General features: G+C 46.9%; 4 protein-coding genes and 2 pseudogenes across 4 annotated transcripts; 2 read left to right on the forward strand and 4 right to left on the reverse strand.

Moving 5' to 3' along the window:
- Positions 1 to 4,278: 4,278 nt before the first annotated feature.
- On the reverse strand, positions 4,279 to 67,367 carry LOC149327212 (uncharacterized; annotated as a pseudogene).
- On the reverse strand, positions 50,243 to 56,610 carry LOC149327213 (TNF receptor-associated factor 6-like). The gene is made up of 2 exons (XM_089562888.1): positions 56,117 to 56,610; positions 50,243 to 51,535 (listed from the first exon to the last, which is right to left on the reverse strand). The coding sequence occupies exons 1-2, from the start codon at positions 56,399 to 56,401 to the stop codon at positions 50,456 to 50,458; spliced, it is 1,365 nt and encodes a 454-aa protein (XP_089419014.1). The 5' UTR covers positions 56,402 to 56,610; the 3' UTR covers positions 50,243 to 50,455.
- Positions 67,368 to 70,165: 2,798 nt separating the features above from the next.
- Positions 70,166 to 74,821, forward strand: LOC149327214 (uncharacterized). The gene is made up of 8 exons (XM_089563299.1): positions 70,166 to 70,304; positions 70,910 to 71,081; positions 71,566 to 71,598; positions 71,723 to 71,755; positions 73,951 to 74,037; positions 74,164 to 74,217; positions 74,318 to 74,356; positions 74,559 to 74,821. Exons 1-8 carry the CDS (start codon positions 70,166 to 70,168, stop codon positions 74,773 to 74,775), a joined length of 774 nt encoding a protein of 257 aa, XP_089419425.1. The 3' UTR covers positions 74,776 to 74,821.
- A 13,968-nt stretch (positions 74,822 to 88,789) lies between these two features.
- On the reverse strand, positions 88,790 to 93,730 carry LOC149327215 (uncharacterized). Its single transcript, XM_089562322.1, has 7 exons — positions 93,376 to 93,730; positions 92,266 to 92,437; positions 91,619 to 91,654; positions 89,958 to 90,080; positions 89,824 to 89,892; positions 89,693 to 89,740; positions 88,790 to 89,629 (listed from the first exon to the last, which is right to left on the reverse strand). The coding sequence occupies exons 1-7, from the start codon at positions 93,647 to 93,649 to the stop codon at positions 89,410 to 89,412; spliced, it is 942 nt and encodes a 313-aa protein (XP_089418448.1). The 5' UTR covers positions 93,650 to 93,730; the 3' UTR covers positions 88,790 to 89,409.
- A 19,079-nt stretch (positions 93,731 to 112,809) lies between these two features.
- Positions 112,810 to 120,106, forward strand: LOC149327216 (TNF receptor-associated factor 6-like). Its single transcript, XM_089562736.1, has 2 exons — positions 112,810 to 113,228; positions 118,742 to 120,106. The coding sequence occupies exons 1-2, from the start codon at positions 112,944 to 112,946 to the stop codon at positions 119,822 to 119,824; spliced, it is 1,368 nt and encodes a 455-aa protein (XP_089418862.1). The 5' UTR covers positions 112,810 to 112,943; the 3' UTR covers positions 119,825 to 120,106.
- A 14,752-nt stretch (positions 120,107 to 134,858) lies between these two features.
- LOC149327217 (uncharacterized) lies at positions 134,859 to 136,990 on the reverse strand (annotated as a pseudogene).
- Between the last annotated feature and the right edge of the window lie 7,189 nt (positions 136,991 to 144,179).

Here is a 144,179-nt window from a genome sequence, read left to right on the forward strand (position 1 = left end):
ACGCGACAAATTAAGACGGGAGACGACACGACCGCAGACTAACAACTGGTTATTTTATTCTGGGAAAAGTATCTAAAGGCGCAGGACACAGGAAACAACCACAAAAAAAAACAGAACAAAGGTTAAAACTTAAAAACCATAATGCGCATGCACATCACATCCTGACGTCTTTTTAACGAAATTCGAAGAGTATCTTCCACTGCAGACGGCACTCCCCTATATCCTGGACCTCACACAACGCCAAGAAAGCCTGACTCCTTATCTACCAAATTGATAGATGGTGAAGCAACACACTCATCGGCTTCTTTCCTGATCCCATTGGCCTAGACCAACTCCCTACAAATGCCAACAGGGTTATTAAACAGGGCACTTGTCTTATCTACTGGGGAAAGCAATCGTTGCACTCGCTGCAATGCAAAGCCAAGTTGTACGACACCGCTACTTTTTTCACCCATCTGTGATGTTCGAACAATTGCTCAGTGCTTCCCCAATTAGAAAGACAAGTCTCCTGTTTAATCACCCTGATCGAATTTGTAGGGAGATGGTCGAGGCCTTTATGATCAGGAAGGAAGCAGATGAGCGTGTTGCTTCACCATACATCAGTTTCGTTGATAAGGAGCCAGGCTTTTTGGCAACTGTGTGAGCTCCAAGAGATAGGGGAGCGCTGTCTACTACAGGATATAGTCTTCGAATTTCGTTGAAAAAGATGTCATGACCCGACTATGATGTGCATGCGCAGTATGGTTTTTTTAGTTTTAATCTTTGCTCTTCTGTTTTTTGGATTGTTCACGGTGTCCTGCGCCTTCATATACGTTTCCGAGAATGTAATTACCAGTTGTTAGTCAGCGTCTGTGTATTCTCCAGACTTCATTTTGTCCTTTTTCGTGAACCCTTACCAACTAGCCCAGTTTTATGTTCTCGTAAACAAATCTTGTAATTTTTTATTTTGTACAGTGATGTGCAAGAAAAAAAAAAAGAAAACGCATAGCAAGGTTGACTGAAACCCATCGGCGTTATAATTTTTTTTTGTCCTGAACCCGTTTGAACCCGTTTGAACCGGTTCGAGACGGTCCGAACCGGTTCGAACCGGAACGAAATGGCTCTCTGGACCCGAACCCGGAACTGAACCCGAAAGGCGTGTACCCGAACCCGAACCGAACCCGAAAAAATGCCGGTTCGACACCCTGGCTGGGGCCCATATAATTTTTATGTTATGTTAATAACACCGCAGTCTCACTTCCTCCTCAAGTTACAGTCCGGCTATTTGGGGATGATTGTTTAATATACTCAATCATATCAAAGCCAGAAGACCAGCTCACATTAAATTTGGCGTTGAACTCCATTAATCAATGGTGTCCAGCGTCCAGAATGAAAATTATTATACAAAAACATTATATATTACACTGACAAACAAAACCAAAAATATTTTTTCATTATATTATGAAATAGATGGGCGATATATAACACGTGTCAACTCCAAGTATTTAGGTCAAGTATTTAGGTGTCACTATATCATCTAATGTAAGTTGGAATTTACATATTGACAACATATGTTCAAAAGCCGAAACTAAATTGTGGTACATTAGAAGAAAACTGAAACTTGCATTCACAAAAGCAAAATTAACTGCCTATCTCGCGCTGGTACGTCCGACACTGGAATATGCAAGCGTCATATGGGATCCGTATCAGTCAAATCAAACGGATAAGATTGAAAAAGTTCAAAGAAGGGCCGCTAGGTTCATTCTGCAAAATATAGATTTTTCAAAGGCTTTCGACATTATATATCACAAACTTTTGCCTCACAAACTAAAACAACTGAATATTGACTGTAACTTATTGAAATCGATTGAATGTCTACTTAATCGCTTACAATTTGTTTTTGCTAACGGTTGTAACACCAGTTTTACAGAGGTGTTTTCCAGAGTTCCACAAGGTTCAGTTCATGGATCCCTACTGTTTCTAATTTACATTAATAATCCCCCCTCTCTTGTGGATTCTCATATTAACCTATCCGCTGATGTTTGCGTCATTTTCAGAGAAATAGCCAACGTTAACAACATTGCATTGCTTCAGTCAGACCTGAACACAATAAGGTAACAGGACAAAGAATGGTTAATGCAGCTAAATATTAACAAATGCGAAGTCCTGCGTGTATCTAGAAAAACTTCCGTACCACCTCACTACTACATCGATAACATTTCGTTGGAATCAGTCTCGTCATATAAATGCCTCGGCATCCACATTACTTCTTATCTTAACTGGCCTTTTCATACCGAGTACACCAATGAAAATGCTAATCGCATGCTTGGCTACTTACCTCGCAACTTTTTTAACGTCCCTTCTAATTTCAGACTATTGCTTTATCAAACACTAGTACGATTCAAACTCGAGTATGCAACACCGGTATGACACCCTGCTCATGACAACTTAATTAATTGTCTTGAACTGGCCAATTTCTGTATCCCGCCGCAATGATCATGATCACAAAGTCGGAATTTTTTCATCCAAGAAGAAATGCTTCTCGCAGTCATTCCTGCCGCGACCCTCATGTGACCGGAACCACCTTCCCGCGGAAGGTGCGGTGGCATTGAAAATTATGAGCAGTTCCGCGTAGCACTAGCTAACGTTGTATATTCAGGCGATGTTTAACATTCATTTAATCATCTGTATCTTTCTCTCAGTTTTTGAATATTTATCATTCTACCAGTGTAATGCCACTGGCCCTGAGGGGTAACGTAGATAAATAAACAAATACAGAATAATATGCAAGCTTCGCCCACAAAAAGTTTCATTCACTATTTTTTTCTTTCTGCGAATAACGCTTTGTAGGCAGCCTAACAGCTCATATGGCACTGACATGAAGGTTCATTTTTGACAGCCACAAAGTTCCGTACCGTGAGCGCAGGATAGCTATTGTTCTGCGTCGTTCTTCCGCTGTGTTTGTCACTGTAGGCGCTATTGTTTGCTTTCTCATACACTATGCACCATCTAGCCCGAACTGAAGTTCTCCTGAATCTTCTTTGATATTAGCATTTCCAAATTCAAGCCTCCTGCAAGATTTGAAGGACCTATGGTAATATAATCACACAGCCTATCTGAGGACATAAAACTACGCAGGAGACAGGACACACTTCTAGATCACACAGCCGAGTTTAGTCCCAAGGAGCTGGCTCATTTTATGCATATGTAAATGTAAACAGCTACTCTATCTGTACTACTGTAACTTGCATTCTCTATTTTACTTTATGTGTTCTTATATTTCGTGCCATAGTGCTGAATGTTATCATTTTTGCTTGTATTATAGTGTAAATTGATACTGTATATCTGCTGTCAAAGTGTTGTTTCTTTTTCTTTACTGTAATGTTTATCTCTTATGTTGTTTGGTGTACTTTCCATGTTCTTTTAAAGTAGCAACTTGTTTTTCTTGCGTTCACTACTGTCATGTAATGGTCCCCTGGGCCTTGTCAAGCTGTGTGCAAAGCTTTTAGCCAAAGGTGACCAGCCAGATTTTTCTGGTTAATAAAGTATTGCCTGGTTAATTCATTGATATGCAACTTACAAATTGGAAATGAGAGGAACATGTGCGCGGGGCGGAAAGCGCGTGGTCTGCCAAGAAACACTGAGGTGGCCCCGAGAAGGGCCTTTAGTAAGGACGACATCTGTTTTGTGCCTCTTCACTTAGCAGCGACGACACGGCGTGTGCAGTCCTCGTGGTTCTGTCCGAGCTGTCGAAGCAGTCCTTGGACGCGACCATGACCTTCGAAATCTCATGTTTTTATTTAAAAAACATAAGGGAAAAAAGTCATGCTGTATGCAGTGCGATCGCCTCGTGGTTCCATTCACGGCGAACAATCATCCGGCAAGCCCGGCTCTTTAGACGGATTCAGGAAACTACTGAAAAGAACAAAAGTAAGGAGCGAACAAAGCTGCACTGTATACAGGTTAGAGCGCAAAGAAACAAAGCTAGGCGTTGCACTTGGTTAACCCATTCTACGAGGCGTGGCGTGAGCTTTAAATCCGATTTCGACAAGGCGTGAGAAGTCGCTAAAGAAACAAAGGTACACTGGACTGGGTGAATGCTGTTGCTAGGCCAAGTGCAAGTCATAACTTCTCTAAAGCCACACCGCACTCGGTTAACCCTGCAACGAGGCCTAGAGCGGGTCGTGATGTCTGGCGCCGATTTCGACAAAGAGAGGGAACACGGCCGCGAGACGGGCTCCCCGCAATCAGCCAGGAAGCAATGAGGCGGCACTGAAAAGGGCCGTTTGCAGGAGCACTTCAACGTCGACCTACAGCAGCGTGGCGGCGCGGTGAGCAGTAGGCCCAGCAGTGGTCCGTATTTTGCCCTTTTGCCAGGAAACGATGCTGCAAAAAAGAAGTTCCGTTACAAGTGCCGCAGTTTGGTGAGTCCTCAATGCACGAGAAAACTTGCGACAATATAGTTCAGACCTTACCTCGGGGTTGAGAATGCACACGCCCGACAACCGCGTCAGCGTGGCTGTCCTCAAAGTGCGCCTGATGCGCATCCTTGCAGTGCAGGGGCAAATTTTTAAATACGAGGACGACACTATCCACGTGCTCCTGCAGCAGCAGAACGAGGTCTGTGAAGCCGCAAGCGAGAAGTGCACAGAAATTTCAGCTGGCTGACGCCGACGAGCGCACCACGGACGAACGCCATAGCTGAACACTTCTTGAAACGGGCGCGCCGAGGTTCACGAAACGAATGACCGCTTGCGACGCACGAGGGGCGCGGCGGGCGCACCTAGCGATTCCCCAGATGCTCTAGGACCGGCCGAGAAAGGCGCGGTGACGCCACAACGAGGGCGAAGCCAAAAAACGTCACGGAGAAGCGCATCCCATCGACCAATCAGCGTTTCCAGCCTACCCATCCGCGGACGCTTCTGGCTACGACGGCAAGGAGCTTGAACTGTGCAAAACCTCGGAAGACTTTCGGTACTTTTTCTATACACGCCGCGGTGGCCTAGCGGTTAGGGCGCTCGGCTACTGAGTCGGAGAACCCGATCCGGGACGCGGCGGCCGCGTTTCGATGGAGGCGAGGCGCGAAAGGCGCCCGTGTGATGCGCAATAGCGCACGTTAAAGAACTCCCGGTGGTCTCAATTAATATGGAGGCCTCTACTACGGTGTCCCTGATTGCCCACGTGTCGTTCCTCCTCTCGTAAGTCTGTGAACTTATCAGTGTTTTACAACCTCAGCAAGGGGCACAATCTGTTTTATTGTCGGTTCATGTTGTTGTCAGCTTAATTGCTTTCGTTGGATAATTGCTATGCTTTATGGAATAATTACTGCAGAAGCTGGTATGCTTAGCAACTCTGTCAAGTGATTTAATTTTAGTTGAGCTGTAATGCAAGAATGCATCTGCATTACAAATGTGTTTAATTTTCAGTACTACTGTAGTCTTTCTGCATGTAGGAATTATGCCCCGACAAGCATGCACCGAGACTTTGTGGCTGAAAACCTCTACTTATGCATGTCAAGAGCCTAGATGGGCAAAGCTACATGGCAGCTATTCCAGCAGTGAGAGGCGTCCACTTACTGCAGCTTTGGTGGATGCATAAGAATTTTTCTCAAAAACAAAATTAAGAATCCATAGTTACGCACTGCAACTGTACAGCAATGCATTTCACATCCTGCATGGTGGTGTGGGACATTACATGCCATTTACATATAGCTTGCACCTCTGAATGTTTAGAATTTCTGTACTCGATTTCCTGATGCTGGTTGCTGTATTATGTAGATGAAAAAAATGTACAAAAATAAATGCTTTGTTTTGTGTAATCTCTTGAACGTTCACTACCTTCAGGATGCAAAATCAATGTTGCTTCCCATCAAGGCAGAGGAGAGCCTGTAGCCATTTTGCTGTCGTGTGCTTTGTACTCTGAGCCTAGTTGAAGGAGAACCACCAGCCTGCGTACAGACAGATGTCGCCAATGGTTGGCACCTCAGCTGTTGTTGCCAAGCTATGTATAGAAATGTGGAAATGTGGAAACTTACGCACTGTATGCACAGTGTTCAAGGTAAGGTAGGTAAGTAACAACACTAGCAGCTAGGCAAAAGATGAGCTTGCCTTGTGTTTTTCCTAATGAAAACCTAAAGCCAAAGCAAGGCATCAAAGCCTGCTGCAGAGCTTTGCTACAGGCACCACAACGTAAACAATGTCAGGCACAAAGACAAAACAGTAATCAAATAGCAGCCAAAAGCACAACAAGCTCTTGACACTGCCAGCTTTGCTGTTGAACTGCAAGAGGAGCAAGTTTTTCAGCTATTAATGGGAAACTCTTTTTGTCCTGAGGGCATTTATTTATTTATTTATTTATTTATTTATTAGAGATACTATCAGTCCGGTCTGGACCAAGATAGGAGTGATACAAGGTACTGATTACAAAGGCGGAACACGACGAACAAAACACCAGCACCACCCAGTCGGTGACACGTTTTAACGTTTCAAAAAATGAAACTGACCTCTAAGCAACAAATAAACATGCGCAAAAACTCGCTGCAACGAAACAGAAAACAATGTGAAAACACCATGCCCAACACAAATGCAAGGCGCATTATATCAGGCACTATACCAACAAATCACGAACTCCAGCAGTAAACACATCAACACCCGATGCGAGCACCCCATTCTCTTGCAGTCTGTTCCATTCTCTCGCTGTGGACAGGAAGAAGCATCATATCTTTGTCTTGCAAAATCTTTTGCAGCGCATTTTCTACAGCATGAAATAAATGAGTTTAATGAAGGAGATTTTGTGACAAATTGTAAATTATAATAAATAGTATGGTCGAGCGCAAAAAAAAATATCATGCTTCGGCTTTTACGGCACGCACAAAAGCTTGATACGAGTTGTTTTCAGCATCTTCTACAAGTTCTTGTCACAAACTCTTGTGCAATGTTGAACAAAAGGCATTTGCATCCAGTTTTAGCTTTGGCATTAAGAATGCGGCACTGCTTGCACTTTGATAAACCATCCCTAAGACACTAGTGATACCAAAAAGTCTAGAATGTCTGTGAACACAATGTGTTCCTTGGCTTTTTAATAAGGAACTAGTAATTTTTTAGCACGATTATTACTCTTGATCGTTATGGACCCAACGACTACTAGACCAGCCTTTGCCTTTTTTGTAACATCTTGCACTTCATGAAATCACCAATGTCCCTCTCAATTAGTCAATCATTAAGTGCAAAATTACTACATGCAAGCATGAAATGCATCACATATGCAAGCTATAGACGTTGACATTTATTTACTTCACATGCATGTTCAGCACATAAACAGTGTGCGAATGACACTTTGCTGCACAGTGACAGTTCAGTATTATAACATCTGTCTTTGATGTCAGTTCTACTAAGTTCTGTACAACGAAAGGTGAAAAACAGCTAGGCTATGTTAGCTGCAATTTTTTTTTAATTGTGTTATCCTGAAGGGAAGCTTTTCCCAACTTACTGACTCAGAGTATGAGAAGAAAGGCGGTTAATAATTCTTATCACATTCTAATGCGATCACCTTGTCAGTCAGCCTCTTTCTCCCCACACACAGGAAACGATTAAACATTTTATTTATTTATTTATTATTTATTTATATTTTACCCACAGTGCCATTTGGCATTACAGTGGGGGGGGGGGTGATACAGTAACACAGCGCATAAATGCAGGTAAATACAAAAAAAAAAGAGAAACAGCAGCCCAAGCATTCACAAAGTGAGCAAAGAATAACAGCCTTGACGCAATGCGCATCTATGTACAGAATTTGGGGTACAAGAAAGCCAACTGTGTTCACCCAATAAACGTGTATTTTGGGACGAAGCACCAACGCAGTAGACATGCATACAAAAAACTTCAAATGTGTATTTCACGCAGGTATACTGCGCATTGACAGGAAGACACAGGTATACACAGTGAAACGCACGAAACGAGGAAGCAGCGCACAGATAACGACGCACCGTCTAGCTAGGAAATGACGTGACATTGTTAAAAGCGGAATAAAAGGATTCATTTTATGAGATAGAAGTAACAACGGCCGGCGAACGGTTCCACTGACGAATAGTCTTCGGAAAAAAAGAGTCGCTGTATGCTGCCGTCCTGCACTTATGTCCAAGTACTTTTCGATCATGGTCAAGGCGTGCGGATACGTAATGTGGTTTGAAGATGTATGTTTCCAGTGGAATGCCAATGTGGGAGTAGTATATGTTATGGAAGAGTTTGAGCCTCAGCTTAGTTCTCCGCTGTTCGAGTGATTCCCAGACAAGGACTTTTTTTGCTATTGTTGCACTGAAGTTGCGTTTACATGACTTACCAAGTACGTATCGAGTATTACTGCAACATGCGGGTCCACACAAACAGGGAACATTTGTGTAACAGGTTGCTTAATTAGAATTTTCCACACTTGCTGGGTGCTCATGTCGACTAGTCTTCTGGTGAAGACGTGTTTCAGTTTGAGCATGGAATTAGTGAAAATGGCCTCATAGAACAATTTATAACTCTTACAAGTGCTCGTAAACATGCCTTAACACTGCGACCAGAGCAGTGCCAGCGAACGAGACGCCGCCGTACGTGGCCGCGGTGTCGCCGTTTCGACAGCTGAAGGCAGTGACCACACACGCCTTGAGTATTAGCTATGGATTCGCGCAACTCGCATTCGGCGCAAATGTCTAAGGAATAATCGTCCTCTCCTTTAACATCTCAAGTTGTCACGCTTTACTGACGGAGGCCGAACAGTGCTGCCGCCGTCATGTGAGAACGGTTGTGGCACATAGCCGAAGTTGTCCGAGCGAGAAATTGGTGCTTCTCAAGGAGATACACAACCTGCTTAACCGAATTCTTCAACTTCCACAACGCTCTAACTCTGCCGCCAACAAAATGCTCGAAGCATAGCCTAGGGTTGACCGTCGCAGGCAGTCTGCAAGCAGATCGCAACGGCGCTGTTTTTGCCGTTGCCTATACTTGATGGCACTCGGAACATGTTCCATCCCGTTGCAATGAAGTTTCAGCAGGTTGAGGCAGCGCACAACATCCTTTTTTCAGCAATGTGAGCGCCAGTATTAATGAAAGAAAGACCGAAACTGCACGTCTACAAGCAATGCGCACACAAACTAAACACAGACCAAACGACAGAAACGACCCGGAAGTTCAAATTCACCTGACAAAGCTGCGCCGTGACGCAATGTCCGCCGTCAGTTGGACACCACCGATGATAAGGCGGTTATGACACGCAGAGCGTGGCAATGTGTCGCCTGCAGTTCTTCGCGAAATACTCCTCGCTCTCTCTTTTAATGATACGCGCCGAACGTATGGCAGTGACCTATTACATGCGCTACAGTATCAAGCCGATATGGCTTGATACTGTCTGTAGCGCCTGTAATAGCGTTCAAACCCAGGAAAAAGCAGCATTGTTTTCTTATGCCTGTCTTGCTCTATCTTGGTTATCGTGAACAGAGAAAAGCTGCACGCAGCAGAGGGTTGAAAGGTTTTATTAGACACTTACCTAATGGCAACAGATTTTACATACACACACAAAGTACCCGAATATATAAGCGGTGTAGCTTGACCTTTCCTTGTGCGTTTGATGCGTTAATAACGGGTCATGACTCCACCGGCTTGAATGACGGCCTCCATTCTTTCTGGCAGAGATACGCAGAGAGCATCGATGAAGGCTGTGCCGTCTTGAAGATGTTTCCACTTGCGCTGTATATTTTCCCACAGTTCGTCAGTAGTCGCTGAGTAAAAGGAGAGCTTTGAAAGGGTAGCTTTCATACATGCCCAAATATGTTCTTTGATATTCATTTCCGCACCTTTCGCACACCACTCCAGGCTCCTTAACCCTAGTTCGTCTAAAAGACGAGCCACGACCTTTGCTGCATGAACTGGAGACAAGTCTTGCAGGAAAAGATAATGCCATATAATACCCATCTGGGCGTGGACCATTCAATGCATAGGGGATCATCTCATGCTCCAGCAATGTGCAATATGCAGCACTTGTAAACCTCTCAAAGATTCTTACAATGGGACTTAGCCCGTCCCGCGAAAGAGCCGCCCACACGTTTACTGATGCGCGTCCACGTGCGGCCACTTCCTTGATGTTCTGCGGACAGAAGCGGGTATTCTCCATGCGCCACGCTCTCTGCTGGTCCCCGCGGCTAGAGATCGTAGATTCATCGGAGAAGATCACATATTTCCAATCCTCCACCCTCCAGCTGCGGTGATCGACAGCGAAATTCAGGCGAGCAGTCTTGTTGGCAACTGTGAGAAGGGGCTTATCGGCGATGCGACTGCGGAGTGCGGCTTCCCTTGGACTTCGCCGTACCGTGCGGTCGCTTACACGTTCCAGTACAGCGCACGTCCTTCGCAATCAGAAATGACTTCTTAATGACTGCAGCAACAATTTGTAGGTCTTGATCCATCGAAGTGGCGCGGGGTCCACTTTTGTGCGGCGCACCCTTAATTCGTCCTTCATCTCGGTACGCTTGCACTATCCTGCTGTCTGTACCCAACTGGCAGCCCTTTAACGCAGCAGTGTTGCGCTGCGAGTAACCTTTTTTTGATACCTCAACTTCTTCCCGCTTATTCAACGGCACTCGAGACATCGCCGGGCGCCGAAACACACGACTACTAAGCGCGGCGAGTCATGGTCGGGTTTATGAGCTTTTGTCGCGTGACGTAGCCGTGACGTAGCATTTTACTTCTTGTTCATCGAAGATTCGAACGTTATGTGCGACTGGCCGAACGATAGATCATTTAAAAAGTTGACCAGAAATATTCTCTGCCGCATGCTTGCCACTATCTAAGAATCGAGTCTTACCGCTGGAAAAAAGGAACAAAAAAGGTTAATAGTGGCATTCTGCGCAGTACTACGGACAGCATGATCTACGCTCTGCGTGGAATAACCGCCTTATCCTTGCTAGCGGCCGGTGACACGCAATCAGCGGCTGTTTCGCAACTAGCGAGGCGGTTGTGCCAATAGTTAGCGGAACCACGGCGCCCTACCGCGGCCGCAGCGGGTCGCCCCACGTCGGTTTCGATTAGTTACTGTATATGCTACCAAAGGTAGCAGAGTTGTGCGTGTTTGATAAACGCCGCTCGCGACTCCATTGATAGAGCGCCATCACATGGTGTCCAAGCAAACGTGTACTGCGCAGAAGACGACGCTCGATGAGCAAAATCGTTCACTTTCGGTTCTGAACCGGTTTTACCGGTGTCGAGTGCTCCCCTGCCGCCTCTGTCCCCGATTCGAGACGGCCTGCAGCCTTTCTTCTCGCTGTGAGAGCCTCCTCTGAACGGTGCATGTTTTGCCCATCCGGCCAGAAACACGCGCGCTGATGACGTAGGCCGGCCGCCGCTGCAGCGAACTGGATTGACAGCCGGCCAAGTTCGAAGCGGATCCACTATCCAACGGCTGTTTACGTTCGCTGCTGTGGGGTGTCTAGCGTGCGTAGCTCACGCCTTTTGTTCGTTTTTTTTTTTTGCTAAAAGTTGCACTGAGGTTTCTTTACCGAAAACAGGCTGGACTTGCGGCTCTGCGATTTTTCGTGTACACTGTTGAAACGCTGAAATAGAGATCTGCAATGCGTATTTATCCCTGTTGGCATAAAACCTGAATGGCAAACCATTTTTAATCGAGGGAAACATGTTTAGGCATCTGATTGTTTACTTCAGATGGTAACAGTTGGATTCCCTCTTGATCTCGTAGAGGGAAATTTAGTTAATGATGATTGTTGTAGGATTCTTGACGTCTTGCAGATTCGTTTTGCTCAATCACATTGCAAGAGGACACTTCTGGAGAGGTTAAACTTTTATAACAATTAAAAGCACAAAGGAGGATACAAGCAAGGAGAAAACATATTTACACTTGACTGGCTCGCAGTTCTAGGTGACGAAACCAGCCCTCGGTCCTGCCGAAGCAGCGGGTTTTAAATCCTATGTCCCCGCCCTCGGTGGGAGAATAACCAATCAAGTACTATACAAACATCCACCCAATAACTTATTGGGGAAAGGAAAATACCACCAATCAGCAATTGGGGAAAGAAGGTAACTCATCGCCACACTGTACACATATGCACACTTTCCACCATCACGATTTCGGATAATTATGCTTTCCCGCTGCGAGCTTCGCGAACACTCGCTTTCCCAAAGTCCGGTTGCCGCCAAGTTCGAGGAACGCCATTTCAACTCATCTGTTTCTCGTCGTCGCTACTCATGCCTGCAGCTAGCGTGACAATATGTCAAAGCATGCCGCTGCAGACATGGTACAAAGAGCGACGCACTGTGGCGCGGGTCAGCCTCGCCGTACACACGTGCACACAGGATGCCGCCTAACGACTCAGTCCATGAGGGGAGTTTGAGGTCTCCTGTAATCCCCCGCCATTCGGCGCCTCCGTTCTCCCGCTGGGTTCACTGACCCCTTTCTGTGCGGTTGTGCGGAGGGCCCTAGAAAAGCCCATAATGGGCATTCCACTACGCGACCGGATGCGGCAAACAAACTTCAGCACCGCGAACTTCACTCCTCCCAACCAAGAATGTCACATGGACACTTGTTGTCAGTGGGACATTAAAGTTCAGCCAAGGTGTCCAACAACAAAAGTACATACACACGCACACACGCGTACGTCGGCTGTGCGTTCAGTCGACCAACACGCACACATGCGCCGGCTGTCCGGTCAGTACACCAGCACGCACACATGCGCGCACACAGCGGATATTTCAACCCGCACACGCAAGGCCGGAAACCAATCTGCACATTCCAGAATTCACCATGTCAGATCGGTGCCCCAAACTGGCAGAAATAAATTCTAGCCACCTACATCTCGAAACAACACTTGTTTCTTTTGAGCCTTGCCCAGAAGACTGGACCCAACTTCCGAATTATCCGGGAAAACACCGGTTCCAAAGGCTGCCGCCGCTATCAGATTAGTAGAGCGGACTGGCTCCCCGCGGGCTACGAAGATTGCTGCTGGCCTCGCGTCTACATTCTCCACTTTCAATTTTACATTTCGTTCAGGCCTCTCATCGGCTACTTCACATGCAGTTTTGCATCGAGATTCAAGTAGCGCTAGCTCTTCGTACAACTGCCCACCGATGTACGCTTCAAAGAAAATCGTTCCTTCCAGCCTTCTTTTCTCACAATTGACTCCATCAGCTTGCTTGCGCACTTCTGGCAATGAAACACACTGTCTCTCCTCCACGCTGATACCCACAGGGACAGATGCATTATCCCAATCCTGCAGTTCCTTATCACCTTCGAAAACCATTGCAGTGATCAAACGCGCGTTCCTTCCTTCCTCGGCATCAAATGCAGCCTCATCGCTCGTTGTTAACTCACAATCTGCTGCCAAAACTTCTGCAGCTATCGGACTGGCCTCAAGCTCTACCGGCGTTTTAGGTTCGTCTCGAATTTTGAAATGTTCTTCAAAATCAGCTCTCTCATTTTTATCATGTAGCCGCTCTCTTTCTGTCTGCTCTAACAGCAAGTGCGTCTCAAGTGTTACCAACTTCGCTACACCATCAGCTACATCTGCTGTCACTGCGCAGGGTGTCAGCTCCGGCTGGCTAACCGATTCATCTTTGGCAGCCAGCTTACCTTCGCCTGCAAAGAGTGTTGCCTCTATTCGCGCCTGCTCTACCTCTTCGTCGAGCATTACAGCTGCCCCAGAGTTTGCGTCAACCTGTTCTGGCCCAGTGCTGAACACCTGTTCACACACAATGCACTCATGTGCCTCCTGGGTCTGCTTTATCTCAGTTTGCTCTGACAGGCAGAGCTTCACAGGCGCGAATAACGCCCCTATGCCCTCAGCCATCTCTTCTGGCACGGCACACCCGATTGGGCCCTGCTGCCTAACCGCTATTTCGGTCCCTGAGGCGACACAGGTTTTAGAACGCTTACCTTTGGTACGCAAATCGCCGCATGTCTGGTCCTCTGTCTTATCTGATTGACTGGCCTTCTCAACAATCATCTCCGATTGGGAACACAGCCTCTCAGGCACCAGCATTTCCACATGGGCTACTAGTTTGCACACCTCTCTCCTTAGAACCGGAACACTTTGTTCTCGCTTCGAATTCGCAGTCAATCATTAGATGCCCAAATTCCATGCAGTCAAAACATTGAACTGCTGCAAATAACATCCCTCTATCAGATTTCGTTCCCTGGTTGAATTTAGATTGCATCTGTGCAAGTTTTATCTTTTCTCGCTCAATTTCGAGTTTCAACTTGCCAATTTCAAGCAGCTGTTCTGCCTTCTGCTCAGTCTCCAAACATTGCATTATGCCCTCCCGATCGTACCGCACGGCAGCCATCTCCCTTTTCCGTGCTGTCATCTATAGCACGAAAACACTACACCGACATGGTGAATTCGGAGGAAGCAGAAAGGTCTCCTACCTCGCAGGTTGCTTTCCTCTGCCACGGCAATCTCGTCGCCCTGAGTGACGACAGCGGGCTCCTTGATGCGGATGAGTTGAGTTGAGCCCCGGCTCTCACAGTAGCTCGCTGACTTGTCCTGCCTCGTTTGACTTGCTGGTCGCCTGGTTCTTCTCTTGAACCTCAACGCGGACGCCTGGTTCCTTCCGCAGCTCACGGACTTGGCACCTCCACGACACGTCGGCCGCCTGGCTCCTTCAGCTCCTCGCTGACTTGAGCCTCCTACGTCCCGTTGACAATGACCAGAAGTCTCCGAAGCTTTCAGCGTCGCTCTGACGCTGACTCACGTTCCTCCTTTAGGACGTACCGCTCTGCAGCTTGTCCACCGACTTGATCCTCCGCCCCTCCGTCAGATACCTCGAGCAGGAAGACGTAGCAAATCCTGTCGCGACTGCGCCAGTTGGATTCCGTCTTGATCTCGTAGAGGGAAATTTAGTTAATGATGATTGTTGTAGGATTCTTGACGTCTTGCAGATTCGTTTTGCTCAATCACATTGCAAGAGGACACTTCTGGAGAGGTTAAACTTTTATAACAATTAAAAGCACAAAGGAGGATACAAGCAAGGAGAAAACATATTTACACTTGACTGGCTCGCAGTTCTAGGTGACGAAACCAGCCCTCGGTCCTGCCGAAGCAGCGGGTTTTAAATCCTATGTCCCCGCCCTCGGTGGGAGAATAACCAATCAAGTACTATACAAACATCCACCCAATAACTTATTGGGGAAAGAATAACACAACCAATGAATGATTGGGGAAAGAAGGTAACTCATCGCGACACTGTACACATATGCACACTTTCCACCATCACGATTTCGGATAATTATGCTTTCCCGCTGCGAGCTTCGCGAACACTCGCTTTCCCAAAGTCCGGTTGCCGCCAAGTTCGAGGAACGCCATTTCAACTCATCTGTTTCTCGTCGTCGCTACTCATGCCTGCAGCTAGCGTGACAACATGTCAAAGCATGCCGCTGCAGACATGGTACAAAGAGCGACGCACTGTGGCGCGGGTCAGCCTCGCCGTACACACGTGCACACAGGATGCCGCCTAACGACTCAGTCCATGAGGGGAGTTTGAGGTCTCCTGTAATCCCCCGCCATTCGGCGCCTCCGTTCTCCCGCTGGGTTCACTGACCCCTTTCTGTGCGGTTGTGCGGAGGGCCCTAGAAAAGCCCATAATGGGCATTCGACTACGCGACCGGATGCCGCAAACAAACTACAGCACCGCGAACTTCACTGTAACGTTCATCCAGTTTCGAGTAAACTGTATTTTGGATGTTTATAGACCTTTTTCAGGTGCGCGCGGCCATCTTTCGACAGCAGCGACGTCTTGCGTCTGGCCGATTTCTCCGCCATGTTGGCTTGGGTGGCAGCCGCTGCAATACCGGCAGCGAGTACTCACCGCGCTGTTCAGCCTTATCCGAGTGTTGATTTTTGCATGATTTTCACCTGCAAAGTGTTGCACTGTATGCACTGAGCAACTGTGAATAAAATGGCCCGTGCTTCCGCGAGCGGCGACGCGGATGTTTCCCAGCAAGTTATGCCGAAAATCGACATTGGAGGTGCGCTTCTACGGAAGTGTGCGCAATTCATTTAACGGCTTTCTGGTATCTATAATGGAGACATTTATTAATGCGAGCACGAAACTTGCTTAGCGCTTCTATGTTGTAGTTATAATTATGAAAGAAAAACCGCTCCGTTCCGAGCTCACAGCAGTGTTGCTGTCAAGCGCTCAGGCGGTCTGCTCTGCGTTGCGCCGGTGACACGAACAGATTGAAGCTGCGTTCGACCGCGTCTTTCACTACATTTTCCCTCTGCACTGTCCTAAAAAACGACACTTTCTGTAGTGCTACATGGAGAAGGCACCGCTGGAGCGCATAAGCGCACAGAATTCTGTCGCGGCTTTTGGCTTTGCATAAATTTCTTGATTACTACGTACCAACGGTAAAGTAACTGGTGAAGCGTGCAAATGTAGGGTGGTCCACTCCTAGCGTGAACATGCGAGTGTGCGGCAGCGCTCTTCGGAGCGCTAGTGCATCCGTCGGCGCCGCGCGTCGAAGCAAAGTGTCGCAGGAACAAAGGAAACTAGATTTGAAGTTTCGCGTCATCTGACATTTCGTTAAACTCGGAAGAAGATGTAGTAGAGAGGCATGTGGCCTTCGAACGCGATGTAATTTATACACTCGAAAATGGTGCACCTGCTGTGACAGTTCCTGAAGGGCGTATCTGCTTGGTCCGTCTCGGGTGCGGCCGCATGCTTAATGCCGAAAGAGCGAGAAAGCGCGTGCGTGTGGTCGTGTGAGCACTGCGTGCCTGCTGATTGCAAGTCCCTAATTGGCACATTTTTTTTAAACAATCGGCACTTTGTATTATGGCGTCAGTTGAAAATAGTACTTAGTCGAAGCATGAGTTGTCACGATGCAAGGTGGACACGTCAAAGCTGTGGCCTTCAGTTTTTTAAGTCCTGCTGGTTTATCGGATATTTACTGCAAGCAAACAGCTGTGGCATTTGTGCAATGCATCATGGCTTTCAAGTACTGTCAAATAGCTTTGTTTACAGTGCCGTTGTCGTTAATAATCGGTCGCCAGTGTCGGCAATTATAAGAGAAATGTTTCACGTAACCCGCAGTGCTGCTGCATCATTTACCCAAATTATTACTTTATGTTTTGATTTTCCTAGGGTCACAGACGACACATATCTTAGCGACATCAGCAGTATGTGCTCGCGTGTAATGTATGTGTAGCTGAAACAGCGCGCAACCGCACTGCCGCCGTGGCTCTCTGTGTTCTTCACACTGCTCCGCTTCAAACCGCCTTCGCTCCCAGTTATTTAAACAGCAGACGACTGCGCAGTGGTTTCCTGAAGACCTCGTTTCAGCTTTAATCGCACATACATCCAAATCGGGCTACTACAGCTAAGCAACCCCATACAGTAAACACGGAGAACCGCAGAGAACGCACGGGACGCATGGACACCGCCTTTCCGAACCAGCGACGCCATCATGGGCTGATAATTTGCAGCCTGTGGGCTGCAGCCGAAGCAGCGTGCGATCTCTGAAAGTGTCATTCGCCCGTTTTATTCCTGGCAAGCCTAGAAATTTTGGGTGGGTGTTCGCCTCGTGCCCATCCTCGTGTGTGCTATGCCATTAGCTCCTGCAATAACCAACTCCATTCCTCGACGCAGCGAACGATCAGCATCGGTGAGTGCCATGCTCGCAGTTCACGCGTGTAGTTTTTGTCGCCGGTTGCCTGTAGGGCAAATGCGGCACAGTGTTGCATGTTAGAGAAACGAAAGCAAAATGTGTTTAAACACAAGATCGCGGAGAGCAATTAATATCTAGCTTTTCGTGCAGCGCAGTTTTTCATGAACGCTTTCGCTGCCTGCTTGGACATGACAAGTGTGACAGTTTAGATGCTGAGCTTGCGACAGAGTGCACCGTTTACAAACTGAATATTTTGGAAACAGCGAGTACATGACGGAAACTAATCCACTTCTGATGATTAGAATGTTTGTTTGCGGAGATACGCGCGATGAAATTGAAATTCGGCCCCTCCTGCCGCTTGCGTAGGGCTCTTCGCACTACGAGCGATACAAGCCAGTTGACTGCAAGCAATTCACAATCTCGCCTTCTCCGCTCCCGCCAGTACTCGCTGGTGCATAAATACCAGAAAATGTGCAATTACACGATCTAATAGGTTGGTACGCTAATGGAACGCTATTACCACTTACTGAAAGGCAGAATCGCCGCGCCTGTGTTGAGAATTTCAATCTCAATCGGGTCGCGGCACTCCTCAAGTCGCTGCGGTTGTTGTATCTCTGGCACGGTTATGCATAGTGTGGCTTTTTTTTACAATGCATTCGAGGCGATTTAAGTCGAATAATTTATTCCAATGCATGGCAGAGTTTACCGTCCTGTGCGTGCCGTGTATTTTTTCATCTTACGTTGCCATGGCTGCATTTTCCCTCACTTCGCAGCTGGGTAAAAGTTCATGTCACCGCTTCTATTCATGCCATGCTGTGCAAATTAAATTAGTATTTTTGCACTAACGACATGTTTTTTTTTTTTTTCAGGTGGCGATCCGCACACCCCCCGATAGTGACGATCATGTGGGGCGGCGAAACGAGTTGTGGCCAAATTTGGGAAGTCCTCACATAGTGTACTGCTGAATTAAAAGAGCTCTGCGAAGGCCGTCCAAATGCTGGATCTCTTAAAATTATGCACAGAGTATAGTTTGGTAACCCACGCGCTGCGCTTCGTTCCGCGCCCGATATTAGGCACAGGCAGTGGGTTTGTTTCTGTCTGCATTTCGTTCACAAAGTGCGCTAATGTTTAAGCTTTTTGTTGGCGCAAGCATTTTTTGTTCACCAACTACGTCCACTGCCAATGCAACTCGGGACTGGCGGAAAAGCGGTGAAGAAATGGACACCGCAGACGTGCTGAGGCCTTCGCATAACGTGGTGCGCGTACATACTGGCGGCGTTTGTTTTTTTTCTACTTTCGTCGACTATTTCCGCAACCGACAATAAAACAATGATGTCTAGAAGACGTTGCTGTTCCCTACAACATTGCTGCTTTAGTTGTACAGACGCAAACACGCGCTTGACCGGTAGCTAAGCAGCCGCGGACGTTGCTCCGCGCGCCGGATTATCAGCCCAGGGGAGGACGGCAACACTGGGGTGCCGCGCAGCGCACGTGTTTGAGAGTATTTCTCCCTCTCTTGCCCGCTCCTAGTAAAATGGTGTATAGTTCCGGCTCATAACTTTTTGCAGGGTTTGGCATTTAGTAAAGGAGACTATAAACAGGTTTTTTAACTCAGGTCCTGTGAATAAATGTTGCCGCAAAGATTAATGAATGCTGCATTTGCACGGCGTATTTAGAATACTGAGTCTGCCCTCAGGTTATCAGGTAAATAGTTCGGGGAAGGTGACTGTGGGAATCGCCTGCTGCCGCAGCTCACGGCGCGCGCTAGAGTACCGTTTTTTCTTGACTACATTTGTTTACTGAGTTACGCAGTCAGCTTTTTAGAGGCTTTTTGTTTGCGATCAATCGAAAAAGTGCTTTAAAAACCTCGGAAAAGCGCCCACGGTCGATCGATGATGCGCTAGGCATGTCGCCTGCAGAAACGGAGTGCGGCTTCGCCGCATAACTTCGGTTGCTTGGCAGGCAAGATGGCGGACCTACGCGCAAATCTGCTACCTTTGGTAGCATATACAGTAACTCTAATTTCGATGTTATTTCCCACGCCCTCGCGTATCCCTGCTCATATTGCTCACGGTACACTGTAAACAAAACTGTAAGGTATCGGTAGTGCGCGCGGGGTCATGGGGCCGGTCATTCTTTATCAGCACCCCGCCAGTGCCGTCTTCAATGGACCCCCCCACCACGCGACAGAATTGGGCGGTGGGGTGCGCTCGAGAGCGAAGCTCCGTTCCCGGAACGTGGCAGCTCGCGAAGGCGCCGGGAAGTACGGATGTCCCTCGCCCCGCGGTACCGATTCGCGCTGGCTAGGTAAAAGAGCGGTGAGAGCTTGGGGCTGAAGAGCCGCCACACGACGACACCCCCCCCCCCCCCCCTTGTCTTAATCCCCTCGTCTCAACGGACACCAGCCGAGACACAAGCTCGCGACGAACGTCTGGTTCGAAAAGGCTGCAGAATTCTGCTGGACGGAACGGAGTCATGGCGCCGTTGACGAGGGGGACAATAGAGATGAGGAATAGCCGGCGACAGCGCGGCTAGCCGGGAGCAGTGAAGGCCTGAGTTGGGTGACGCGACTGACCGGGTGTCGGTGAGGCGCCGGATAGCTAGTAAGCCTCCGGAATGCTGAGTCGCCTTGGCACGCGGGCCCGAGCTCGCAGCAGCAGTTACAGCGGGAACTGACCGTTTAAGCCCGATAATCCCCGATTCCGGGACGACGCCAAAGTCGAGGGTCATCGGAGGAAACCGATCGCATGTGCTGGCACGACTTTGTGTTTTTGTTTTATTTTGTTTTTAATTTTGCAATGGAGAGTGTGTTTTGCCCTACGGAAGCTGGAGGGCTGGCCATGCTCTCGATAAACCCAATCATGTGAGCAGCGTAACATGATTGGAAGCTACCAAATGTGGGCCGGGCCTTTAGGGCTTTAAAACCGGGCCCCGGAGCCAGAAAAAGGGTTCTGGGCTAAGGTAAGGTGCTATGCATCTTCGGCTATGCCGAGTAGGGGCCTTCCCTAGTGTTAGCCAGTTCCACTTTTTGTTGTTTGTCTTTTGGTTGCTTAATGTGTCTCCAGTCCCTAAATTTGTATGTAATGTAAATTTCTGCTCATAAACTTCAAGTATTCCCTTTATCCCTGCATCGTAACTAATCTTGAGACCGTCTCTGGCGGGGCACCTCTGGTGCAAGGAAGGAGAAAAACCCGCAATTTACTAAAACTATACCCAAAAGGGAGTATAAATGGTGGCGGCCACCCTTTTTACTTCATTTGTGAAAACATTTACTCTATGAGTAAGGAGTAAAAAGGTGGACTGTCCTCCATTTTACTCCCGTGTGGGAATAATGGAGTAAAAATGAGGATTTGCATGCTTTCACTCCAGTCTAGAAAGGAAGTTAATTGTGCCAAATACTCCACCAGTGCCGAACTAGACTAAAAAAACACCGTTTTGTGCAATCCGCCCGCAACTTATACGTCTCGTCTGCTTCTGGTCAGTTGTCCGATAATGGCGGTGAGTGAAGACCGCTTGGTTACTATCGTCGCTGGATCTCTGCTCACTGCTGCTCCTTCACGGGAGCCTGCCGCGGTACAAGATATTAGAGAGTTTTAGTTGACCGGAGCGACGGCCCCGCTCCGCTCGCGGTAGCGCGGTCAGCGGGAGCGGAGCGCTGGCACCGAAACCGTTTTTAGTTGCGCGTAAAACAAATTTGCCTTAGCGGAGGACTCTCGTGGCACCCTCTGCGCAACTCAACTAGAAGCACTACATATTATAAACTATACAGGGTCATCATTTTTTATTTGTGCTGCAAAGCATACTGTTTATTGTACTATTTTATATGCACCTGAAAATAATTTAGGCAGAAGAAATGTTGTTAACAAATATTGATGTAATTCAACAGGTCGGGTCTTCTCCATATCCAAAGAAAGCCAACCGCAGCTCTAGCCGAGGTTGTACTAGTTTTTCCCGACGTTTATGTAGGTCTCTCGAGCGATTGTATGTGTACGTATACGTACTTACTTACTTCTGCGTTTGCTACATTTAAAGAGACGATGCCAAGGCCGCGGAGCATCCTCGAGGACCCGTATCTATGTCCACTTTGAGGTGGACAGAGATTGAAGACATTTTATGTCTAGAGGTCTTCAGCGTGGAACGAAGGGGCCCACTTTCTTCACACGGCTTGTTGAACATCCAAGAGACAGACGACGGAGTCTTTCGCACGCTGTTTCGCTTCGAGAAAAGCCACTTGCGGAGGCTTCGGAGCGCGCTGCTGCTGCCCGATGTATTATACTCGGCTCAGGGAGTTCCGGTACCCGGTGATGAGGCCCTTTGCATAGCGTTGCGTAGATGAGCCTACCCGAACCGGCTGTGTGACCTGGAGCGCCTGTTCGGACGGCATTACTCGGTCATTTCAAGCATTGCAAACAAATCCTCGTCCATATTCTGGACAACTTCAAACACCTGCTGGACGATATGAACCACCATTCGTGGCTGGACCTTTCGGCTCTGGAAACGTTCTCTCAGGTAAACGCTCCCATGCTAGTTTCTTGCGAATATTTATAACAGGCCTTTTTTCCTTTCTTTTTTCTTTCCAGACCGTCCGTTCTAAAGGGGCACCACTGGAAAACTGCTGGACATTTATTGATGGTACGGCAAGAGCAATCTGTCGTCCATCCAGAGACCAAAAGCTTTTCTTTTCGGGCCATAAGCGCACTCACGCTTTAAAGTATCAATCCATTATGTGCCCTAACGGCATCATTTGCCAACACGACGGGTCGTATCCTGGAAGCAAGCATGGTGCTGGTAAGTTCAAGGCACTGATAAATGTATTCAGTGCTTAGCATCCCTGCCTATCAGTGTTGTCCATGCTCGAAGAGGTGCGAAAGAAAAAAATATGTTGAAAATATTCTGATGGTTAAACGTGCTTTAAAGGGGCCCAGAAACACAATCTTAGTTAACTGTTTTGCCTGTTGATTGCATACAGTGAGTTATAATGGTGCTATTAGCGTCGGTAATACCGCGTATATTCCGTTTTTTAATATTTCAATGTCCTCCCAAAAACAACTTCATGGCTCTGATGGTGTCGCCACACAGTGGCGGATTTTTAGCAGCGGATATGACATCACCTGGCGCGAGCTTGATGATCGGACAAACAGTAAATATACTGCAAATTGTGTGAATAAATAGAGACACATTTTGTCACCTGTCTGCGTTTTATACTAGATCAACAAAAACAACTTGTTTGTCTTAGATAAAAGCCCTGCAAAGCAAGTAAAATAAAAATACACCACCAGGGGCGCTCTGATATGGAAACGACGCTGCCAGTCTCAGCAAGAACGAGTTACAGAGAGCAGGCAACCATGGAGTACAAACTTCCGCGACGTGCTCTGGCTGGCTGTTTTGATTGGTTGCGCCAGGTGCCGTCATTGGGAGAGCGAAATAGGAGTGGGAAGCCCCGCCAAAACCGAGTTGAGGGCAGCGTTTTGTTTGCTTGTATTTTCAAATTTCTTCACTGAATAACTCCCGTTCCTGTGCATCGATTCCTGTAATTCTTTTTAAGTCAGCATCTGTGTGACATAAAGAACCCACCTGAAGTATAGCCGGTATTCCCCCAGGCAGTGTTTCGCAGCCCCTTTAAGTTATTGTCATGAAGGTACTCCCATTTACTACTCTTGATGAACAAATCATCTTCATGATGCAAAACCTTGCATTTGGCCTTAGTAGCTTAAGTGCCATAGAACACAACGAAAAAATCATCATGTACGTATCAAAAATTTTCTTACAAAATGAGCATATTTAATTTTCTTTCCTTATGACATTTTTTACCGAAAGACCTCATTTTTTGTCTTTTATTGTTTGAGACAGTGCAAAGCTATGACAACTTGAAACCGTTATATTTACTAACTTCACTTTTATTTTTAGGGATCCTGAGGGAGAGCTACATATGAGAAGCTTGAGAAGCTCGTCCAGGGCCGCAGCTACTGCATTTACAGGGACCCGGCATACCCTCTGAGGCCTCTTCTGATGAAGCCTTATGGCAAAACCCGTGCGACAGCCCAACAGTTGCCCTTTAATAAGGCCATGAGTTCTGTGCGGCAGTCAGTGGAGTGGGGCTTTGGAAAAATTGCCAGCAACTTCGCTTTTTTGGATTTTAGAAAAAATCAAAAACTTTTCAAACAAAAGTTGGAATGTATGTATAAAGTAAGCGCAATACTTGCCAATTGCCACACCTCCTTGTACGGCTCTCAAGTGTCCAGCTACTTCGGACTAGAGCCTCCAGTGCTCGAGCAATATCTTGCCCCTCTGCATAACTGGATTACTGCGGATGTGTTTTTTTTTGCATATGCATGCACACTTTACCTGTCTTTACTTTCGCAGTCCTGCTGTACTTTCTAATGCTACATGCATTTTTTTAAAGTAAATGTACAGAAACGGTGAGAAGGCAGAAAACGCACTGCTTTGCAAGCTGGAAGCAAGTACCTGTTTTAAAATTTCTTCCTGTCACTGTTGCACTAGACACCACAACAATGTTGAACAGTCTTCTGCACTGATTTCTTTAATATAACAGAACAATCATGGCAGTGTCTTCTTCTCAATGAGAGAAGAGAGTCTTTTCTCTTGGTCCGTCAGCATCTTCTCCACTTGCTGAAGGAGTCGCTCCCTCTCCTGTGTCCTGCATAAGGCTTCATGTGCAAGCCTTTCCTCCTGTAGTTTTATTTTTCTTTCCTCTAAGGCAAGGCGCCCTCTTTCTAGTGCGAGACGCACGTCTTCTTGCTCAAGTTTTTTTTTTTTCATTTTCGAGCTCCTTCATTTTTATTGTAAACTCGTAATCTTCTCGCCTTGTTAACAGCTCCATCCCCAGGAACTGAAGTCCACGAATCCCTATGAAATGGACAAAAATAATCACAAAAATCATTTAGACTCTAGTTCTAGGAGTTGTACATATATCAAACACTATCGTGAGTGCTAGCATACAAGGTGCTCATCATGAGTGGATAACATGAACTCAGCTTTGTGCAAGCCACATTTTACTAAGCTGGCTGCAGTTGTTCCACAAAAATAGGTTACTGTCTTTAATGCTAGCAGATGAAAGAAAACGTCTGTGGTGGACAGTAAATTTAGTTTAATGCTAGGTTTGCTACAGAATTGTACTGGACCAAGGTTAAGAGTAAAACAAAATAGATGATGACCATTCGTGCATGACCGGAGGAGGAATTGCAAGGAGTGGCAGACTAATTTTTGTTTAGTTCTCTCCTGACTGTTTGTCCAGTCGCCCCTGAGAATGTGCTAAGTTATGTCGTCTATATTACTATGCTTACTGTATTACTATGATGATTGCATCAGTGTGTGGAGACGTGCTTTTGAGCATGGTGTGTCATTATGTGTCATAAAAAGGAAAGTGATTCAGCGGTGTTTTGCTGCAGCCTCCTCATGGGTACACGTCAAGTACTATGTTGTGAACAACATGTCTGTGCCATTGAGTGTGAATGCACGGCTTCAAACTGTGGTGATCAGTGTGATGGCATACCGTATAGAAGGAAAGCGGTTCAAAGGTGATCAGCTGCAGTTTTCATGAGCACACGCCATGTCTTTGTCATCAACGGCAAGATTGTGTCAAAGTGTGTGAAGACGCAGGACTGAATAAGGTGATTAATGTAATAGTACACTAGCTGTTGCAAAGGAATGTGGCTTAGTGGTAGTTCACTGCAGCTGTGCGAGAGAGACAGTTTGGTGTCTCAACTGACTACTGATGTTCAGTCATCTGGTGAGACTCTGCTGACTTTTTGTTGTGCAACACCTTTCGTTTATCTCATTCATACCATTCAACACTTGAGTTCGGCTTTTCATAAAGTGTGTTTCACTCTGTAATAAGGTCTTGCTCTTACCAAAACCAGTGGCGACCTACTCTATCACATCATTGTTGCATGCACACTGAGAGTTTTGACCTTAAATACCAGTGAGCCTATTGCACCTCAAATCCAAAAATTTTGAGCATGAAATTGTGGCAAGTGCAGAGTGAGAATGGTAATAAATGTGTGTCGAGGTGTCCAGAATGGGTGCACTTCAGTTGGTCACCCCCCCACAACACTGGCACTTGGTGTTGGAATGCCTGAACTTGCTGCCATAGCTTCTCAAGGCCCACTTAATTTGTCCAACTTCTCGCCAGTACTGCTACGGAATGGAGCAAAGTTGCTTTTAAGACAGAACCATGTCTCAGACCTAGAACCGTTTCAGGATATAATCTAAATATTTGGTACGAGGTCATGCTCTACCAGCAGAAAGAAGAATGAATTTTATAACCTAATAAAAGTCCAAGCTATGGAAGAGAATTGATGTTTGGCCACACAGCAGCACTAAGTGCGAGAAGAAACATGAAAACATACAGTCTTTGTGAAAAGATTTTTGCCCAAGATTGCTTTTGAACTGTGTTGCATGCATTTCTTTGCTTCGCCGGTGTTTCAAATTTCTTCCAAGTGAGGCTGACATTTCTTCTCAGCCTTCTATTATTAAGATACAAATAGTTGCCATGAGAGGCTCATGATGTAGCATCTTCACTTTTGAGAGAACTGGATTCGTCCTTGGTCGCTTAAACATAACCTGTAGTGTGTAAAAATTTACTGAAGTGTGCGTGAAACTATTACTTAATACTGGAGACAACATGAGCACTGTTTAAAAAACAGAAGTGGATGGGATCTTTAGACCATTGCAAAGATTGTCCTTGCTGTTTCTATGAGCTGCAAATGCTCAAATTTCCTGTAACAGTTCATCAAAAGGAGCTGCAGTTTATGTTAAGCAATAACTTCGTCCGTATAACTTCCCACAGAGGTGTCTCTGGAGTATATCGTCTCGCTTGAAGTTTTCTAGCATCTGCACAGGTGGCTAGACTGCCAACAAAAAAAGAGGCTCTGAATAAATAATCACAAATACACTCAGTGACAGCACTTTTCGGCAGTGCAGCAGAAGCTAGGCAGGAAAAGGAAAGAGACGGGCCTTTTATAAACCTTGCACTGGCTGTTAAACTCCCCCCCCCCGCCCACCTCCTCAAATCTAGCTTGATCAACAAAGGCCCACCCCAATGGCACAGGGGCAAATGCTCGTTTTCCCTTTCCTGCCTAACCTCTGCTGTGTTACCAAAAAAAGGCCCAGAGTATGTGCTTGTCCTGTCTAGTTGTGTTGTGTTCACCTAAGCTTAACTTTATAATGCATTGGTTACGAGCACGTACGGAACATATAAATTTGACAGTTCAATGAACAGATTTCTTGATAGGTTCTCTGATGTGTTTCTCGTTTTACTTTTTGGATTGCTTTGCCCTAAGCGTCGTTTCGCTGGTCGCTGCCTGGGCCGTTCTGCTTGCTGAGGCAGCGGGTTGCCAGCATCTTCAATGGTGTCTGGTGGTTGTTGCTGTGGGACAGCAGCAGTATCACTGGGAGATACTGTTTGCTCCCCGTCATACATTGCCAGCAGCAGCTGCTCTGATGCAGATGACTCTTGTTGAACTTTTGGAAATGAAACAAAAGCAAATGTATTTGTCAGAGCAACCTTAACATTCCTGTGCTAGACATTGTGAATATTTGTACGATTTCATTTCAGCAACTGACAGGTTCCCTTAGTTTGTTATATGATTCTCAAATACTTTATTTTTGGTTTTAAGTTTCATTTTTTCCAATCCGGAATGTTAGCTTCGTTAATATTTTTTAAGTTCAAACATGTCACAATTATCCCCCATTATCGCACTGCTTAAGAAAAAACAGAAGTTTGAATATGGTTACCTCCCCTTGAGGGTAAGTGCCATGTTTTCACTAAGGTGATGAAGATTTGGCTATATATTCATGGAGTAGAAATGAAACTTTGGAGGATGCTTCTAATTACAGGTGATGTTACTGGCACAACAGAACTTTTTTTGTTGCAATGTTTTCAATGCGATAAGCATATAATATTGTGGGGAGTTTTCGCACTTTGGTGTGTGCCACGTGAAGGTTACACAAGGCCCGTTAATTACGACAGTATGTATTAAAAATTATTTTCAACACTAATACATGCACCCACAGAGATTCACAAGCATAAATGCTAGTGACTTCATATGAGATTAATAGTACATAGAAGCATACAAAATTGCAGACACTTGGCATGTTTGTTTGCTTATTCTGTCAACCTCTGACAAGGCTCTTACAGGAGCACGACTGCTGTAAATGCATAGCTGCCATGCAGAAATACACTGATGTTATACTTGCGATAGGAAGGTAAACAGCTAGAATAAAATTTAAGAACACAGTTTAAAATCACTTTTCACTTGCATTGACACAAGTAGCTATGACAGGGACCACCTGCTAGCTCTAAACATGCAACACTCCTCCTGTGATTTAGTAAATCATTCTCCAGTGACTAATACGCAAATTTTATGATTAACTCCAATAATCGCTCCACCCGCCGTAAAAAAAAGGCTGCCCTATGCTTTCACACATACACTATTTTGAAGTTAATTTCCCATCTCCTAGTACGTGCCAATGTTTTAAAATCTACCCCGGCTTGAAGTCATGTCCGCGTAACAACTAAGCAATCATATATCTCCATTCTTTGATTTAACTGAACGCTGGGCAGTCCCCCACCGTGGACATGCATGCAATTCGAGGAGAGGCAATCACCAACGAACGGGAGAAAACATGGAGACACTCACCATGCATAAACTGGCTGTTATCTTCTTCCGGCACATCACCGATAGCAACATTTTCGCATCCTGCGAGCCGGTTTTCTTGTGCTTGGCGGTTTGCTCCGGTGGACGAGGGGGACTTCCGTTTCGCTGCCAGTGCGGAACTGGCCTTTCTCGGCAGCGTTTTCAGCACATAACCGACATCTCGGACCATGTCCGAGATCTCTTGGAGCAGCTGTTCTCGTTCAGTGTACTGCTCCTCCGTTCTGGATCTCCGATGAAAGAAATGCGCGGTGCGCGCGAGAGAAAAAAAAATGCGGCAGTAGTTGCGACAGTGTTAGCGTGGGAATACATATGCTCAGTACACATACATAACTTGCCACTTACTTCCGAAGGTTGGCTCGGTCTTCTTGGCGGAAGTAGCCCACAAACAGCTCTGTTCGGTCCTTGATCGCACGAAGCGTTAGTTCGCACCCAACAGCGAACATCACGTTTTTCAGGACCGCTGTCCAGTTTTCAGGGCACTGGAATGGGTTTTGCGCACACACGTCCTGCAGGAGTAACAAATCTTCATCAATTCGGAAGCGTTTTCGCAGCCTCTGCTGCGATGAATTCGCATCGCTGGCGGAAAAAGCCGACGAGGAGCTCAGCATGCTTGACTCGCTGGGGGCAGCCATCTTGTTCCGCTGCCGGGGGCCGTCTCGCTGAGTTCGCTCCGCTAGGGTCCTCAGCGAGCGGAACGGGAGATGCGCTCCGGTCGCCCGCTCAGAGCCAAGCGGGGTGCGCATGCGCAGTTGCGTTTCCGCTGGCTGCCTGAGCGGAGCGGGGCCGTCGCTCCGGTCAACTAAAACTCTCTTGTCGCCGTTTTCCGCTACAGTACGCGACATAATTGAATTGCTCCTGTGAAGCCTCCAGTGCTGTAACCATACCTGACTTTCCTTTGTTTGTGTCGCCACCCCGTCACAGCCCCCGCTTAGGCCTAAATCTCACAGGCTTTTTTCAGTGTGGTCCTCGCAGTGTGTTGCAGCAGATTATGTGTTGCATTAACATGGAACTGCGATAGAACATAGTGTTAACGCTGAGCTCTTGATTGAGATCATGAGGCTACATTTTTCCTCAGTCATTACGAAAAGCCAAGCCTTACTGAAGTGAATATGAAAGCAAATACTGCCATTCCAAACTGCCATCAGGGCTGTTTGGAACTTTTCTCCTCTGGTTTTTAGTCAAATATAGCGTGGTGCATGACCGTGAAAACTACCCAGCGACTCCTTCTCAGTTTTGAACTACTGATTATAATGTTACATCCCTTTATTTACAAACATGGCCAACCAAACGAGCTCGTACAGCAAAAGGAGACGACAAGCAGACGACTCTCGCCGCCTACGCCGCCGCTCGGCTTGCAGACGGTGAATAGAATGCCTGACGCGGAGTTACGTTAGGGCAGCGCAGTGTCCCAAGTTGGGTTGCCAGCGGCCCGCAGAGCTACTGCCCGCTTCCGCCGCTGTCACTGCTGTAAGAATGAGCCTGAATGAGGATAAACATGCCGCCATTTTTGGGCTCTATTTCTGTGGGTAGTAAAAAATTTACTTTATACTTCAAAATAACTCCCTTATATCAGGGGGTAAAAAAACTCCTTTGCGGTGTGCGTTAGAGGACAAGCCATTTACTCCCTTTTGAGTGTTTTCTTGCTAACAGTGTAGTACACATATCTGCGAATATTGGACGAAAGACCATTTAATTTCGTGTGTTTTGCGCGGGGGCAGAGAATGGTCGTAGAGACATATTGGACGGGACTAAACACTGACCTTAGTCCGCTTTTTCTGATGTCGTAACGAGTTGGCCTGCTTTGAAAGCAGCGAATAGTCTCGATGAAACCTGTGTAAATTGTTTATGCATGAGAGAGCTCAGAAAATGAAATGATTGTATGAGTGATGCGCACTACCCAACGTAGAATGAATCTATGAGACCTATGAGGAACTAACACTGATCGAAGATGTTTTTGCCATCATAAGCGGCTGCATGCAGGCACTCTTTCGCATGCGCGAACAGCCAGCGTCCAGCAATTCAGAAATATGTAGCTATAAACATTGAACAGCATGCCTTTCGATTAGCCTGCGATAAGTTGAAAGCGAAAGGCATGCTGCCACCATGAAGCTTCCCTCCCAGATGAACCCCGCAGAAAATTTCCCCGAGCCTTCTTGCCGCACATCGTACTTAGCGTTCAAGAGTAATAAATACTACCATGACAAAAAAAGGCGCTTTTGTTGCTAAACGCGCGTGGAGGCGAGATAGTACGTTCCTACACATTTTATGGCTGGTAGCGTACTATATAAAAGCGCAATATAATAAGGGAGAGCGGAAGAAGACATTTTCGTACTAACTTGGAATGGCATTCTAGAGATATTTAAGCACATAAAGTGGCTTTCTGCCATCTGTTTCACTTCTGCAATGATGCAGGTTACGTTGATGTTGTGATAGAAAGTGTAACGGCACTCTGCTTTTTGTATTATACATGAGACAGCACGAAATCGGCGCTTTGTTGGCTTCGTAGTACACAAAAAATATTCTGTGGGAAAAATAGTTTGTGTCGCAACATGGTTTTTGTTTTCATTGTTGATTTTACAAAACAATGTGTGTTATTTTAACTGCAGCTAACAGACGCTGCAGTGCCTCGTGGAGTTAGGAAGAAGGCAGTCCGCGTTGGCACAGAAGGTGGTGAACGGGTCGTTAAAGGGGCCACGGCAGGGTCGTTCTTCCAATTACAGTTCTTTACTTCAGCGATTAATACAAGAGCCTCTGATTCAATTTACAAACTTTCGAGGCCCAGGGTGCACTGTATATTCGAAAATAATGCGATTGAAATTGAGACCAGCAAACTCCTCCCACTGGCAGCGATCACCATATTGAATGCTCTGTGACGTCACTAGGGTGTACACGGAGCAACGTCGTCTGCTATAGTTGATGCAATGCGGGAAACGAGGCCTCTTGTCCCCTGTACTTTCGCGGGCGATCGCAGTAGCAGCCGTCCCTCATATATGAGTGTCTAGTGCCGCAAAAGCGATAACAGTAACGTAGTTTTCCGCTAGGGTCCGGTCACACAAGCGTTTGCGGGTAGGCAGGCTGGAAACGCTGATTGGTCCAAAAAATATGACGTCATACGCGTGACGTCATAGGTCACGTGATATTTAGTGACGTCATGTCCGGTTGGGGACAGGCATGTTTTCCCTAGATTTTTCCCCACCACCGCTCGTCAGCGGACGGGGCTGCTCGCGAGGAGCCGAGAGGCGAGGAGGCAGCGTGCACTGCAGCGTTGCCTGCTCGGCGTGTCCCCGTCATGTCTTTCGACCCGCCGCGGTGGCTCAGTGGCTATGGCGCTCGGCCGCTGATCCGAAAGACGCGAGTTCGATCCCGGTCGGGGTGGTCGAATTTCGATGGAGGCTAAATTCTAGAGGCCCGTGTACTGTGCGATGTCAGTGCACGTTAAAGACCCCCAGGTGGTCGAAATTTCCCAACCCCTTTCACTATGGCGTCCCTCATAGTCTGAGTCGTTTTGCGACGTTAAAACCCCAATGAACCATAAACCCATGTTCTTCAGAGCCCGCGCGAGATTAAAAAGCGCACCTGTCGCGCTGCGCTGTCACACTGCATGCCTGCTTCTGTGCATTTCTTGCGGACTCCTTTCAGTCATACTTAGCTATACTATTGACCAAAAGGCTTCTTAAACAGTTATTTCAAGTTTTATTGCTATGTATAAAGAATATGTTTGTAGCAGGTGCGTGAGCCCGAACAAAAGAAAACTGTTTTTATTCCCCTTCAGTATTCCTGCTTATCGAGACTTGAGCATTTATATGTTGCAGTACAACTTTTTTCAGGCATCACAACTGATGTTTCGATGTGTTTGGTACATATTCATCTTCAGACATTTCATGTCTGTTGGGTAAAAAATATATACGAAATAATACTTGACTGCATCAATTGTCACTGAGGCAACTAGCATCACGTATAGCATGCTCTTGAAATTCCTCTAGCTGTTGCACAGAAGTCTGTAATTGACTTCATTGTAGCTTCATACTTGCACCATTTAAACTCTGCACATAGCTCTTTTTTCGCAAAAGGAAATGTGATTAGGTTTCTGAATAGAGCTGTGCAAGGGCCGCAATTTCGAATCCGCGCCCGGCCCGGGACCTAACCTACCGACAGGAAGCCCGGCCCGACACTGAAGGACCCTGAGCACGCTCTTGCTCGGCCCGACCTGCAAAGCGGCGACGACACAAAAAGTGAATTTCAGGAAAATGAGTTTATTTCAATGACATTCAAATTTTGACCTCGCATTCAAGGTCACAGTTTGGGATTATACACAAGACACAACGCATAAAGGTATAGATATTTATCACTCTAAATATGCAAGTTGTTCATTGATGATGGCTTGATCTAAACAAGAGCGGCGCTCTTTCATTACCAATCCTGCGGCGCTGAAATTTCTCTCGCTGCTTGAATTGGTGGCCCCAACGGCTAATACTTTCATAGCAAGAAGAGAAACGATTGAAGTACGAAGGGGAATGACAGACGTGGTGTCGTAAGCCATCGATGATGTGCCACGACAGGAAGACTTTTTGACTTGTCAGAAAATAAGCGAGCAAATAAGCGACAGGGCGACGCTATCCTGCGAATGCCGATGTGGCCGCGACGTCCCTGCTTCTGCTATTCACGGGAAGGCAGGGTGCTGTGTTCATTTCACTGACAAGCGATTACGGCGAAACGCAGCAACCAAGGCTGCGCCAGAATAGTACGAGCTGAGCCGTGGTGGAGGCGCCAGTGATATTCTTTTAATGCCATTCATGTGGTGGGGGCCCCCCCTTCACTCTCGCCCGCGACTATTGTCCGTCTCCCCGGCCGGAACCGGAGAGAGTAGCTCCTGCCTGGTAGGCGGACAAGAGAGAAGGCTACCGGCTCTGTGGTGCGCTGCGAGTGGCGAGTGGAAGTAGTAGTAAGTGATTATTTATTGTGCATTTGATTCGGAAGATAAAAGAATATTTGCTGCCCCGGCATCTGCTATCGCGACAGGAAGCACCTGAGCTGGGGCAGCGAAATAAAGGATAGCAGGCAGAGTGTAGAAGTGAAAGAAAAGTGGTGAGGGGACAGTAGAAAGGACAGGGGGAGGGGTACACTTTCAATGAGTCTATTTACATAACTACAAGGAATAAAATATACATATGTACAACGCGCACGCGCGTGGAGCTCGGACCGAACGCTGCTCCGTCACACACGCACGATAACCAGATTAAATATACATATATACAGGTCGCACGCGCGTGTTGATCTGGGCGATGAAGAATTTAACCTTTTCCCGATGTGCTGCGGCGCGACTCCCTGACCCCGCGACTTCGCGTGCGCCGTACGCAGCCCTGCCTCCGCTTCCCAGAACCTTCCTTTCTTCTTACAAGGCGCCCAAAACTGGTTGCTTTTCCCCAACGTTGGTACTTGCCAGAGCCAAAAATGCGTTTCCAGCCCCAGCTAGCTTTTTTTTTTAGCGCTTGTACTATCCTCCCGTCCTTGTACATTCCCTCCTGGATGGTCTAGACACAAATCACTTCCTGCTGTGCATGCAAGACGCCCAGCGCACCACAGCCATATTCGCACTTCCACATATATGATACATGCTTTGCCCAACATAGAGCCCTGGGGATTTGGTTGTGAGTAACACCGTATGGCGCGTAATGCATTCCCATCAGGCAGAATTAAAATATGAGAAAATTCATCGCAAGATATATTTCCTTGTATTCTCCAAGTAAATTACTTCTATACTAACTCCTCCCTTCTGAAGTGACCAAAAGATAAAACAACTCAGCGTGTGAAAAAGGTGAATGCAAAAATGCACTACTTTTGTGCAAAATTCACAGGAAGTGTACTTAAATTGCCACAAGTGCATGGCCAATTAACGAAAAAAAACAAGGGCAAAGGACGGAGACGCACAACAGGAACACAGGACGACGATGTGTTCTGTGTTCCTGTGTTCCTGTATTCTGTGTTCCCAGTTCTGTGTCCCCGTCTTTTGCGCTGGTTTTCTTCCTACAATCGTGAACCAATTAACTCGCCCAGCTCTCCACTCTACTGGACCAATAAGGCATCAAGCTTCACAGTGCATTAGTGTTATATCTTACGCTACATATTTTCGAATTGTTTTTGCTGCAAAACAGGTATAAGAGGTCGGCATACACGTCTTTCAATTGCTTAGGAAGAAAGCAGCGCAGTCAAGAAAGTTACTCCCTCCTGCCAGTGAAAATTTAAAAAATGCGTTTTTTTCAGCGCCAATATAAAATCTTTGCATGCTGACGGCATGTTGAAATTTTCGTTAATGCACCGTAATAATTATCTCATGAAGCCCCAGCTCTTGTGGCCCAGGACGAAGAGTACGATGATTTATGGCAATATTTGAAGTGCATTTTTGAACCGAGTTCTTATTGCTCTAAGTTCTCCTAAGCAAATAAAACTGAAAATTGTGATAATTTTGATAATGCTTTATGGAGCTGATTGATTGATTGATTGATTGATTCAATTTTATTTGTCAACATTAATACAAGGCATGCTTGTGAGAACATCTGGATCCCTAGCTAAAAGCTAGTTGGGATCCATGCAATTCAGTTTCAAAGAAAATTGCAGGCATAACAAAAATTAATTACATACATATAAAAGCTCATGAAATTAGAAATACATAAATGGGTACATAGAGCAACAATATTCAGAACACCAAGCCTCTTTTACAAATACATACAAACGCACAAAAATACATGAAAAGAAAAAACGCTGGCTTCACTCATTTGTTATAATATTTTTTCAATAACTCAGGAAAAGTTTTACAATATTTGAGTTCACTTGGAAGCTTTGAGTTCACTTGGAAGCTAACACTACCAGGACGTGATAAATAAACAAAAAATAAATTATTTGATAAAGGCCTGTACACTGCACTTGTGCTGCTCATTTATTTCATGCTGTCCATTTTCTCAGTGCAGTGTCTTCTTTGATAGGCATATTTCTGGCTTATTACATACTTTGCTCCGGTTCACAATTCTTCTTTTAGCTATATTTCATCCACTTTCGTGCCATGATCTCTATTCAAACGTAATTTGTGTAATTTTGCTTTGTCCGGTCTCCTGCAATGTTCTAGTATATACGAATGATGTGAAAACCTGTTTCAAGCTGTTGCACTATAATTCAGTCTAACCTCCACGATCACGATCACCTAAGCCTTTCCTTATCTGTTGCCATACTTCTTTATGGAAACACTTAAAAACAAAGCACCATGATCTATTTCAGTATTGTTTTATTTGCCGATCTAATTTTTTCGAAGATAACATGGAATACCAACTCCCGTTTAATGTCCCCGTTCTCGTCTCGAAGTCGCGAATTTTTAGATGTGCGCTCAGTATTCTCGTTAGTGCATTTGTGCTCACAAGGGACTATAACAGCCAACGCGGCGAATACGCTAGATTTAATCCTGACAAATCGATCTGTCATAGTCTCACCTGCCAGGCATCAGCGACCACTTGCTAATGCACTCCGACATTAATCTAGCCACTCCGAACACTAACAAAAAGAAAAAGATAATAATACGAGACTACAACGGAGCAAATTTTCAGGCGATAAATAATGAACTATTTTTTTTATCGATGCTTTCCCATAGCTTTGGTGTCCGCAGCATTCAAACCAACTTGTTCACAGCTATAGTCACCCAACTCACAGAACAATACACTCCTGAACGCACTGCTACCACCCACTCAATAGCTCCCTGGTGTAATAATCTCATTAAACGTTTATCTAACAAAAAGAAAGCCTCTACCGCATCGTTAAGTTCTCGCCAACTAGTGAGTGATCGGACTTCGTATTCAGCGGCTTCCAACATGTATGTTCAGGCGCTCAAAAGCGCTAAAAGCACTTCCACTCACATGTAACCACCAATGTCAAAAATTCTGGCGGGTCATTAATCCTTCCACCGATGATAGTTTTGCGTTATCTGACCCGTTAGGCGACCCCATCCCTTCCGACGTTTGCGTCACTATTCTTAACCGCGCAATCACTCACAACTTTACACCCATATCTGATGTATACATATGCCTACAACTCACCACTTCAACTATGTTTTCATGCCACCTATAACTGTTGCTCCTACTGGTGTGAATAAGCTCACTGATGGACTCAGTGTTCATTCCGCTCCGGGTTATGACTGCGTTACTTAAAAAGCACTGCAGCTTATTCGCCCATTATACTAACCAAACTTTTCCAGCATTGACCAGTCAACGCTGCTACTGAGTGGAAGATCGGAAAGGTGGTTACAGTCTACAAATCCGGCAGCAAAGCATCCCCTATTAATTATCGTCCCATATCCCTTACCAATACTTGACCCAAAATGTTCAAACATATAACATTCTCCAACCTTGTTAACTTCCTTTCATTGAACAACTTTTTTATGTCAGCACAACATGGTTTTCGAAAACCTTACTCTTGCGAAACACAGTTAATATAGTTTACACATGCATTGCACTGTATACTAGATCTATCATCACTAACTGACTGTATATTTCTGGATTTTTCAAAGGCTTTCGACGATGTATGTCACAACCTTTTGGCTCACAAACTAAAACATCTGAATATTGACTGTAACTTATTGAAATGGATTGAATATCTACTTAATCGCTCACAATTAGTTTTTGCTAACGGTTATAACACCTGTTTTACAGAGGTGTCTTCCGGAGTTCCACAAGGTTCAGTTCCTGGACCCTAGCTACTGTTCCTGATTTAACATTAGTGATCCCCGCTCTCTTATGGATTCTCATATTCATCTATTCGCTGATGTTTGCGTCATTTTTAGAGAAACAACCAACACTAACAACCTTACATTACTTCAGTCAGTGGCGGTCACAGAGAGTGGTTTTAGGGGGAGCGGACAGACTGCTGTGTATAAAAAAAGAAAAAATAGAAACAACGATTTTTTATTTTATTTGCACAAAAATTTTTTTGCGCTTTGTTATTGAAAAATAAATGGCGAAAGGTATAGACGTTATACCATTACTCAATCTTTGAATGTTAACGTTTACGCGAGCAATATTCATTTCGATACCAGGGGAAACGAGTCGGCGTCTGAGATATCCCGCCACGACATGTCCACTAAGGTCCTAGCACCTGCCCGGACATTTCACCAGTGGGGTTAGCGGCATTCATTTCTCAGTTCTGGGAAGTGGCTTTGTTCCGCCCTCAGTCCCCTCCTTCAAGGCGGCCGGTCGGCGGTCCTTGTCAAGCCAGAAAGGGATGGTCCCCTCGCTGGCGTTGCTGTGTCCCATGGTGGGATAAAGACATGAATGGGTGGCTCCCCCCACCGCCGACGAGGTTGTTGGCCACCGCAACCGCAGGTGAATGGCACCGCCGTTGCCGCCGCGCCGGGGGCATGGCAAGACAACGGTGGCGGCAAGGCAGGAACACGATACCTCGACAATCACAACGAATTCTGCTCGTATAACTATCAACGTGTAGAACGTGGAATTGTGTGAAATAAGACACCCGCTAACAAGGTGAACGTACAAAGCAGGGGACTACTTGACGAGACCGCCACTGACTTCTGTGCGAAAAATGGTGAATGCAGCTATATATGAACAAATGCAAAGTCATGCGTGTATCTAGAAAAACTTCCGTCCCACCTCACTACTGCATCGATAACATTTCGTTGGAATCAGCCTCATCATATAAGTGCATCGGCGTCCACATTACTTATTATCTTAACTGGTCTCTTCATACCGAGAACATAATTGAAAATGCTAATCGCATGCTTTGCTACTTACGTCGACACTTCTTTAACGTTCCTTCCAATTTGAAACTACTGCTTTATCAAACACTAATACGATAAAAACTCGAGCATGCAACACGTGTATGGCACCCTGCTCATGACAACTTCATTAATGATCTTGAGCTGGTGCAAAATAACTCTGTGCGTTTAATCCTTGTTAACTACAACCGCACAGCGAGTATAACTACTATGAAGTCTAATATCTGCCTCCCATAACTGACATCGCGTAGAAAAGTGTTTCGTATCACCCTGTTCCACAAGCTGTACCATCATCCCGCTCTTCGTGATCAGCTCATCCCCCATACAATTTTCCCGCCGCATTGATCATAATCACAAAGTAGGAAGTATGTCATGCAACAGAAAATGCTGCTCGCAGTCATTCCTGCCGCGAACCTCATGCGACTGGAATCACCTTCCCGCAGAACTTGCCGGTACTGAAAATTATGAGCAGTTCCGCGTAGCACTAGCTAACATTGAATATTCAGGCGCTGTTTAATATTCATGTAATCAACTGTATTTTTCTCTCAGTTTTCGTATATTTACCATTCCCCCTGTGTAATGCCACTGGCCTTGAGGGGTAACATAAATAAATAAACAGAGTAATATGCAAGCCTCTCACACAACATTCACTAATATTTCTTTCTTTCTGTAATAACGATTTGTAGACAGCCTAAAGAGTCATATTTCACTGACGTGAAGGTTCATTTTTCACAGTCACAGTTCCATACTGTAGAGCGCAGGATAGCGCTTGTGCTGCATCGTTCTTCTGTGTGTCATTGTAGGCGCTATTGTTTGTTTTCTCGAGTACTATGCACCATGTACCCCAAACTGAAGTTCTTCTAAATCTTCTTTGATATTAGCACTTGCAAATGCAGGCCTTCTGCAGGATTTGAAGGAGGCCCAAGGAGCCGAGGACTAATTTTATGCATATGTAAATGTAAACAGCTAATCTATCTGTACTATTGTAACTTGCATTCTCTTTTTTGCTTTACGTGCTGTTCTTATATTTCGTGCCGTAGTGCTGAATGTCGTAATTTTTGTATGTATTATAGTGTAAATTGATACTGTACGTCTGCTGTCAGTTTTCTTTTTCTTTACTGTAATGCGAGATTGCAATGTTTATCTCTTATATTGTTTGGTGTACTTTCCGTGTTCTTTTAAAGTACCAACTTGTTTTTCCTACCTTCAAAACTGTCATCTAATGGTCCCCTGGGCCTTGTCAAGCTGTGTGCACAGCTTTTAGCCCAGGGTGACCAGCCAGATTTTTCTGGTAAATAAAGTGCATTGACAGATTTATTAATTCATTGATATGCAACTTACAAATGATTGGAAATGAGGGGAACATGTGCACAGGGCGGAAAGCGCGTGGTCTGCCAGGAAACACTGAGGTGGCCCCGAGAAGGGCCTTTAGTAAGAACGACATCCGTTTTGTGCCTCTTCACTAAACAGCGACGACACTGCGTGCGCAGTCCTCGTTTTGCCCGAGCTGTCGAAGCAATCCTTGTTAAAAAAACACACGAGGGAACAAAGTCGTGCTGTGTATGCAGATGCGATCGCCTCGTGGTTCCATTCACGGCGAACAATCACCCGGCAAGCCAGGCTTTTTCGACGGATTCAGGAAACGACTGAAAAGAACAGAAGTAAGGAGCGAAGAAAGGTGCACTGCTTACAGGTTAGAACACAAAAAAACAAAGCTAGGCGCTGCACTCGGTTAACCCATTCAACAAGGCGTGGCGTGAGCTTTAAATCCGATTTCGACAAGGCGTGAGAAGTCGCTAAAGAAGCAAAGGCACACTGCACTGGGTGAATGATATAGCTAGACTAAGCGCAAGTCATAACTTTTCTAAAGCCACACTGCACTCGTTTAACCTTGCAACGAGGCCTAGCGCGGGTTCTGATGTCTGGCGCCGATTTCGACAAAGAGAGGGAACACGGCCGCGAGATTGGATGCCCGCAATCTTCCAGGAAGCAATGAAGCGGCCCTGAAAAGGGCCGTTTGGTGCAGCTCTTCAACGTCAACCTACAGCGGCGTGGCGGCGAGCAGTAGGCCCAGTGTCCGCGGCGAACAATGACATCGGATTCCGAGAAGCATATCCAGGGAACGATGCTGCAAAAAAAAAAGATTCGTTACAAGCACCGCAATTTGGTGAGTCCTCAATACACGAGAAAACTTGCGACAATGTAGTTCACTCCTTACCTCGGGGTTGAGAATGCGCACGCCCGACAAGCGCGTCAGCGTGGCTGTCAAACAGCGGTCCTCAAAGCGCGCCTGATCCGGATCCTAGTAGTGCCGCGGCAAAAACTTTAAATACGAGTACGACACTAGCCACGTGCTACTGGCGAAACGGCGAAAGCCGCAAGCAAAAACTGCACAGAAATTTCAGCTGGCTGTCGCCGACGAGCGCACCACGCACGAACGCCATAGCTGCACACGCCTCGAAACGAGCGCGCCGAGGATCACGAAACGAATGCCCGCTCACCACGCACGCGCGGCGCTGCGGGTGCACCTAGCGTAACTTTAACCTAGCGATTCCCCAGGCGCTCTAGGGAGAGGTCGAGAAAGGTGCGCTGCCGCCACGTCCGGTTGAGAACGAGGGCGAAGTCAAAAAACGTCACGGAGAAGCGCATCCCATCGACCAATCAGCGTTTCCAGCCTACCTACCCGCAAACGCTTCTCCGGTCACACTAAGCCGATGCGACGTCGATCGACGGTCGGTGGGCTGGTCGGTATGCAGATGCCGTCTCTGACGCACCGGTATGTCACGCTGGAACCGACGACGACGCCAGCACGACCAACGACCGCGTATCGCAGTAGTGTTAAGAGTAAGCTTCTGTGAACTTTCGCCAGATTATTAAATTTCGGTGGACGGTGAACCGCCGGCCCTTTTGTGACGAGGCCTAGCTGAGTTCGCAGGATTCTTGAGTGCGATTTCGGCGATTGCGGAGAGTGAATTCGCTGCTCTTAGCGCGTTCAAATAGCCGTCGAGCGTAGTTTTGGCTACAGTGAATTCAAAGCGACGACTGCCTACATCGCAGAACTTCCGTACAGTATGGGAGAAGTGCCGATGTGACCTGGTCTGCAGAGCATGTGTGTTGAAGGTCGGCAGCAGGCAGCAGTCATCGGTGTCGACTGTGGACAACACATTTGGCAGTTTTCATTAATGCAAGTGGTGCGCAAACGTATTTCCAGGTAAAGTGATTTAAAATCAAGTATTGGTGACATCAGAGGAAGCAGATACAACTAGCAACAAGCTCCGTAGGTACGCGAAGCGTTTCCCAAGCAGTCGACAGCAGCATCGGCTCTTAATGCAGTGTTATCGTGGTGTGTAAACAAGTCAAACTACATTTTCTAAGCAAGAGTAGATAACATTTAAGATATGGAGAGGCCACCTTGCGTCATGCCAAGCAAACGATCAGTACTGTTTGAACACAGCTATGTAAACAACCTCAGCGCGGGGCTGCAGTAATCGTAATTTTCGCATTCCTAGCGGACTTAGCGCACGCAGAGTACAGTTTAAATGATGCACTATTATCTTGAAGCACTCATTAAGGCGGCGGCGACTTTTCGTCGGTGCGGGCAGTGAAACATTCGAGTCTTGTTGGCTTCTGCTAGCGGCTTGGTTCTGCAAACGGGTCCTACGAGCCGGAAGAAATGCATGTTCGACTTACATACACACACACACATGCAGCGGAGAGAAGCAGTCGCATTTGGCCCTTTTCTCAGCTCCTTTCGTGCTGTGAGCTTACTCTAGTGGCACCTAGTGATAATTTGAGTTTACTTATCGAACCGCCGAATAGCGGGAAAGAACAGCCAGCGACAGATCGCCACGCCGCTCACGGCGCACATCGGCGAAGGCATGCACGGCACGTGCCGTTTTTCACACACGGGAGCACTTGACGGCTTCTAAGTGCAAATAACAAAGCAGGGGTGCAGCACCGATTCTTCAATAACCAGAAAACAGGCGCCACGAACAAGCCCTCTTTCCCACGGATCACTACGCTCACGCGCTAAACTGAAGGCTTCCGAAAACAAAACTCGGAAAATGCATTTTATTTCCCTAAGCTAAAAAAAAAAATCGACCAACCGCCGTCCAGGGTGTGCGAGAGAGCACCTCAACGCAGCCAACAGCGTGCAGTCGACGCGGGTCGGGTATGTCCTTGTGACGTCAGCGATCAGAGTCTGCCTGACCAGCAAGCAGCTCGCAAGAGAAACAAAAAAAATTCATTAAAAAAATATCTACCTCACAGAACCAGCTGAAACTTCGGGCAATTGTTTACTAAATTATATGTAGTAAGCACGGTATACGCGAAAACAGGCTGTCATGGCCGCTTTAAGGCACTGTCTGAAGGTGACGGAGACGAACTTTTGCCACAGCTTCATCGTCTTCGAAAACTTACTCGCTTCCAAGCGAGAGAAGAAAGCGGGCACGAAGCTGTTCTTGTGTCAGCGATAGAGCGAGGTAAAAAATAAGCCACCAAAAGCGCCGTGCACAGGAACAGTTGCCAAGTTTCCAGGAATTAATTAAGGACAAATTGACAAAATTTCGTTCGGCCATGATTGACCTGTGCATAGTATTCAAAGGTGGAAGATAGTAGCAGGTCACTCCACCGATAACAAGGCAATGTCATTTAACAATACTGCAGACTGGGCGAGTTGGTTAACATACATCTTGAAAAATTTAGCGCGACACACAAGGACCGAAAGAGTAGACGACACGAGCGCTGACGAACAACTGGAAGTTTATTCGAAAACACGTAGAATTATAAAGGAAGAAAGTGCGATAAAATCGTTGGTCAAAAACCAAAAGAAGAAAACTAAACACAACAGTCACCGCCAGCTCCTGCTATCAAGACGCAAAGCACTTGTCCAGATAAGCTACCTCTTTTTCCCGTATAGTAACGGACGGTTTGGCCACGCACGTGTTATGAGCCTTGGCGATACTATATGCCTCGTAAATTTCCCTACACAACACGTTGTCATTCTTGTACTCAATCGTAGTGTTGTCAAGGATCGGCGAGCACTTGCTGGTCCCGAGATCCTTGCACTCACGGCAGTGCAAAACAAGGTTCGAAGACACCGGTTTCCTGCAGTCCAGTGAATTCTTGTGCTCCTGCAGCCGCACATTGATGCACCTGCCCGTTTGGCCGTAATACACCTTCCCGCAGGCCAATGGCACCTTGTACACAACCCCCTTTTCGCAGGTGGTGAAATCGCTGGCATGACTGGCAGTACATTCCCGCGGGGATTTTCGAGGCAGTGTCTTGTCTAGCCTGTTCCGAACTGCCGCGCACACTCTCCCGACCTTGTTATCAGCTGAAAAGACCAGCTGCACATCATGCTTAGCTGCAATCTTCCGTAGTCGATGAGACAGCCCGTGTATGTATGGCATACATGCAACCTTCTGGCGTGGCCGGTCCGCTGGTTCCTGAACCGAGGGGAAAGCCTCGCGCTTCAGTTTTAGCAATAGTCGCTCCGTAAGCCGGGCAAGATGCTTTTGAGGGTAACCAGCTTCTTGTAGTCTGGCCACTTGCCTCAAAAAACCTTCCTCAAGTCGGTGGGGACACGACTGCCTCAGGGCTGTGGTCATACCGGACATGGCTATGCCGTCCTTGACAAGTCTTGAATGCTGGGACTGGAAGTTTAGAAGGGGCTTCCCCGCCTTTGGAGCATACACCCAGCAAACATGCTGATTGGTTAACTTCAACTCCAGGTCCAAAAACCGGATACAACCCTCTCTTGGCACTTCAAAAGTGAAGTTGAGGCCCTGACCTCTATCCTTGAAGATCTTGAGAATATCAGGCGTCGTTCGGATGCTACTGGCCCCTTTGATGAAGACAAGGTAGTCGTCTACATACCTGAAAATTCGTCTTGTGACGTCCTTCAAATCAGCTTCCAGATTCCTGTCTACCTTCGATAGAAAAATATCACTGAGAATTGGAGCAACCCGAGAGCCGATACACACTCCCGAACGTTGAACGTACACCTTGTTTTCCCACATGATGAAGGTCGATTCTAGGTAGGCTGAAAGTAGCTCGAGGAAACTCTCCACCGTCATGCTGCAGGCGTTTCTGAAGGCGATCTCATCATTGTCTTCGACGATGCATTCCTGGACGCACTTCATTAAGGTAGCATGGGGAAGGGAATAGAAAAGATCCTCAACGTCAACGCTAAGTACATTACAATTTCCAGGGTTCTGCTGCGACAGGTACTGCACCACCGACATAGAATTTGGGACAAGGAAAGGATCGTTAATCCTGAGGGGTCTCAAATTTTTCAGGAGGAAACTCGACACTTCGTGCTGCCAAGTTGCTCGTTCAGACACCACTGACCGAAAAGGAATATCCGGCTTATGCGTCTTCGCAGTGAAGAACAGGTCAAGATGGATCTGCGTTGCCTTTTTTACCTTCTCGCACAAACCATCAAGCTTCTTGCCTTTTAACCAGGCAATGATTTTTCGCTTGGAAACGGCTGGCTTCAGACCCACTTCTTTGAAGTTTTTTAGCAGAGCCGATTTCGCTTTTTCCTGATACACCTCATCAGGGACGATGACGAAGAACCCTTCCTTGTCGGACACCAAAGGCCTCAAATTACTTTTTACCAAATGGTCCACAACCCTTTGGAACTTGCGATGGGACCCTGACGAAAACCTGCCTTTCCCGATAACAGCCTCAGAAGCTTCAGTCACAAACTTGTCCTTGTCCTTCTCTGGTACATGTCGAGCGATCATCCGCGGAATCGCCAACAGTTCGACTGGCTTCAAATCTGGCTTAAGACAAAACTTCGGACCAAGTTCCAGAATATGCCGATGCCTCTCCTCCACAGAACGGTCGCCAAGGGTCAGAAGCTTGCCCTGGGGTCTATGGGCCTCCCTCTTCCTAGGCAAAGTTGGTAGAATCGTCCTCCAGAGGAACTCCGTAAGTTGATCGGCGGTCCTCATCCACTCAGAAAGCAGCCGATGATACCGTTGGCCTCCGTGACTACCACAAAAGACCCGCAAATGATCCTTGTAAAAACGAGTTTGTCGCCACAACTCCGACGATAAGATGCGGCAGATCCTAGACGAATGGCCGGGAGAGGGCTGCAACCAGCCACAGAGGGCCTGGACATCACAAGGGCATAGGTGGTGTCGCGCATACCAAGAGGCCGTTCTAGCTCTGCATATACAAATAGCGATGAGAGCACACAGTACCGCTGGGTTATTAAAGTCGAAAGGTAAACATGAAACCGCCGATCAACTTACGGAGTTCCTCTGGAGGACGATTCTACCAACTTTGCCTAGGAAGAGGGAGGCCCATAGACCCCAGGGCAAGCTTCTGACCCTTGGCGACCGTTCTGTGGAGAGGCATCGGCATATTCTTGAACTTGGTCCGAAGTTTTGTCTTAAGCCAGATTTGAAGCCAGTCGAACTGTTGGCGATTCCGCGGATGATCGCTCGACATGTACCAGAGAAGGACAAGGACAAGTTTGTGACTGATGCTTCTGAGGCTGTTATCGGGAAAGGCAGGTTTTCGTCAGGGTCCCATCGCAAGTTCCAAAGGGTTGTGGACCATTTGGTAAAAAGTAATTTGAGGCCTTTGGTGTCCGACAAGGAAGGGTTCTTCGTCATCGTCCCTGATGAGGTGTATCAGGAAAAAGCGAAATCGGCTCTGCTAAAAAACTTCAAAGAAGTGGGTCTGAAGCCAGCCGTTTCCAAGCGAAAAATCATTGCCTGGTTAAAAGGCAAGAAGCTTGATGGTTTGTGCGAGAAGGTAAAAAAGGCAACGCAGATCCATCTTGACCTGTTCTTCACTGCGAAGACGCATAAGCCGGATATTCCTTTTCGGTCAGTGGTGTCTGAACGAGCAACTTGGCAGCACGAAGTGTCGAGTTTCCTCCTGAAAAATTTGAGACCCCTCAGGATTAACGATCCTTTCCTTGTCCCAAATTCTATGTCGGTGGTGCAGTACCTGTCGCAGCAGAACCCTGGAAATTGTAATGTACTTAGCGTTGACGTTGAGGATCTTTTCTATTCCCTTCCCCATGCTACCTTAATGAAGTGCGTCCAGGAATGCATCGTCGAAGACAATGATGAGATCGCCTTCAGAAACGCCTGCAGCATGACGGTGGAGAGTTTCCTCGAGCTACTTTCAGCCTACCTAGAATCGACCTTCATCATGTGGGAAAACAAGGTGTACGTTCAACGTTCGGGAGTGTGTATCGGCTCTCGGGTTGCTCCAATTCTCAGTGATATTTTTCTATCGAAGGTAGACAGGAATCTGGAAGCTGATTTGAAGGACGTCACAAGACGAATTTTCAGGTATGTAGACGACTACCTTGTCTTCATCAAAGGGGCCAGTAGCATCCGAACGACGCCTGATATTCTCAAGATCTTCAAGGATAGAGGTCAGGGCCTCAACTTCACTTTTGAAGTGCCAAGAGAGGGTTGTATCCGGTTTTTGGACCTGGAGTTGAAGTTAACCAATCAGCATGTTTGCTGGGTGTATGCTCCAAAGGCGGGGAAGCCCCTTCTAAACTTCCAGTCCCAGCATTCAAGACTTGTCAAGGACGGCATAGCCATGTCCGGTATGACCACAGCCCTGAGGCAGTCGTGTCCCCACCGACTTGAGGAAGGTTTTTTGAGGCAAGTGGCCAGACTACAAGAAGCTGGTTACCCTCAAAAGCATCTTGCCCGGCTTACGGAGCGACTATTGCTAAAACTGAAGCGCGAGGCTTTCCCCTCGGTTCAGGAACCAGCGGACCGGCCACGCCAGAAGGTTGCATGTATGCCATACATACACGGGCTGTCTCATCGACTACGGAAGATTGCAGCTAAGCATGATGTGCAGCTGGTCTTTTCAGCTGATAACAAGGTCGGGAGAGTGTGCGCGGCAGTTCGGAACAGGCTAGACAAGACACTGCCTCGAAAATCCCCGCGGGAATGTACTGCCAGTCATGCCAGCGATTTCACCGCCTGCGAAAAGGGGGTTGTGTACAAGGTGCCATTGGCCTGCGGGAAGGTGTATTACGGCCAAACGGGCAGGTGCATCAATGTGCGGCTGCAGGAGCACAAGAATTCACTGGACTGCAGGAAACCGGTGTCTTCGAACCTTGTTTTGCACTGCCGTGAGTGCAAGGATCTCGGGACCAGCAAGTGCTCGCCGATCCTTGACAACACTACGATTGAGTACAAGAATGACAACGTGTTGTGTAGGGAAATTTACGAGGCATATAGTATCGCCAAGGCTCATAACACGTGCGTGGCCAAACCGTCCGTTACTATACGGGAAAAAGAGGTAGCTTATCTGGACAAGTGCTTTGCGTCTTGATAGCAGGAGCTGGCGGTGACTGTTGTGTTTAGTTTTCTTCTTTTGGTTTTTGACCAACGATTTTATCGCACTTTCTTCCTTTATAATTCTACGTGTTTTCGAATAAACTTCCAGTTGTTCGTCAGCGCTCGTGTCGTCTACTCTTTCGGTCCTTGTGTGTCGCGCTAAATTTTTCAAGAAGGCAATGTCCCCGTGTAAAACGTGAAAAGAAAAAGAACAGCAGGACTTCGCGGTCGAACATCGTCACGAATTGGGAATTCGTGTGCAATGAAAGGAAGACACGCGACACCAAGTCGAGACTGCATGCTGTGTCGGCAGGACACATCTATCCACGCCGTGGGCCAGATGGGTGCTCGTTTAGAAAAAGCCGCTGGGGGGAAGCCTTCATCGTGGGCTCGTCTAAGGAAGGCAGTTTTTTTGAATATGAGAGCAATGTTGCCGTATTTGTCTTCTTGGGAAGGCAATGCTCGAAGATCCAGCGTATAAAGAAGCTGACATGAGGCTTTTCTATGGCTGGCAGAGTTGCTCTGATCCTGACTCAAGAAACGGTTCTGGGAACTAAAATAACGTTCTTGTTTATTTTGAATATGCCGTAGCTTCGAAATGTTTCTATTTACACTGTCAGAACTACCCCTGGTTGTATTAAATGACTTGACGTAAAAGAAAAAACCGCTGTACTATGAACATAGAGGAAAACAATGTTCAGAATCCCAATATAGCCTTAATACCCTACTGACTGCAGTTCATGAATATAAATATCTCGGTGTGATTCTGACAAAAGACTTCAGGTGGGACACCCACACAAATACATCACATCTAGTGGCCTGAAATAACTATTATTCCTTAAAGATGCTTTGGGCAATCACCGCCTGATGCAAAATTACTAGCCTACAAAACGTCCATCAGATCCACCCTAGAGTACGCTAACATAACTTGGTTTCCGTTTACTAAAGAGCCCATACACAAACTACGGCGGGTGCAAATAAGGCAGTGAGATTAATCTTTATTAAATACAGATTAACAGATCCTCCAACTCAGCTATTTATGAACGCTAACATTCTAATTCTACAAAGCAGAGCCATATTTAAGGCAGAAAGCTGGGCTAGTTGGTGTTTGGATTGACAGGACCTAGTAGTAGCGCTAAAGAAACAGGGACGACAGGGTAGACGAAGAGAACAGAGAAGCTAGACATGAAATAATTTTATTCTCGAAAGGAACCACGAATTTATAGGTGACAATCAGGAGCACTAAAATCAACAATCGAATCGCATGCTTGATGGAACTTCCCGATACAAGAACTTCAAATCTTTAGTACACAGATAAACGTTTGGTTTCCTCACACACGACTACCTTTCCATGTGAATAAGAACTTCCAATACCTCCAATACCTCCCGCTCCTTCTGGTCTGCATTTACAGATATCACATGTGTCTGCTCAAACAAAGGGGTACAAGTTTTTTCACCATACTTACATCGTTTGCAGTGTGCCGCCAAGTGTCCAGGGCCTGATATACCAGCTGCCAGATTCTTGTGCTCCATGAGGCGAACGTTGATACAACGGCCAGTTTGGCCGATGTACCATTTTCCGCAAGATAATGGAATACGATAAACCACATTGGTCCTGCAGGCCATAAACGGCTTCCCTTGCTTGATCGGGCATGGCAGTTTCCCGTTGCAGTCATCATTTGCAAAGTTTCCCAAGTTTGTTGGGTGCAGTAAGCACTACCCTGATATTGCCTTTCACGGCCACCATTTTAAGGCAGTACGTAAGCTGGTGAACATAGGGCAGTGCCACGCATATTGCCCGTTCGTGAGCTTGTCGCTCAGTCGTCAGCTTATGGCCCCCAGCTTTTATCTTGTGTATCAGGCTCTCGGCGATCGATGCCACCAGTTCCACAGGAAAACCTGCGCCAGTCAAGCGACCCACCTGCTTTTGGACACCCTCTAATCTTGTGCGAGCAAGACTTCCGTAGAGCTGCAAAAAGGCATGTCTTAGCAATGCCTCTTTTAACCAATTTGGAGTGCGCCGAATCAAAACTCAAAATTCAAGAACCATATTAAGTGACAAGCAGACGAACATAGATACTTCGAGCTGCATTACTTACGATACAACGAGGATAAAAAGGCATAAGCATTCACAAACACTCACCGATCAACCATTTCGTACAGACAGCTTCAAATTTTCGTATTTTCCACGAGCCATAAGTAATCGGAATAGCATAGATGGATCAATTCTTAACAGTCCATCAAGTGATAGCTTTGCGTGATTGCTTGTGAATTATTAATAAGAAAACATCATTACAAAAACTGTATCATTGTTATTTTCATTTCCTCGGAGTTTTGTCTGTGACCCAGTCCTTTTTTTTCAAAATGTTTAAATATTATGCATATCTGTATTTGTAAACCCCTTTTTTCTATTTGCGCTTTATTATCCTGTTACCCAAACCACGACAAGTTGCTGTTAACACAAACGTGTTGCCAAACCTGGCTAAATCTATTGTGTCACACGTACTTGACAATATTTTGTGCCCTTCATACAATACTTTTGGATGAGATTGGCAGTACCTGTAAATAAATCGATAATTCTTACCAAGATTATGATATAGTCGCAACCACTATGTCTTCGTGCATGTAATGATTGGATTTGGTGCTTGAATTACAAATGAAGGACGCCGCTTTTTTCGTAAAGAATAAACATAATCAGAAACGGACACAACAAGCGGTTACTATTTTTTTACGAAACTGTTTCGAGAAACACGTAACATTCGCAGTGAGAGGGAAAATAACATTTGTTTATTTCGCTATTCATACTTTACATTTCACAGTAGGGGACATTTGAGGGTCAGAAATAAAACAGAATTAGGAGTTATTTGTGGGCAGTGTTTTTCTAATCACAGCTGTTGAGAAAGAAGCCTTCATACAAGTGTTTTCATAGGAATTTCTATCTAACGTAAAGGTACTCCGCAAAGAACTGAAGAGAGAAATGGAGCGTACAAGGGCGTTGCCTAACACGAAGTTGCAAGGGATGGCCCGTGTCCGCGCTCAAGCGTGATTCAAGGCAGCAGCTCGAACTTTATCCGAAGCTGGTCATTATCTACGTACCCGTCACTGAAGAGATTTTGGAGCATAAAGCAAGGATTAGAGTAAAAAGACTTGTTCCTTGATGTTGTTGGCTTTTGAATACGTTGGTCAGATGGAAATGAATCCTCTACCCACACATGCTCTTCTATTCCTCTCGGATGAATTACGCTCATCCGGATCTTGTGCTTGAAAGGCCACTGGACATCATCGTCCATATCGCCCTTCTGCAGAGTGTACTTGAAGTGCAGCTGTACACGCATCCCCCGACAAACGATCCTGACTCCAGGAGACATACAGTAGCCGCGAAGGTGCATCTTCTCGCTGTCGTAGTCAGCCATGCCATCTCTCACCGCCTTGTCTTGAAGCGACTTCACTCCTTTCACAAAAAACTCGTACGTCTCTTGTGGTGCACCTTCTCCATGCAGATTGGTGACGGGCTGCAATGGCTTTTGAACACTGTCCTTCAATTCAGCCTTGACTTGTTCAATGCTAGCTGCAATCTTCGACAAGACGTCTCGAGTTCCGCTCAATTTATCGTTCAGTGTTTTTTCTACACTTTTTATAGTTTTCAAACAAGTGCTAACTGTATCGCTGCATGTCGCAAAACATTGTTTGAGTTCAGCGTTCGACGACGTTATTGCCTCGTGGTTCTGTCCTTTTAAAGATATTAGTTCTTCACACAGTGTCTCCTTTAGCGTGTTCATGCCATCAGAGATTTCGCTCAATCGGACCCCATGCGTGCTGATATCAGCAGCCATCGGCCTCAGATACGCTGTGGTTTCAGCCGCTTGCCTTTCGAAGGCTGCTCTAAAAGAAGTCCACGATGCTGCCTCCTCCGTGTGAGCCGGTGGAACTTGGCTTTCGGATGCGAGAGCTGTCGAAGTGTTGCAAGAGGCCGACCGCAGGTGCTCGCACACATGCCTGCAAAGAACGCTGGCCGAGCACCTGGGACAACGGACGGAGTGGTATTCACATTCCAGCTGGAAATGCCGGACGATCCGTGAAGCAGCTGTCCCGTACTGGCAGCCACTCCCTTCATTCCAACACTTCACCTGCAAGGATACAAAATAAGTCACTTGGAGAGATGGTGAGGCTATCTGGCGAGGGACGTTTTTGTGCAATTCTCTGGGTGTAGCGAATATAGAAATGACTTTCGATATTATGCGCTCTTTTGCAGGCCTGAGAAATGAAACGGTAAACGCGAGAGATATTTTGAAAAAAGAATCAAGTTCTCTGTTTCTACTGTATAAAGAAGATGAATCGTTCACGTTACTCAGTATGTTATATCGAAATCATCAATAAAAATATTGAAGTCTGTAGAAGAGGCAAAATTGTTTGCCTAACCATTCGTCGAACATCTTTGAAAAGATGGGGCTCTGACTGTGAACTGACACAGCATGTTGGAAGAAGGTGTGTGACATGGGAGCCGGGAGAAATGTCCCCAGGAAAAACGTCCCCAGAAGAAACGTCCCCGGAAAAAAGGTTCCCGGAACATACATCCCCGGAAAAAACATCCAGATTTGCGAAGTAGGAAAAAATGTCCCCAAACAGCGGAGCAAAATCTATCCGTCTAATACTGGAAGCCTCAGGGACCTTGTTGTTCAGCCACCGTGTACTGTGACTTGCATTTGCCAGCACAACTTATTTGAAGTTGCTAGCCGAGAGCAGCACACATGGTTCATGGATGGGAACTTCGATCTCGCATCCAAGGGATTCCTGCAGCTATATTTTATTCTTGTACCACACGGCGAGGGCGTTGTATCAATTGCTTACGTCTTCATGATAAGGAAAAATCAGGAGGCCTACGAAGAGCTGTCCAGGTCACTTCATGACCGGTGCGAACTCCTTGAAATGGCTCTTTACCCGGACTTCGTTATGTGCGACATTGAAAGGCGACCATGAATTTAAGGCGACCATTCAAACAGACCTACACTCGTTATCAAAAGTAGCATAGCTGGCCTCTATTTGAAGGCAGTATCTCTGCTGTTTCTACCGCTCCCTCCTTTATAACAGAAAGCCTCAGTTCCCATAGCTGAATGTAGTCTGTACCGTTGATGGCCCCTAGCGTTTACAAACAATTATTCTTGTTTGTCAGCTCTGTGTGATTACACACAATATCGTTAAATGTTTGTGGTGTGCAGTTCAGGATGTTATTCGGTCCTTTGTTTCGTCTTCCGGCTCAATTATGTTTTGGCCTGTTTCTTAAATTTATAGTATCGTCACTTATTTTGTTTTTCTCATTATTCCAAAACATTCAAGCAAGACTGCACATTCAGCATTTATATTGCTGCCAACAAGGAAGGCACTCATCTTGAAGTGCGCCATCTGAACCTCCAGCACAATCACGCCATCACTGAAGAACTGTTCAGGCACCTGGCCCAACAAAGGCGACTGACGCCCGACTTGCAGGAGAAGGTGCGTAACCTTTTGCGGCTCAAGGCTAATAAAGTGCTCGTAAGGGAAGAAATGCAGAATGAAAGTGGAAATGCTGTGCTCCTGAAAGACAGCGAATATAGCAGCTAAAGGAAGGACGGCTAATACAAGAAACGACGTACCAGAAGTTGGGCGTGTTTTAACTGAAAAATACAAATCAACTGTACGCCTCCTTACAGATGAGAATGATGAACTGCAGGGAGTGTTTTTTCAAGACAATCAAATGAAGAAGTCATTTCAAGACTTTCCAGAGGTGCTCTTTGTAGATGCAACATACAAACTCCTCGAGACCAAAATGGCTTGTTTTTTGGTAATTATTGACAATGGCAATGGGGAAAGTGAAATCGTAGGTGTTGGGCTGTTGACAACAGAAGACGGCAAGCCGATGGCAAGCAGTACGAGTCACAATGGCTGACAAAGATGTAAAAGAAGGAACCATTGTGAAAGAGCTTTTCCCATCATCTGCACTGCACATATGTGCATTTCACACATTGCAGGCCGTTCGCAGGGAAGTGAGCGTGCAGAAATTAGGCATTACGAGAGGAGAGCAGGACACAGCTCTGGATATCCTACAACTCATGGTGTATGCAAAGAACGAAGAGGCTTATGAGGAGCTTTATGCCATGCGGCAGACATCAACAGCATCTTCAGTAGTGAAGTACTTTGACACCAACTGGCACTCCATTCATGCAGAATGGGCAATGGGCATGAAATGGGAGTTCGGGAACTTTTTCAATGCAAAAAAATAACCGAGCTGAAAGCATGAATGCAAAGCTGAAGCAACTTGTTGAACGTTTCAGCTCTCTTGAGATGTTTGTTGAAAAGTTCTTTTCAATCATCTATGCTCAACGAAGTGGAAAAACGCATAAAGCAGCTGTTATGCTACAAAAGAGAAGAGTTGTGCCAAATGAAGATGAGGCCGGTGAACTAAATTCAAGGTTGTTAACACCGTACGCCTATTCTCGCGTTCAAGCGGAACTTGCTGTATCTATCGCCGTAAGGAAGAGTACTGATGCACTGACTGAGGCAAGTAAATTCTGTGCTACGGTGGAACACTGCACATGCCCTTTCGGGAAAGCTATGTTGCTGCCTTGTCGCCATATTTTTGCCCTCCAAAAGTCTGCAGGTCTCTTAAAATTTTACAGAAACCTATGTGCCCAACGGTGGTGTTTAGATCAGTACGTGGAAGGTTGTGGCATGACAGCCACTGATGATTATGGTGGACAGGCAGTGCAGGTGAGCACTCGTAAAAATAAAAAAATTCTTTCTGCTCACCAGAAATTTAGAAAGGCAGCAGCCATTGCCTCTAAGCTGGCAGACCGTGCATCAGAGGGCTCAACAGCAACATTTACAAGCAGGCTGAAAGTTCTAGAAACCATTCTGGAATGTTGGAATGCTGGGAATGAAGTTACCATAAATGAGGTAGCACAGCCGGAACAGTGCAATCAGCAGGAGTTCTTCGATAATTCTGAAGAAAGTATTCAGCGTGAACAATTGCAGCAGGAAGATGTTGAGACGCCGATTGCACTAGGCACTAACGCCGGGTCAGATATGAGCAGCGCGCATCTCTCGCATAAAAAGGGTCCACAAGGCAGCTCTAGCTCTGACACTACTGAGGTTGCCCGTCAAGGTGAGCAGGGAATTGTTGGAAATTCCAATTCATTGTGTACATGTGCTGAAGCAGAAACGAGGGGCATACATTTGTCACGTGAAGACGTCCTACATGGCACAGCTGACACTGCTGCGTCTTCTGGCTGCCAAGCTAAAACCGTCCAAGGTGCAGACACACTGGATATGATTAAAGCGCCAGCTCCAATGAGAAAGTGTGGTCGGCCAAAAGGGCAAGTTTTGACCGTCATTGGCTTGCCAAAAAAAACGAAAAAGGACTGACAGGCCTTATGGACAGCTTACTGTGAGGGAGACGTGGCAAACAGGGGCATGAAATGCAGCTGATGCTATGAAAGGGAAGCTTCTCGAAGATTCAGTCGAGCAAAGGCCCGAATATGTCTACAGTGGTATTCGCGACGACTGAGTGGACATCAACTTTGTGCGGCGTTACTTTACCGAAGATGGATGGCAAGCTGTGGACATGGTTGTAAAAATCAAAAAAGAGCAAGAGTGGAAGTGTAGTGAGTGTAAGACAGATTTAGAAGATGAAGACTCAGTAAGCTGTGACTAGTGCCTGGCTTGGAGTCACCTGCCCTGTGTTGGACTAAACAGCCAACCAAAGACCAAGTTATGGAAATATACAGTCTGTAGCAGTACAGCGACAAATCAGTAATTGTCCTTGTATTTGCAATTGGAAATTGTGTGAATAAACTGAACAAACTGCCCTCATCAATCTAATCCTCCCTTGTAATGTAAATACTTTTTGAGTGGCAGACTCGCTTTACTTGGTCGTCACAAGACTTCTTTTCTATGCAGGCTGCCTAAAAAAGGCACATGGCGACGTAATTTACTTGGAATAAAATTCTGTGCCACCGAGGATGCTTGTTTCACTGGAGTGTCGGTACCTCTGTAAGGATATCACATAATTAAGGCCATCGCTTTTTTTTATGTGAACCGAGTACGAAACAGTCAACCTATAAATAGGAAACGGGAAGCACTACCGCGTGTGACGATAATTTGCAGCGCGATGCGCCCAAGGCCGCTGAAACGCGTTCTTCAGGTTATTGTTTAGATGAAAACTTCGCGCAACGCCTAAAAATGCTAATAATAATAATACTATTTATTAGCACTTACGTAGGAAAAAGAAAAGTACGTGAGGCAACATGTATGGCTGAACCGAGAGGTGAAAAGCCCGTAGCGTTCCGTTCAAGAGGTCGACCACATAAACTGCTGAAACGCTGATACCATGAACGCTCAACCGGTGGTAGTAGTTTTATTAAAATAATAAAAAAGGTAGGAAGAGATGTTCAGGGTTCACGGCTGCCTGGAGAGAGCAACAAAATCTTAAATTATCATTTGATCACGCACAGCCAATGAAAAACTAATGCCGAACCGCTGCCGTGAAAATTGCGTTGCCGAAATTTTCACGGCTGCCGGGAGAATAAAAAAATCTTATTCTACCGGCAGTTAACATGTGACCGTGTACAGCCAATCAGAGGCGAGTGGGAGCGGAATTCTCACGGCTGCCGGGAGAATGGCCATGCCCTAAAAAAAAAAGCCCAGGCATCTACTTCTTTTACATACTCGCTTACCTGTTTTCTCAGCAGATCGTCAGTTGGGAAGTCTATGAGGGAGACGTCATCCTCCTCGAAGTGGTTGCCGTCCAGAGGACACTGGTGCGATCCGTCCTGGCCGCACTGGTCGTAGCAAGACTCGCACAGCACGTGCATGCAGGGCAGTAACGCGGTCTTCTTTCGCACCAGTCCGCATGCGCTGCACACTCGGTTGGCAGGAAAAGGCTTGAGGAAGGTCAGGGGCCTCCAGTCAAGCTCTGGGCAGAACCCAACCAGCGTGTACTGCCGGCTTGCGCAAGCCATTGCCAGCACTGTACGACGTCCGCTGCGGCGGTCTCACAAGGAACTGCTTTTCCGCCCCCTGAAAAAGTGGCCTAATCTTGCTCCTAGCTGTCGTCAAGGCCGCTGTCACGACTGCATGAGCTGACTCACGTCCGCTGACCAAAGAAAGACGGTAGGTTGCCACGATGCACGAGCAGAGACAGAAGCGCCGACGCGCCGCAATGCGTTCGGCTGGTGCGGTTTTGCTTCACGAATGCCCAGCGTGGGTCCGGCCAAAGAAAATTCTAGATGTCTCTGCTCCGGCGCTTAGCTTTGAGCTGCACTCTCTCCCTCCTCTCTAGGCTCGTCAAAGCGGCTTTGTGCACGCTTTCTTCACAACCTTGCCTCTTTGCTGAAGGCGCTTAGCTTTGCGCTGTACTCTCTCCCTCCTGTCTTCAAAGCTCGTCAAAGCGGCTTTGCGCACGCTTTCTCTTGGCCCTTTCCCTGTTGCCGAAAGGGGCTTAGCTTTGCGCCGTGCTCTCTCTGCCTCTTCCCTTCTTGGCTCGCCGAAGCTGCTCAGTGCACGTGTTCTCTTCGCCCTTTCCTCTTTGCTGAAGGGTGCCCAATGCCTTCCCCCTCGCCGCTACAAGCGTAGGCGGGTAGGTAGGCAGGAAACGCTGATTGGTCAAAAAATATGACGTCATACGCGTGACATTAAAAGGTCACGTGATATTTAGCGGACGGGGCTGCGCGCGAGGAGACGAAGAGGCAGCGTGCACTGCAGCGTTGCCTTCTCGACGTTTGCGCGAGGAGGCAGCGTGCACTGCCAGCACTGGAGCGTTGCCTCCTCGACGTTTCCCCGTCATGTCTTTCTATCCGCCGCGGTGGCTCAGTGGCTATGGCGCTCGGCCGCTGACCCGAAAGACGCGGGGTCGGTCCCGGGCGCGGTGGTAAAATTTCGATGGAGGGCAAATTCTAGAGGACCGTGTACTGTGCGATGTCAGTGCACGTTAAAGAGCCCCAGGTGGTCGAAATTTCCGGAGCCCTTTAATACGGCGTCCCTCATAGCCTGAGTCGTTTTGCGACGTTAAAACCCCAATAAACCATAAACCCATGTTCTTCAGAGCGCGCGCGAGATTAAAAAGCGCACCTGTCGCGCCGCTGCCACACTGCATGCCTACTTCTGTGCATTTCCTACAGACTCCTTTCTGTCATACTTAGCTATGCTTTTGACCAAGTGGCTTCTTACACAGTTATGTATTTCAAGTTTTATTTCTATGTATAAAGAATATGTTTGTAGCCGGTGCGTGAGCCTGAACAAAAGGAAAAAGTTTTTATTTTTTTTAATGCTTCAGTATTCCTGCTTATCGAGATTTGAGCATATATATGTTGCTGTACAACTTTTTCCAGGCATCATAATTGATCCTTCGATATGTTTGGTACATATTCATCTTCAGACATTAAAGGGTCAGTCTACTCACCGAGATGAGTGTATAAATAATGGCATATTCTGGTAGTTGGCACCCTATAATATCAATAACGTGGGGTCTTCGCCCGGTTTAGGCTGGAATTTATATTTTATTTCCGCGTTAAAAGTCGCGTAAAAAAGCATGGTGGCGACCCCATACGTTCATTTTGTTCAAGAAAGTGGTAGTCTTTTTTTGTAGAAGCATAAGTGAATATACTACGTACCATTTCTATGCCCCAATGTCAGAGAAATGCACGTTTTGTTCTAGTAAACTGTAGAAGGCGTACCGCTCGCTTTTTCTGTAAATCACATGAATATTTATAGTTACACGTACGCAAAACGCAGGCACATTCCCACTTTTAGTTCAGCGTATGCTAGCAGAGACGCAAAAATAAACAGCCTATAGTGGCGCCATCTGGTCGTCAGGACGGCGGCAGAATCATCACTCTAATTATTAAAATTAAGCAAATTTATCTCTTATATGTTTTCTTATAGGCGAGATGAGACGAAGCGAAAGACAGGCGCCCCATTTATGGCCAGTGAACGCACTGAAAAAGGCAGCAACAACGAGAATTCAGTCCGAAGCGAGAGGTCCACTTCGACGGGCGCCGCCATGTTTGTCGCTGCGCGGCGGAAATCCAGATGGTTGCCAGATGAGACTACCATCTCATACAGATGTGTTCCCACATTAATAAATTCTATTTTAAAATGTTCTACCGCACTCCTTGGCACCACAGCTGGCTAAACGGTAATTTGAGTAAAGAGCTATCGCGGTTGCCGCAAAGAAAATATGGTCGATAAAATTCAGTAGACTGACCCTTTAAATGGCTGTTGGGTAAAAAAAAATATGAAATAATACTTGACTGCATCAGTTGTAACTGAGGCAACTAGCATTACGTATAGCATGCTCTTGAAATTCCTATGGCTCTTTTACAGAAGTCTGTAATTGGCTTCATTGTAGCCTCATACTTCCTCCATTTAAACTCTGCACATAGCTCCTTTTTCACAAAAGGAAGTGTGGTTACGTTCCCGAATAGAGATGTGCACGGGCCGCAATTTCGAACCCGCGCCCGGCCCGGGCCGTACCCTACCGGCAGGAAGCCCGGCCCGACACTGAAGGACCCTGAGCATGCTCGGGCCCGGCACGACCTGCAAAGCGGCGACGACACAAAAAGAGAACTTGAGTTCATTTCAATGACATTCAAATTTTGACCTCGCATTCAAGGTGACAGTTTGCGAATATACACCAGACACAACGCATAAAGGTATAGATTTATCACTTTATATCACTTTATATGCAAGAACAAGTTGTTCATTGATGATGGCTTGATCGAAACAAGAACGGCGCTCCTTCATTACGAATCCTGCGGCGCTGAAATTTTTCTCGCTGCTTGAACTGGTGGCTGCAACGGCTAATACTTTCATACCAAGAAGAGAAACGCTTGAAGTACGAAGGGGTGTGACAGGCGTGGTGTCGTAAGCCGTGGATGGCGTGCCGCAACAGGGTGACTTTTTAACTGTGAGAGGATAAGCGAGAAAATAAGCGACAGCACGGCGCTATCCTGCGAATGCCGATGTGGCCGCGACGTTCCTGCTTTGACTATTCACGGGAAGGCACGGTGCTGTGTTCACTTCGCTGACAAGCGATTACGGCGAAACGCAGCAACCAAGCCTGCGCCAGAATGGTACGAGCCGTAGTGGAGGCTCCAGTGGCATTCCTCTACTGCCATTCATGTGGGGGGGGGGGGGGGTGCCCTTCGCTCTCGCCCGCGGCTATTGTCCGTCTCCTTTGCCTGAACCGCAGTGAGTAGCTCTTGTCGGGGAGACAGACAAGAGAGAAGGCAGCCGGCTCGGCGATGTATTGCGAAGCGTCCCATCGTTAACTTCGCTGGATACCGACAGTTGCGAGTGGAAGAATTTAACCCTTTCCCGAGGGGCTGCTGCAAGAAAACATAGACATCTCATTCTAAAACAGCGCAAAAAAGACACGGACCTGAAGAAGAGACAACCACCAACTCGCCCAAGCTTCTACCATAGACATCTCGCGCGGGTAGTGACAAGTAGTTCTCCTTGTCGGCCTCGGTCAACGACCAGTCTTCTAGCAATACCGTAATTCATTCGAAACGCTTCCCTGGACACCGTGACCCCACGACCTCGCGTGCGTCGTACGTAGCCCTGCCTCCCCTTCCCAGGACCTTCCCCTTCGCACTGCAAGGCGCGTAAACTGGTTGCTTTTCTCCAACGGTGGTACTTGCTGGAACCGAAAATGCGTTTCGAGCCCCAACTAGCTTTTCTTTTTTTTTAGCGTTTGTACTATCCTCCCGTCCTTGTACATTCTCTCCTGGATGGTCTAGACACAAAGCACTTCCTGCTGTGCATGCAAGACGACCAGCGCCCCATGGCCATATTCGCACCTCCACATATAACACACGCTTTGCCCAGCTGAGAGCCCTGGGTGTTTGGTTCACAGTAACACCGTATTGCGCGTAATGCATTCCCCCCCAGGCAGAACTAAAATATGAGAAAATTCATCGCAAGCTATTTTCTTGTATTCTCCAAGTAAATTACACCTATACTAACACCTCTCTTCTGATGTGACCAAAAGATAAAACAACTCAGTTTGTAAAATTGGTGAATGGAAGAATACACTACTTTTGTGCAAAATTCACAGGAAGTACACTTAAATTGGCACAAGTACATGGCCAATTAAGCAAAAAAAAAAACAGCGCAAATTACGGAGACGCAGAACAGGAACACAGGACGACGCTGTGTTCCCAGTTCCGTGTCCCCGTCCTTTGCGCTGATTTTCTTTCTACAATCATGCACCCATTAACTCGCCCAGCTCTTCACTCTACTGGACCAATTAAGGTGGCGGTCCCACTCTGACTATGAGCGGGAACCATTTTTGGTGATATTTGTACGTCGACTGTACCTCGCTCGTTCACTTCATAAATATGGTTCAGATATCTCCGAAAAGCAAGTTTTCTCTGCTTTCAAAAGATGCATTTGGTTTAACGATAGCTGCAAATTTGTTTCAACTGGAAAAGAAAACGCAAATGCAGTTGAGCTGGCAGTTGAGCTCAACTTGTCTCAGGAAATGCAAAATTGTGAAAAACCTCTTGCACCTAGAGAAAAATCTTTCGAGATACTTTGAGATCTGATGCTAGTGAGCGTGGGTAAGCATTTAGAAGTACGTGTATAAGTTAGTTTATTAGCCACGCATGTTTGAAAAGCATAAAAACAGAACAATGTAATCAGCAATAAATTTTGGGATATGCATTGTACTGCAGCGAATTTTTGCACAGTTCGAGATCGTCTAATTGCTCTTCCTTTCTGAAAATATCATTCATCTGCCTTGTTTAGTTTAAAAGTTATTCCTGATCAAAGTTAGCGTTTTTTCGAAATAGTTAAAAACAGAATGCTATACTGTTCAGGTAACCAGCACGTGGCAGTTCTGAGATTTTGCGTGAAGAAACTCCTTTAATCTACGGCTTCTGGGGAATGTGCAATGTATAGTTGATTTTAGCTACCTTTTTTGTTCTCCTTATGAAGGGCAAAAGCTCTGGAAACGTTCCGCGGCTTCTTTCTTTCTGGTAAATATACTCTTAAAATGGCAGTCTCTCATTCTTTTAATCAACTTGTAACAATTACCAACAACAAAGTCCACAATATACAAACAATAACAGCAATAACGCAGCGACATGCGATAAAAGTAGATAAATGTAGTAAGCAGCGCCATCTGCAACAATGCTTGTGTACTAAATAATTACAGTTCAAAAAAAATAACGAGTGTGGCGCTGCTAAACATTTAAAATCAGGAGGTGTTCACGAGAGGGAACGATATCTCTACGATGTTTGCACGTTTCCCTCCATCTTGCCCTCTGTAGTGTGTGTAGAACATGGTGTGACCCTTTTGGAACCATAGACCGAATAAAGGAAGCCCCGCTCGCTTTGGCTTTGGCAAGGGACAGGCAGAGGAAGAAGCATGAGTAAATTTCACAAGTTCTTTACCTTCCTTCCTCGCACCAGAGGTACCCCGCCAGAGGCGGTTTGTTTAACTGGATTGGATTGGATTGAAAAACGTTTATTGTCAGCACTGAGCCCTAGTGGGCATTATACTAGGTGGCTTCGAGCCCATGGCTCTTGGCGACCTTGCAAGCCCACTCAGTGGAAGACTGAAGCTGTTCTTCGCACCAGGGGTGCCCCGTCAGAGACGGTCTTGCGATGAGTTACGATGCAGGGATAAGGCGAATACTTGAAGTTTATGCACAGACATTTACATCACATACAAAATTAGGCACTGGGGACATATTAAGCGGCAAAAAGGTAGAAAACAACAAAAAGGTGGAACTGGCTAACACTAGGGGAGGCCCCCTACTCGGCGTAGCCGAAGATGCATAGCACCTGACCTTAGCTCAGAACCCTTTTTCCGGATCCGGGGCCCGGTTTTAAAGCCCTACATTTGGTAGCTTCCAATCGTGGTACATTCTTCATATGATTGGCTCATCGAGAGCATGGCCAGCCCTCCAGCTTCCGTAGGGTAAATAACCCTCTCCATATCAAAATAAAAGCAAAAACAAACAAACGCATAGTCGTGCCTGCACGTGCGGGGTTCAACATTCCCTTGCAAAAATAAAAGTAAAAACAAAAATGAAAACACACTCGCGCCAACACATGCGATCGGTTTCCTCCGATGACCCCCCGACCTTGGCGTCGTCTCGGAATTGGGGATCATCGGGCTTAAACGGTCAGTTACCGCTGTTACTGCCACTGCGAGCTTGGACCCGCGTTCCTTGGCGACTTAGCCTTCCCCAGGCTTACTAGCTGGCGCCTCCCCGACACCTGGTTAGCCGCGTCATTCAGCTCAGGTCGTCGCTGCTCGCGGCTAGCCACGCTGTCGCCGGCTATTCCTTATCTCTATTACCCGCCTCGTCAACGGCGCCCTGACGCCGTTCCATCCGGCAGTGCTTAATCCTCAGGAATTCTGCAGACCTTTCGAACGAGACGTTCGCGCGATTTTGGGCCTCGGCTTGTGTCCGCTAAGACGAGGGGATTAAGACAGGGGGCGGGGTGTCGTCGTGTGGCGGCCCTTCAGTCCCATAGTTGTCACCGCTCTTTTGCCCAGCCAGCGCGAATTGGCAACGCGGGGCGATGGACACCAGAGCGGCCCGGGCCCTCGTGCGCGTGCCTCGTTCCAAGAAATGTCATTCTTCGCTTCGAGCGCACCCCACCGTCCCGTCCCGTCGCGGAGGGAGGGGGGGGGTCCATTGAAGACGACAGCGGCGGGGTGCTGAGAAAGAACGACCGGCCCCAATGACCTCGCATGCACTACCGATACCTTACAGCATGCGAAACCACCCCAGCCAGCACCTCCCCCCACGCACGACGGGGACTAGCAGCCGGGTTTGCCATGGTTCGCTTGTAATCCTCTGAAGGCAGGCGCAGCAACAAAAGAAAAGCCTTCACGCAGCGCGGGTCAAGAAAGGACCGGACACATATCTCAACATCTCAACCAAGACCAGTCTCGGGTCGCTCGGGGGCAAGGCGGGTAGACACTTTCTCAGTGATCGCCTCGTGGTTCCATTCGCGGCGAACAATCATCCAGCAAGCTCGGCTTCTTGGACGGATTCAGGAAACGGCTGAAGAGAACAAAAGAAAGGAGCGCACAAAGCTGCACTATATGCAAGTTAGAGCGCAGAGAAACAAAGCTAGGCTCTGCACTCGGTTAACCCATTCAACGAGGTGCAGCGTTAACTTTAAAGCAGATTTCGACAAAGCGCGAGAAGTCGCTAAAGAAACAAAGGTACACTGCACTGGGTGAATGATGTAGCTATAGGCCAAGCGCAAGTCATAACTTCTCTAAAGCCACACTGCACTCGTTTAACCCTGCAACGAGGCCTACACTCTTAGAAAAAAAGGTAGTGAAAACGTAGTAACGGCTGCTGTTACAACCTTTTTTTAACCCTTACTACCTATGTACTATGTTGCTACGACCTTGTTACTACCTCGAAAGAAAATTAAGTAGTAACAAGGTAGTAACTTCTGCTGTTACTACGTTTTTTGGCAGTTACTACACTTGTACTACCTCATTATAACCCTGGTAGTATCCATTACTACCTTGATCTGGAAATGGATGATCGCAATATGCACATGTACGTATACTAACATTCCCGGTGACATTGCTACTCAATGCCCCATGTTTTTATATAATGAAAAGGGCTTCCTAATCGGCAGCAAATCTAACAAAATTGCCAGTGCTGTTTTTTGTTTTCAATACAATATAGGCAGCGCGTATGTGTTCCATTCTTTAGTTTGATTTCTTAATTGCACTTTTTCACCAACCCCAAGCTATTGTGCCTGACTTGTGCTCATTTTTTCTTCTGGTTTACTACTAGATGCACAAAAATGGGCGTTGAGTTTCTGATGTCATGTTCATGCACTCCTGGTGACACATTAGAAAGTCACCACGAAGTCAGGTATTCATGTCTTTCGACAATAAAAACTCAGCAGAGACTCTTTTTCGTTAACACAGAAGATTTCCTTATGTCATTGGCCATCAGCCACTGAAAGGTCCTTCTCAACAACATTGTTGTCCCGTGCGAGAATGTAGATGCTGCTGCTACATTTACACGCAATGAAAAGAACTAGAAACAACTGTGGCTGCACATATCACGGCACATAAGTTGGCAAGTTAACGTCTGGTGGCGAGGATTCCAGCTACAGGCAGCAGAAGTTAAGCTGCTGGCTTATGCAGATGATGTCGCGGTGTTCACAGTGAACCGGGAAGGTATAACCGAGGCCGTGGCATGCGTAAAAGAATTCACCAAGATCACCGGTAGTAAAGTGAATTGGTCAAAGTCCCTGGGGCTTTGGCACGGAGAATGGCCAACGAAGCCAGGCAATTTTGCAAACGTGTCCTGGGTGACGACCCCAGTAAAGTACTTAGGCGTTCCACTGGACGGTTATCGCGATAGCGATTCGTACTGGATAGCACAGACGCAAGCCACGCGTGAAAAGGTGGAAAGGTGGAAAGGGCGACACCTTTCAATTTTCGCAAGGGCCACAGTGTGCAATCTGTTTTTTATGTCTAGGCTGTGGTACGTGATGCAAGTGTTGCATTGTGCAAGGATGAACGTACAGAGACTGCACCGGATCTTTGCCGTTTTTGTGTGGGCTGCGGACTGGGAACGCTGTAGCCGGACCAATTTGTTTAGGCGGGTGAAGGATGGCGGCCTGAGTCTTGGACACTTATTTCTGCGGCAGATTGTAAGCAGATTTTGTTTTGTGCGCGATGTAAGCGATCCGTTTTTGCGCACTGTGTGCCAATTAAGGCTCGGAAATGCACTGCCGGACTTTGTTGTCACAACCGAAAGTTTCTCGGGACGTATTTTTGGTTACTTTAGAGAGGTTGTCGCGAGTGTTCGATTCCTGTCTGTTCGATTTTCGTATGAATATCTATCTTCTGTTAGCAGGAAGAAGTTGTATAAAGATTTGTGCGATGTAGTTCTTCCACAACCTATGTACAGGGTCTTATACAATGGAGGCCAGGGACGCGACGTACTTAAGCGTGTGAAGGCGATGCAGGTGCCGCCAAGTGCAAAAACTTTTTTCTTTAAATTACATACCGGAACACTACCAGTAAAGGAATTCTTGGAAAGGAAGCAGTTATTTCTACCTTGGGGATCACATTGTTTAATTTGTAAACAACCAGAAACAATAGACCACGTTTTTTTGCACTGTTGGGAGGGGGTATACTTTTGGGACATCTTGCAACGGACTTTAAAAAAGGAATTTCCGCTTGACGCTCATGGTATTCGGTACTTGCCTGTAGAGAGTGAGGATGGGACACCATTCGACCTCATTATGCTAATGGGCCTCCATTGTATTTGGCGCTCCAGAATGGCAGGATATCATTGCGATCCTGATGCACGGCCAGCACGGATCTATTTTCGGGAGTGCATGCATAAGTATATTGAAGTTCAGAAACTTGCTCCTGAAGCTCCCGAGTGGCTCGAAAGAGTCGAGCCTTTGGTGACGCTTAAGGAGTTTTAATATGATGAAGCCACGCACCCCCGGGCGGATAGTGTTGTTAATTATTGCTCATTGTGCTCTGTAAGTGTATTTGTGTACTGTGGTTCTTGCCGAAGTCAGGCAATAAATAAATAAAAAAGTGGCGTGGCGTAGTGGTTAGCGTGGTAGGTTCGAAAGTATAAAAACAGGTTAGAAACTACTAGAGGATAGAAAGTCAAAGGTCGGTGGTTCGAATCCTCCTCAAAGCAGGCATTTTTTTTCTTTTTTGTTTTTGCTCTAGTTTTTTTATTTTGGCTCTTATTTTGCGCTATTACTATCTTATATGCATAAGATTCTAATGTCAAAAGTCATTAGATTATTTCTTAAGGTGTTTTCTCTCGAGAGGTAGTAAATGTTACTGCCTCGCAGTTACTACGTACAGTTACTGAGAGGTAGTAAATGTTACTACCTTGCAGTTACTACGTACAGTTACTACCTAGGTAGTCATATATGTGACAGTCGTTACTACCCCAAAATGTAGTAACCTCAACTACCTTTTTTTTAGAGTGTAGAGCGGGTCCTGATGTCTGGCGCCGATTTCGACAAAGAGAGGGAACACGGCCGCGAGACGGGCTCCCCGCAATCAACCAGGAAGCAATGAGGCGGCACTGAAAAGGGCCGTTTGCAGGAGCGCTCCAACGTCAATGTAGACCTACAGCGGTGTGCAGTAGGACCAGCAGTATTGTGCCCTTTTGCTCCACACCGACGGCACCGGATCTCGACGTACAACTCTACTGGTCTTGCCCTTGAAGCCGAAGCGATCCCTGGTCCTTGTATCTTGACGAAGGCCGCGACGATAATCTTAGACATCTGATCGATGCCCCGATCTCTCGCTACGTGGTATCGTTCCGGGGCGAACAATGACAACTTCGGCTTCCGAGAAGCATCCAGGAAACGATGCTACAAAAAAAGGTACGTTACAAGCGCCACAATTTGGTGAGTCCTCAATGCACGAGAAAACTTGCGACATTGTAGTTCAGCGTTTACCTCGGGGTTGTGAATGCGCGCGCCCGACAAGCGCGTCAGCGTGGCTGTCAGACGGCGGTCCTCAAAGCACGCCTGAGGCGGATCCTTGTAGTGCCGCGGCAAAACTTTAAATACGAGCACGACACTACCCACGTGCTCTTACAGCAGTAGAACGAAGTTATGCTATGCACGAGGTAAGTGGGTAAGCCGTACAGCACTTCACGAAGCGAAATTTGAGATGATTGTGCGTATTTTACACAAAATGCATACCCTTATGTGGCTGGTGATTTCTCGCTGGCCATCTCCTCTGTCGAGGTCGTTGCCGCCAACATACAGAACGTCAAAATCGGCGCGCCGAGAGCGCATCTCTTCAGCTAGGCTGACAGAGTCGTGACCGCCAAAGCTTGAAGTGCACGTTCTTACTAACGGCGAAAGCCGCAAGCGAGAACTGCGCAGAAAGTTCAGCTGGCGGTCGCCGACGAGCGCACCACGCACGAACGCCATAGCTGAACTCGTGTCGGAACGGGTACGCCGAGGTTCACGAAACGGGCGCGGCGGTACAGCGCTCTGTAGCGTCGGGCGCACCTAGCGATTTCCCGAGATGCTCTAGGACCGGCCGAGAAAGGCGCGTTGACGCCACGTCCGGTTGAGAACGAAAATGAAGTGGGTGAAGCCAAAAAAATGTCAAAAAACGTTACGGAGAAGCGCGCCCCATTGACCAATGGGAGAGGACTTCACCCTGCAGTGGGCGTAGTCAGGCTGAGGATGATGATTTTCAGACGTAGTAACTTCGAAAATTGAGCCGGGCGTCACACGCCGGAACAATGAGGCGATTACTGACTTTGCCTCACGCGCGTCTACATAACGCCGCTAGCTGTTGATGTGTTTCCAAGATAATTTGTTGCTTTACGTGACCGAGGTAGGGCTTTACTGGGAAAAAAAAATATATGAGTTTGGATAGCGGGTGCTTTACAAAACACTGCATGCTTAGCGACTTACAACGAAAACTGTGTTGTGCTGTGTTGGGTTTATTGGCGCATAAGCAGCTAACACAACGAAAACTGGTCAGAAGTAATATTACACGCGCAACATACGAAAAATATTTAGCAATAGAAAAAAAAACTTACCTCACTCGGCCCAGAGCAGTTATCAAGGATTGCCGTCTCTCATTCTCAGCCATTTCATACCAAAAAATTCCGGACAAAAGCATTTTCGACCGCGAAAAAATGTATCAACGCATTTTTCTCATATACTGGAAGATTTCATTATAGCAATCTCCCATCGAGAGGCTTGCATTTTTTTTCCTATCGACGTTTTTCCTATCGACAACTGCTCGATACGGGCGATGAAAAAATTTTCAGATTTTGCTACATCTAGAAAGAACGGACCATAACCTTCAATATTTCCATTACTGTACCTTTAACTTTTCCAATATTCTAACTTTTTTTTTCTACAATGTAGGACATGTCCAGGAACTGCACGGGCAGCTCTAGGCCATTGGTGTTCAGAGAGATATTGTGACAGCACCCATTACAACCAGTTTCTCCATTCTTTGAAAGAATGCAGCGGGGGCAAACTTTAGGTGCACTTCCCTGTAACTACCGTAAGATGGGATCTCGAGTGCTGCAGTGGACTCTTAGGTTTTTTCTGTGCCCATGTGTGCGCATTGCAGAGCTCTGCTCTGGCCGTAATTTGTTGATTGGGCCGGACCCACGCGAAAACCTGACCTACTTTTCCCAGCTCTTGAACTGCACAAGCCCGACTCAAGCCCGGAAAGGACGCAAAAACCAAGTGCGCTTTTCGGTAACTCCAAAGGATTCTTGTTTCTACCATGTACTTGATGGAACCCAGCGTCGCAAATCAAGCGCGTGGTTTTTATTTTTTTTTAATTCCTAGCGTCAGACATGACGCCAAAGGAGATATCCAAAGCGGTAATATTTTATGTTTTAATTTGCGCCAGAAATGATTGTTTCGTGTTGGGGGTGATAGTGAAGTGCATTGCGCATTGTCTGCCGCGTCCGGGTTGGCGGTAAAAGCATGTTCATTGCGGGTTTCTTTTTCTGCCCGCCGCACAACTGCAGAGAAAGGGGGTTAAGGCCCATTCACACTTGCGAGTCGCAAAGGGCACGCGACGAGCAGTCGCTTGCGACCAAGCAACAGCTCGACAACACCGTTGTTCACACTTGCAAGCGCGACCAGCGGGTCGCCTTCTCGTTAGATTTTCGTTTGAAGCGAAAACTCTCGGGAATCACGTTGTTTGCGCGCTTTCGAGAGTTTCGTCTGTTTTGGCCGCGCCTCCTGTACTCGCGCTCCGTCGTCTGAACTGCTATTCGCAATGTACTAGAACGACCCGAGCGAAGATGAGGTTGTCGTGATGGTTTTGATGTGCACCGCGGTCGTACAAGCGTCATGATGACAGAGGCGCGCTTCTCTGCAGGGCCGACCTACCAGCCTGCAGTATGCCGGCCGCCGCCGTCAGAAAAATGCGCCAATATTGCTTGTTCGCGTTCATACCAAGCCCTTGGGTACAGAAATGTAAAAAATGAATCATTTTTGAAGATCGCTGGCCACTACCGAGTTGCTGGTAGAAGTGATAACTGCGACACAAGCAAATTTCTTCCCATAGCCGCTTTGCTGCTACTGCTGCTCCATGCGGCTCGACTGTTGTCTGCTAGCCCCGCTGCTGAAGGCGTCGCGGAAGTCGAGCATGTCTTGATATTATTATAATACGAGGCCCACAATAAAGCGGTGACGAAAGCAGCATCTTAAATACTAGCGCTGGCCAGGATACGAAGCGCCCTCAGCCGCGATATCGATATGAAACCGGCTAGGCTTAGCGACGACTAGGGCAGCCAGCTGGGAGCAGCGCAGGTCGTCGCCCGGCGCGCCCGCGAGCGGTGTCGTTGCCGGAAGCTTGGCTCGCTCGCTGATTGGTTCAGCGGTTTGCGACTCGCAGTCGCGAGGCTGAAAAATCTAGCAGCGAGCGACTGGCCCCCGACTGTCGCTTTTCGACCACGGCGACCGTTTGCGACTGTCGCTTTTCAGGCCCGTTCACACTTGCGAGTCGCAGAGGTCGCGCGACTGTCGAAAAGCGACAGTCGCAAACGGTCGCCCTGGTCGAAATGCGACAGTCGCAGGCCAGTCGCTCGCTGCTCGATTTTTCAGCTTCGCGACTGCGAGTCGCAAACCACTGAACCAATCAGCGGCGCTTCGGAAGTTGACGAAAGCGTCACCTACATCCGGTAGTTCATTCCCGGCGGCAAGATCAAAATCGGCGTCACACCAGCGTGGTCACTCAAAAGATGGAGTACTCCGCAGAGCTGCTCATCAACGCTGTGCGCGAGTACAGATTTTTGTATGACAAACACCACCCCGAATTTAAAAACCGAACTAAAAAGGACTGCACATGGGAAGAAATTGGAAGACTATTCGGCTTAACCCGTAAGTATCCCGCGTTTGTTTTTTAGATGTGCTCAGTTCGTATTGTTGTAGCATGCATGACGAGGGCAGCATGTTTTTCCTCACAAGAGCGCGTGCTCATGTTTACACACGATGAAAACATATTCCGAACTTGATTTTTCCTTCTACCGCTTGGCGTTCGTCCCCGTTTCGCTCGAAATCGGAGAAGACTAGGGCCGAGACGTGTGTTTTTACGCTCGCGTAAAAGCGTGCATTGTGTGCACGTAGACACGTGCGTTGGCTACTGCGAGGACAGTGTACGCTCGGCCTCTTATCTTTTTTTCTCTCCCCGCGCCTTGTGAAACGCTTGCTCAGGTGCAAGTTATTATTGCTACGCACTTCCATGCTCACCCAACTGCGGTACTTCGACGACAGCACAAAATGTGCACAAGCGGAACATGCACGTGCATCAGCATCTCCATGCAGCACAAAGTTCTAGAGATAAGCCACAGCAGTGATTACTTGAAAGAAGCAACACTTTGAGCTTTCAGGCACAGTCAGACAAAACAAGCTGAATGCACAGCGTTTTTTGAATGATGATTATTTTATTTGCCATATATATTCATGAGAACGTTTTTATCTTCCAGGCACCCAGGCAGAGAAAAAATTTAAAAATTTGAAGGATATCTACATTAGGAAACGCCAGGAAATAAAAGAAAAGCAGAAGAGTGGAGCTGGGGCGGCAGATATCCCTACTGTGAAATGGCCGCATTTTGAATCCATGATGGAGCTCATGGAATCTTCACTGCAGCCTGCACTGTGAGTTTAATTTGCTGGTGTAATGAGAACTTTTGCAACACTTGATGTAGAAATACATGTGAAAAGGAGAACAGAGCCAGAACAAGCATAATGTGACTTTTACAAGGCCAAAAATATGGTAGTTGAACAACACGGGCATCTCATAGAGCACTCCATTGAACAAACGCAGGCACCTCATAGCATGAAAGTGATTGTTGGGGTAGTCTAAGCAGAAAGGCTAGTTTAGTGTTATCAAACTATATGCTTAGTCCCTCTAGCAGTATTCTTGTTACATATCTACACTGCTAGCAACATTAAGCTGAACGCTAGGATTTCTTTTGCTAAGGCAGTCAATGTCCAAGTCACATGTTTACAAGTCACCCTCTCATCTGTGCCTCAGTGCATTGAGCAGTAGTACTGTTATCTCTGCGTGTAATCAAGCAGCTGTATTTGCTTTCATGAGAGTGGATCATGAAATGTTGAACTACATAATTTGTTTTTCCAGAGTCCTATGCAGTACAGAGGAAGATGGTACAAGGTGAGAAACAAATAGGCCACTAAAAAAACAACTAATCTTGCGCAAACAAATTTCACAAGCAACTGCACTTGGTTATTCAAAAAGTTCATTCTGGTGTAAAATATGTACGTTAATTTCTTTTCAGCTTTGTCCATGCTGCTGATGACGGTGGTGAAAGGTTAGTGACAAAAAAGAGGCTTTTTAGGTACAACCTAAGACCTATACCGCATGGTATGGGCCTGCCAAGGCAACATGGAAATAAACATGATAAATGAACTGCCGATTGAGCAGCTGGCCAACTTAGGCCTGTGGAGATGGATCGTGGGCACCAGTCATCGTCAGGTCTCCACAAATATATTCGGCTGGACGTGCTCAGCCAGGCTTGGATGGAACAGCGCTGCGCCGGCCTTGCAGTTAAGCAGCCATGAAAATCCAGTCTGCGCGTGCTTGGCAGGCGTACTGGGACAGTCGTAGTCTTCGGCTGCCGGACCACGATGGCACGCTTCAGGGCCCCCCCTCTAGCGATGAAGCCACGAGCAAGGTGTGAATGGCGAAAAGCGGATAGGCTTGGCGCAAATCGTACGCGACGAGGACTGGCACGGTCGGGAGGGAATGCAGCGGCACAGTTAGCGATGACGTCGGTGTCAAGATGAGCAGGTTTAACGCGGTCAACTGAGATTGTGTCCTGCCGGCCGTTGATGAGCAGGAGAAAGTGCTTAGGAGCACGCCGGAGCACTTGGTACGGACCATCGTATGGTGGCCGTAAGGGCGGGCGTACGGCGTCGTGGCAAACAAAGACGTGAATGCACCGCTGAAGGTCGGAGAGGACGTGGACACGACGGGAATACTGGCGTTGACGTGGTGGAACTACACTGCTCATAGCGCTACGTAGGCGGTAGGCGTAATCTGAGACGTCAGCAGGCGTGGGTGGTGAGGGCTCGAAGAATTCGCCAGGGACACAGAGAGTAGTGCCAAACGTTAGCTCTGCTGCACAGGTAGAAGAGTCACTGCGAAGTGCAGTGCGGAGACCAAGCAGGGCGAAGGGTAGGCGCTCAATCCATGGTGAAGGAAAAGCGGACGCCATAAGTGAAGCTTTCAGCTGCCGGTGAAAATGCTTAATGACACCGTTGGAAATCGGGTGGTAAGAGGTCGTCTTGATGTGATTGACGCCGAGGAGCCGAGAGAGGTTAGCAAATAAGGTGGAGTCAAATTGACGACCATGATCAGTCGTAATGGTGCAAGGGACACCGTAGCGGCTTATCCACAGTGTGATGAGTGCTCTTGCGATCGACTCCGCCGTTATGTCCAGAGGGGGCATCGCTTCAGGCCATCTCGTGAACCTGTCAATGCAGGTTAACAGGTAGCGGTGGTTCCCGCAGGTAGGAAGGGGACCGAGAATGTCGACATGCAGATGGCTGAAGCGGGCGTCCGGGGACGGGAACGTGCCAAGCGGCGTCGCAGTGTGTCGATGCACTTTGCTTTTCTGACAGCTCAGGCACGCGCGCGACCAGCGGCGAACGTCGACGTTGATGCGAGGCCAGACATAGCGAGCCGTGACAAGGCGCTGTGTTGCGCGAATGCCAGGATGGGCCAAACAATGGAGGGCATCAAAGACGGTTCTTCGGTATGGTGGAGGCACGTAGGGGCGAGGGCGACCGGTTGATGTATCACAAACTAGGAGAACGGCGCAGTCGATTCGCCTCCACAAATTTGGTGACTCCGGACTTCGCGTCTTCGTTCTCTGCTCCTGCCCTGCGCTTTGCATCAGCCGCTTCGCTAGGCCTACCGCTGGCCGGAGCTCGAGACCCCGCCTACCTTCCATCGTGTAAGCCCTGGCCATGGATCCCTCCACTCCTGTGCCGTCTCCGTCGCCTCGCACGCTGTCACTTCATGAGTCCGCGGTCTCCGCCCTCAAGCTCCCCGACTTCTGGTCATCGGACTCGGAACTTTGGTTCCTCACAATCGAGGCCTTGTTCCGCCGGCACCGCATCACGTCCGGGTCACCAAATTTGTGGAGACGAATCGTGGGCACCAGTCATCGTCAGGTCTCCACAAATATATTCGGCTGGACGCGCTCAGCCAGGCTTGGATGGAACAGCGCCGCGCCGGCCTTGCAGTTAAGCAGCCATGAAAATCCAGTCTGCGCGTGCTTGGCAGGCGTACTGGGACAGTCGTCGTCTTCGGCTGCCGGACCACGATGGCACGCTACAGGCCCAAAAGTACAGCAGGAGCAGAGCTTTGAAAGCAGTCTTTTTTTAAAGCGGTCTTGTTTAAACTGTTGCCATCAGCGAAAACAAAGAACATATTCATGGTGCCTTTGCACAGTCTGTTATCATGCTGCTGCATAATTATCCTTGATCTCTGGCATTGCAGCTCCACGCAGGCAACGCAGGAGGGGCATGTGGAGCTACTGCCTCAGGCCACTGGCAGCGATGCCGAAGGAGAAACCTGGGAGCAAGAGTAAGTAAAATTTGCAATACCCTGGTAGATTTTCACATTCTTGTCGTCCACCTACTTTGCACTAGGTTGTGTTCTGCTATAAATTGCACGTGCAAGAAAAGTGCCCTAATGATACTCGTCTTGCAGATGCAGTCCTGACGTGCATGAGCAGGATGCCGCTGAGCTGACACCTGCAAAACGGTACGTGGGCAGAGTTTCTGGCAAAACAATTACTTTGCTAAACAGGCGGACCAAGACAAGTTCTTTCGTCTAATGAAGAAAACTTTGTATTGCATTATAGGCCACGCACGTCGCAGAAGAGAACAACAGAAAATTCTGGGTGAGTTTTGCAATCTGATCATTACTGAGAGTGTACATGTTTGTGTTCCCAAAGTTGAAGGCATTTGCAGTAAGGTTAACTGTGAGACTGCGGTTTGTCTGTTGCTCTCCCTTGTCCAATCTCTTTTGCCCATGATTTCCTTCCATGACGGTTGGTGAACTGACTAACCAGTTTGCACTACACTAAATTGCTTGGTCTGCAGGAATGCTGGCGATGACGTCATGAGGGCTTGTGTGAGCCATTTGGCTCAGATTAGGGAACAGCGGCAACAGCGGCAACAGCAGAGGGATCCCATCGGACTTTTTTGTATGCTGTTGGACGCCCGCATGAGACTCATGCCACAACACCTGGCTGAAGACCTCATGCACAACATTGAAGTCATGACGTATAGCCTGCAGGTGCAGGGCAGGATTGAATAATTAACATACAGACTGTTCCGAAATTAAAGGCGCGCTGTAGAACGCTGCTCACAGCTAAACCAGTGAATTGGTTGAGCTCAAATTTCGTGCAGAAATGGCATTTGGTCGGCAGAATTGCTTTCTACCACATTTCTTTGAGGTACTTGCCTGAATCAATAAGACGAAGTCGGATATTCCCATAGTTTGCAGCAACGATGAAATGAAATGGGCCAGTTTCTCTGCGATTGTATTGGTGGTGTCGTCTCGTTGTCGGCCATGGAGATTCGGCAGAGGAGGTGGGGCAGAGTTTTGTGGGAGGTTTTGAAGGTGCTCTACCCTAAGAAACTTCAAACTTGGTGCAGTTTTGGCCAAACTAAGCCTTTTGTGGTCATTGATAAAGCAGTTGCTGAAAAGTCTTCAAACCTCCCACAAAAGAACCCCCTCATTTGCCTAATCTCCATGGTTGACCAACGAGATGGCACCAGCAGTGCAATCACCGAGAGAGCGACCCATTTCGTTTCGTCGTTGCTGCAAACTATGGGAATATCCGACTTCTTCTTATTGATTCAGGCAAGTACCCCAAAGAAATGTGGTAGAAAGCAATTCTGCCGACCAAATGCCATGTATTTGCGATAATTGAGCTTGAACAATTCACTGGTTTAGCTATGAGGTGCATTCTATGGAGCACGTTTAATTGCGGAACACGCTGTAGTGTTGATGTGCTTTTATTTTTCATTAACTGCAAATGTTTTATACAAATGAATGTGCAATTGCAACTCAGTCATTTTTTAGGTTCCTTTTTTAAGCGCTACAATGTAATTTATAGTACTCAAGTTAACATATGCTAATCCAGATTTTATTGTATTGAACCGCAGAAGTTCCCATTTTTAGCCCTGTTTTACGTGACATGACTAAACTGTGATATTTTTTGTGCTTTTATTTTTCATTAACTGCAAATGTTTTATACAAATGAATGTGCAATTGCGACTTAGTCATTTTTTAGGTTCCTTTTTTAAGCGCTACAATGTAATTTATAGTACTCAAGTTAACATATGCTAATCCAGATTTTATTGTATTGAACCGCAGAAGTTCCCATTTTTAGCCCTGTTTTACGTGACATGACTAAACTGGGATATTTTTTGATCCCAGTCCCACATAGCCCGAGTCGCTTTAGGAAGTTTAAACCCATAAGCCATCACCCAGCCACACTTTGTGTAAGGTTGGCTGTAGAATTGTAATATCACAGTCGAGTTTTCTGGGGCTTGACGTCCCAAAGCAACTCTATAAGGGACGTCATAGTGGAGGCAGGGATTGAACCTGCATCTTTTAGGTCAACAGTCTGGCACCGTAACCACTGAGCCACTGCGGCGACGTGACTGCCCTTAAAAGTACAAGTTGATATCGATGTGCCTAGTATTTATGTTCCTGTTTATTTTTTGTGATCAATGTGATTATGTGATATTTTTAAAATAAGGAACCGATAAAAATTACCAATGGCTTTTTACTTACAAACACTTGTGCAATCTTCATCTTCAACTACTCACTGCTAATGTTACTTGCACTTAATTTATGAATGACCTCACTTCATGCATTGTTCTTATGAAAGAAGCTCATATTTTCCCTCTTCATGTAAAAGTACCATCTGTTGCAAAAGTTTACAGTGTGCTATACCCTTAGAAGCAAAGGCATGGAGGACTGTCAACTTTTGCTACAGACAGTACATATTTTTATCAAGCAAAACATCATCTTGCAAGCACTTATTGTATAAAATAAAATTCACCATTGTGTAACCCACCTCTGGTTACTCGTGATTTCCGGTCACCATTCCATGTTGCCACGGTACTGCACCTGCCGTGACGAAGTGGTGCGTGAGCTTTTCACGTACTTGCTTGGCATGCCTGGGAAGAAATTGCACTCAAGTTATATTTCATTATCTTGATAAGCCAACTCCAGTGCTGCATGTCACACAGTGCCGAAATGCTCCGAGCCTCTGATGTGTACCATTATAAACGAGGACTTCTGAAACTGGGTTCTACAGAACCCTCTAGTTTATTGGGTTACTTTTTTCCTTTGAGATTTTCTGTACATAAGAAATCAAAACAAATTACATGAGGTTTAGTAAGTTGAACAAGTATGATTGACAATGCCGGACACCTAATGTATGCGCCTGTTTTGGTGGCACATGTAGTGCAATGATTGGAACAAACAGCTGTATAACAAATCACATACCGTGTTGCGTTGCAGCCTGTGAGCCTTTGAGCCCTCAAGGCCGAGCTGGAGTCGTCACTCCTCCAGCTTCCAGGACAGAGGCGGCCCTCCCAATCTTCAGCGTCGGCAGAGCCTGGCGGGCAGTACATGGAGGAGGATTCTGCGGACTCTTTAAGGAGATAGTTGTGCAGCACTATGCATGCACCAACATATCTATTGATGTTAACTATTTTTGCCTTAAAGGGTCGCCGCAGAATCCTCCACCTCTGTGCCAGGATGCCAAACGCATTTTCGATGATGCGGCGTGCCCGGCTCAGCCGATAATTAAAAATCCGGCGCTCGTAGTTGCACTGCACCGCAGTTTCATGCAGGGCTGAAGACAAGAACATGAGTGATGAAGTATAGAGAACATTTGCATGCACTTCTCAGTCGCAAGCAATGCACTGTGAGACCAAACAGTCTACTTGTTTGCATGGGAAGCATGACCTTGGAGCCTTCACTGAAGCTGAAAAGTTTCAAGCATGAAGAATACTTAAGGCTCATGCTGCTGCCAAGTGTAGAAAAGTTACTGCATGTGTATTGTTTTTTCTAGTACTCCTGCCAATGCACACCTAGAGCGGCATTTCTGTAATGTGATTTCGATACACTTGTTAACAGCAAGGTCACCGGTTTACAGGAATGAACCACAAACGTCCTAGTTAGATGAAAAAGTGACACTGCAAAGGCTGGGCTGACAAATTTGTGGCATGCAACACAAAACTCTTAGAATGCTTTACATGGCCTGTGTTACAGCTTTCTTGAAATGGTAAAATATGACAAACATTGATGAAACTAGGCATGCAATATTTGGAGAGGAAAAAAATATTGAAAATTCAGATTATGACAGATGCACACTTCACTGCTTGATCATGCCAGTGACATAGCTCTTTACGTTTTAAGTGCATTGAAACTTCAGATGTGGTCCTCTACCTCGTCTTGGAAAAGGCCGAATCGTGTAGTCCTTCAGCGGGAAGGCCTCGTCCCCCACGAAGAAATAGGGCAGCGGCCCCTCACCACCTAGAGGCCTTGCAGTGGGAAAGCCCCACTCGCCACCAGCAATCTTTTTTTGGAGCGTCGACGAGGCGAAAATTCCGCCATAAGAGTCGCTTCCAAAGTGCCCCATTTCAACGTAGAGGAACCTGTATGGAAGATAGTTTGAAATTCAGTGCAGATTGAGTAGCAATGAATGTGTTTCTGACAACTGCTCTAATGATTTGTACCTGTAAGTTATGTTTTAAAGGTCACTACATGTTGCAGTTGCTGAGAATGTGCACTTTGAAGGTTTGAAGGTTTATTTCCGCAACTAGGTGTTGCGAGGACAGCCAGGGAAAAAGCTGTATAGACAGCTTGAGAGGTCCTGGCTTCCTCTTACAGTGCAGCATTGACGGCGGCGGAATAGGACATCAAACAAATAGTAAGAAAAAACTCGTATGTTCTGTACATAGAATGACACATGTACGTTCAGTAAGCAGTACATTCTGCTTGTAAAAGAAAAAAGAACTATATTAGGTCAAAGAGACTATAAAGGCAAACACAGGGAGGAGAAAATAAAGGACAGCAGAACTGACAGGTGCACTCAAAATGGTAATAGCAAGAAAACGAAGAACTACACGAATATTTGGGGCAATTCTTTCAGAGAAATATTGGAGACATCAAGATTCTTGTGGCAGTGCAACTGGTTCAGAAGTGTCGGTAAGGTATGCTGCAACATTTGTTTGCCATAGTTTGTACGGCATTTCTTAACATTCCAAGGCTCTGCTGCGCGGGTATCATACACAGTTCTGCTTTGCTCTAACCTAGCAAGTGTAAGTAAGAAGTCATCATTTTTGATTATGGCTCAATGATTTTATACATGGATTGAAACCCAAAGGGCTTAAACGAAATGTTGCCCTCTGCATGGCATTGAGATTGACAGTGTGTCTTATTTATTCATCGCTACCTGATAGTCAGCAGTCATGCAAACCTGTGGTCGGCCTCATTATTAAGAAGGTGTCTGCAAACTGAACATGCCAAGATTGTCATAATAGAGAGCCTTACCTGCAGTGTGCATCACAAACAGCAAGCAACGACTTGCTGAATGATCCTTTGTAATTTCGATCTGCACTCCCAGAGTTGGCAGGGCATTCAACCAAGACATGCTTGCCGTCAATGGCCCCAACGCAGTGTGGCATTTGCCACTTTTCTTCAAAGTCAGCTGCGATCTGCAGAATAAAGTTTAACGGATATACTTCCATTCATCAAAATGAATTGCGTTGGTCACTCATTAGTTGTTCCTGTGAAGTATTCCGGAACACCATGTGCAGTAACAACCTTTGCCTGCAGAGCACAGCAACAATAACATAATTAATATAATGAAGCTTACTTTTAGCCACTCGTCTGCCACCTGTGGATGCCTTAGGTAAAGTGGCTTCAGCACATCCCACAGTGCCTGGCAGACTGTTGCCACGAGGCAGCACGCAGTAGACCTTCCTATCAAAAAGTTGTAGGAAAGCTCCCTGAGGCTTTGACCCGTGGCCAGGAACCTGCCAAAGCAATGACATAGAAAGGTTGAACAGCATAGATACTCACTTCACTGGGAAATTGATTTACACACCACAGATGAACTGTTTATACTTGACTATTTATAATGAAAACAGTGCTCACTACTATGCAGCATGAACTCATGAAACAGATCAATTCAGCAAGCATTGTGTTATGACATCGGAACTACAATTGTTATACGCTATACATGAGAAAAAATGTTACCATTTTTCTGACAACGCGGGTTACCTAATTGTCATGGCCAAACGGTCAGCCGCTGAAATGGCACTCCTGAACCTGGTGTCCCGCACAGTTATAGAACTTCGCACCAGATGCAGGAGTGTGTCGAAAGTCCGAGGCGGCATCCGGAGAAAGCTGGAATGCGTAAAGGAGAAAAAAGGATTGAACAAGGAAGGTTGCAAAGTTGTGCTTTGCGCCATAAAGACAGAAATGAAAACTTACTCTCGGTAGTATTCTTCATCGTGCGCCCGCAGCTGCGGTAGCAGGCGGCTTGCATGTCCGGCGACATCCAGCGATCGGAGGCATGGTCGAACCCACCAGCGACGCCGTCGCCGCTCTTTCTGTGCCGTACGCGCGCGCGCAGCAAAAGCTTGCGCGGCCGCAGTGCACATCAGAACAGCGACGACGTCTTCCTCCTCGCTGAGGTCGCCGTAAAACATTCTTGTGTTGAGCCGAGGAGCGATGCAACAAAATGTCTCGGGACAAGCGCGAGCAGTGACTGGCGCGAACCGCAGCAGACGGAAAAAGGGCGCGTACAACCGCATTCCTGATGGTTCTCGTTTGGGACGAGAACAGAACGAGAACAGAACGAGAAGGCGACTCGCGTAGTCGCCTTGCTAGTGTGAACATCGGTAGTGGCGAGCTGCTCCCAGGTCGCATGCGACTGCGAGTCGCACGCCCTTTGCGACTCGCAAGTGTGAATGAGCCCTTCGACCAAAACAGTCGCGCGACCTCTGCGACTCGCAAGTGTGAATGGGCCTTTAGTCACGCACACTACCCATCGGGCTAAGAGAAGCCGGACAGCAGACAATTCCGGGAATGTGGGAAAAGGTCAAACACCCTCCGGGAACGTATACGGCAGGTCGAGTCCCACTGTGCCCGTTCTGTGCCCGCGTCGCGTGGCTTTTGTCCCACGTCTGTGGCGGCGCGCGTTGACAGCTTGAGGCGCGGCCAACTGGACATTGCCACGTAGCTGCAGGCATGAAGACAGTTTGTAACAGACGGTACTAAATAGATGGGTCTTAAGGTGGCTTTCCTCGAACCTTGGTTTACCAGAGGTTGAAAAAAACCTGCACCGTGGGGAAGCGTGAAACTCGCGGGAGGAAGGGAGAATCCCTGGAATTATTGATGGTTGAAAGTGTACATATTTGTACAGTGTTTGTCGAGATGCGTTATCTTCTTTCCAAAATCACTGATTGGCTGTGCTGGCCTTTCCCGATTGTTGATGTTTTTCTTTTCTCAATGATTTAATGGGTGGATGTGTGGAGTTACCTGATTGGTTATTGTCCCCACCGAGGGCGGGGCATAGGGTTTAATAGCAGCTGTTTCGGTGGCACCGATGGCTGCTTTCCTCACGTAAAACTACGAGCCAGTCAAATGTACATAAGTTTTCCTTGCTTGGTCTCTGTGTTATTAATTGCTAATAACAAAGTTAACCTCTCCAGAAGTGTCCTCTAGAAAAGTGATTGAGCAATATCGAATCTGCAAGACGTCATGCATCCTTCAATAATGATAACACAGTTTTCCTCTACATGATTGAGAGGGAAACTCAGCTGTGATGAAACGTTCCGGCGATTCTCGGCAGTGGATATAAGGTGGCAACCAAATTGGCCGCGCCCTTTTTGACTCGTTGGACGTACACTTCGATCTTAATTTTTACGTACTCGGGAAATGGATATAAAATAGAATGTCTCTCAGTATTGCCACCGTTTCGCTCGAGAAAAAAAAGTTGCAAAAGAAAAGCAGTACAAGCGAAAGATAGGAATCAAACTAGGGCGACAATTTTTGTTTAGCCTAAAATTATCGTGCAAGCGACTTGTGCTGTTCAAACTCCCAATACCGAGAAGGCAGCGAAGAAAAAAAAAGCCAAAAATAAGGCCAGAAAAGAACAGAAAACTGACGGCGGCGGGTGGAAGGGGGGCCAAGAGCTTTTCATGAACAGATCGAAGGGTGCCGGCATGTTCGATACTGTACTGTCCTCGTAGAACAGGGAAGAGTCGAAAATTAAGCTTCCCCACGCTCTCCCCCGAGTCCAAAACAAAAACTTTTTTTTGTGTGTGGTAATGAAAAGGCTCTCGTCAGCTTCATATAAGCTGAACTCCGTCGCCGGCAATTTTAGCAGCTGGGGGCTGCCCAGGCTGCCCTGGAAAATGAACAACTGCATAAAAGCTTTTGCTGTATGTGTGCAAGGCGTGGTTCTGACTTGTGGAGCCCAATCTTTGACGCTGGGCGAGTGAAATCGAAATGATCTTGTGAAATGCGATTTTCTTTATTTTTCGTCTTTTCAGTACAGTAAGTGGATTAATTTCTGCTTGCACGCACCGATTTCAGCAATCCTCCCGCACTGATATCTGGACAGCATGAGGTATCCTTTCAACCAAATACTACGATTTCCTCGAAGAACTTCTCGATAGCGCTTTTTCCCTCTAAAGTCCTATCGTTTCAGAAGGGCGTGCGCTACAAAATGGTTCACAAGTTAGCTGCATACTCATTCTTCCACGAACAACAATGGAGAATAGTCTGGTGCAATGTATGCACCCCCTATTACCACGCGGATGCACATGTGGTCTCCGCACGCACTGGCCTCAAAAACACCACGCTGGTTTGTACAACCTCCTTTCAGACAGGGATTATGTGCAATGCAGAAGTACGGTTCTGCACTGCAGGCATATCCTCAGGTCGATCATTCATAGTATGGTTAGGATTGAAAATGCAACCCCCCCGAGCATCGTTATTACGCGGGGAAATCCTCTACTTGCGGCCCATTCCAGACATTTTCCTTTGCGTGAGGAAATCACTCGATCGTTTGAAAAACTGTGATCCATTTACCATGCCATAAAAAGTACTCATAGTCGCCACTTGACTCCAATGTGTTCATGCAGAGTCACGGACACGTCACTATCAAGGAAGACCAAATATTGCTAATTAGACACCATCCAAGACTATTGTCAAGGCAGACTCGTCATTGTTACTTAGATACAGTCATCGGCGCGCCCACAAGAGAGGGGATGGGGGAGTGCTCCCCATCAATCACCTAAAGGTTGTTGTACGATCGTTTTTTCGGCGGATCCGCCAGCGAGCGGACCGCTCGCTTTCAGCCTCCGCCCGGGCGTGGAGCGGAATGGTGTTGTACGATCACTTTTCTGCTGGCGGACGAGACGGATAGTTCGAACGTTCCGATTGGCGCTCCCGGCAGTGCCGCCCGTCTAATCGCGAGCGGTGGTACAGGCATGTGTTTGCAGCTAAACACGCAGATATCTTGCGGTATAAATTACCCATATTATTGCGGCGTATTGAAGACAATATCCGTTGCGTCAACGTTTCTTTTGCTGCGGGATTTTCGTCGAAGGTAGAATGGTGGTCGTCTGTGATTCGGGGTGGGACGGCACGGATCTCGGTTCAGACGACCCTGATGGCCGCGAACGAATTCGGGACAAAACTTTGCAAGATCGAAGGTAAGTCTGCTCACCTGAAGCGATGTCGTCGGAAACAATACGTGTTAGGACCATTTCTACCCAAGAGACTGAAAAACGCGTCACATCGCAATCGAGTACTCCTCCTCGTTCGACGCTACGTTTTCACAACGACCCGTGATTCCTGCCCCAAAATAACAGAATACTGCCTGCTCTGATAGTTAGGCTGCCCCGACGATTTCACACCGACGACGCGATTCTGGCTGCGAATTCTCGATCGGGCCAGGCTGCAGTACAGGCTGCTAACAACCGTCCGTAATTACAATCGGTATAATCACATTTTTAATAGTTAAGATTGCGTACTTAAACTTTTTAGTCAGTTATTCAAAATAGCACACTGCAGTGTTTTTGCATAGCCGACGGAGAAAGAAAATAATTGCACTTGCAGCCTTTCCCAAGCATTTTGCACAGTCACTGTAATTTGTAAACGGCCTTCTCCTTGGCTCCCTCTGTTAATGCAAAAGACTTACCTATTTAATATATAAAGTGTGTGTGTGTGTGTGTGTCTGAATTGTGCATGCATTTAACATTCACAATTCAGCACATCACTGCTGTCAAACACAAATGCTAAAGGACAGGATAAATTATGTTTTCAACTAGTTGGAACAGGGAAAATCAGTTGTAATTAAAGCAGTTCTGCATTTCACAGAACAGTGACACTGCAACAGCAGTGATTTATTTTTGTCATGTTTTTCAGGCGATTATTAAAGCCAAAATAGAAATAGCACTATGTAGCTGCAAAGGGGCTTAGACGTGCATCACTGGGCTAAAAGTGTACGGCTTTGTTCTAAACAGTGACAGCGGGCCATCAAGCTGTGGTTTAGCATTCCTTCCTGAGCTCATATTGCCGTTACACAAGCCAGAATGCAGTGCTGAAAACAAGTATGGGAAGTTCTGCTAAAGGCCATTTCATTGTTGCCATGTACAAAACAAGCTGGCATATACTCTGTGCAACTCCAAAGCATTCTCAAATGTCGCTGTGTATGAAAAACAAAGTGGGTGCCTTTGTATTCCATAAAAGTCTGTACATGCCATTCTCATTAATATAAATACAATGATATGTCGGAGCCAGTTAACTGGATTGCAGGTAGAGTAAATGTAAGAACCAATTTGGAGGGTTTAAGGGCGACCCACATGGAGCGAACTTGCGCTGCGGATTTTAAGCGGCGCGGCGGAACGCGGACGCACCGCCGCTGTGCCGCACCACAAGAGGCGGAAAACGGGCGGCTGCCGCCAAACCGCTGCCGACAAAAAACAAAAAAAAAAGATTTGTAAGCTTACTCTAAAGCCATTGTTTATTGGAGGGCGCATTCTCACTTTTTAGTTGAGCGTATGCTATCTCCCCTCTCCACTCCACCCCCACTCGGTTTCACCCTGCGCGCCGAGCCACCGGCAGCTGCTGCAAGCAGAGACGCAAAAATAGACTCAGCCTATAGTAGCGCCATCTGGTTCTCGGAACAGGAACCATTATTGTAAACAAACCGGCTCTCCTCTTAAGCCTAGAAGTGAGAGAATCGTCACTCTAAATAAAAAAATAAAGAAAATTTATCACTTATAAGTTTTATTATAGGCAACGCGAGACGAAGCGAAAGACCGGTGCTCCATTTACGGCCAGTGAACGCAGTGAAAAAGGCAGCAACAACGAGAATTCAGTCCAAAGCGAGGGGTCCGGCTTTGAAAGGCGCCGCCATGTTTGTCGCCACGCGCGGGCGGAAGCTAGATGCGGGAAGAGAGCGCCCTCATTGGTCCGCGCTGACAGCTCGCATTCGCCGCTTCCGGTGAGCGGCTGACCTTCGGGCGAACGTATCTAGCACTGCTTGGTCGGCGGCGAACGGTCGCCGGCGGCCGTACGCAGGTTTTCCGCGAGAAAACCGCTCCATGTGGGTCGGGCTTTACATGCATGGGCGTCCGAAGTGGGGGGGGGGGGGGGGGGGGGGGGGGGCAAGGGGGGCGGCTGCACCCCCTGGAAAATCACTCACTCGAACCGCGAGTGATGGCCGCACGCCAGGGGCGGCGGTGGGCTCCTCCAAAAGAGTAAAAGCCGCCCCGCTTCCACGCTTTTGGCTCGTTCACACTTGGTCATTCGGCGGCGAGAGCGAGCGGAATCCGCCGCCGCCGAAACGCTTCGTCGTTCACACTCCTCCCGGCCGTCCGGGCCAGCATGTCGCCGCTTGACAGTGAACTCTCGTTAACTCCCGAGAATAACGAGGTATCACGATATCTTTGCTGGCGCCATCTGACGACAGCCCGAATAACCTGTTATTTTCGCGCGCGCGCGCCTCTCTGCTCACCCGTCTCCGCGGCTGCTCACCGGTCTCCGCGGCTAGAACTTTTGGGCTTTCGCGCGCGCTGCTTTCGTGTTCGTAGTACGAGCCTTGATCAGCAATGGCAAATTCTGAAGAGGAGGAGATTCTCCTGATACTTCTCGCAAACTCGCTGTTGGCCGCGCGCCAACAACAGCGAGTGCGGGAGGCGCCTAAGAAGAGACGACGACGCTGGTGGGTGCGACCTGCGATCCTACAACGCGATGAGCTCGGCCACGCCAGCAAGTTGTTGCCACTTCTTCGTTCCCGCGACGTGGAATACTACCGAGAGTAAGTTTGGACAACACTATGCATTTTCTTTTAGTGTCCAGGTTATGTTCAGTTTAGAAGTGATCGAGTGAATAGAAGAAGCAGTGAATAAATAAATGACTAAACTCTAACTCGCCGCGGTAGTGTTGGGCTGCTGATCGCAAAATCGCGGGTTCGATCTCGTCTGGGAAGGCCGTATCCGGTGAAGGCAAACCACAAAAACGCAGGTGTGCAATCCGATATAGCGCAGTCGAAAAATGCTCAGATGGTCTAAACTAATTTCATCGGTATCCATCTATTACGGTACCGCGTAGGGACGTCAACCCCAATACAATAAATGGAGAGACGCCGCAGTGTCTGTGTTGAAGGCGCTCTACTACTGAGTAGGAGCACCCGTGTTGGAACCCGGCCGGGGCGGCCTTGTTTCGATGGGAGGCTAAACTTAGTATGCGCCCGTGTGCTGTCCCTATGTAAGCGCACGGCAAAGATTCCCAGGTGGTCGAAATTATTCCCGAGCCCTCCCTTACGGCATTTCCCTCTTCTTTCTCTCACTTCCTTCTCGATTCGACACCCCCCCCCCTCACCTGCGCGTTTCAGGTGTGACCAAAAATGTCTGCTATTTACAGCACCTTTCCTTTCTGACAACTAGTTATTGTTCATTCCTTTGTTACAGCATATGGCAAATTATTGCTTTTGCTTTATTTTTCAGTTACCTAAGGATGCCTCCAAGGGTATTTGACACCCTCTTGGAGCTGGTTGGACCTGCAATCAGCAAGAGGGACACGAAGTTTCGAAAAGCAATCCGGCAGAGCACCGACTTGCTCAAACTGTGAGGTAATAGCTTTTCTTCAACAAATGCATTAGTCCGTACACTATCATCGAAGACTGCTGCATTGTGTACATGCACATGATCTCATTGCTTGCATGAAATAATTCTTTCTTCAGGTTCTTAGCTGCCGGAGATACAATGCGGTCGTCGTCCTTCTGTTTTTTGAATGGCCGCTCCACCACTTGTGGGATTATATCTTCGACATGCCAAGCGATTTGGGACATCCTTGGCCCGATATATGTTCCGGTCCCAACAACACCTCAGGAGTGGTTGCAGGTAATCAAATAACTGGGCATATTCATGGCTACCACACCGAAACTTCTTTACGCTTTCCATCTAACATCCCTAATTTTCAAGCATCTCAGCTTGCTCCCTGATTGCTTTACGTATGAGAGTCAATTATTTCTTTCACCTCTTTTTTCAGATTGCTCACGACTTTGAAGAGCGATGGAACTTGCCACATTGTTTGGGTGCAATTGATGGCAAGCATGTTGCCATTGAATGCCCTGCTAATTCCGGCAGCCTCGACAGAAATTACAAGAACTTCTTCAGCAAATCACTGCTTGCTATCAGTGATGCTTACTACAGGTACAACTCCTTGGTAGCAAACTGTGCTCTTTGCATGTTCATCAACAGGTCCATTGAAACGAAGAGCTTACTTCATTTATATTTTTGTCAATGTTGCCTTGCATAAACACCCATCACGCCCACATGTAAGGATAAAGAGGTGCAAACTTCCTTATGTGCGATAGATGCTTATAATGAACACATGAAAATAGCTCTGTGCATTGTTGCAGTGCTGTACACACTGTATCATGCATTAGCTGCCTGCCAACGTGATATGATTGAAATTCATGCACAAGTATAAGTGTGGTGTGAATTGACTTGGCGTGCCTATGAAAGCACTTATATAAAGTGCACCATTTCACATCTTCATTTGAAGTTACATAAACATTCTGTGCCTGTTGTTTCATTTTTCAGGTTCATTTATGTCGAGGTTGGACACTTCGGGAGCGAGTCTGATGGCGGAGTATTTGGCCGCAGTACCCTCCACGAATCAATTCAAAGCAACCAGAGAGGTCTCCCACGTGATGCGCCACTGGGAACAGCAGGCAATATGCCTTATTTTTTTGTTGGGGATGAGGCTTTTCCCCTGAAAACGTGTATGATGCGTCCGTACTCCAGGAAAAGTAAGCTTCATCAATATGTTTGCATGAGTACTTTGTTGCAGTAGCAAAAAGCACCAATCTTTGAAGCTATGCTTGAGCTCTTTTTTGACAAGCACTATCATGAAACATTTAGGCCGACATGCGTTGAAGAAAGTGTGAAGTGGGATTCACCACTTCCTGTATTTCGTTCGATTTCTAACCACAAGAAAGCTAGCCAAAGGTGTTTTCCTCCGCTTTCTCTGCAGCTTGACAGCAATGTGCATGAGAGCAACGTTTAAAACCTGGCACCAGCTATCACTTAGTGGTATAATGTACTAAATTAGTAGCAGTGGTAATCATGAGCCTGGGCGAGCAGTCATACCGATGCCTCAGTGACCCAGGGCTCGCAAACCTTCTGGCTGGAGGTGCACAGTAGCCATTGCAGCAGAAAAATGGGCTGAAGGCACTGAAACAAGAAGAATGTCTGCCCGACGGAATATAGTGCTAAAATTGACCTGCGATATGCTAGTCCCACATATTCAAGGCTCATTTCTTATATAATAAACTTGTTCATTCCAAAATCATAGCTAACTTTCTTGCATGAAGGTACTATTGCAGTAGAAAATATTACTTGGCCCAATATTATGACATATTGGCTGACATGTCACTGATATATGCTGTCCATGCTGGTGTTTCATCAGAACTCTGTAGTGAATTGCTGTTGTCAGCTTGTTAATTTTTAATGTATTCAATTGTTCTCTGCTCATGGTTCACATTACAGGCCTTCATCCGCTGTTTGCCGCCAGTGGTTCTAGTGGACCACAGCCCGGCAGTCAAAGCGCTGCCCCAAGTGCTTTTGAAGAAATGCACCAGAAAAGAATGTTCAATTACCGTCTAAGCCGGGCTCGCAGGGTTGTGAAAATGGCCCAGAGGTGGCGCATTCTGCGTCGCCCTTTCAAGGCAAAAGAGGAGAACATCAGAAAAATAATATCGGCATGTATTGCCTTGCATAATTTCCTGATGAAGGAGTCACATACTTCTCAATCTTCATATTGCCCGCCCGGTACAGCTGACAGCACTGATTGGCAAGGAAATGTTATTGATGGAAGTTGGAGGGCAGAAGATGGTGCAAATTCTGCATTGAGGGGCTTGCCCCACTCTGGCAGCAACTCAACCAGGTACTAAGAGCTTGCAGCTGAATGCGGGTCTTTTGCATGCCGGTGTTCAGTAATTTTTTCAGAACTGTGCTTGCATGTTGTTAAAACTTGCATCACTTGCTTCAGTAACAGTGTTTCTCTATTTGACGTGTGTTTACACCACATTTATGTTACAGGCTTGCGTATGACGTAAGGGACAGATTGTGCCGGTACCTTATTAGCGACGGCAAAGTACCATGGCAAGTGTCCATGATAAGGGGGAAATAAGATTCAGCAGGTAAAATATCACATTTTTATTCGCAGATGAACCGCTTCACAGTTGCAAATAGTTGTCATGCTTCACAAGTTCGCCTCCTATTTTCATTGTCATGCATGGCACCTAATTGTGCTCAGGTGAATATAATATATTAGGTAACATAGACTCAGGAAACATATCACAGCTCTGTTTAGAAAATAACTGCAAAAGATTTAATTATCAAAGAGTAATGCTTCCCTCATTTTTGGGTACATAACATTGTCGATCTCATGCATGGCATCAAGCTGCTGCACTTTGCTCAAACTTCGCAGTTTGACAGCGAGTGCCATGCAATAATGGTGTGGCAGATCTTGTGTTTGCTGTTCCGACTTCATTGATGATAATCGTTGCAGGCACGCCGAAGCTACTTGCAGATGCATATCCTCTGAAGAGCTGGAAATATAATTTTTGTGTGTAAATTACAGTTAATCCTGTTTGAAAGCATTTTCACTTTACCTTCCTGTGGTGGTCGCAAGTTTATGAGCCTTTGCTGGCTTAGGAGTGCTAGAAAGAAGACAGCAACTCAATTTAGCAAAATTTCATAAGTACACTACATGAATAGCAGCAGGCTATCATAAGGAAAATACCTTTCAATGTCCAACTGAGCGTCCAACTCGGCATCTAGCCCAGCTTCCAATTCGCTCCTTTGCAGTGACCTACGATGAAGACAACATTGCTGTTTTACCATTCTGTAATGCAGTAGTGACCAGTTTTTCTTCACCTTTCACTTTCCGCACTTGCAGGTCGTGTAGGTCGAGGTGGTCCAGCTGGACTTACAGGAGTGTGAAGGAGCTCCTGTGACTGAGGCTCTTCAATTGCTTGAGTAGCCTCTGTATGTGCAGTTCTGCAGCAGGATCACATCATCATCATCATCAGCCTGACTACACCCACTGCAGGACAAAGGCCTCTCCCATATCTCCAATTAACTCGATCCTGTGTTAACTGCAGCCATGTTATCCCCCGCAAACTTTTTAATCTCATCCGCCCATCTAACTTTCTGCTGCCCCCTGGTATGCTTACCTTTCCTCGGAATCCAATTCATTACCTTTAATGACCATCGGTTATCCTGCTATCTCATTACATGTCCTGCTTGTTTCAACTGAGGTGTCACGAGCTCGTGTGTGTTCCCTGACCCATTCTGCTCTCTCCCTGTCTCTTAGCGTTACACCTATCATTTTCCTTTCCACGGCTCACTGCGTTGACCTCAACTTCAGCTGGACTCTTTTTGTTAGCCTCCACATTTCTGCCCCATATGTGAGGATCAGTAAGATACAGTTGTTACACACTTTCCTCTTGAGGCATATTGGTAAGTTGCCATTCATAACCTGAGAGCGCCTGCCGAATGCACTGTGCTCCATTCTTATTCTTCTAGTGATTTCAATCTCGTGGTCTGGAACTGCGGTCCTGCAGTAAATGTATGTATTCACTCATGCAGTATCATGTAGTGTGCCATGAAGCAAGCTTGCATGCACCAACCAATGCTTTAGACAAGAATCCTTGCATCGTGGCTTAACTCTGTCATGAGTTCCTGTTCCTTTCTTGTCCTTGCTACCAAAAAAACTAATCATAGCAAGTGGCTTTCGTGTTATGCATGCCTTTGGGTGTTGGCACTTTTGTAGTTTGACATACTGTTTTAAAACAAACTACATTCTAGCAAAGCAAGAGAAGAAATTCTCTGCCTATTACTTATGTATATAGTTCAAGCCTGTAATTTGTAGTTTGACATACTGTTTCAAAACAAACTACGTTCTAGCAAAGCAAGAGAAGAAATTCTCTTCCTATTACTTATGTGTATAGTTCAAGCCTGTAACAAAGAAATCTTTTTCTACACTGAGGTTACTTTTGACTCCACCTGATGCCTGTAATGACAATAAACGCTTCTATTACCCCCCTCTATTGACATGTGAGTTGAAGGTAAAGTGTGTGTTCAGTTCAGAGTACAAAAGAAAGCTTTGGCTTCAAACAGTACTGCAGACCTACTTAACACACATGTAGTGAGTGCTGTTTAATGTGAAAGGAGTGGTGAATGCCTACCTGCTTCAGGGCATATTGAAGTTAGTTACGTGTACAGGCTTTGTCAAATAAAATATATAGCTCAAATGATCTGACTTGCTTTCGTGCTGTGCCATGCGGCTTCTTTGCCGTGATCTTCCGTGTTCCAAATGTCTAGTAGGGGAGACAAACTTTTGTTTGCACACTGAATTCATTCTGGATCTCCAAGGGTTCAGCATGCCCCAAAACACGCCTCAGAAATGAATCATAGGGGCTGTATATTGTTAACAATGGCTGTATTTGTGTCCTTCAGAACATGCTTCATGTGAGGTTCCCATTCATATTAACGCTCACACAGTGCTAATAGTTGAAAGTAGTGTTATAACTCACTCTTGTACAGTGGCAAATCTCACATTGCTGCAAAGGCTGAAAAAGTTTTAAGAAGACAAAGCATTTATTAGCCAAGTTCAAGCACAGCAATACGACATGGAGTCTCTAATATCTTGCACAAGATATAGAGTTGCATTGAAAAAAGGGGTGTTCTGCATCAGTGCATTCGCGTGAAGGCACTTCATGCTACAAATCAACAGGACCATTCAATATGAAAAGGAAAACCATATTGCAGAAAAAGAAGGAATTTTTGTTAATTCATATTAAATTCGAAAATTAGTTTCCAATATTATACACAAGGAGGAAAACTAGCTAAGAAACAGGAAAAAGTGTGCTTGTCACACATAATGATAGAGTAATAAATAATTGAATGCCCAAACTTCGATTCATATTGAGAGAGCCTGTTGTGTCAGTTCACTTTCGGTAGGTTACCTAAAGGGGTTGTCAACATGAGAAAAGCATTCTGCTGTAGTATTGACAAAACTGCAGTAACATGTCCACAGTAATGTTAGTGGTGTAGGAAAGTACATTCTCGTTTCTCTGTTGGAGTATGCAAACCCTTATCTGAGGCATATGTCCCTCAGCTACTGCCCAATTCCAAAACACGCAACAGATTTCAAGACAAACAGCATGATTACTGAACTTACATTGGTTGCCGTGAAACTGGCTCTATAATAGCCATCATAGAGTCAAAATGTTTCCACTTTATGACTGGAATGTCATTCCTTCCTGCACCACTTTTCATTTTGTTTTTTATCTGGTTGCGGCACTTAAGAAAAGTGTCTTTTAAGTTTTTAAATTTCTTCTGGCAGGTCATCCCTGGAATAAAGAACTCATGTTCACACTATTTCTTAGCTATATATGCATGCAATGATCTGGTTTTGCATCGATCCACAAACATGCAGCATATACCATAGGCATGGCAGTGACCGTAAAGGAAGCCTTGGCTGCGCGAACATTGTAAATCGGCAGCAAAAGTTTACGGGATGCATGCTCTCAGAAAAGAAATTATTCTAGCTCTGCCTCGTCACCCAGTCCCGTAGTGTTACCAGCTGACGAGTGTGCACGTCCCCTCATACGTTGAGACATTTCAGGTGACGTAGATTATGTGGCGATACCGAAATAATTTTTTTTTTACGCGTACTCGCGTACCGCAAAATTTTCCTGGCGGTTAGCGGATGGTTAAAAACACAAACGTGCAATCTGGGCTTCGCGCACAACCGCGATGACAGCGGGGGCGCGTACGCGTTCTGCTGTTCGCAGTGATTTTCATCGTGATTGTACATTCCACAACACATGCAGTTGGTTTGCGGTTCTTGAATGTATTGCACTTAAAACTTGATGTACTGATTCGTTTCCGCGCGTTTGGCGAATTCATTGAGCTTTCGAGGAAAGGTACCCAGCCAAGCAAGCGTAAGCAGAACACCATCCGCATTCCGAGAGACTCAGCTGTGGGCGAGCCACAGGTTTTTATGCATCGTTATAATCCGGTAATAATAAGTGGTTCATCTGAGGAAATATTCGCCTGCTTGCTAACAAAGTTTTCAAGAAGCCATTACCGTTAGCACGCATATCGCGGCATATTACCACTTCACCGAAGCTACGCACGCCATCGGACAGCCTCATCGGGCAAGTTTGGTGACGGGAAAATGCACACTAAATCCCTCGCAAGTTCATGGCGTGAGTAACCCATGCACTGTGGCAACAAACTGGGACATACTCTGTGCGGGCATAGTAAACAAGAGATGCGTACGTACCGCTCATGCCGAGTTCGGCGCCGATCTTGTTCCAAAGGTCATCCTTTAGAAGATTGTTCTTGTGTTCTGGATGCCGCTTGTCGTACAGAACCGAATAATTTTTCACTGCGTCGATGAGCATTTCGGTTGTGGCTGGAGATACGGCCATGGAAGCACTCGCGCACACCGACGCCATATTGCAAACTGCCGGAGCCCGCGGGTGCCGTCCTATTGGCTGATGGCAGTCGGCGGATTTTTTCCGCCGGCGAAAATCGGTCCTTGACCGAACGGGCATTCCGCGGCGTATTTCGGCGGATTCTCTCCCGCGGCAGCGGATTCCGCTCGCTCTCGCCGCCGAATGCCCAAGTGTGAACGAGCCTTTTGGGTCACGTCTGCGAAGTGCCGCGTCCGGCCACGCGTCGTTGCAGACATACAGCGGCACCGGCGAGCATGTGTTTCGAGCCGTCTTGAGATGGGTGCCTGTTTCTTTGATCTCTAGAGAGATAGCGACACGGAGGCAGACAGTGCAAACCCCGGCCACCGATGAATTCTTCAGGAGGGAGGGGCAAATCAGCCGTGTCCACCCCCGCTTTGTCGGGCTGCTCAGGGGCAGGCGGGCGATGAGTTGGTGCCGCCGCCGCTCGCTGTCTCCTCCGATCCACGGGAGAGCGCAGTTCGGTAGAAGCGACGCTTTCAGAATCTTCGGCAAAGGGGATTAGCTGCTTTTGTTCACGGCGACGCAGCCTCTAGAGGCTCCCCCACACCAGCGTTCCTTGCGTCTTCTCCGGAAACGAGCGCCTTTGGTCAACGCAGCCCTATGGCGCCTGCCTGGCTCGCCTGTCACCTCTGGCTGGGCCTCAAATCCCAACAGCGCCCATGTAATGTGCGATGTCAATGCATGGTAAAGAGACCCAGGTGGTCGACATTATCCGGAACTCTGTACTACTCCGTCCCTCATAGCCTGAGTCATTTTGGCGCTCTGAACCCCATAAGAACACACAAAACAAATTTTCTGACCGGAGTGGCGAGTGTCTTTTCCCCTCGGAAGTCGCGCGGCGTTCCTTTCACCCCCAAAGTGCGTATTCGGGGATATTGCGGCAAGTAAGCCCTTGCATGTGTGCGCGCCTCTGTGTTTGTGCTTCGTTGTTTTTAGTGGCCGGTTGTCAACGAAGCTGACAACAACCAAGACAGCGGACGAGAAAACGACGAGCGGCGAGTAGTGTGTGTGCAAATACTCGACTGTGCGGTTGCGCGAGCAAGATGGAGCGAGGTGTATGAAGCTGCGAGCGTGAATTTATCTTGTAAATAAGTTTTCGTTGTATATATAGTCATCCTTTGTTTTCAACGTACGCATTGAACCGTTTTTCCAATCAATGTGTGTATATTTTTAACTCTACCAACCCCGAGGAACTCCATAGACAGCTTTGTCTCGCGTGGTCCCGAATGATGGACATTCGACGCTTCTTCAAGCGTCAGCGGTTGTCTGACGAATCGTTATCCAACTGCGCCCCTGCAGATTCTGGTGTGACATGTGACAACGGAGTAGCATTTGAACAGAGTGATGCAAGCTTTCATCACCGGACAGTAGCTGATGTCGTCGACTCCATGGAAGGGACATTGTCAACAGTGAGTTCAGGTGATGCAGCAGGCCGAGATGATTCCACTTCTCTTTTCTTGGGATTGAAGTCCAGGTTTGACCCGAGCGATGCAACCTTTCATCACCGGACAGTAGCCGACGTCGTCGTCTCCATGGAAGGAACTCCACCAGCGAGCTCCGATCACGCAGTAAGCCGAGACGATTCCCTTTCTCCTTTCTTGGGATCGAAGTCCGGAGACAACATCAAGAAAACAAATAACTTGCCTCAAGAATATGACTTAGGAGAGTTTCTAGGCAAAGCTAAATTAACTCACTGGCATACCGGACTTTTTGAAGTTACGTCTTCCTACTAAGCCATGGTCGCCAAATGTTACGATTTTTAAGAAGGATGTAACACCTGGAAAGAGGCCTTTTCGACATCAATGGCTGGGAGATTACGCCCCCTGGCTTGCGTACTCAGCGACAGCGAAAGGCGCTATTTGTCGTTTTTGCTTCATTTTTCCTCCACGTGTTCACCGGGGTACTCAAGGAAGTTTTATCGTGCGCGCTTTCAGTAACTACAGAAAAATGCACGAGGCGTGCAGGGATCACGTAAAATCCCAATGGCACCAGGAGGCAATGACGGCCTCACAGAACTTTATGGATGTGATGAAAGGCAAGCAGCTACCCGTCGTACAGCAGCTGAACAGAGCACTGCACGCGCAAGTTGAAAGGAACCGTGAGGAACTATTTCCAATAGTTTTCACCATTGTCTTTTGCGCGACGCATGACTTGCCAATTCGCGGCAAGCAGTCCGATAGTGGAGTCTTCAATGATCTGCTTGACTTTCGTGTAGAAGCTGGAGATACTCTACTTCAGGAGCACTTCGCTTCTTCTGCTGGCAATGCCAAGTACACTTCTGTCCACGTCCAGAACGAGATCATCACAATCTGTGGCGACATCCTGAGAGAGCAGATAGTTACCGAAGCTAACAAAGCGTTTGCTTTTTCCGTTCTTGCTGACGAAACTGCAGATATTTCAGGAAAAGAGCAGATGTCTATAGGCGTTCGCTTTATTGACAAGGCGGGAGCCGAAGTGTGCGTTCGAGAGCAGTTTTTGGGATTTGTAGAGCTGGAGCCATTAAACTCCGCTTGCATCGCCGCGCCAATCTTGAAGCTTTTCACGAATGTCGGGCTGATTCTTTCGAACCTCGTTGGACAGGGGTACGATGGATGCTCTACAATGGCTGGAAAAGAAGCTGGAATGAACAAAATTATACAAAAATAGTTCCCGAAGGCACTATTTTTCCACTGTGCAAGTCACAAACTAAATCTCGTCATCAACGATTTGAACGACGTATCTAAAATACGAAACACAATTGGGATAATCAAACAAACCACAAACTTCTTCCGCGAGAGCGTGCTCCGGAGAAAATTGGTGCCCAACATTCCGATGCTGTGTGAGACAAGATGGTCTGCAAAATACAAGTCTATTAGGATCTTCTCTCAGCATTACGTGGCCATAGTCGAAGCACTCGAGGAGCTCGCGTCCACGGAATCATGCTCGAATGCTGCAACTAGACAACGAGCTCACATCCTCTACTGCGCAACAACAAGCTCATCTTTCATCGTCTGCTTGCATATTGTAGCGAAGTACAGCGCTCGGCTCGAACCAGTTACGAACGTTCTGCAAGGTGTATCCATGGACTTCCATTCTGTGCATGACCACATCACTGAGCTGCAACGTATTTTTCGCGGCCACCGGACAAACGCTGTAGAGGAGTTCTCTAACATCATGAATGGAGCAAAGGAGGCAGCCAATCACTTAAATGTCGTGATAGCTGTACCAAGACAAGTCTCTCGTCAGGCCCACCGAGACAACTACGGGATTCAGTCGCCGGAGGAATACTACCGTGTGGCAATGTATGTGCCGTACTTGGACTCCTTCACTGCTTCTTTAGTTCGTCGCTTTTCTGAAAGCAGTGAGAGGAGCTTCAAACTTCTCCAGCTGCATCCATCAAAAATGAAGCACTTGAGCCGTGTTGAGTTCGCTGTTCTCGCCGGAGAACTCCAGTGCTTTTACGGCATCGACAACTTCAAGGAAGAGGCCATCTCTTGGTACGAGATGTGGTGCAACAAAACTGGGGACCCATCAGAAATAACTTACTGCGAGCTTCTACATCAGGCCAAGACATTCTTCCCTGGTGTTGCAAAAGCCATTGAGGTGGCTCTGGCTTTGCCAGTTACTACCTGTACGGTCGAACGCTCCTTCAGTACGAGGAGAGTGAAAACGTGGCTAGGTTTGGTTTATTTTATGGAGTTTAACGTCCCAAAGCGACTGAGGCTATGAGAGACGCCGTAGTGAAGGGCTCCGGAAATTTCGACCACCTGGGGTTCTTTAACGTGCACTGACATCGCACAGTACACGGGCCACTAGAATTTCTCCTCCAAAGAAATTCCAGCCGCCGCGGCCGGGACCGAACAAGCGTCTTTCGGGTCAGCAGCCGAGCACCATAGCCACTGAGCCACCGCGGCGGCAAAACGTGGCTACGCTCAACGATGACAAACGACAAACTTTGTATGATGAGTGTGCACCGAGAGCGTGTAATGAAGCACAGAAATGAATTTATCACCCGTGTCATCACGCAATTCGCCCTGAAAAATCCGAGGCGTCTACAGTTGCTGTTCAAGGAAGACTGACTGAGTGACTGTCGTTGCGTGTTTGTGAACATATTGTGCTGTGTGCTGGTAATCAATCCGGGTGAGTCAAGAACCCGTATGCAGCAAGACTGAGCACTCTTCTCCACGAAGTGATAGTATCTTTTTGCATTTTTTATTAATTTTAATTGTTTCTTTGTTGATAAACTCCAATGTATCTCTCCTAGCCACGCTTTAATTTGCTGTTTGTAATTTTTCTTTCATTGTGTATTTTACTTATTTATTTTATTTATATATAAATAAATAAATTTACTCCGCAAATAGTGCCTTTTTGCTACGAACATAACCCCCCCCCCCCTCCGGCGCCAACAACCAATGGGCCCCCCCCCCCCGTGCAAAAAATTCTGCGGACGCCCTTGTTTACATGGCCACGGCTCCCAGCTTAGGCTGAGAAAGAATACTTCTATAGCCAGGGAAACAGGGTAGGATGGCCATATTATCTGGTTATCTCGAGCAAACACTAATATCTCAAGCAGAATTTGTAAAATTGGATTTCCAATAAGGGAACTATGATGTGCAATAAAATGAAATTGGAGATTAGCCGTTTAAGTATGTGACAGGTATATATGCATATGTTCTCTGATACAGCCTTAAAGCAATGTCTAAAGTTATTTTCACTCATCAATAAACTGTAGAATGGCTGAATGCAACGGTGGCCAGTTCCCAAGGTAGTAAGCAAATGTGAGTATTGCTAACTGTTAACTGATGCTCATATCACTTAACATATGCTGAATTTTAGAGTGATATTAATTGCTGACTATCAACATGTTCAGCTAAGTACGCCCATATCACTGCCAGTGTGCATTAAAAGAAAAAGAAACTGAGGCATTGACAGGTAACAGAAATTTGGAAAAGGCCAATATGAAGTTACGCCGGAGAATGCCAAAGAAAAACAGAAAAGCAGTGATGGCTTTTGTCGTTTCTGGCATCTCTATACTGCAACTTGAAGTTGACGTGTTTTGTGCTTAAAGGTGCACTGAAGAGGAATCTGAACTCGTCTTTTTGCCGCGGAAACTCGATCTACCCGTTCCGAGCATTCCTAGAAACCTCGACTTATTGCCCTGTGTGGCCGATTTCCCTAATTAAATCGAATTAACGTCCGGCTCCCGCCTTTATTTTTTGTACGGTGGGCGGAGTGGACCAACGCGTGGAGTGCCTTTAAGCCAGCTCCGTGGAGGCATTGCTTTCGCTTTATTTTGTTTTTTATGTTTCCATGAATAAATAGTTTCATTCGCAGATAATATAGCCCCAAAATAATCCCGTAGAAATAAAAATACACGCGGACTATTTGCTTCGACGGATTACTCCGTATTACTCCGCCGATGGCAGAGCGACAAGCCGCCACGGGATTGGGTGAAAGGCACTCCACGCGTTGGTCGACTCCGCCGACCGTACGGGGAGAATTACAAAAAAAAAGGCGGGAGCCGGACGTTAATTCGATTTAATTAGGGAAATCGGTCTGGCGGCGTTACCTGTTTTTCGCCGTATGTGGTGCAGCACGGCGACATCGCGTCGGCTTTCCGCCGCGCCGCATGAAATTCGCAGCGTCTGTTCGCTCCATGCGGGATACAAGCGACGTTTTTTTCGACGACATTCGCGCGGAAGAAAATGTCGCGGCGGCGCGACGCACGGCTGGACATACATGGAGCGTTGAAGCGGCGGCGCGCCGCCGCGTATCCCTCGACGCGAAAGCAAATGCGATCAACCATTCTGTTAAAATCAGGAAAGTTTCACTTCGACACCATTGTACAAATTTTAGCACGCGCGCTTAAGTATCTATAAAGATTTGCGTGCTCGAATGCATGCCGTCGCGTACCTTTGGACGCCCGCTCAGCCGCGGACACCAGCGGCTGCGGTTTTCTTCGACACATTCGCTTCAGGGAGGGAGCGCAGGCACTCCGCCACAAGAGTCGGCCGTGTTCTCCTAAAAAAGTGGTATTTCAAGTCTGGTGAAGCGTTTATTTTCACGACAACAATATTTCCGTGCCAAAAACACTGCGTAGCTCGACGGCCATGGCGGCCATGTTGGCAGCGGCAGGCAGAGGACCGGAAGAGCGGGCTTTCTGCGCTGCTATTGGCTCGCTTCAGCCGCCGGCTCCGGTTTCACCGGACGCCGCGCGTCAAAATCTAGCCGGTGACACCGCCAACGCGTAGGTCTTGCGTCGATTTGAAGAAGCGCTCTGTCAACTCCATCAGCGTCGATGATTACACAATTCAACTCGGGAAACTGTCGCTGACCGCTGCTGCACGCTGGGGAAGTTCGCAGTCTCTCTGAACACTTGTAATATCAATATGTGGCCAATATAATATGCTTCGCGGCATAGCTGCCACCACTACAGCCACGACCTATGACTCGCTCCCTAGCGCAGTCGACGGACGGCCATCTTTCCCCGGCAGAAGCGCAGGCAGACGTCACGTAAAAAGCAGCCAATCGCTGCAATCCGGTTGCCAGGCGGATCCGCTCATCCGCCCGAAAGTTGAAGTTGACCAACTTTCCATCCGCCCGCCGGATCCACCTGCCTGGGGGATCCGCCAAAAAGCGATAATGCCCTATGTTTCATTATCCCGGCATCTCTTCGTCCTTTTGTCCTATGAGACTGTTCATGCTTTTCCGTGTATATCTGCCCTTCGTTTATCCATATCCCGAGGTATTTGTATTAGGCCACTTTTGGTATTTCGTGGCGTTGTATTGTAAGCACCTGATCAGTTGTATCGTTGAAAATCATCACACCTTACTTAGTTCCGCTAAAATTGAATCCTGGAGCGTCTCCTTCGTCTCCACAACAATTAACCAAAGTTTGTAATTCTTCCTGGCTATCTGCTATAAGTACAATATCGTCCACATACATAAAACCCGGGAGTTGCTGATCAACTACATTTCCGCCTAATCTGTGCGATAGATTATAACCTAGACTACTTCCTTCTGCCTTCTTTCCATATTTACTACATAAAGCATGAACAGCAGCGGTGATAGAGGACAACCTTGCCTTAATCCTTTGTGCACCCCCACAGTTGTGGTACTTTTTTCTCTTCCCATGTAATTTCAACTTTATTGTCTTGGTAGATTTCCTGTAGAAAATCAATTACCTCATGACTGATACCTAAATCTTTTAACATGCTCCACAGGAGTTCCCTGTCCACGTTATCGTATGCACCGCTTATCATCATCATCATCATCATCATTTATTAACCCTTAAGGGTCCCGTGGGGACATTAGATAAGGGGGGTTGGGGATACAAGTGTCCGACGGTCATACATAAGAAAAGGCAAAAAAAAGAACAAGAAGAGAGGAAAAAAAATAAAAACTAGAAAGAAAGCTACACAAAGTAAAACAGTAAACAAAATATGAAGTCAATCAAAGACAGTGTAAGAAATAAGCAAAATAGTAAATACATTAAGGTAGTCAATCAAAAACAATGTGAAAAAAACAGACAGAAATACACACCACAGTAAAACAACGCGTCCAATAAAGCGATCATTTTGTAGCACATCGCAGCTGATACATGGAAAGTTTTATTTTTCTTGGAAATGGTCGATGAGTAGCTGTCTAAAGTTGGAAGGATTAGTTTCAACGACAATGTTTTCGGGTAAGTTATTCCAAAATTCGATCGCGCAAGGAAGAAACGATTTGCTGAATGCATTGGCGGAGCCGTGCAAGCGCTGAATGCTAAATGGATTATATAAATGAATTATATGTCCACAAAGGCTAAATACAGAGGTCTGTTTTCCGCCTTAGCTACTTCTATGCATTGGGTAAGCACGAATAGGCTATCATCTAAGCGCGTACCCCCCCCCCCCCCCCCCCCCCCCCGGAACCCATTCCGAAGTTTCCCGAGTATCCGATTACCTTCTACCCATGACTGCATGAGGTCAGTCCCTGATAAGAGCCAGCAAGATCCGGAAGTTAGGAGGGAGAGGCAAAGAACGCTAGTGCTTATCGCTGGTGACTCAAACATGAGGCACTGCAAAAGAGCTATTCTTGACCGTGTAAAGGGTGATAGGCGGGTAGCAGTCGGGGTGTTTCCAGTAAGGACAATGGACGATGTTCTGAGAAAGACAAAAAGTAAACTTTCAGAGAATGTTGCAAAGCGTAACTTGGTAGTGGTAGCGGCGGGGCTAAATGATGTCCTGAATGGTGACGCCGCACAAGTAGGGAAAAGATTAGCAGAGGGAGTTGACGGTATAAGGGCGATAGCACAGCAAGCGCAGATCGTGGTGTGTACAGTGCCGGAGTACAAGGAAGGAATAGAGAGGTTGCTAACGACGTTGTGAATCTTAATCGAGAGATAATGCAGTTAAGCCTCGAGAAAGGTTTTGAGGTGGTAGACATAAACAAGGAAGTGCACAGAGCAGGCTTGGGCAGAGGCTTTGGAAAAGATGGCATCCATTTCAGTGGAAGGATAGAAGAGATAGGCTGGCGCCTGGGAGGCCGAGCGGTAGCTTTTTTTAGGGGGTCCACGGTGGCTCAGGACGCACGGGTAGGTAGAAGCGAAGTAGTAAATGTAACAATGGCGGGTGAGCCCAACAAATTGGCTACTAGAAGGAGAAAGAAAACTACGAAAAAGAAATTTAACGCCGGAATCAGTTACGTAAACATGCAAGGGAGTAGAAAGAGAGCGAAATGGCTAGAAATAGAACAGCAGGTAAAGGACGAAGAAGTAGGTGTGTACGCTCTATGCGAGACACATCTGAGGGATCTAGAAGATCCACCTTTAATCGATGGCTATATCTGGGAAGGGTGCAACAGAACAACAATGGAGAAAAAGGGAGGAGGAGTAGGTATGCTGATACATCAAGGAACAAATTGGCAAAGAATAAAATCAACTTGCAAAGAACATCTCTGGGTATCAGGTACAATTGCTGGCAAAAGGACATGGCTAGGGGTAGTTTATTTAGGGACCGGGGACAAATGCAGGCAAGAAAACAAGGATATAGCTAAGTGTGTCAATGACGATATAAAGCAGTTTGGAGGCGGTGTCGATATTATTCTGCTTGGAGACATGAATGGCCACATCGAGGATCAGGATGGATACACAGATTGCAACGGGAAGTTAATGCTAGACTTCTGTGAGCGGCACAACCTAGTTATTGTCAATAGAGAAACTAAATGTGAGGGAGAAATCACGTGGGAATCCCGTAACAGGCAGACAACCATTGGCTACTGTCTAATGTCGAGGGCCTCTATAGCAAGCTCGCAATAATGGAAATACACGAAGAGCCGCCGCGGTGGCTCAGTGGCTACGGTGCTCGGCTGCTGTCCCAAAAGACGCGGGTTCGATCCCGGCCGGGGCGGCTGGAATTTCTTTGGAGGAGAAATTCTAGAGGCCCGTGTACTGTGCGATGTCAGTGCACGTTAAAGAACCCCAGGTGGTCGAAATTTCCGGAGCCCTTCACTACGGCGTCTCTCATAGCCTCAGTCGCTTTGGGACGTTAAACCCCATAAACAACAACAACAACAACAACAAATACACGAAGAGGGGAAGTACAGCCTAGGAAGTGATCATAAACGTATTAGTCTACAGTTGGGAGCCCTAGTCGAAAGAGAAATGCAGCTAAGTAAAAAAGGCAACGCAAAAATTCAACGATGAACAAATAGCGCTAATAGCAGGCGATATAGAAGAAGTAATCAAGAAACGCCCCATGGAAAAGTGGGATTATAATCAGTTAGCACTACTCATCGCTACAACAATGAAAGAAGTGAAAGGAGTAAACCGCTGGAGAGGAAAGAGGAAGGTGGAATATGGAAATTAAGGAGGCCGTCGAACAACGACGGGCGGCTTCAAGGGAACACAGAGAAGCAAAGAGGGCGCAGTTATCTGAAGAGGAAGTAGGCGGAAAATGGGAATCTTATCGACAAAAGAAAGAGCAAGTTCAGGTCCTAGTCCAGGCTAAAATAAAGCAGTCCTCTGATAAATGGCTGGCTGAAGTTCGTAAGGCATATAAAGGGCGGCCAAGAAAATTCTGGAACCATATAAGCTGGTTGGGAAAAACAAGTCAAAGAAAGCAGGAACAGATTAAAGATGCTGAGGGAAAATATTTAGAGGGAGACGATGCTGTGAACTACATTACGTCATTTATGGCTGCGTCTTTTAACAACGACAATGGGGTAATCTCCCCAAGTGAGGGGGCAACACAGGACAGCAAAATAGAGAACAGCTTAGAACTGACTAGTCTTAACTGGAAAAAGGCTGAAGCAAATATTCCTAAAACCACATCTGCTGGGATAGACGAAATTCCAATTAAGCTGATTAATGAACTTGGCCCAAGAAGCAAGGAAGCGCTGATAAAAGCATTGGAGACAGTCATAAAAAATAGGCAAATTCCGCACGGCCACCCCCCCCCCCCCCCCCATCTCCTTCCGGACGCCCATGAATTCATGCTGTTTGTTAACCAGATCTGTGTACGCCGCGAGGGGTGACGTAGTGGCCGGGAATAGGGTGCCTCGATGCGCGACGCTCCGTTGAGGGTGAAGACAACTGTGTCGTCTGCTACGGCGGCCGCCATCGCCATGCCCACTTCAAAGGCGCGGGGCGTGCGCCACCAAACCATAGGTCGGCACACTCACTCATGAGTGCACTCATATCGCCTCACTCACACTCACACTCACGTCTGTGAGTGTGAGTGAGTGGTCGTGAGTGTGGGTGGTCTGAGTGTGAGTGCGAGTGAGTGGTCGTGAGAGCGAGTGGACGTGAGTGTGAGTGCGAGTGAGTGGATATGAGTGGATATGAGTGTGGGTTGTCATGAATGTGAGTGTGAGTGAATGGTCGTGAGTGTGAGTGCGAGTGAGTGGATGTGAGTGGGGGTGGTCATAAGTGTGAGTGTGAGTGGACGTGAGTGTGAGTGGACATGAGTGCGAATGCAATTGAGTGGATGTGAGCGTGAGTAGAGGTGACTGGGTATGATTGATGAGTGGATGTGAGTAGGCGTGAGTGGCAATGAGTGGTTGTGAGTGGATATGAGTGACAATGAGTGGTTGTGAGTGGCAATGAGTGGATGTGAGTGGTGGGTGGAAGCGACAGCGAAGTCGGTCGCCCATGTTTCGTGACGCTGATACCCGCTTAGCTATTTTCATGTTGACAGCTGCGGGAAGCAAATATTCACTACTGAAGGCGCTCGAGGCAGCATAAGGCATCATGCAGGTGTCTTTGGACAACCGAAGGAAAGGATTCCGCTGGCACGGGAACGGCAATCTTTCGTTGCTTTTGTAGTTCACCGTTGGCAAGGGCGCAGGCCCTTCGCGGATGCAGTGAGCCGCTACAAGTATTTTGAGACCCTTTATCGAATTTCGCATTGCCAGTACTGAAAATATAGATATATGTCTCTTGCCACGCTCCCCGCATGGCTCGATCTCGTATACATATGAGTCACAATGCTTACTGCTGAAACAACGACTGTCCGCTGCTCGGCAATAACTACCGTAAGTTGGGACCTCGGGTGCTGCAGTGGACTTAGGTTTTTTTTTTTCTTTGCCCAGGTGTGCGCATTGCAGAGCTCTCCTCTGGCCGTAATTTGTTCATAGGCTCTGACCCATGCGGTAACCCGACCTCCTTTATCCCAGGTCTTGAACTGCACAAACCCGGCTCAAGCCCGGAAACGACGCGAAAACCAAGTGCGCTTTTCGGTAACGCCAGAGGATTCTTGTTTCTATCATGTACTTTAAAGAGCCCAGCGTTGGAAATCAAGCATGTGGCTTTTATAATTTTTTTTTTGTATGCATAGCATCAGGCATGGTAATGTCTTTGACGCCCAAGGAGATATCCAAAACGGCAATATTTTATGTTTTAATTTGCGCCAGAAATTATTGTTTCGTGCTGATGGTGGTAGTGAAGTTCGCGGTCCTGTGCATTGTTTGTCGCGTCCGGGTTCGCGATGAAGGAATGTCGATTGAGTTTTTTTTTCTGCCCTCCGCACAACTGCAGGGAGGGGGATGAGTCACACTGGCTGCCCAGCGGTATAAGGGGAGCGGGATAGCGACGGATTCTGAGAATAAGGGAAAGGTCAAACACCCTCCGGGAACATATGTCAGGCCGCATCCCACTGTGCACGTTCTTGTGGAAAGGCGGATCCTTGTAGCTTTTGTCCCATGTCCATGGCAGCACGCGTTGACAACTTGAGGCGCGGTCAACAGGACATTGCCACTCTAGCTACAGGCTTGAAGACAGTTTGTAAGTGACGGTACTGAACAGATGGGCCTTGAGGTGACTTTCCCCGAACCTGAGTTTTTACCAGAGGTTGAAACAACCTGCAACGTGGGAAATTGAGAATGTTTGCGAAGCTCGCGGGACGAAGGGAGAAACCTCCGAAATCTTGATGGTGGAAAATGTACATATTTGTGCAGTGTTTGTGGAGGTGAGAGTTATCTTCTTTCCAAAATCACTGATTGGCTGTGTTGTCCTTTTACAGTTGTTGATTGGCGACGTTTTCCTTTCCCCAATGATTTATTAGGGTTGATGTTTGTGGAGTTACCTGATTGGTTACTGTCTCCACCGACGGCAAGGTCATAGGGTTTAAAATCAAGTGTTTGGGCGGGACCGAGGGCTGGTTTCGTCCCGTAAAGCTACTGGTCAGTCAAATGTAAACAAGTTTTCTCCTTGCTTGCATCTTTCTTTGTTTTATTAATTGGTAATAAAAAGTTAACCTCTCCAGAAGTGTCCTCTGGCAACGTGATCGAGCAATATCGAATCTGCAAGACGTCAAGCACCCTTCAATAATCATCATCAACGTAATTTACCTCTACAAGATTGAGAGGGAAACCCAACTGTGATGAAACGTTGCGGCGATTTTCGGTAGTGGATATGAGGTGGCAACCAAATTGCCGGGCCTTTTTTGATTGGTTGGACGTACAGTTCGAAATTAATTTTTATGTACTCGGGAAAGGGATATAAAATAGAATGTGTCTGAGTATTGTCACCGTTTCACTCGAGAAAAAAAAAACTACAGAAGAAAAGCAGTACACGCGACTGAATGTTAATAAGAATCAAGCTAGGGCGACAGTTTTCGTTTCGCTTAAAAGTATCGTGCAAGCGAGTGCTGCTAAGGCACTGAAGAAAAAAACATACGACGCCACAGCCAAAAATGTGACCAGAAGAGAACAGAAAACTGAGGGCGGCGGGCGGAAGGGGGGCCAGGAGCTTTTCACAAACAGTTCGAAGGGTGCCGACATATTCGACTCTGGAATGTGCTCGCAGAACAGGAAAGAGTTGAAAATTAAGCTCCCCCACGCTCTCCCCGGAGTCCAAAAAAAAAGTTTTTTCTTTGGTCATGAATAGGCTCCCGTCAGCGTCATGTAAGCAGAACTACGCCGTTGGCAATATGAGCAGGTGGGGGCTGCCCTGGCAAGTCAACAACTCAAAAGAAAACATTCGACAGAAGTCTGTCTGGTTGGGGGGCTGGCAGAAGGGGTGCTGGCAACGCACAAACTGACCAGCTCTATCGGTCGCCTTCTCCCCCGCGCAAAAAACCGGCAGCCCAGAGAAAAGGCCCAGGGCATCGTGAACAAAATTCCGTGTTCCGTCTGCCCGGCGTCGTACATAGGGGAAACGAAGAACTTCGCGGAAAGGATGAGCCAACACAAAGCGGACGTCCGTCACATGAATCGTCAACGCAGCGCCGTGGCCGAACACTGCGAAGGGTGTGACCATCCAATTGACTTCGACAGCACCATTGTATTGGAAACGGAAGCTAACCCACGCAGGAGGCTTCTACTCGAGTCGTGGCACATTCAGCAAACACGAGAGAATGTTAATCGTTCCCTGGGGACACTCCCCTCATCCTACGTCCATGGGCTGCGGCCATTGACCCGGAGGTCCTCCACGCAGGGGCTTAAAAAGCCAAGCTGCGCTCGCCCGTAGCCATACCGTAAAGAAGGGGCCGAGCCGGTCCCGAAACGTCCTGTTTTTTTCTGTTTTTTTTTCTGTATTTTACTTGGTTGGCATCACTTACTTTCTCCTAACAAGTCAACAACGCATAAAAGCTTCCGCTGCATGTATGCGAGGCTTGGTTCTCATTTGTGCCGCCTAATCTTCGGCATTTGGCGAGTGAAACCGAAATGAGCTCGTGAAATGCGATTTTGTTCACTTTTCGTGTACAGCAAGGGGATTAACTTCTGTTGGCACGCACCGATTTCAGCAATCTTACCCTAACTGATATCTGGACAGCATGAGGCATCATTTGAAGCAGATACTATGATTTCCACCAAGAACTTCTGGATAGCGCTTTTTCCCAGTAAAGTCATATCGTTTCAGATTGGCTCAAATTGGCTAACAAGTTAGCTGCATATGCATTCTTCTGAGAACGACGTTGGAGAATAATCGGGTGCAAAGTAAGCACCCCCTATTACCACGTGGATGCGCATGTGGTCTCCGCATGCACTGGCCTCAAAAACACCGCGTTGGTTTGTAAAACTTCCTTCAGACAGGGATTATGGGCAATACAGAAAACGTACTGCCTGCAGACATGCACAGTACCCAGATCGGTCACACATAGTAAGCTTAGTAGGTTTTGTAAATGGATTGATAATGGCAACCTCCCCTAGCATCGTTATTACGCGGGGAAATTCTCTACTTGCGACCCATTCCAGCCATTTTCCTTTGCGTGAGGAAATCACTCGATCTTTTGAAAAACACGCTCCATTTTCCATGCCGCGAAAAGTATTCATAATCGTCACTTGACTCCAATGAGTTGATGCAGAGTCACGGACACGTCATTGTCAAGGAAGACCAAATCTTGGTAATTAGACACCATCCAAGAATATTGTCAAGGCAAACTCATTATTATTACTTGCACACCGTCATAGGCACACGCACAAGGGAAGGAGGTGCGCCCCCCCCCCTCTCCTTCCCCCCTAATGTCCAAGTCTGCCCCATACATTTAATCTGTCGTACCTTTTCGGTCATTGTTTACAGTGCAGTGCTACCGCCAAGCAGGTTTTTTAACGGCCAAAGACCTCTGACGTTGCGTTCCAAGAACTGTTTACTTGCCAGGTCATTTTGGAGGCAATCTTTTCAGTTTCTTTTTTGCTGTGACAGTAACCAAAAAACAAATCTGTCATAGTTTCTGTGGTCTAGAGAGAACGGAAATCACTCCGGAAGCGCGATGCTACACCAATGCTTCAGCGACGCAGTGACTGCCTTCCTCTGCCGGTACTCACGTGGTGAACAAGGGAGGGAAAGCCTCAGGGTGTTTTCGAACGTTTCAAAAAGAGGACTGTCCTTCGTCTGGGTGGAGACAAGACCTCTTGTGGAGACGCTGGCAATACTGTGAATCTTTCCCCTCACTTGTTCACATTTTGAGCGTCAAAAAAACCAGCCGCTTATCCTCTCTATACCCTATATTCCTCTGCCGATGTTACAGATTAAAATAAAAAACTACACCTCTATAATATGCTGTATATTTAGCAATTCCATCACATGGAAATAAATGTTTTATAATCAGTCCTCATATTTGCTCTCCGTTTTGGCGGCAGGGGCCTAGGTGAGAGGTGGTTGGTGGGCGGAGAGGAGGGGGGGGGGGCCACTGCGCTGAAACTTGGCTCATTCTCATGGAGAACCCTGCGCACGCCTATGGACACTGTTCAAAAACTTGTCTAAGCATCTCAGTTGCTGACGCTGTACAGGCAATCATCGTCTCAGCAGCAAGCGCAGGAGCACAGGTGCGTAGCATTCGGAGCATGGAATATGCGTGATGAGTGACTACTCTCTTCGAGCATCGAAACTGTGCAAATTGGCTAAATAGCCCGACAAAGCCTGGGCAGCTCACCACATCTTTGCGACTCAGGATAATGTTAGGGGAGCTACGAGGGCAGTCGCCGCGACAGTAAATCTCTCATCCCCTCCGTTGTCAGCAAACAAGGAAACAGTACACTGAACGTAAATGCGAGTGAGCGGACATAAGTATGAGTGTGAGTGGAAATGAGTGTGAGTGAGTGGTTGTGAGTGCGAGTGAGTGGTTGTTAGTGTGAGTGGACATGAGTGCGAGTGAGTGGTTGTGAGTGTGAGTTGTCATGAGTGCGAGTGTGAGTGAGTGGCTGTGAGTGTGAGTGGACATGAGTGTGAGTGCGTGTGAGTGGTTGTGAGTGCGAGTGGTCATGAGTGTGAGTGAGGGGTTGTGAGTGTGAGTGATGATGAGTGTGAGTGCGAGTGAGTGGTTGTGAGTGCGAGTGGTCATGAGTGCGAGTTTGAGTGAGTGGTTGTGAGTGTGAGTGGTCATGAGTGCGAGTGTGAGTGAGTGGTTGTGAGTGTGAATGAACATGTGTGTGAGTGTGTGTGAGTAGTAGTGAGTGCGAGTGGTCATGAGTGTGAGTGTGAGTGAGCCACCGCTCATGGTGCCGAGGTATGGCGCCAACAGGCTTTGGGCACTTGCCGCTGCAAGAGCGCGCTTGTCTTCGGGACCAAAAGAAAACACAACTGCGTTTCACGCCTCTTGTAATGAAGTGTAAACAGAATAGGCTTGTAAGGGACAACTGTCCAAATATTTTAAGATTTGGACGGTCGTTTCTCCTCGCACACGACGACTCGGGTGCTAGATTGGAAAGAGTTCATAGTGCGCACTATAGGAACCTAACTGCAGGATTAAAATAAGTTAATAATAACAGCAATACCATAAGCAGGTAGATTGCATTCAATCACTCAATTGTGTAACTAAATAAGAACGCTCCAATTGCCTTATTCACATGTATTGTCAACCCCAATACTAGAATGACAGTTTTTTGTAGAAAAAAAAAAGATTAATGTGCTTTACGTACCTTTTCCTAAGAAATAAAATCCAGCGCATTCGCCACACGTACACGAACCAAATATCGCAGTACCTGGGTCGCGCATGCATGCATTGCATTTTTGCATGTGCACTGAAAACCCCAGATATCTCCATGTATTTTTATACGCTTGTAGTCGGCCATTCGAACTTGGCGGGACCACTGTATATTGGTCACATAATGAGGAAAGTTATTAGTCGCAGTGAAAATACATCCGTTTATACTCGAATGGAATCGACATTTTGGTGTCATCGATAGGTCATTTATCGTCTCTGCAACACTTACAAAACCAGGCCATCCGCATTATTACCCGTAGCCCTTTCTCATCTAATGCTCTTTCTTTATTACAGGAGCACAGTATTTTACCAGTCTACCAGCTTTTCCAGTATCACCTTGCAATCATGTTCTTTAGATTACTACATGGCACCCTACATTTTCAGTTTGTAGACCCCAATCAGCCCATCAATCACAACCCTACCAGATTTGCAGCAAGGAACAATTTTCTACTCCCAAAAGTCCATACCAATTATGGTAAATCGACGTCGTCTTTTCAAGCCATTTCAATTTGGAACACATTGCCACCCAATCTAAAAACATCAATTTCCTTGCCTGAATTCAACAACAAACTTAAAGTATTTTTATTGGAATGCTGATGTGTTATTCTCTTTTTGCTGATGTGTTATATTACCTGCGTTATTGTGATTTTTGACCTTGTTTTTGTGAAGTATTGATTTTATATTTTCTATATTTTGTATTTATTCCCCAAACTATGCTGTAACGATTTCTTGTACTAATGATTTATCGAGGGTCCCGGTGCAGTCTTTGACTTTGGGACCCTCGTCTGTACATTTATGTTGTTTTGTATATTTTTTGGGACCAATAAAGCCTAACTTTCTTAAAAAAAAATGAGTGTCGACTGCATTAGTATACTTCAATGCACACCGAAGACAGTGTTTTAAAGACAAAGTAACAATTTATTGCCGCGATCAGAAGTTACTTGAATCCAAACAATCATTAATAGTGTTTATAACCATGAAAAATTTTTATTTGCCCTGAAAAAAAATATTTCAGGGTACTTTGAAGGCATGTCTGCACAATCATCCTTGTCTTCAAAACCTGGAGTCAATGCAAAACAAAGAATGCAATTTAGGACACTTATTAGGTGTAAAAATAGTAACTCTGCTAATGCTAGCAGCATGGGTGTACTTCAGTGTCGATAGCAGCTTAGGTTAAATTAACTCCTGCACACGTCTTGCTTGCGTGACCGTTGAGACGAGCTTTCTGAAGGTGTCGGAAGAAGACGCGCCGTCTCAATCTTGCGTACCTGTCGGTCAGCGTTTTCCGGATTTCTTCGTCATGGCTTGCGCAGAGCTTCAAGCGCGGTCGGTATGCTTGCATGCAGGAGACCTTTCCTAGGTATGCTGTAAGTGAGCGGAGAGGTGACTTCATTGCCACTAGTTTGCCTGTGCACCATGAGTTTATTCCAACAAAGTACTCCTCGTAGATTTTGAGCATGTGCATCACGCCATCTCATTTATCTCATCAGGTTCCACTTCTGTTCTTTCTTTCTTTGCCTGGGAGAGAAGGTCTACCAGATATTCGCGGTCATCGAGATCGTAGCCCGTCGTCCGTGGGGTAAATAAAAACTGGCTCACGCTCACAAGCCTCAGAGCGCATTTCATGTCATACGCACTGGGCACAGGTTTTCTCAGTAGAACCACCGGAAAGAGGTTCTCGAGACAATCCTGTAAGAGTCTGCTGGTAAGAAAAAAATCGTACCCCTCATTTCCCAGCAACACTTCTTGGAGGTGGTGGTGCAAACAACCCGGCATTTTTCGATGTGCGCCCGGTCAGCACAAAGAGAAAAGGCGACAAAGCGAACGCACGTGTTACGGCCGCCGCTCCGCCGCGAGAAAGGGCATGAAAGTGGCCGCCGATGGCTGTCACGGCCGACGAGGCCGCACTCGCCCTCCCAAAGGGTGACTTCACCCTAGAGAGGACGCGCGCGCATCGAGGCACCCTAGCCGGGAAGTTAGTGAAAAAGCGAGAAGCACCTGCGTAGCGGCGGTTCCTCCTCGCCAAGGCGCTGGTTCGAATATGGTGGCCTTCCCCGGGGAGGCGACAGCGACATTGTCCCTTTCAAAGAAAAGCAACACCCTTCACGAAGCGGCGGAGAGGGGGGAGGAATTGAGGCATCCTAGCTATTTTTGCAAGGAGTATATGGTGAGGTAAAGCGTGCTGAAAGCCTCTTCGACGAGCGGAGGGGAGAAGAGGGAGAGAGTACAGCGCTAAGCTGAGCGCCCGCTAGCATTTTCTTTGGCCGGGCACAAGCTGCTGGGCATCGCGTAGCAAAGATCGTGCGAGCCTCACCCATTGCGGCGCGTCGGCACTTCTGTCTGTCTTTACTCAGCGGACGTGAGTCAGCTCATGCAGTCGTGACTGTGACCTTGACGACAGCTAGGAGCAAGATTAGGCCACATTTTCAGGGTGCGGAAAAAGCAGTTCTTTGTGAGACCGCCACAGCGGACGTCGTACAGTGTTAGCAATGCCTTGCGCAAGCCGGCAGTATACGCTGGTTGGGTTCGCCCCGGAGCTTGACTGGAGGCCCCTGACCTTCCTCAAGCCTTTTCCAGCCAACCGAGTGTGCAGCGCATGCGGACTGGTGCGAAAGAAGACCGCGTGGCTCCCCTGCATGCACGTGCTGTGCGGGTCTTGCTACGACCAGTGCGGCCAGGATGGCTCGAACGAGTGTCCTCTGGACAGCAACCACTTCGAGGAGGATGACGTCTCCCTCATAGACACATCCGGTGACGATCTGCTGAGAAGACAGGTAAGCGAGCATGTAAAAGGAGTAGCTACCTGTTTTTTTTAAATTTTATTTCGTTTCGTTTGCCGCGCAGAGTATTCCTCGCATGTCTACACATATCGCATCCATCGGAGGGCAGTGCAAAAGTGTTATGCCAAAAAAGAGCCCTGTAAAATATTCCTACCGTTGCGCATGTCCTTTGTCAGCGGAATTTTACGTTAGATATTGATGGTAACCGTACAATAATGAGGCCGCCACAACCTTCAAAATTGGAGCTAGCAAGCATTTTTGCTCCCTGTTAGGCCGTTTCGAAGCGCTCTGCGTGACATTGTTCCACTTAAAAGGCGTATTTCTCCTCGCACTTCGCTTCTTTCAAGAGCTGGAGTTGATATGCGGGGTGCATTGGTGAGCCCCGAAGCAAAAAAACCAGAGGCCGTTTAAACCTCCGTCGTAAACTGAGGGCATTTCGATAATTACTGAAGAACAGCCTTCTGACTTTGGCTAAGGCCGTGCCTAGAACGTTGACAGTGCGCATCAAGAAGAGCGTAATTTCTTAATCTGTCCAATCTAAATCTTACTTTATCGACTGTTTAAATTCGGGCAAGAAATACTACAACGACCGTTCAGAAAAACATTCTCTTTTTACTGATTTCGCTTTCCACGGAGAGAAGAAGCTAGTTACTAGACTTTGTATTACTTTATCATATTGCATCACAACCATGTGGGCGTACGCGCTCTTCACTTACCTCGCACAGCTGGCTGCGTTCAGTGCTTCCTTGGTTGGCACGTGGATACACAGACGGCGGAAAGCCTTCCGTTTAAGTCGCGCGAAGCCGACATCTGTCCGTTTCTACCTTCCCACTGTGTACAAACCCGCATGTCTTGTTCTTGTACTGAAAAAGCCCATCTTGTTTTCAAAGTTCGCGTGCGGTACTAGCACGGGGACATAACGCCGCCGCTGTGAAGCCGTCCTGCAGGTCCTCGATGCACCCTAGAATGCCGTGCTGGAAGCGGGCGTAGCCAGCGTTATTGGGGACAGGCCTTCGTATTTTAGAGCGTTATCTCCAGTAGTCGCTTTACTTAAGGCCGTATGAGTACGCAGCACAAAGTGATTGTGTAAATATGGCAGCCATAGTGGTTACCGTTTGAATATACATAGCTTGCACCGACGTTACATCCGATCGCCGTCGGTTGCGAGTCGGCCATGCTGCCGAACCACCGCCAGACCACCTCTAGCTTACCGCTGCCTATTTGTTAGCTCGCAACGTGTTGGTTCTCGTCCATCCGTAGATTCAGTATGGTTTGTGTGCCACCCTTGGCTGCTCCGACCATAGCGACAGCTCCAGGTGAAAGAACCCGATTAACACGAACTTCTTTCGCTTTCGTGTAAGATAATCGTAGGCATGCAAGTGCGAGCGCTCCATGACTCACTAGGAATCTGCGCGACCTGTGGCTGGCTCGCAATAGGCGCGACGAATTGGAGCCCGACAACCCAAATTTACTTGCGTGCGGAGTGCACTTTGTGGCAGGTAAGAGGCTTGTGTCATCACCTAAATGTTTGCGAAAACATGGGAAGCAATGGCCACACCCTGAAGTGAATGTTGCTGTTTTGGATGACGCCATCCGATTAGTCCCACAACACAAACCCAGACTGGGTGCCGCGTCGCTGCATCCTAGCTACAGCACTAGGCAAGCCGGTTCGGATCGCCACGACCGCAGAGAGCAATGACGGCAGAAAAAGCGGCGTGCCGAAGCCGACCTTTTCGTCTCGTAGGCGCATCGCAGACGGGCTTCTCACCCACCTGCTGTAGAAATCATTCTGTGCCTCCATTGATTAGAAGGCTTTCATTTCCTCCAACATTACAAAGCCGGCACACGATATCTTCCTGCGCCACTTCAGGGAGCACATCAACGCCCATCGTCCCGTCGACTCCCGGTCGCAGCGTGTACGGACCTATTCGCACTTTTCAGCAACGGTGGCGCCCCCACGCGGTTATTTTCCGAAGCGCTCGCCCGGTGATCAGCGTTCGCAGTGCAAGCAGCTACGCTTCGCGCAGTGGATGTGCCGACGCGAAAAGTGCGATGCAATCATTTGTGCAGTGTCCCCCAGGGCATAAATCGTGCAGCGTGACATGAATTGAGCCTGCACAGTTCCTCTAGGTACAAAAAATTGAAATCACTTTGTAGCTTCCTGCTGTGGATCGGGAATAAAGTGACTGATCCAAAATTAGTGGTCGTGTACTGTGAGCCCGTCTAGAAAGATTTGTTCTTGCGTTATCTTGGTGAGTTGGGCGCCACAGCGTGAGTGGTTAGGGCGCTCCTCGGTCCGAAGTTTTATGACTTCAATCAAGGATCTTAACCCTCTGCGACCACGGCTGAAAGCCGGCACCGTGTCGCCGCTGCAGATTACAGAGTACTCTCGCCACATGGCGTCAAGAATAAAAAAAAAGCACAGGCCGGTTAGAGAGTTTACCTATACGTGTTTTAAAGGTGTGGTTTGAATGTTGACTGTTAATGTTTTGACCGTGGTGCTCATAAAACATCTAAATGTAGCGGACCGCTGTGCACAGTAATGTTTTGCGAAACGTTCTGTATTTTCCGCTCGTTGTCGTGTTCACGGGTTCTGTAGTTAGGGCGAGGTTAAAGCAATACATTAGTGGCGGAATTGACGGATTACTGTAATTTACAATATGCAGTTCACACCTGTCAGCAGGGCTCAATTTCTTCTGAAAAAAAAATTGTTCACTAGACTGTCTGCGTCCAATACATGTAGCCCAGAGGAGCAACGTGTGCGACAGGCGCATAAAATTTATCTGCAAACACTCCAGAACGATAACATTCTAATAAAGTAAGCGTACAGAATGTCATTGCATATCCGCCGATATTGAAAGATACTGTACTGTCCGCGCCTATAGTTAGTGCGCAAAGCGCGAAATTTCAGCTTTTGGGCATTACAGCCCGCGGATTGCATACCTGAAATTACGGTACATTGAAGCCAGTTACTTAGCGTTTCATGCTAAAAAGTTGCAGCGCAAAGTAATGCAACAGAGGACCGAAAAGAGGCGCTTGAAGGGCTTATTTCGTCTCCTGCCTTTCTTTTCGTTGTATGGTTTCAAGCGGTTAGTGGATCATATGGCTGGCATTAAAAGGTGTCTCATCCTCTACGACGCACCTCTGCGTTGGTTTAGCGAGCGACATAACCGTTCCGACAAACACAACAAGGCCGAGAGCTGCATGCTCCTTCATACGCGAGCGCTTCCGTGCACTCTCAGAAAAAAACCGGCCCAGGGGGGAGTAAAGACAACTTTAGTCCTAAAAAGGGCTCTTTAGTCCCTAAATTTGCACACGGCACACTCCTTGCCAAAAATGCGCGCCGTGCGCAAACTCGACGGACTAACTGCCGAGAAAGAGACTAACGGGAGGCGAATCGCAGCACAGCAGCACGCGAAAATTGCGCGAGAAGACCCTGACTGCAATAGTACTCGATTTTTGAAGCGCATGGATGTCGTCTAAGGCCAGTGAGAGCGCTGCCGCTGCCTGTGACGAGGCGGATACCCTTTTCCGTGAGAAATAGGCTTCGTGCCACCGAAACGGCTAGCAGCTGTGCAAGTGCATAAACAATTACTACGAACTTCAATACGTGTCAAATGTGAGTTGTAAAAGTTACGGTTGAGCAAGTACACGTAGTTTCATACCGTTGCCGTTGTTTACGAGCTTATGTGATGCTGTGTAAGTATCGGCGACACTTAGCAGTCGATTCCCTGTCACCGCTCTCCGCCAGTAACAAAAAACGAAGTGAACCATCGCCTTCTACCTTTGTTTTCAACAGGCTGTAATGTGCAGCTGCCAATTGCAAGGAAGAAGACCACCTTATACGCAAAAAAAGAAACAAAAAGAAAACCACTGTTGTGGTTGTGAAGTACCGGCCGTAATGTATACACAGTTCAGCACTTCTTTTTTGGCCAGAACGTGATTTAGACCGTTGTGCGTGCGCATGAAAGCTTACCGCAAGTTTTTTCAAAAGCATATGACACCAAAACCACCACACTGTGATAACAATTTGAGCGGTACGGACAGACCGTGTGTGTGTTTCGCATACAAGGCTTTTATTTTCTACCGTGGACTGTCCTCTGTGGTGGCGTAGTCATATCCGCGCTCGGCTCATAATCCAAAGGTTGTCGGTTCGAATCCTGGTGTTTTCATGTATGTTTATTTCTGTTTCCTTTATCGTTGTTATATGTGTGAAGTTCTGTCGGAAACTATCCCACTATAAATTAGGCTGGAAATCACGCGTCGTTTACATTTTTTCATTAAATGTCTGCTCCCGGGGACTAACGGTTGCACCCTTTCGAAGGGGACCAACAGTTACACCCTTTGCAGTTAGTCCCGAAAAGGACGATTGCCAGTGGCAGGTCAGTTAGTCCCCAAAAAGACTAACCTCTCGCCCCCTATTCACCCCTTTTTTCTAAGAGTGTGGCACCTCCATCACCGCTCCGTTCTCCATGACGCTGGTGCCGCCGCGCCACCTATAGGCGCTGAAAAGTGCGAATATTTTCACTTCGTCTGCGTAGCGTACGCGCGCCGAACGAATAAGTTCAGACCAGTAGCCTGCACTGAATGTTTCATGCCTCTGTGGAGTAGGCATCGTACCCGAAACATAAGAAAATAATTCGTGATTCGGCAGCATGGCCGCAAGCGCTTGATGGGGGCTAAGTGACGCCACGTGGAAGCTATGTGTACTACTCTATATTCGCTTACCGGTAAATACCCGAGTGTGCAAACAGCCAAATTGGACCACTGAGTGGTATGATTTGTACACAGATTGTGAACCACCTAATTGTCGTAGAATATTCGGAGTGGTATCAATCGATTCAGCGGGTTAAGGAGCATAAAATTTCTAGTGGAATCAAAGCTTTCTTAGCATATTAAAGGGATTCGTTCCGACGGTCCTTGTCCTCTACAGCCATAACTTCTTGCACTTCAGACGTTCCTTACGACCAAACTATTTGACGTAGGGCGAGGTGGCACCAAACGATTTGTCTTCTTACGCTGTATACGTTGACATCTAAATGGTTCGTGCAAAACAAAAAAAAACTAAACTTCTATAAATCACGCTAACTTTTTCGAGGAACTAAAGAGAGCGGTCTTCCACCTGTTGCAAGGCTGCTCGGTGACATGTTACAGACATTCTTCCAACATGCTGTGTCAGTTCACAATCAGAGCCCCATTCTTTTAAAGACGTTCGACGAATCGTTAGGCAAATAATTTTATCTCTCGTACAGAATTCTGTTTTTATTCATGATTTGATATAACATACTGAGCAACGTGAACGATTCATCTTCTTTATGCAGTAGAAATAGACTTGATTTTTTTTTCAAGATATCTCTCGCGTTTACCGTTTCATTTCTGAGGCCCGCAAAAAAGCGCATAATATCGAAACTCATTTCCTATTCGCTACACCCACAGAATTTCACAAAAACGTCCCTCGCCAGATAGCCTCACCATCTCTCCAAGTGCCTTATTTTGTATCCTTGCAGGTGAAGTGTTGGAATGAAGGGAGTGGCTGCCAGTACGGGACAGCTGCTTCACGGATCGTCCGGCATTTCCAGCTGGAATGTGAATACCACTCCGTCCGTTGTCCCAGGTGCTCGGCCAGCGTTCTTTGCAGGGATGTGTGCGAGCACCTGCGGTCGGCCTCTTGCAACACTTCGACAGCTCTCGCGTCCGAAAGCCAAGTTCCACCGGCTCACTCGGAGGAGGCAGCGTCGTGGACTTCTTTTAGAGCAGCCTTCGAAAGGCAAGCGGCTGAAACCACAGCGTATCTGAGGCCGATGGCTGCTGATATCAGCACGCATGGGGTCCGATTAAGCGATATCTCTCATGGCATGAACACACTAAAGGAGACACTGCGTCAAGAACTAATATCTTTAAAAGTGCAGAACCACGAGAAAATAACGTCGTCCCACGCTGAACTCAAACAATGTTTTGCGACATGCAGCGATACAGTTAGCACTTGTTTGAAAACTATAAAAATGGTAGAAAAAACAGTGAACGATAAATTGAGCGGAACTCGAGACGTCTTGTCGCAGATTGCAGCTAGCATTGAACAAGTCAAGGCTCAATTGAAGGACAGCGTTCAAAAGTCATTGCAGCCCGATACCAATGTGCGTGGAGAAGGTGCACTACATGAGACGCCCTGCTATTTTTTCGTAAAAGGAGTGAAGTCGCTTCAAGACAAGGCGGTGAGGGATGGCATGGCTGACTACGACAGCGAGAAGATGTACCTTCGCGGCTACTGTATGTCTCCTGGAGTCAGGATCGTTTGTTGGGGGATGCGTGTACAGCTGCACTTCAAGTACACCCTGCAGAAGGGCGATATGGACGATGATGTCCAGTGGCCTTTCAAGCACAAGATCCGGATGAGCGTAATTCATTCGAGAGGTATAGAAGAGCGCGTGTGGCTAGAGGAGTCATTTCCATCTGACCAACGTCATCAAAAGCCAAAAACATCAAGGAACGAGTCGTTTTACACTGCTCCTTGCTTTATACTCCAACATCTCATCCGTTACGGGTACGTAGATAATGACCAGCTTCGGATAAAGTTCGAGCTGCTGCCTTGAGTCACGCTTGAGCGCGGACAGGGGACATCCCTTACTACTTCGTGTTAGGAAACGCCCTTGTACGCTCCATTTCTCTCTTCAGTTCTTTGTGGAGTAACTATACAATATGTAGAAATTCCTCTGAAAACACTTGTATGAAGGCTCCTTTCTCAACAGCTGTGATTAGAAAAACACTGCCCACAAATAACTCCTAATTCTGTTCTATTTCTCACCCCCAGATGTCCCCTGGCGTGAAATGTAAAGTTTAAACAGCTAAATAAACACTTTCCCTCTCGCTGCGAATGCTGCGTGTTTCTCGAAACATCTCGGTGGTACAAAAGTAACCGGTTAGTGGGTCCATTTCTGATTGTATCGTTTTTATGGCGACAAAAAGAACGGCGTCCTTTATTCGCGAAAGGAGTACAAAATCCAACATTTATATCCACCAAGACATAATGGCTGCGACGTTATTATAATCTCGGTAAGTATTATCCATTTACTTACAGGTACTGCTAATCACGTACTGGAATACTGGAAGAAGGGCACATAAAAGATTGCCAAGTACTTGAAACAATGGAATGAGCCAGCTTTGACAACATGTTTGTGTTAACAGCAACTTTTAGTGCTTTGGATAACAGTATAATTAAACGCGAGAAGGAAGAAGGTGTTTACGAATACACATATACACATTATTTATACATTCTGAAAAAAAAGAAGACCTTTTCGCAGACAAACCTCCAAGCAAATAAAAATAATAATGATATCGTGTTTGTAATGATGTTTCTTATTAATGAGTCACAAGCAATGACACAAAGCTATCACTTTATGGACTGTTAAGAACTGATCGATCTAGGCTATTCCGATCGCTTACTCGTGGAAAATACGAAAATTTGAAGCAGTCTGTACGAAATGGTTGCTCGGTGAGTGTTTGTGAATGCTTATAACTTGTTAACCTTGTTGTATCGTAAGTAATGCACCTCGAAGTAGCTACTTTCATCTGCTTGTCAGTTAATGTGGCTCTGCTTTGAAGAGTTAGAATGTTAGCATTCATAAACAGCTCAGTTGGAAAATCTGTTAGTTTGTATTTATGAAAGATAAATCTCACTGCCTTGCTTTGCACCCGCCCTAGTTTGTGCACGCGTTCTTTAGTAAACGGAAACCAAGATATGTTTACGTACTCCAGGATGGATCTGATGGACATGTTGCAAGCTAGTCATTTTGCACCAGACGGTGCTCGTCGAAGACATCTTTTGAGGAATAATAGTCGTTTTAGGGAGCTAGATGTGATGTATATATTTGGGTGTCCCACCTGAAGTCTTTTGTCAGCATCACACGAAGATATTTATTTTCATGGAATATAGTCATTAAGGTGCTATTAAGGTTGTATTGGAAGTCTGAACGTTGTATTTCCCTCTTTGTTCATTGTACAGCGGATAATTTTTTACGTTAATTAATATATTACAACCAGGGGTAGTTTTTTCACCGTAAATATAAACACTTCGAAGCCACGGCATATTCGAAATAAAAAAAGAACGTTATTTTAGTTCCCAGAACCGGTTCTTGAGTCAGGATCAGAGCAACTCGGCCAACCATAGAACAGCCTCATGTCAGCTTCTATATACGCCGTATCTTCGAGCATTTCCTTCCGAAGCAGATTAATACAGCAACATTGCTCTCATCCCAAGAAACGGCCTTCTTTAGACGAGCTCACGAAGGTAGGCTTCACCGCAGCAGTTTTCTAAACGAGCACCCATCTAGCCCACGGCGCGCAAGCCGGCATCGCGAGTGTGTAAGCTACCTACTCCGAATCTAGATAAGATAAGAAGCTTATTTAGACAGGTACAAATGTCTGGGAGAATGGAGAAAAGGCAGTGAGATACCTGACAAAGCGCTATCCCCCCTCCCCCCCAACACCCAGAAGTTGACACTTGTTCAGACAATGCAGTACTAGCACAGGCACAGCACACAGAGAAAGCTTCAAAGACAACTTTGACATCTTACTTAAAAGAGCTCATTATACAAGTAAAAGAGCATTCTAAAAAAAGGCAAACTTCTTTAACATGTTTCTTAAAACGGCATAAAGCACAAGTCTTAAGAACTTAAAAGACAAGCAAATATGCACAACAGAATTTAAATTATTCAAAAAACGCTTTCAGTCTAAGTTTGCAATGACAGCAAATAATCAAGGAGAGTGTTCTTAAAAGCAATGGTTGCAGTACTCTCTTCTAGGATTTGTCTGATAAAAGGATATTTGTTGAAGAACTCTGTTATACAATAAGATAGTATTTGGGTACCGTAATTTGTTCACTGCTTTGTTTTTCTGCATGTATTATTTCGTAAGTTGTGAGAGTGATTTTTCTCCCGGTATTGCTTTGAGAAGGCGGCAGGGTTCGTCTTCATTTGACGATAGATTGTGAGGGCTAGTTTTTGATACAATATATTTCGAACGGTTAGGAGTTTATGTTTCCTGAATAGCGGTGCTGAATGACAGAGCCCGGATGTTCGCTCTATGAGCCTTAAAGACTTTTTCTGTAGCACATGGATGCTGTCCGAGTTGGTTTTGGTTGTAGATCCCCACACAAGCAGGCAGTAATGAATATGTGATTGAATTAATGAGTAGTAAAGTTGTTTTAAAAGCCAGATTGGAATTAGTAGCCTTAACTTGCAAAGTAAGCCAATAGAACGCGATATTTCAGTCCGCACATGGTTTGTACGAACAGACCAATCAAAATTTTCATGGAAATAAACTCCAAGAAATTTATGCGACAGAACACGATCAATGACTTGTCCATCGAAGTGAATAGGTGTTTCACCTATAATTAGCTTGTTGCGTGGCCTAAATATAATGTAATTTGTTTTATTTGTATTAGGTGATTTATCTCATTGGCTGACAGCAAACAAATTAGAATTAAACCATTTTTTCACGCGATAATGAAGATGGTGTAGTTCAGTTCCTGAAAAGAATAGATTAGTGTCGTCAGCGTACAGGATTATACCTGGTGTATGTGGGATGCTTGTGATGTCATTTATGTAGATCAAAAGAGAAGCGGGCCAAGTATGGAGCCTTGCGGAACACCGTGTATGACATGAGATGTGTTCGATTTGCTATTGTAACGCTGGTGTACTGAAGGCGGTTTTGCAGGTAGCTCCTTATTAGGTCCCACGGTGCTCCTCTAATTCCATAGGAGTAAAGTTTTTGCAGTAGAATGTGATGCTTAACAGAATCAAAAGCTTTTTTGAAATCGATAAAAACACCTATTGTATTTAATTTGCGTTCGAAGTTCTCAAGTATTTAGTCTTTCACGTTCAGCAGTGCCATTTCCGTGGACTTCTGCTTCTGAAAGCCGTACGCGCCTTGATAATAACATCGTCCTTTTTAAAAAAAATTCCTCAATCGCACGTTTAGAGCTGCTTCGACAACTTTAAAAAAAATAGAGAGAACAGAAATTGGCCTGTAATTTTTAAGGTCTGCTCGATTACTACCCTTAAAAACAGCAGATACCTTTGCGATTTTTAGTTTCTGAGGAAATGTGCCAGAACTTATAATGACGTTGCATATGTGAGACAGTGGTTCACTGATGAAATGTGATACTGCTTTGATAGGTTCGGGTTTTAGTTGATCTATGCCACAAGCACTGCTGTTGTTTAGATTCTGGGTTAAGCTATTTATTTCTATTTCTGTAGTGGGAGAGATAAAGATTGAGGCTTCTACTTTGGAAGTTATATATGAAGTTGCGTCAAGATCATGTATTACAGATTGGTTGGTTTATGGGGTTTAACGTCCCAAAGCGACTAAGGCTATGAGAGACACCGTAGTGGAGGGCTCCGGAAATTTCGACCACCTGGGGTTCTTTAACGTGCACTGAAATCGCTCATGTATTACAGAGGACACCGTGGTACCGGAATTTAAGAAATGCTCGTTGAATTTGTTTGCCAGCGATTCACCGGAAAAAGGTACTATTTTTTTTTATTCGAGTTGTTTGCCATTAGGCAAAATTAAAAAGGGAAATAAAGTTATAAAATTACTCGGCTGCTCATTTCCTGAAGCTAGATCATGCACCATTTTCCAAAGCTTACTTGAGTTGCGACGTGTATAAGTGAGTTTTTTTTTACAGTAAAGAGAGCGTGCTCTCTTGATATGAGAGCCCAGTTTATTTCGTACAAATTCGAAAATATAAGCTAAATTTTTCATTTTTATGAAAAGGGCGAACACTTATCCCGCTGTGTTATTCTCTTGAGGAGAGATGCATCTATCCACGGTTTTCTGGACTTTTTATGTTTCTTTAGTTCCACCTATAGAAACGCTTTTTCGTACATTTCTTTCATCGTTTCTGAAAATATGTTATGTGATGCGTTGGCATCACACGTCGTAGAAACTGGATGCCAGTTCGTATTTTGAGCCAAGCGTTGAAAATAAGCTATATTTTCTGGATATATTCTTCTATACATAATGGGTGATTCTGATGCGGAAACGTGTCGTTTTTTTGTGTTCCGTTCGAAGAAATTAAAAGTCGGCATATGATCACTTTGTCCTGTCATGATCACGCCCGCGTCAGAATCACTGGTTTCTTGGTATGGAAAGCGTAGATCAAGAAGAGTTTCTGATACGTTTGTCACTCGTGTCGGTACATGGATAACATTTCGGTAGCCAAACGGAAAGAAGATGTCTAAAAGCTTTTGTTTGTTTCTGTCAGTTGATAATAAATCAATATTAAAATCACCGGAAACGAGTACCGGAAGTTCAAGATGCAGGCAATATTCTAAAAGGGTTTCAAGGAACACAAAAAATTGGAAGCAATACCAGAGAGGGGTCTGTACAAAACTAAAAGCACAATATTTACGCATTTTATCATTAAACACTCCTAGTTGGCGTTTAGCAATGAATATTCCGATATGACTTGCAAGTGTTGGGTTTGGGATGCCCCCCCCCCCCCCTCTCTGCCTGTGTGGATTAAGGCAGCGAACTTCGAGGACCGTGGGAACATGGCGGTAGCGGCGAAGCTCAAAGAGGGGTGCTGTAGGACCTGTGATGCCTCCCCTCCTGCCTAAGGGGATTAAGGCAGCGACCTTCCGTGACCGTGGGACCATGGTCGCAGCGGCGAAAGTCAAAGACCGCCGAAGGCCGAAGATGCGGCGACGATGGCGGCGTTCCGTGGCCGAGTCGACCCTCGGGTCAACGAACGGAGTGGTGGTGTGCTTAGTGAAAGACAGCAGTGTTTGATTACTGAGCCTCTACCCTCTCCCATCAACCGGGCTGCGAGAGACCCCACAGCCCGACGCCGCCCCAGCCGTGGGTGGTACCTCCGGAGTCCACGTCTGCTCATGCTATTGGACATCATCCTTCGAACTATATTCCCCAGACAGGGATCTGGGGAATCCGTGCGTTATTTAACGGGAGTTGTTTTGAGGACTCCAGTCTGCACTCCCGCTAGCGAAGCAGTCCTCATCCACTGAGAGTCCCTCTCAGTTGCTCTTCTGTAATCATGTAAATAGCCTGTATAAAGTTCTCCTTCTTTGTTTTACCTTCGTAACCCCGTCTCCCACCTTCCTCGTCCCTTCTCCGGCCCGACCACGCTCACCCGATCCTAATACAAGTCAAGTTGATTTTTCACATAGAGCGCCACACCTCCTCCTCTCTTGCATTTTCGCGATACTGAGGCGCATTTGTACCCGGTGAAGTGAACATTCGGGAAATCTTCAGAGAACCAGGTTTCAGTGAAACATAGAAATGACGAATTGATGGCATAGAAATTCAAGAAAGGTAGTCACAGATTCTTCTTTGTTTCTGAGACTGTGTGCGTTTAAATGAAGTAAGGACAATTGCCCTTTATCAAGAGAAGCTCTTACACGCCTAAAGAAAACAGAATCATGGTAGCTGTTCATATCAACGCATGACGACATCAGCCTGCAATGCGTGTTAGCGAAGTACAAACGGTTTATTGAGTTCATCGTATTTCCTGTAGGTCGCCCACCGTGCTGATTCTGATGGTTCGGCTACGCAGGGTACGACGCCGAACGTAAAACTTTCCGTTTTTGCACCAAGAAAACTTGTATTCCTTCTCACTGGCTTTCGTCCTCACGTGCCAGAACAGTTCTTTGTTCTGCGCAGTCAAATTTTCGTTCAAATACACCTTCGAATTACTTTCCTTCAAACTGCTTTTTTTAGCAAGCCATCTGTCACGAGTTAGGCGGGAGATGAAGCGTACTAAAACAGGAGCGGGCTTATCAGTTGTGTCCGTGGTTTTCCCAGAGGGTAGCCGGTGGGCGGCTTCAATATCTGATTCAGAAAGCTCAGGAAGCTCAAGATCATCAGCCAGTCGGTTCAGTTCAGCCAGCAGGTTTTCGTTGGTATGCTGGGGCGATCATGTATTTCTAGATTAAGTCGTCTGCTGTACTGATCGAGATCATTGACATGCTGCTTGAGTTTGTCGATTTCCTGTTCCTTCGCTTCCAGCTCAAGCTTTTCCGCCTTCTTCTTTAGGCTAGAGATATCATCTTTTTGCTGCTTCGTTTATGTTAGCACTTTGTCATACTTATTGGACATTTCCTATATAGATTTTTCGATGCCATCTACAGTGGCAACGATACTCTGAAGAGCATCAACTTGAGTCTTTGTTGTTAGCAGCTCACGTAGCTTTTGATGGATTTCTGAAATTCTTTCTGAAAGATTTATTTCGACTTCGGCATTTTCTTATGTGTTGTTTGATTTGCTTCGTGCTTTCGCAGTTTTGCACGTTGCACATTTCCAAGAGCTTCTAGCGGGCTCATTTTTCTTTTTTGTGCGCATTTTCAGTTACTCCTGAGCATGATCCGACATGATACTGGTATGTGCACTTTGAGTATGACAGGTATGGTTCATCTTCATCCATGGATTCATGGCAGGCAAAACAAGTGTGAAGCATTATAGGCTTTCAGCAGCAGTGGCAACCGTAACTTTTACAAAAGATGCCAAAGAATCTATTCCACCAACCTGCAAAAAGTAAAATGCAGTTTTCAGGCGCCAAGTCGGGAGAGCGTCCGGTGCCACTGCTGCTGAGCGCATGCTTGCCTGGATGGATGTTCTGCCGACACAGCATGCAATCTCCACTTGGAGTCGCGTACCTTCCGTTCATTGCGCATTATTTCCCAATTCGTAGTGATGTTCTTTCGCGGTGCCCTGCTTTTTTCTCTTCACGTTTTACAAGGGGACATAACCATGTTATCGGTGGAGTGACCCGATACTATTTTCCACCTTTGAATACTATGCACAGATCAATCAGGGCTGAACGAAATTTTCGAAGCGAAGAGCTTCACTAGGCTAGTCAACGCCATGCTTCGCGTGAGCCGGAGGCCAGATTTGCGACTTCTGCGCATGCGCGAAACCGAGCGACGTCACACACGGCGCAGGTGGCCGCCGCCGCACGCTGCTGCGCATGTACGCTGCCGCTTCTCGTCGGCGCCACCGTTTGACCTTTCGCCGCAGCCGTGCGCAGTGCGCATTTGAAAGGAGGGGTATATAAGGCGCGCTTGCCCATAGAACGGGCACGGACACTTGCCATGGAAGAAGAAGAAGAAGCAACAGTCGGACGGCGCAGAAACACCGATCCAGAAGTGGTATAGCTTGGAAGTCGGCTCAAAAACAGCGAGAGCTTTTCGCTTCGAGATATCCAGGCTTAACCATAGCTAAGCCACAGCAAATTTTTTAGGTCAATTTGTCCTAAATAAATTCCCGGAAACTTGGCAACTGTTGCTGTACACGGCGCTTTTGGTGGCTTATTTTTTGCCCCTCTCCATCGCTGATACAAGAACCGCTTCGTGCCCACTTTCTTCTCTCGCTTGCAAACGAGTAAATTTTCGAAGACGATGAAGCTAAAGCAAAACGACCTCGCCTTCATCACCTTCGGAGAGCTGCCTTACACGGACCCGGGCCCCACCTTCTGTGCCAACGCGTACTTCGTTCCTCCTAACGACATGATGAGCCACTGCGGCGTTTGTTAGCTGCACTTAAAAGAGCACGTATTGTTTAGTAAAAGCAACACTGCAAACGAAATCATGTTGCGGCACAATTTTTTTTCTTCCCATACAAATTTTCCGTACACTACGAAGCCAACATTGACCAAACTTTATGCTTAGTCGCATATATAAAACAAAAAACAGAGTGTCATTATACTTTCTATCACAACACCAACCTAACCTCTTTGAAACAGCGATATGAACGAGAGAAAAAAAACACTTTATGCTGAAATCTCTCTAGAACGCCATGACAAATTCTTATGAAAATATATTATTCCCCTCTCTGTTATTATATTGCGTATTTATATAGTACGCTAGAGTAGGAACACACTATCTCGCCTCCACACACGGTCAGCAACAGATGCTTTTCAGCTTTAACCCGAAAATTCCACCCAAAAGTTTTTTAAACAGTCTATAGACTGTCCATAGACTACTGTTTATAAAGTCTGTCGACTCACTATAGACATATACTAGAGAACAGTCTATAGGCAATACAAATGCTATAGACAGTTTATAGATTTATGGCCATGCACTTTTAGAAGACTTGTCTATACACAGTCTATATACTATGAATAGACAAAAAGAAATAGCTATTGGAAGGCAATAGAGTCTATAAGATATATATAGACTGTCTATGGGCCGTTCTAATAAGGGATGGCGCCGCTGCTGGTGGGGCTCTTGTACGCGCTGTAATGATCGGAGGCCCAGCCAGCAGAGAACGGCGAGCCCAGACGGGCGCCATCAGGCCACTTCGGGAAGCGCTGCTGTTTTTCGGAGAAGACGCAAGGAAAAGGGGCCTGGGGACGGCTTCTGGCGACGGCGTCGGCGGACAAAGGCTGTAATCCCCTTCGCCGGCGATGCTGACTGCGGCTCTGGTGCCGAACTGCGCTGCTGGGGACTAGCAGCGGAAACCGGCGAGCCAGTCAGCCGCCATCAGGTATGCGGCCGAAGCGCTGCTGCTCGGGGGAGACAAAAGAGACACTGCGTGGGGCAGCTACTGGCGACGGCATCGGCGTACACAAAGGCGTCTAATCCCTTCGCCGGGGAGGCTGAGTGCTTCGCTTCTCCCAGACTGCCGTGGACCAACGGACGAGACCCAGTGGCGACTACAGCGGGGGCGACGGCGCCGCCAACTCATTAGACACTTTTAGTTGGCCGTACGTAACGGGCTTACGTACGCAACGCACACTACGTTGCGTACGGTACGAATGGCGCGTCCATCACACATTAGAGAGTTTTAGAATAGGGGGCCCCAAGCTTTGGGGGCCCCAAGAAGTTTGGGGCGTCGAAGTGCGCATGCGCAGAACGCAAGCCCCGCCCTGCGTCTTGGGTTAACGTTAGGGGCGAACGCTATTTCGGCAAAATAGCGTGCGCCCCAACGCTGCTCTACGTTCAGGCAACATGGCGGCGCCCTTCGAAGCGGGGCCTCTCACTGCACCACCGATTCGTTGTCGCCGCTACTCTGTGTATTAAGTTCACGGCAAACGAAAGGCCACGAAGCTTTCGCTTTGTCTGAAGATGCCCGCATCACAAAATTTTAGCGATGAAGTGCTCTAAATTTTCAGATTGCTCCCGTGTTTACAGAGCTGCTAGGCTTAGCGATCGCTAGTACGCAGTGTTTGGTCGCCATGGAGATGACTTGGCGGGACATTCGAACAGGGTTTTCCGCCTCAGTAGTTCGTCAGCAGGAGGCAATTACCTTTTGTTAATAAATAGCTTTACAGTTTATTACAAATAACGATTTGAATTAGCAATAAATATAAGTCTTTCATTTACCTTCAGTAGTTGCTTAAGTTTTGAGCCGGTGCGGCGCTACGAACAAAAGCGTGCCCATCCACGTGCATAAACATGTGCCTGTTCTGTCAAAACAAACAGTGCTCCTTTGAACACGAGGCGGAATGGCATCGGAAAAAGCAGCAACTGCCCACGTGCGCGTCCGCTTTACGATAGAGGACGATATAAATATATTGAGAGAAGTTTACGCTACAAACCCATTTGAGGATCCCAGGAGATGGGATCAAGTAGCCGCATTAATTTCCCAGGGAACTGGGAAAAATGTGTCGAAAAGGGCTATACGCGACCGGGTGGACCTGCTGCTAGCACAGTTCGAGCGAAACGACAGGGCCAACCTTGCAAAGTAAGTAACATCTAAGCTGTTTTTTTTTTCGTTTGCTTTTACGATCACTACCCGAGGCGGTTGCGATTAATTTCATGCTTGCTGTGTTGCTCGTAATTCCAACTCGCGATGCTTTAATACCTCATTGTGCTGTCACAGGTCCGGAACTGAAGAAGAGTGTGACGAGAAATGTCACCTTCTGCAGGATGTACATGACATGGCCAAAGAATTTGGTCATGTGATAAAGAAAGCGGCGACAAACAAGGTCGCCTTCTGCCGCCCCCAGGCGCGGTCCGGAGTGCCGTCGGCGAAAGCGCGGGCGTGCGCGTCCAGGGATGGAGCCGCAGCCATTCACACACCGGACCAAGAAGGCCCTGTGCTGCCTCCACAGATGCAGAGCTCGTGTGAGTGTCCTCTGAACGGAATGACTTGGAAATATGTCTGTGCTAACCACACACTTTCTTTGTGGGACTCTAGAAATTGTTTGCTTGGCATTCATGCACTGCTGCAGAGTATGCTTCACCAGTTCAGAGTGGCAGCAAAGCCAGTGTGCTTGCGAATACTTCTTTCCTGCCTGAGGTACTAGTAACATTGCTCTCAGCAAATATAGTGCGAATGTAAATGTAAGCACTGCCACTATTAAACACGAGCTGCACCGGGCTGTTTTACTTGAAGATTTCTCCTGTTTCAATGAACCCGACGTCATCTCGAAGAGGCTAATTGTAGTGCCAGGTCAGCATTTTAGAGCACAAGGAAAAGCTCTCTTTTGTCAATGGGTAAATTGGATTGTAAACTCTAGCAGAAATTAAATCCAGTTTACCTGTATCGATGTCCAGGTATTTGTGAATTTTCCTGCATCAGTCTGCACCGCACGTGCACCCTTTAGCATGAAGAAATGATAACGCGTCTATAACATCATGAACAAGAGAATGATGCAATTTATCTTGTGCCTTCTTGTTGTATACAAGCACCAGTGCTTATTCCTCTTGAAGTGGACAAGTAATACCTTAATGCCTGTCGCATTCTACTTACAGTCTCTGAAATATTAAGCATGAAATGCTTTTAGCTCCCGTTGTCGGCAGTGTGTTGACGTCACGCCAAGACCGAGAGCCATCATCCGGGCACTGAAATCCACTCATCCGGGCACTGAATTCCAGTCATCCGGGCACTGAAATCCACTCATCCGGGCACTGAATTCCAGTCATCCGGGCACTGAAATCCACTCATCCGGGCACTGAAATCCACTCATCCGGGCACTGAATTCCAGTCATCCGGGCACTGAAATCCACTCATCCGGGCACTGAATTCCAGTCATCCGGGCTCTGAAACGATAACATCCGGGCACCGTACGAGACTTAACGAGATTTAACGAGACTCTCTAAGCCCTCCTACGCGACCGGCATGCAAGCGCCGGTTGGTCTCCAAATGAGACAAAAAATAACTGCTGCCAGTGCTTTCTCAATGTTTATTAAGATATCAGTGGAGCTGTGGGTTTGATAATGCACGGAATTATAATTTCCGATTTCTAATAACGCGTGCAAAAAGCACATAAAGGCCACGTTACACTTCGTTGTCATACGTGATCCGGGGGAGAAGCGCTGCGTTCAAAGGGCAAGGCATCGCGCCGAACGGGTGGTGGCGTTCCTCCCTTCCTTTACGGTGCGGTTCGGGTGTCCACCGAGATGGCAGAGAATTACTGCGCCATTTCCTTTCCTCAAAAAACCTTGCGTTCAAATGGCAAGGCATTGCGCTGAACGGGTGGTGGCGTTCCTCCCTTCCTGTACGGTGCGGTTCGGGTGTCCACCGAGATGACATTAGGCCCGTAAACATTTCATGCTTCCTCTACTCTCGTTTACGGGAGAGGCAGAGATTTTTTTTTTGTTTTAGGGCAGCAAGGAACATCTCAAAATGTGAGCGAGGTTATTGAAGAAATATTTTATGCAGACGAAGGCAATGAAAACCTCGATGATGATCACATTGCCGACATTGCCAACAGCACAATGGCTACCACTGGAGTCTGCTTAAACGGCGAAGGCCCATCCAGTGACCAGGTCATGAACCGCACACAAGGGCAGAGCAACATGTCTGCAGCAATGAGTACTACACAAGGTGCCACAGCTGCAGCAGATCCTGCTCGGCAAGGAAGGCGAGGTAAGTCTTGAAGTTCAGTCACCAAACAGTACAGCTTCTTTGCGATTATAAAGGTAGCTATGTTGTGTATGTGTACACTTGAAAGAACACTTTTGTGGGAACTAGCAATGTCTACAGTTCCACAAACATTCAATGCGCAAGCACAAGGGCGTCCGCAGAATTTTTTGCAGGGGGGGGCCCCATTGGTTGTTGGCGCCGGAGGGGGGGGGTCATGTTCGTAGCAAAAAGGCACTATTTGCGGTATGAATTTATTTATTTATATATAAATAAAAAATAAGTGAAATACACACATGAAATAAAAATTACAAACAGCAAATTAAAGTGTGGCTAGGAGAGATACATTGAAGTTTATCAACGAAGAAACAATTAAAATTAATAAAAAATCCAAAAATATACTGTCACTTCGTGGAGAAGAGTGCTCAGTATTGCTGCATACGGGTTCTCGACTCACCCGGATTGATGACCAGCACACAGCACAATATGGTCACAAACACGCAACTACAGTCACTCAGTCAGTCTTCCTTGAACAGCAACTGTAGACTCCACGGATTTTTCTGGGCGAATTGCGTGATTACACGGGTGATAAATTCATTTCTGTGCTTCATTACACGCTCTCGGTGCACACGCGTCACACACATTGATTGGAAAAACGGTTGAACGCGCACGTTGAAAACAAAAGATGTCTATACATACAACGAAAACTTATTTACAAGATAAATGCACGCTAGCAGCTTCATACACCTCGCTCCATCTTGCTCGCGCATCCGCACAGTCGAGCAACCGCACGCACACTGCTCGCCGCTCGTAGTTTTCTCGTCCACTGTCTTGGTTGTTCTCAGCTTCGTTGACAAACGGCCACTAAACACACCGAAGCACAAATACAGAGGCGCGCACACGTGCAAGGGCTTACTTCCGTGCGACTTCCAAGGGGAAGGGACACTCGCCACTCCGGTAGGAAAATTTATTTTGTGTGTTTTTATGGGGTTCAGAGCCCCAAAACGACTCAGGTTATGAGGAACGGAGTAGTACAGAGCTCCGGATAATGTCGACCACCTGGGTCTCTTTACCGGGCACTGACCTCGCACAGTACACGGGCGCTGTTGTCATTTGAGGCCCAGCCAGAGGTGACAGGCGAGCCAGGCAGGCGCCATCGGGCTGCGTTGACCAAAGGCGCTGGTTTTCGGAGAAGACGCAAGGGACGCTGGTGTGGGGGCGCCTCTGGAGACTGCGTCGCCGTGAACAAAAGATGCTAATCTCCTTTGCCGAAGATTCTGATAGCGGCGCTTCTACCGCACTGCGCTCTCCCGTGGATCGGAGGCACAGCGAGCGGCGGCGGCGCCAACTGATCGCCCGCTTGCCCATGAGCAGCCCGACAAAGCGGGGGTGGACACGGCTGATTTGTCTTTCCCTCCTGAAGAATTCATCGGTGGCCGGCATAACGAAGGCGAAAACAAGATGCACTGTGCACTGTCTGCCTCCGTGTCGCTATCTGTCTAGAGATCAAAGAAACAGGCACCCATTTCAAGACGGCTTGAAACACATGCTCGCCGGTGCCGCTGTATGTCTGCAACAGGTCGGCCTTCAACAGAGCTAACGATGGCGTGGTTTGAAAACGGCATAAAGACGCGTGCCCGGACGCGGCATTTCGCAGATGTGACCCAAAGCGTCGAAGCGGAGCTGCTTTTACCCTTTTGGCTGAGCCCACCACGGCCCCTGGCGTGCGGCCATCACTCACGGTTCGAGGGAGTGATTTTCCAGGGGGGTGCAGCCGCCCCCCCTTGCCCCCCCCTCCGGACGCCCATGCGCAAGCATCAATGCAGTTCGAAGAGTGGCGTGCAACTTCACCCCTGCAGTTGAAAAAACTATCACATTTGACTAACACTGCATGTGCAATGCGTCACACTCGAATTTCCAGGTCCAGGGACGAGCTTAAAAAAGTTTTGTCAAAAAGGTGGTCCTTGTAGGAAAGAAAAGTTGTATTTGTGCGCAACTGTTACATGCGTCGTTGCATGGCACTACAATTTATACTTTGTTGCTCTTTATTAATGTGTTATGCTGTCAGCAAAGAAGGGAAACATTGAATTTTGTTACTCAAGCACCATGCTGTGTGCATGTTCGTTCCTCACATCATCAGTGCCTGGCGGCTCGATGTCGAATTGGATACTGCGCAGTTTTGGTGACGACAATATGTGTCATAACAGCATACTCCACCTAACATGAATACAAAGAAGTGCATCAGAATTTAAGTGTGCTGCACAACATTTTTTGTTGCCATTGCATATGTTCGTTCACTGTTCATTTATTTTCTTTGTTGCGCATAGGTCCCAGCAAAAGAAAAGAGCCAGAGGACAACCTCGAGTTCTTTCAAAAGCGCCTTGATCACGATGTTCTTTGGCGCCAGAGAGAACACGACTTAGAAAAAGAAAGGCTCTCATTGGAACACAAGCGCATAAAGCTTGAGAAAGAAAAACTTGAACAGCGGAGGCAAGAATGGCTGGCAGAAAGAAGGGAGAAGGAAGAAGAAAGCCGCCTCAGAATGGAGCTTTTTGCCAGCCTTCAGCAGCAGCTTCAACGCCAGTCTGAAGAGCGGGCAGAAGAGAGGCGCATTTTTGTCCAACAACAAAATGCATCCCTAGAACTAATAAAAACCCTCATGCAGCAGCAAAATAAATAATACTGCACGCTGCTGTGTCAATTTCCGACGTGAGGAAGCAAACAAAACCAGACAGTGAGCTCAATTTTTGCACCTTTATTCTGGAAGGCACAAAGTCTCTCTCTGCACCTTTCTGCCACCATTCTTTCAGTTCACAACTAAATAGATATCATTGAAGGTACTCGCTCAACGAAGGGGGGCGCAACCCAAAAAACATTCCTACTTGGCTGCCATAGATGCACGTGTGGCAGTTTGAAAGGATGGTTGCCACTCGGTACATCTGCGGCACGTTCTGGAGCAGAATTTTTTTTTTTTTTTGAAGTCTAGAAATGCCCACAGACTAACAGTTTTCCCAAAACCCCACTCGACAGCTTGTCGAACCGTGCTCATTCCGGCATTAAACCGCTGCTGTTGCCGAGTTAAAGATGAACCAGCGTATGGACGCATGAGCAAAGGCCGCAGAGAATACGCTGGGTCCCCGTATATGGTGTAGTCGCGACCCTGCACCAGCCTCTCCAGTTTTTCATAGGGTCCACTTTCTCGCAGCATCCCTGTAAAAGACATGATGCATATGGTCATTATTAGGTCATGTGATTTAGGTTTGTGTGATTTTCAAGGCGATTATATCAGTTTGGCACTGAAGTTTTAAAGCATGTTTTTAGCTATCAGTTAAACTTTTTGCGACTACCACCGTGCAGTGCCGACATGTCCAATTCTTTTTTATTGCAAACTTATTACCCTTCATGCACATATGTGTACATAGCTTGAATGCTGTCTGCCAGTGATTGCAATGGAGGCCTGTACTGTACATAATAATAGTATGAAGACATACATACTTGGCATAATAGACCAGCACTGACAGATTGGACAGGAGAGAAGAGAGACAGGTGAGCTGTCGACTCTGAACATAAGACGAGCCCGGCACATGGCTGTAGCCAAAAGGTTGACACGAATAACAGAAGAAAGGAGGCAGAAAACCATTCCCATCTGCTAGCACTGTTCCATTGTATTGAGATGAACCACCCAGACCAACTCAGCCCTCTTCCGAGTACTTGACATACATGTATATTAAAAATGAAATTAATGTGATTTCCACAGTATAGGGAGATTTTATACCTATCAGCTGTGCTATCACTCATTACGAAATGTGAGAGCAGGACAATATATTAGCGCTTATTCGAGTACAGAATGAAGTGGATGCAGCTCGAACCCACCAGCATCATGCCTGTGCTCAGGGAAGGGACCATCAAGCTCGCAGATGATGCCATTTGCGCACATGACTGCCTGGTACTTCACGGCATGCACTCGCTTGTGGCCCGAAAAGTAGATGCGCTGATTCATGGACGGTCGACAAATTGGTCTTGCAGTCCCATCCACCAAACCCCAGCAGGTTGTGAGCGGGGCACCCTTGTTGTGTACAGCCTGCATGAAAAGGAACACGCTGTGTGACGATACAACAAAACATAACAGTTTAAAAGGTTGGTACGTAATATAAAAAAAAATAGCTGCAATGTCACTGAACCACGGACAAGGAGGTTAGCGCTGTCAGGAGAATAACTACAAATGCATAATGGCAACAAGTTGTACTACCTTGATTTCGCATGCAACAAAACAAACAATCTCGTTTACTCTCGATTCGCTGCTACCTCGACCAGCTTTCAATGACAAACTGGTTGACATGGCAGTTAACTCCCGATGTCATAAAAACTCCAATGAAATGTTCCGCCGAACTCACGTTTGCGTAATCCTCGAGGGCATCAACGTTCAGCCATTCATGTGAAGTCATGTCGTCAAGGAGGCGGCCGAAGTTCTCCTCGATGTGAGAGAATAGTTTTGAAACAGTGCTGGACATGGCAGAGCAGTGTCGGCCGAAGATGGGCTCCAAATCCCACCATCGGTTCGGGTAGGCAAGGCGCCGCAGTCCCATCAGCAGGGCTTCTTTCCCCGTGACGCGCACACCTTGGCTGCTCTCAAGGAAGTCTGGAATTCCTAGTGCACATTTCAAAATATCGACATGTTCCTTTTGAAAGCGGAACATTCGTCGGAACTCTTCTTCTTCCACAGCATCTGTATTCAGCAGCCCGGCGCTCGATTTGTACCGTCGCGGCGCTCGGGCGGACCGCAGCCGATGTCCAAGAAAAAGGTCTTCGAGCTCCGCCCAGCTTAAATCCAAATACAAAAGTTGGTCACAGAGCACACTGGCGCGGCTTCGGTGTAATTTCGGCATGATGTCGTTGGAGAACTAGCCCAAACCACAACCGACGGCTCGCAGAACGAAAAGACCCAGGCATGAGATACCGCCGAGCTACGCTAGACTTGAGTTGGCGAAGAGTGACCGATTTTGCATCGACTTTAAAACCAAAAAAAGAGCTGTTTAAAAACACACACTTGCTACAGTTTTTTACTCTTAAATTGTGTGTCTGCGATAATACCAGTTTCTGATGACGAAACAAACGCATATTTTAAAATCTCTTTCAAGAGTATCTTTTTTGTTTGCCGTAGTGGCGCTGCGATCGATAAACGCAAGCCTGGCTCCGTTGCGTAGGGGAGACCCCTAGCTAATATTTTAGATCTGATATTCACGAACGTTCCCACGGCTGCAAGACCTCCAGTTATACTCCCTGGTATTAGTGACCATGATGTTGTTTACTGTGAGATAAATCTGCACTACGCAAAAGTTGCTAATTGTCCTCGGCGACGCATTTACAGCTATCAGAAAGCCCGTACAAATGATATAGCACTTTCCTTAGATGCGTATTTCGACGTCTTCGAAACTTTAGCGGAAACCGAAAATGTGGAAACGTTGTGGAACATATTCAAAAATAAACTTCTGGAGTTGCGCGATCAATATGTGCCATCATGGATAATGACGCCTCGACGCAGTAGATCAAAGCCTTGGTGTAATCGGGAGGTGCGCAGGATCGCCAGAAAAAGGGCGACTACTTATGCTGCGTATAAGAAATCGCCTTCGTTCAGCTTGGGCCAAAAACTGAAGCAAATAACTAAGGACATGAAACGTGTCTTGAAAATAGAAAAAGATAAGTTCTTTGAGTCTTTTCCTTCAAGGATGCAGAGGCGCCCAAAGCAACTTTGGCAACTTATCAAATTGAACGCCAAAGATGCAGTATCAGTTCCGCCGCTCGAAGATAACGGCAATTTGATCCATATCGACCATGCAAAAGCAAAACTTTTCAACGAATACTTTAGCTCTGTGTTTGCTGGACGCCTTAGCAGCCATGACTATAACGCGCAGACAACCGATGTGGGCGCAGAACACATGGAAGACATTGATTTTGATTTGCGAGGAATTCAAACATTGTTAGAAAAATTGAATGCTTCAAAAGCCACGGGGCCAGACGGCTTACCGGCTGCATTACTTTCTTCGTGCGCAGGTCCGGTATCAAAATACTTGTTTGTTATTTTCACGAAATCGCTTCAAGAAAGTGCTTTGCCAGATGACTGGAAATTTGCTCACGTCGTGCCCGTGCACAAGTCGGGGCCCCGCAGTATCGTTTCAAATTACCGTCCAATCTCGCTGACGAGTATTAGCTGTAAGGTGCTTGAGCATATCTTCTTTACTAGCATAATAAATCATTTGAACGCTTTTTCGTTACTATCCCCCCAGCAACATGGTTTCCGTAGTGGATTTTCTTGTGTCACGCAATTGAGCGAATTTACATATGATCTGGCTGGTGCCTTGGACGACGGATTCACTATTGACTGTTTATATTTGGATTTCAGAAAAGCCTTCGACTTAGTCCCCCATTCTTTACTGCTTGAGAAACTATCGTGGTACAACATAAATTGTTCAGTTATTGCCTGGATTAAAGAATATTTACATTTGAGACGTCAGATAGTAGTGTTAAATGGAGCGCAGTCTGATCAGGCAGACGTATCGTCTGGTGTACCTCAGGGGTCGGTTCTGGGACCACTCCTCTTTTTAATCTATATGAATGACATATGTTGTGGTATTTCTTCAAAAATGCGTCTGTTTGCAGACGACTGCGTTCTATACAGGGTCATCCATACTTCCAACGATTGCAGTGCCCTACAGAATGATTTGTCCTTGATTACTAACTGGTGCAATACTTGGCGCATGGATATTAACGTGAAAAAATCTGTGTACATGTGTTTTACTAGGAAAAAAAAAATGTCATGACTTTTCATACAGTATTAACGCGGAAACATTGTCAAAAGTGTTCAAACATAAATATCTTGGTATTTTCTTTACTGCAAATTTATCCTGGCGTGACCATATAGATTACATTACTAGCAAGGCTTCCAAAGTGCTGGGTTTTCTTCGCAGAAATGCGAAGAATTTACCGCCTAAAGCCAAAGAGCTCCTGTATAAAACTAACATTAGACCAGTACTTGAATATGCTTGTTGTGTCTGGGACCCTTGGCTGCTGGTAGATATTCACAAGATTGAAAGGATCCAGAACTTGGCCGTGCGATTTGTTAATGCCAACTACTCCAGAAATTTTAGCGTCTCCGCTGCAAAGAATGACCTTGGATGGGAATCACTCCAGCAGCGAAGGAAACTTCTTAGACTAAAATTTCTCCACAGTGTCTTTCACAATAAGACTGGTATTAACAGGGAGCATTATTTGCGACATCCCGATTATGTCTCACCGCGTCTTGATCATGCCTTTAAAATTAAAGAGATCAGGTGTAAAACGAACTTCTTTAAGATGTCCTTCTTCCCCCAAACAATTCGAGAATGGAATAAACTCCCCCATGATATTGCTACCATTACCTCCACTGATGTTTTTTTTCCTCACTGCGAAATATGCATTGTAATTGAGCCATTGTTTCTTCAATGATTGTGAAAGTGTTACCTGTCTGCTTGTTTGATTGTAAATTCAGTTGCTTGCCTATCTTCTTTTTATCTGCATTTCCTGCTTTTTCGACTGTGTTTGAGTCGTCTTCCCCCCCACTGTAATGCCTCACGGCGCTGTGGGTACTGTAATAAATAAATAAATAAATTCTAAAGCTCACCGGCGCACTCGTACGTGGCGCTGGGGCCCGCTATTTCCTTGGGGCCCCCAAGCGTTGGGGCCCCCTATTCTAAAACTCCGTACGTTAGCGTCCTTCCGAGTGGACGTACCAAGCGCATCCTAAAATTCTCCGCTGTGCTTCTCCGCACCATCTGGCGCAGGAAATAAGAACTGATGCTTGAAAAGTTTTTGACATCAGCCAAGCCAAGCCTCTCGCCAATCCTCCTCCAGCCGTTCTCGCTGTTTTGTTTGCTTCAGGTTGTGATTCTCGTGTGCTCCGCGACTACCACAGCAGCTATCGAAATGCCGAGACGCATTTAATTACTGGTAACGAAGCTGGCTGCATCGCAAGTTTTTTTTTTGTTCCAAGAAAAACTATGCAAGCAGAAGAAAATGAAATAATTGACTAAAAGCCAGAGAAGTGCTCCGCCAGGTGTCGTTGCTACCAGGTAAACACAGTTAGGCCTACAGCTTGAAAATCGCCAAAATTATTTGAAAAACAGGGGCTAGTTATCGCTTATACTTCTGCGTGTGGGTGAGAGTGTGCGAAATAAAACCGAACCGCTACCATTTGAGCGAGCTATCCCGCCGGAGAATGCAGCGGCGACATGTTTTTATTTCGAAGTGGGCGAGCTGGGCGCCGCCATCTTGTCAACGCAACCCGTAACGTGCCCGTAGCGCACGCACGCAACGACACGATGCGTGCGTACGTACGCAAGCGCCCCAGCGGTACGGAACGTTCTGCGCATGCGCACTCGCGACCCGCAACGTTCCTGCGTACGTAACGCCGTTCCGTACGGCCAACTAAAAGTGTCTATTAACCGCGTGCGCCCTGAGGAGCCGACAAGGCAGGGGCGACACGGCTGATTTGTCCCTGAAGAGGTCACCGGTGAGCGGTCAGCGCTCGCGTCCCCATCGATCAAGCTCATCATACATCAGCAACGACCTTTGGGCCTGGTCAAACAGAAGCGTTTGCGGGTAGGCAGGCTGGAAACGCTGATTGGTCGATGGGATGCGCTTCTCCGTGACGTTTTTTGACTTCGCCCTCGTTCTCAACCGGACGTGGCGTCAGCGCGCCTTTCTCGACCTCTCCCTAGAGCGCCTGGGGAATCGTTAGGTGCACCCGCCGCGCCGCGCGTGCGTGCGGGGTGAGCGGGCATTCGTTTCGTGATCCTCGGCGCGCTCGTTTCGAGGCGTGTGCAGCTATGGCGTTCGTGCGTGGTGCGCTCGTCGGCGACAGCCAGCTGAAATTTCTGTGCAGTTTTTGCTTGCGGCTTTCGCCGTTTCGCCAGGAGCACGTGGCTAGTGTCATGCTCGTGTTTAAAGTTTTTGCCGCGGCACTACAAGGATCCGCATCAGGCGCGCTTTGAGGACCGCCGTTTGACAGCTACGCTGACGCGCTTGTCGGGCGTGCGCATTCTCAACCCCGAGGTAAGGACTGAACTACATTGTCGCAAGTTTTCTCGTGCATTGAGGGCTCAAAAAAATTTCGGCGCTTGTAACGAAACATTTTTTTTGCAGCATCGTTCCCTGGATATGCTTCTCGGAAGCCGATGTCATTGTTCGCAGCGGACGCTAGGCCTACTGCTCGCCGCCACGCCGCTGTAGGTTGACGTTGAAGAGCTGCTCCAAACGGCCCTTTTCAGGGCCGCTTCATTGCTTCCTGGAAGATTGCGGGCATCCAATCTCGCGGCCGTGTTCCCTCTCTTTGTCGAAATCGGCGCCAGACATCAGAACCCGCGCTAGGCCTCGTTGCAGGGTTAAACGAGTGCAGTGTGGCTTTAGAGAAGTTATGACTTGCGCTTAGTCTAGCTATATCATTCACCCAGTGCAGTGTGCCTTTGCCTCTTTAGCGACTTCTCACGCCTTCTCGAAATCGGATTTAAAGCTCACGCCATGCCTCGTTGAATGGGTTAACCGAGTGCAGCGCCTAGCTTTGTATTTTTGTGTTCTAACCTGTAAGCAGTGCACCTTTCTTCGCTCCTTACTTTTGTTCTTTTCAGTCGTTTCCTGAATCCGTCGAAAGAGCCAGGCTTGCCGGATGGTTGTTCGCCGTGAATGGAACCACGAGGCGATCGCATCTGCATACACAGCACGACTTTGTTCCCTCGTGTTTTTTTTAACAAGGATTGCTTCGACAGCTCGGGCAAAACAACGAGGACTGCGCACGCCGTGTCGTCGCTGCTTAGTGAAGAGGCATAAAACGGATGTCGTCCTTACTAAAGGCCCTTCTCGGGGCCACCTCAGTGTTTCCTGGGAGACCACGCGCTTTCCGCCCTGTGCACATGTTCCCCTCATTTCCAATCATTTGTAAGTTGCATATCAATGAATTAATAAATCAGTCAATGCACTTTATTTACCAGAAAAATCTGGCTGATCACCCTGGGCTAAAAGCTGTGCACACAGCTTGATGGTGGCTCAGTGGTTATGGTGCTCGGCTGCTGACCCAAAAGACGCGGGTTCGATCCCGGCCGCGGCGGCTAGAATTTCTTTGGAGGAGAAATTCTAGAGGCCCGTGTACTGTGCGATGTCAGTGCACGTTAAAGAACCCCAGGGGGTCGAAATTTCCGGAGCCCTCCACTACGGCGTCTCTCATAGCCTTAGTCGCTTTGGGACGTTAAACCCCATAAACCAAACCAAAACCAAACAGCTTGACAAGGCCCAGGAGACCATTAGATGACAGTTTTGAACGTAGGAAAAACAAGTTGGTTCTTTACAAGAACATGGAAAGTACACCAAACAATATAAGAGATAAACATTACAATCGCGCTTTACAGTAAAGAAAAAGAAAACACTTTGACAGCAGACATACAGTACCAATTTACACTATAATACGTACCAAAATTACGACATTCAGCACTATGGCACGAAATATAAAAACAGCACATAAAGCAAAAAAGATAATGGAAGTTACAATAGTACAGATAGATTAGCTGTTTACATTTACATATGCATAAAATTAGTCCTCGGCTCCTTGGGCCTCCTTCAAATCCTGCAGAAGGCTTGAATTTGCAACTGCTAATATCAAAGATTTAGAAGAACTTCAGTTTGGGGTACATGGTGCATAGTACTTGAGAAAATAAACAATAGCGCCTACAGTGACACACACAGAAGAAGAACGATGCAGCACAAGCGCTATCCTGCGCTCTACAGTATGGAACTGTGACTGTGAAAAATGAACCTTCACGTCAGTGAAATATGAGTCTTTAGGCTGTCTACAAATCGTTATTACAGAAAGAAAGAAATATTAGTGAATGTTGTGTAAGAGGCTTGCATACTCTGTTTGTTTATTTATTTATGTTACCCCTCAAGGCCAGTGGCATTACACAGAGGGAATGGTAAATATACGAAAACTGAGAGAAAAATACAATTGATTACATGAATATTAAACAGCGCCTGAATATACAATGTTAGCTAGTGCTACGCGGAACTGCTCATAATTTTCAGTGCCGGCAACTTCTGCGGGAAGGTGGTTCCAGTCGCATGAGGTTCGCGGTAGGAATGACTGCGAGCAGCATTTTCTGTTGCATGACATACTTCCGACTTTGTGATCATGATCAATGCGGCGGGATACAGAAATTGTATGGGGGATGAGGTGATCACGAAGAGCGGGATGATGGTACAGCTTGTGGAACAGGGTGATACGAAACAATTTTCTACGCGATGTCAGTTATGGGAGGCAGATATTAGACTTCATAGTAGTTATACTCGCTGTGCGGTTGTAGTTAACGAGGATTAAACGCACAGAGTTATTTTGCACCAGCTCAAGATCATTAATGAAGTTGTCATGAGCAGGGTGCCATACACGTGTTGCATGCTCGAGTTTTTATCGTATTAGTGTTTGATAAAGCAATAGTTTCAAATTGGAAGGAACGTTAAAGAAGTTGCGACGTAAGTAGCAAAGCATGCGATTAGCATTTTCAATTATGTTCTCGGTATGAAGAGACCAGTTAAGATAATAAGTAATGTGGACGCCGATGCACTTATATGATGAGGCTGATCTCAACGAAATGTTATCGAAGTAGTAGTGAGGTGGGACGGAAGTTTTTCTAGATACACGCATGACTTTGCATTTGTTCATATATAGCTCCATTCACCATTCTTCGCACTGAAGTCAGTGGCGGTCTCGTCAAGTAGTCCCCTGCTTTGTACGTTCACCTTGTTAGCAGCTGTCTTATTTCACACAATTCCACGTTCTACACGTTGATAGTTATACGAGCACAACTCGTTGTGATTGTCGAGGAATCGTGTTCCTGCCTTGCCGCCACCGTTGTCTTGCCATGCCGCCGGCGCGGCGGCGACGGCAGTGCCATTCACCTGCGGTTGCGGTGGCCAGCAACCTCGTCGGCGGGGGAGGGGGGGAAGGGAGCCACCCATTCATGTCTTTATCCCACCATGGGACACAGCGACGCCAGCGAGGGGACCATCCCTTTCTGGCTTGACAAGGAGCGCCGACCAGCCTCCTTG

The sequence above is a fragment of the Amblyomma mixtum genome, chromosome 10 (genome assembly GCF_055824585.1).
Source record: "Amblyomma mixtum isolate Tamu chromosome 10, ASM5582458v1, whole genome shotgun sequence".
NCBI lineage: Eukaryota > Metazoa > Arthropoda > Arachnida > Ixodida > Ixodidae > Amblyomma > Amblyomma mixtum.

Excerpts from the sequence above, each read along its gene's own strand:
- LOC149327214 (XM_089563299.1), top strand. The coding sequence starts at position 70,166 with ATGGAGTACTCCGCAGAGCTGCTCATCAACGCTGTGCGCGAGTACAGA. Across the intron at positions 71,599-71,722 it reads ACAGAGGAAGATGGTACAAG|CTTTGTCCATGCTGCTGATG; the intron begins GTGAGAAACAAA and ends ATTTCTTTTCAG. Across the intron at positions 74,218-74,317 it reads GAGCTGACACCTGCAAAACG|GCCACGCACGTCGCAGAAGA; the intron begins GTACGTGGGCAG and ends ATTGCATTATAG.
- LOC149327215 (XM_089562322.1), bottom strand. The coding sequence starts at position 93,649 with ATGCCCGTTCGGTCAAGGACCGATTTTCGCCGGCGGAAAAAATCCGCC. Across the intron at positions 90,081-91,618 it reads AGATTTGCCACTGTACAAGA|AACTGCACATACAGAGGCTA; the intron begins GTGAGTTATAAC and ends ATCCTGCTGCAG. Across the intron at positions 89,630-89,692 it reads CTTGCGACCACCACAGGAAG|CTCTTCAGAGGATATGCATC; the intron begins GTAAAGTGAAAA and ends TTATATTTCCAG.
- LOC149327213 (XM_089562888.1), bottom strand. The coding sequence starts at position 56,401 with ATGGCTTGCGCAAGCCGGCAGTACACGCTGGTTGGGTTCTGCCCAGAG. Across the intron at positions 51,536-56,116 it reads ACGATCTGCTGAGAAAACAG|GTGAAGTGTTGGAATGAAGG; the intron begins GTAAGCGAGTAT and ends GTATCCTTGCAG.
- LOC149327216 (XM_089562736.1), top strand. The coding sequence starts at position 112,944 with ATGCCTTGCGCAAGCCGGCAGTATACGCTGGTTGGGTTCGCCCCGGAG. Across the intron at positions 113,229-118,741 it reads ACGATCTGCTGAGAAGACAG|GTGAAGTGTTGGAATGAAGG; the intron begins GTAAGCGAGCAT and ends GTATCCTTGCAG.